Here is a 137047-nt window from a genome sequence, read left to right as displayed (position 1 = left end):
ATTCTAATTGAGCCAATAAATGTCGTAGGCCTATCCCCCTGAAGGCCAGTCCATCTTATTATTATTATTATTAGTAGTAGTAGTAGTAGTAGTAGTAGTAGTAGTAGGAGTAGTAGTAGTAGTAGTATTTACTTTCCGCATTTTTCCGATATCTCGCACGGATATACGCCGTGTGCTTGAAACGCTTTTTGGCACTTTTCGTATATTCATACTACGAATGGATATACGACATATTGATCTGAGACTGAATCATTCAGCCCTGCAATGTTCCGATTGGATAAACATGCAATTAAAAAGGTATGACCGCACCGGGGGGGGGGGGGGGGGGCATTTCATGCGTTTTGTACGACAAATTTGTCGGACAAATTTGCTCTCAGCCAATCAGATGCAAGGATTTCAGTAGCTTATAACAGTTTGTCTTTAAAAAAGATATATGAAAAAAAAAATGCTCATGTATCGAAACAATGCCAAAACCGTCGTTTCGATATACGTCATAATAAATTCCTACGACGTATCAGTATACGGTCATTGAGACACATAAAAACGTTGCATTGATACATACATCGTATATCCGTAGGAGAGAACTTTAGTCTGAGGGGGGAGGGGGGGGGGGGGCGTGGAAGCGATGCAAGTGTCTGAGTGTGCGATTGTGTGGAATATTGTTTGTATGTATGTGTATGTCTGACCATGAAGCTAACCAGTGGTCTATTTCAGTGGACATGGGTGAATATCATTGTTGATGAAATTGTGTCTGTGACAATTCTGTCCATGCGAGTCATGAGTAGCTTCAAGAATAACAATTTGCAGGAAGGATCGTAGCTTTTTGTCTCGCCTCACCTTGAACGTTAAGGTTTACTCTCATGGAACATTTTGTAATTGAATATTTTGGGAAAATGCTGCATCGGTCTTTGTGTACATATTTTGTGTTCAAAGATAATCATCAGCTATTTGAGATCATCAAATCGTATGTATATAATGTTTTTGTTGTGATAAGTGATCTTGTTTGGGTGGCTTATCATTATACATGGCTGAGAAATGCTAAATATGCTGTATATGTGCATATCAGATTTTTGTTTTTCTCACAATTCCTAATCTACATGTGCATAATGCTTTGCTTTTTTGTGACTTGAATATCATACTCCTCAAGAAAGTCTTGACAAAGGAAAAACAAAAACCCTGGACATTTGGATTCCCAAATGCTAATGCTAGGTGCAGTAGGGAAATTAAATTTAGTGGATACTTGTTTTTAATAAGAGTGAGTATGATAGCTGCTACATACGTGGTAAGGATCATGTAACTGACAGCCATGAATGACTTTGATCTCATTATTGTTATCATTTCACACAGGAAATATGGACAGGCATCACTACGAAACTTTCGAGGCCTTTGGGAATTTCACTTACCCAATTCATCTGGATCATGGCAGGGCGTAAGTATCAGGTCTCGGCGATTCGAAAGCACTGGTATACCAATTACGGTGAACTATTTTGTGCTAGCTGATGGAAATGATGATTATTTGAATCAACGCAATATCAAAAAGTAAACCTTCTTCTCCGATGGGCTTCTGTCACATCCTTTCAGAGAGTAATGAAACAAACAAAAACAGACAAAGAAAAACATAAAATACTAGTACACTTTGTATAATTCAATCATGTTTTAGTATTTTTATTACATTTTTTTCATCATTGATGTTTATTTGTATATGCATTTATTTAAAAAGAATTCTAACTCACTTTCGTATTGATTCCTTATACGTACCTTCTTTATCTAACCCAGTCAGTTTTATATTTTCCAGTTGATCCTTGAAAACCATAATTTCGTGTACGCCCATAAACGAACTGATTCGAACCGAAAAAAACAATGACGGTAATATATATACATACGTATACCGGATAAATATATGATATTTTTTAGGAAAAATAATTCGTACTAGTGTGGCTCTCCATACTACTGCCAAATAGAGTCAAAGGTCAACATGACGGACATGAATTTGAGGTTTACATTCTTCAAATATCGCAACAGTGCGCACTAAAAATAACCTCCAGGAAGGGTTAGTGTGTATAGTGGATGTCAATGACACCTCTGTATAGCGACAGGTTTCATTCCCTATGTCAGTGGTTGTGTGTTAGTTTCTGTAATTGGTCAAGTTTTGACAGATTATCTTTTTGAGAGCTAGCAGAACCCTCCTAGAAAAGAAACCATTGGAAAGGTTTCGCAATAGATTGTACGAATACAAACTCATTTCTTCGAGCAGCAGGTAGCAAAAGTCCATAGTTTACATACAGTGTAGCTTGTTACATGGTATTTTCCTTTGTTGCTTTACTTGCTTTACAAGTACAGCTGTATTTCATTAATTTCAATTTCGATGAATATCAGGAATAACGTCATGGAGTAACGATTCTGTTTTTGATATTTTGCTTTATTCTACTGCTAATGGATTAATGACCTAATTGATGTTTCTTGCTACTACTTTAGGTTTGGAAAACACAGTCATGACGAGGTCAGCATATTGGCGCCTTTGATACAGTGCTGTCGGTAAGTAGAAATAGTTACTTTATATTTTTACTCTGCAGGTAGAGAACTATGTACATTCGCCGTCAACCACTGCGCGTTTAGACTTTTACATAAATAACGATATGACGGAGAATAATTTAACAAAGTACATTCTAAGTGTGCCGGATTTTGGGCTATAACGCACCCATCTGTACTTTCAAGAGTTTTTAATAGTCCGATTTTTTTTTTTCGTTTGTGTCCCCTCCCCCCCCCCCCCCGCTTCTCTCTCTCTCTCTCTCTCTCTCTCTCTCTCTCTGGAACAATCTCCCCACCCATATTCAAGACTCCACCTCCACTGTCGATTTCAAAGAGAAACTCAAGACCCATTTGTTTGAAGAACAATACCAATAATTGTGTAATTCATGGATTATCTGAGTAGTAAATGATTTATATGTTTGTCTTTTTTGTTAATTGTCAATTTTCTTTGTGTTATTATCTGTTAAGCGCTTAGGTGTTTTTTTTTTTTTTGGGGGGGGGGGGGAGTTGTAATAGGCGCTGTGAGATTTAACCCGTAATTACGTGTAATTTGCAACAACAGAAAAGAAAAAAATGGTATTTACTTGTAACTCCGGCAGCAAACCACAGGTAAATGTTATCGTGTTGCGAGCGCCAAGCAGGAGAACGCTTTGATAATCATCGTATTTTGCGATACTACCCTTATCGTTACGGCTTATTGTAAGTCAAGTGCAGATTTAAAAAAAAAAAAAAGAAAGAAAGAAAAGGAAAAAGGATGAAAAAAATATCGGAACTGCGTTATGTGACTGTTTTCAAACTGTTCTACTCACACACACACACAATCATAACGAGGTTGATGGGTAAATGATAGCGTTTGTCGGTGCCAAAAAGGTGTTCTCATTTCAAAATAAACTCCTTTTCCCAACGGTTTCGAAGATAACGAACTCAATGAGATACTTAGAACTTGACGTGTGGTTAACTCAATGCGGGGTCATGTCAAATGTAATAATAATATATCAAGATCGTGCGTAACGATGTCGTAATAGACATCGGACTTCAATTCTCAATACTAGCTTTGACAGGAAAATAACAGATCACATTAAATTTCGAAATTATAATGTGCATCACCCACCAACTATTATCGTATGGTGCAGCGCGCGGCCTTGCTTGGCAAAAAGCGAGGAAAGGCAAAAAGCGAGGAAAGGCAACAATAATGGAAAACAAAGAGTCCCAACTGACTGTGTAGCCCTACCTTGAAAAGATGTCTACTTTTATGATAGATCATGATGATGATGATGATGATGATGATGATGATGATGATGATGATGATGAAACAGCATTTACATAGCGTCATTTATCTGTGCAAACATTCAAAGGCTTCAGTGGTTAAAGAAAAATAAGAATTTTGTAGAGCATGTCAGGAATCTCTTCCCTCCAAGTTCTGGCTATTGTGTTCGCACATTCATGTGCAGTTCCAGGAGCCTCCAAGTGCTAAACTTGGAAGAATCAGACTCATGACATGCTTTACAACAATCCACATTTCTCTGTAACTGCTTAACCAAATTTAATGGGGATTTCTGCAAAATAGAGCTAAAATGTTATATTTTAAGACCCTTAAGTAGCATTTAGACAGTTTTATCATATTGGGAGTTATCAATGCGAAAATTCGATTGTATCTTCTTCTTTTTTGGGGGGGGGGGGGGGGGGACATAGTGTACATGAGCTGGTATGATAGTCATAAGCCTACCCGTTGGACACAGCATGGCGTTAATCTCAAACTTTAAAAATGAGCAGCAATTTGCAATTTCATTGGTTATAAAGTACGGTGAGATGAACAGACGTCGCTCAGTTTTAGGGCGAAAGTAAAAAAAAAAAAAAGAAAAGAAGAAACTTTCTTTTTCTCGTGTCTCTTATTAATCGTAACCGATTTCTCGTGGTTGTACTCGTGGCTTCGAGTGTTGTACCATACAAGCGTCATCCTTACAGTTCATTACACTCTCTTTACTCCGAACATTCCACTCATCCCATCCATCGTACAGGTTGCGGCAATCCACACACGCTCGTCTACAGCTTCTCGCCTCCGACAAGTACCGTCTGAGTGACGTCATGCGGGAGTCGCTGTCACGTGACCAGGTGGCGCCCATCGTGGTGGAAGAGCACTTGCAAGCCCTTGACCGACGTCTTTCCCTTATCCTGGACCACCTGGCCCGCTGCGTCGCCCGCATGGGGTCAGAGGAAGAGGTCTTCAAGCCGGAACCTTTGCTGGAGGATTACAAGGAAAATCAACCACAACCTTACGATTCGGACGTCGATGACGATGATTTTGATTTTTAGAAATGAACGAACACTGACACAAACGACATTTCCCTTCTCGAGAAGAGACACTGATAAAATCTAGTCTGAATTGATTAATCTTCTTGTGCCATTCCAGGTTGTTGTGGAGTTGTGTTTGAATCTTGTCACAGACGGGCGCAAAGATTTGCCGTCATGAAAGCCAATGAAAGGATTTTCGCGTACTAATCCAGTGAGGATAACTAAACTGCAGCTCAGCGCGGAAACTGGAGCTCTTTGAAATCACGTTCGGTCTCCCGCAGTTTCCTTTGCACGTAGTCGTTCAGTTGGGGGCATATTTGTTTATGACACGGACTTCACTGACGTATCCGTCGTGATCTTAACAGCGGAACGAATGCTGTTACATGTTCAACGCAAATTCATGATTTATTGTTGTTTACAAGAGGTTAAAGAGAAGAGTTGAAAAATTATGCTTCTTTCATTTTTATTTCTGCAATGCTTCCTCGTTTGCGAAATTGACGTCTCTTACCATACCCTGTCGTATGAATGGTAATCACAGCCTTTGTGATTGAAAGTACGGCTACTGTTGAATTGTCATTGTATACCATTTTGTCCCAAGGGATATTTAGTCCTGTAGTTACGTCTTTTTTGCTGTCTCGTTTCTTTGGTGTTTTGTTTTGTTTTTGTTTTTTGTTTTTTCACAGGCAGGATTACAAAATACTTTGCGTCCAATCTGTAAATTGGACACCCATTTCCAGTTTTCAATCTAGTTCGAAATTGACTGCATAAGCCATTTGCAAAACAGGACAAAAGAGCTGTAGTCATTAATAACATTTTCACACTTGGCCTGCCATATACAACCGATAGTTAATCATTTAAATGCAATCTTGATGTGATTTTTTTTTTCTCACGCGCATGTCTCTATTGCAATGGTAGTTAGTGCCATATTTTGATACGCCTATACGTGTAGTTATGTTTTATAGTTTATCTGTATTATATATTCGTTATGTTTGTAGTAGTGTTGCGATTAGCATGCAGTGACGCAATGCAATGTAGACTATGAAACAACTCAGCCTTAATAGTGTTCACGATATAATCTGCCAGTCAGAGGGTGATGGTTGCCATAGCAACAATAACTGTGATATGGCATCACCGTTATGAAACATTCATCTCTTTATTCCACCATAATTGCTTTAACACGATGCTATCTTTGTTTTGTAGGTAAATGACTCAAACTTTCAATCTTTGAAATGCCGTCACAATTTGCATTTTGTTTGCGGGAACTAATCAATATGCATCATTGATTGTATATCTAAGTAATGTGCAATGATAAGTGTTCTTATTTTGATGTTGATTTTACCTGTAATTCTAGTGATTTAAAAGTGTTTTGAATATTAAGTCTTTATAGTGTTTGAAATGCGATGTATTGAGCTACACCAATTTTACTGCATATTCAGAAGGATGTGTATGGAACCCCAGTAATTCCTATCACAGCTCAAAGTCGTTTATATTTCGATTGTTTGTTCTGGGGTGATTTCTATAAAGGAATTACTCAACATCCTCATGATCCTTTTTCAGATCTCATACCCACGTTACCTTTTTAAGCTGTTACAAGTAGGCATCATAATTGATTTAATTCCTTCCGCAAAATGAATAAGATAATTGACGTGTTGCTTTCAATTGAAATATATGTGACCAGCTCTATTGAAGTTGAAACATTCCACTTGTATGTAGGCTGAAGATGTGAGCTTGTTTTTGATAATAAAATTATTATATCGTCATTACAGAACGAACAATAGCTGAGGTAAGCTTTACTCGAATCATTCAATTCATAACATCTTCAAGCAGTTATTTTTGCCCAGAGGTGTGAGACCCTGATGGCTACTCAAGTCATGTGACATGATCTTGCGACCAATGCTGTCAGGTTTTACTGGTTTATGGAAGGAAAAAAAAAAGCGCTATTGCTAGAGAGGTATTGTTGTTTGTTCGCTGTTTTTTAATTGTTTGTTTGCTTATTTGTTCACTTGTTCCATGAAAAAAAGGTACCGTTCTTTCTGACGTGTCTTACTGTCTACGTACTCAACAATATATATTGGTATTGACATAAATGTTAGAAAGGCGTTCGCTTTTCAACATTTCATAGCAAATAATAGTAACCATTATAATATGATACATTTGAAAAATCAGTCAAATACAAGAATAAGGATCACCGTTTACCGTTCGTAGAGATTCCAAACAGTATGTTCTCTATAAAGCGTATGAAAATGATGTTAATCCAGTAACTGATGGCGGATAAGGAACAACGTGCGATGCACGTGTTTGATTGACTGTACATGCGACTTAATATCGTTCAATTGAAATCTTCATTCCTTATCCGCAGAAGATTGTCCCCTCGAGAGCTAGAAAGTCGTTATTGTGCAACGGTAGTGGAATCGAACCGATTTCCGAAGAAACGACGCGATTTCGTTTCGTCTCGACCTCCTCTCGAGACCGATTTTGTAACGCTCACCTTTCGGTTGTCTGTTACTCCGCAAGATTATACGCATTAAGCGTTGTTGCAGAGATGCACCGGAAAACAGAACGGCATAGACAAGTATTTAAGATCGTACTAATGTCGAAGATATATGTTGGCATATACAGTGCACGACATAATACCACATGATTATTGCAGAAAATTTGTTATATAGGCCTACTCAATTATGCGAATGGAAAAAAAGATTGACAAGTCTGTTTATACCAACAGTAACTTGATGCCTAAAACCGATATTAGGGATTATTATCCATACAGAGGATTTTTAGAGCCCAAATACAAGTGTTATTTTGTCGACGCACCTCATAACCTCCGACCCGCTTAGAAAGTTTGTTCAACTCGACCAATATTTTATGCCGAGGCGTCCAATATTTAAAATATTGGACGGCAAGAGGGGGATTCCCCAAAATTTTTATAAACTGCAACGTGATTGGTTGAGATATACGAGATGACCCGAAATATGAAGCAAAAACGTCTGTGATTGGTCAATCACGAATTAATTAAGATATCGTTTTTTTCTAAAATTCTGTGTTTATATCATGTTACTAGACTTGTTTCTAGAACAGAAGATTTGTTTTGGCCTAGTTCGACGTTGATCTAAGTTTCCTTTGGAATGTACATCAAAATACATAGATCACTGTTTGATATGGGAATGAAGTGTATTAACTTGCACTGAAGAGGGTACCATACCCCATGTCAGGTTGAGACCATACAGCACTCAGAGACAGAAAGGGTAAGTGAAAATATTCTTTGCTAAAATCCTCTGTAGGATAATAATGATAATATTTGGTGTCCTATTTTCGGTCAATACAAGGAAATATTGGACTCGCTAAGCAAAATATTGGACTCGTCTTCGACTCGTCCATTTTGTGCATAGCTCGTTAAATATTTCCTTGTATTAACCTCAAGGCCATCCAATATTATATAAATATCATCTCCAAAGATGTCTGACGTGTAGGTCTACTCTTTTGAGTCACACAAAAGCAATATTATGTTTTGTGGGGTTTTTTCTCTTTTATTTCCTTGTCTTTTCTTTTCTTTGACCATGCTGCATTGGCATGCCATACAATATTTGATCTACAAAAAACTACTTTTGACAATCTGCTTGTTAATAATTATTGGTCTGGTGAACAGATGTATCTTACAAAAGTATAATGCTGTTTGACTTCGCCAGAAATCAACTCGAAATACATACTCCATAGCCTTGAAATGAGGTGTAAGGTTATTGTGAGGAGTGTAATATTACTATTCCAATAAGTGCCATGTAATTAGCTCGTCGATGTTGTTGATCGCCTGGCGATGTATTGTGTGTAATGATTGTTATTGTTGATAGTCGGTGCTTATTTATATTTATTAACCATGTACCCACATTCTATCATAAGAAGCAATTGTCTATGTATAATTATGTATTTACAAGTGTTTCGTTTTATCCTATTATTATTATTTTTTTTTTTTTTTGGCATTGCATGTGTAAATGTGACAGCGCCCTCAGTGTGCCGTGTAATCTAATGCCCAGATTAGCGCACGAGAAAATGCTGCCACCGGAAAATGAAACAATGAAAGCACGCGACAACCACGTAGTGCACGAGTTCTCTGAAGAAAATTTCCAAGAATGCAGTTATAACTATATTTATTAGTATACATGTATAACATTCGATTCCCCATGGCAACCAAAGATGACTTGCCTGACGTGGCAACATATTGATGAACGCCATGTCTGTTACACAGACGCGAAAAAATCCATTAGCATGCTGCCGGTGAATTAACTAATTCATGACCTTTGCCACACCAACACAGCCATAGGGTAGACTGCTATAGAACTCTTGCCATTTTCCTTGAAAGTGTGGAATATGCAGATAGCTGTAATAAGGACAATCACGGGGGGGGGGGGGAATTTTTTGATCTCATAGTCTCAGGCAGAGGTAACAGTATATGGGAGAAATTAGTGCTTGTTTTTTGTTTGTTTGTTTTTTTTTTCGAGTTTGCTTTTATTTTTACTTGTAACAGTAGCTGTGTCTTCCAAGAATGACTCCGAGATGAAAATGTCTGGTATTGCTCAAGTGGTGTATTGTGTTCTAGTCACTAACGTAATGTGACGTAGCATGACGTCATGCATTAAGTATTAAACACAATGTGCATGATGTAGGTCGATTTAGACGAGTTCATTTTATGTGACACCTCCCGAGCTCCCCTCCAAGTGAAGATGCCTATACAAAGCTGCAGTGGGCAAGCTGAAAGCAAGTAATGGGAGAGTCATAGGGATTTTCTTCAAAGTCGGGATAAGCTCTCGGCATTAATTTTTTGCTGTTACTGGGCACGGGCAAAACAGAAATCGAGTGTGTATTTCTAACCTTCCCTCCTACTCGCTTGAATAAGTCTGTCGGGATGAATTCTGCAAGTGTATGAGAAACTTTCGTACGAAGAACTGCTGTATGTTACGTGATGATGTTAGTTCTCTCTATGTCCGTTTTGAATTTTTTGCCTAAGATGGAACCGTCATGTTTTTTTCGATACGTCGTGATATATCGACATTTTTGTCAATGGGGAGAAAACTCATTGTTGTACTGCACGACTGATTACCAACAATGCTTACAATAGACTATGTGTGAGCTATCCTAGATAATTCTTCGAGTGCAATCAGTACATGTAATATTCATGACACTTGTCATTGAAATATTGTCCAAATCTATTGTTAGTTAGTGTCTCAATGTTTCGTCATTTTAGTAACGTCATAATTTACGTAGCTATTTTTATCGTTTTATATCGGTTGAAAAAATGCCAGTACGTGGTTTGTTGGTCGTTAGGTTTGTCATTTAATTGGTTGATTTTCTTTGAAACATTTTGAAACAAAGTTCCTTCGTTGTTGTTGTTTTTTGTCTTTTTTTTTTCAGCATGGCCCTATCGTTAGGCCCTGTGTTGTGTAGTTATCGCTGTCTACATAATTATTTTCCATTTATTTGCAGAGTAGGCCTAAATGATCCGTTATTATTTAGTGTTGTTTTAACCTCTGGATTTTATGATGTATGTTGGAATGCAGTCAGCTGTACATGGAACTATCATTGTACAATTACGCACATTACGCCAAGGTTATTATTTTCGGACAGCAATCTGTACGGTAAACATTTTCTAGGCTGATTTTTTTTTCCCAAATATTTTCTGTCCGTGATGTTTACTTGTTGGACGTCATTTTCTTTCAAGCTTTGGCTGTAAATTAGCGATTGGATGTACTATATTTGGATCATAATCTTTTTTGGCAAGAAACACACAGAGGACATTAAATTACTATTTCTTGAAAATTGCACCGTGTCAATGGTCTGACGTGTAATCCGTACCGTCTGTTGGGATATGAAATCAATATGCTTATTTCGTGTTGTGTGTGTGTGTGTGTGTGTGTGTTTATGTCTGTCTGTCTGTCAGTCAAGAAGGATGCAACTCCCACGTGGGCTTCATGTACAGGAGACGTTCTCCCACGGCCTGAAACTGTGTTTCGCGAGTCGTGTGAATGATGTTCATCATAATCGCGTGGATATTGAATTATAGACCTCGCAATACCGACAATTTCCCTGGAGATTCAACGGATTATTGATTTTTTTTTTCACTTCAGAGTCTCAGAAAACAATTAACGGCATAAAAGTCGAAGATGTGAAGTATGTTCCGTTGCCTGCATATTGTTTTGTAGATGCACGTACATGCATCAAGAGACAGATATGAAAATTCCCTAATTGCTTTGTAAAGAAGACGGAACAAAAATATTTCTAAGTATTAACGATCTGTAGTATTAAAAAAAAAAAAAAAAAACTGGAAAAAAATGTATTGATGTTCTATGTCTTGTGCAAAATTTCGCTATGACACAAAATTATCATAAATGTGCGTATCCTTGCGTATGTATGGATGTGTGGGTGTGTCTCTATGTGTATATTATACGTGATGCGTCTAGATAGCATTATTAATCAACTTCGTCCAAAGCAAACAATGTGTGACGTATGCGCAGGAGACCGCTTCATTGCGCACGTAGACAAACTGGAGATAAAAATGCGAGCTGGAAAGGCGAAAGCACATCAAATCAGACCATCCCTCACTAAGCCAGGGCAAATATTTTCCTCATGTCACTGTAGAAAGAAAGAAAAAAAGAAAGACACAAAACTAATTAAGTAATGGTAGCAAGGAACTGAAGATAAACGCTCACTGACAGCTCCGCCGCCAATAGCATGACCTTTATGTGACACCTATTTCAAATCATTCAACCAAACAAGGCTGATTTCCTTTCACAAAGGGCAAGAGTACGACCACCGTGACAGCATGACGCGATTCCGACTAGCCAAGGAGTCGACTGAGCATCCAGCTCAGACCGAACCGCTCGAAACTCGCATCCCTCGTGGCTCAGATTCGTTATCTGCCGTATGTATTTCTGAGTTTAGTCGTCTTCCCTCGAAATTATTCTTGTTTTTGCAGGTCACGCTGAATGTGAGTGGGTGGGATGCTAATTCTCCGGCATGTGGGAAGAACGAATTTCTTTCCACGAAATCAAAACCCCCTAACTGCTTACTGAAATGCTTCTCTTATCAGTTCTGATATCGACGGAGTTCAAACAGTCACGTTTACTTTCTCTTCCGAAGACATGATACGTGCATTGAGACAGGGGCCCATACAAAATGTACTCGGCACATGGACGGGCTGGAAGTTTGAATTGAAAGTTTTTTCATTAGGCGTCTTGGTAATTTTATGCTCTTTTATCCCTTTTTGTTTTGACGTGAGGTATAATGTCTGTGTAGTGATGTAGCGATGTGGCGATGTCCACAAAGTTAATGTACATTGTATAGATGTTTTTTTTTTCAAAATAATGATAATAATAATAATAATAATAATAATAATAATAATAATGATAATAATAATAATAATAATAATAATAATAATAATAATAATAATAATGATAATAATAATAATAATAATAATAATAATAATAATAATAATTTATACAAATTTATACACTCAACAAAAAAAGAGAAGAAAGTTAACACTTTTCAAACTCATATTTCTCATAGAATATTAGGCTACATATTGGTGATTTATATACCATGATAAAGGCAATTTAATTGGCTATCAACCTGATTGATCAATAAAACGGGAAACTTGAGTAAACACATTATATAAAGAGATACAACGGAACAAAAACTTATTTTTTGTTATTCATTCATGTCACTCATTGTGTTAGACTGGTCTTTTGTTATCATTGCTATCTTGAAGGGCATTTGCAAATGAATGACTAAATTTCAAATTCTTCAAATCTTACTTTTGTGCCTTGGGAAAAAAAAAAAACGAACGTGTTTACTCATGCGTCAAATTTCTCTTTGTATTAACCCACCAGGTCGATAGCCAATTAAATAACCTTTAATGTGAAATACATGACACAAAGATTTTTATCAAAAGTTTCTATGAATAATATGTACTGTAAAAAGTGTTTGCTTTCTTTCTTTTTTTTGCGGAGTATATATATATATATATATATATATATATATATATATATATATGTATATGTGAATATACTGTATATATATGAAGAGTTTGTTTGCAAAAACCGATAAGTCCATATTTGTCAAATGGAGATATTTGCATTAAAGGTCAAGAAAAATAAAGGGAATAATAAGAAAATTTTTGCTTCTTTTGACCATAACTTCAAAAATATACCTTTATATGTAGTGACCAATATATCATTTAAAAGGTATTATTTTGTACTTTATGACAGAGATCGTACTTCAAAAACTTCAAAAATGGACTTATCGGTTTTTGCAAACAAACTCTTCATATATATATATATATATATATATATATATATATATATATATTCTTTTCTTTTTTGAAAAGGGATAAAAATGGGAAGTGTTTTTATAGATTCAATTGAGCTCGGTCACGTAAACACAGCCCCTAGCACTAAGACACGCACTGCACTATTCCCACATTTTAGAGTGAGTGAGAGGGAATCTGAAAGGGATGTATGGTTTTCATTGAGATGGGGGTTAAGCTTCTAAGATTTTTGTGAGATAAATTGAAATAATTTGTCAAATTCAAAAGAGCATACAATTCAAAGTGGAATTCAAAGTTTATTTGATAAATATCGGTTTTGAAATGGCTGAGATTTCCAAAAACAAAGCGATCCGAAAAAGGAGGGTTCCACCTTTTACTACATGTACTAGGATCGCATGTCTTTGGATATCTCGGCAATTTCAAAACCGGTTTTCATTAAAGAACTTTGAATGCTCTCAAATTGTTTGTTCTTTCATATTTCATAAGAGGTTTCTCATTCAAATTCATGAAAAAGCAGTACCCGCTGCATGCTATAAGGATTAGAACCAACACTTGCTGTCGGGCGAAAGATCGGTGGTCTAGTGGAGATGACGCCTGTCCGGTGATCAGGAGGTCGTAGGTTCGAATCCTGCTCGAGTATGTACGCCCATGATTTTTTATCATGGCTACTACTAAAACACTGATCAATTCAGTGCTTATTTACGTCGATGTAGGGCAATTTGTCAATCAGTTGCAAAGGTTTCTCATTATCTCACGAAAACGTTGGAACATGAAGCCCTATCTCATCTAAAACTATACATCCCTTTAAAGTTCATCCCCACATCATAACGTTAAATATAAAAAAATAAATAAATAAAAACTATAACAAGGCGGACTGGTAGCTTTTTTATCCATATTGGACCCAAGATATTAAAGTTATACGAAATAAGTTGGAAGTTATTCTGCCAGGAGTATGTTTTAGACATCTACAGCAGGAAAAAAAAAGAAGAATTTTAGTCACTTGTTTGTACATGATCAATGGAAAATTGTGAGGTGTGAGGTGATGACATCATCAGCTCACTCATTTGCATGTTCATATCAACTGTTTCAATGTAGCAAAAATTCGTCATTTTATAACTTCCCTAATTCGTCTCCGATCTTAATAAAATTTACACCCTTCTGCTGATAAAATGTTTACTTTTTTTCAGACTAACTGTTGAGTGGTCTAGAATTTCCCTTTTCAAGTACCGTTCATGTTGTGCCAATCATTTCTCATTCTACTACAATCATGTTTGACGGATGGCACCGAATCAGCAGATCAACCTCACAGCACGTGCTATCTATTTGAATTTGAATTTGACTTAGTATTATGATTTGTTTGACGTGACATGGCCGCCAGGGACGCATGGAATGCACTGAAGGAAGCTACCGCGAGACGGACGGACGGGGCCTCTCCGAATAAGCAGGCAATGCTGAGAAAGTGCCTCACCTCTGATAAGATCTCTACAGCCAGGGGGCTCAAAGTGCCAGCAATAGGGAATAAAAGCTTCCTTCCATTCTATTTTTGTATCATCTGTATCATGTATTCATTATGTCTACCCGTTTCACCAATTTTGTTGTTGTTGCTGCTGTTATTGTCGATCACCAGTGTACATAATACTTCAACCTTTCTAATGTTCCAATTCACATGGTAGAGACTCATATTTCTTGTTTTATCCATGCCTCACCTATTATTTCATTTATGACATTGTTTGGGAGTTATCTGATCAATGTTTCCTAGAAAGTGTTGCATGCTCAACGGAGTTCAATCTTTGATGGTCCATAAAGTGATTGCTAGAATGATATGGTCTCCACGAGCGGTCATTAGGCGCTATATTACGAGTCATCTTCTCGGTGAGATCTATACGTGAGATTTCGGCAACCACAAACATCCCTACGTTTCAGCACTCGCTGTGATTTGGTGCCAGCATTTTCCCTTGCCAAAAACTGCAGTTCAGAATGTCTCATTATTTTATCTTATCTTTATCCTTTGAAAGCTTCGTGTTCTAACAAGAAGCATAGAAATAGAACAAACTGTCCAAGTCTGGCTTAATGCACAATTGTCGCGATTCCTCGGAAATGAGATGAGATACATTATTGAAGTGCGTTCATTACATGACTTGAGATGGGCTAAATTGGTACAACGTCATATTCGTTGCTCTTGTCACCTAACACTACCTTGCTCTAAAGCCGTGAATTCTTGCCGCAGGAAAATCAAAGTTACGCGTACCTGCACCATATAAAGGGATCGTATAGTATTGGCCGAGACCTAACTTCAGTTTTCTTACAGTTTTTGGGTAAGATAAGGAGAAACCCGGTATGAAACATGAAAGAGTATGCTGTAATTCCAAGAGGGATTCAGCGTTTATTTGATGAAAATTGGGTTTTAAATGGCTAGATATCGAAACGGAGCAATCCTAATAAAAGGTGAGACTCACTTTTTATAAGGATCGCTTTTGTTTTAGTTTGTTTTTGAATGTCTCAGCCATTCCAAACCCGATTTTCATCTAATAGAATTTGAATTCCCGTACGAATGGTATGCTATGTGTCATTTCATAAATGATTTCTTGGTAGCTTGTAAAGCGTTAAAAGCCCAATCTTCATTTCTACCAAAGATTAAACTATCCCTTCAAAATCTACAAGAATGTTGCCCAATTTTTAACTGATTATTTCAAAGCACAGTACAGAGTACTGGAACTTCAAAATGCACGATTTGAATTCATGCGATTGCGACAGAGGCTCGGTGAAGTAAAGTAGAAGAAATCAGCTTAAATTGCCGTGTAAGAATTTTGTTTTGTTATATAATGACAGAATCTCCAATCAAATCATGTAACATCAATTTGTAAGGAGAAATTAGTGATTTGGGCGTAAATCATTTGCAGAATTCAAATTTCAAACTTCTATGTGTAAATGTCATCAAGGGTGCTGACTTAATAATCAGGTTACTTCGAAAAGGTGAATCAAATGTGAGTGACCAATGTATATACCAAACACAAGGGTCTTACAGTTGGAAATATAGTTCATAAATACCACGTTTAATCTATAAAATGAGAAAATAATAAATCAAAATGTGTCATCAAATAATATGCTAATTACAATGACATTTGAGAGAAATATACACGTCATTCAGTTAACACAATATACAATAATATACATTCATATTCAGCCATCGATCAATAAGTACACGTGAGATTACAATGTATTTTGACAAAGACGTATCAATCGCGTAATACACAGAAATATACACAGTGTCACTGACAATGGACGACAAAGTGTATAAAACGCGCGGAAAATTTACAAGGCATTAAATAACGCAATATTTAAGTGACGTATTCACACCATCCTTTGCCCTTATGGAACGCTGTACAGCACAACGAACGAGAATGATTTATCGTTATTTTCAAAGCAGATTTTGATTTAGATAATAATTCAGATTAGCCGTGAATGAACACTTGGGGTATCACAGGCATACTTCGCAATCACATTTTGCCTGTAAACAAAGTTATCATAAAACAGACAATTACAAGAATCATAACGACTTTCTGCTTGGCAACTTTCTAGTAAACATGCATCTTAATTGCAGAATGGGTCAATATCATTGCAATGTTTTATGTGTTTTGAGGTCTTGTCAATTCTAAGGTTCTAAAGCGCAAGAACGTTTGTGTTAATTTTCCGTTTGCTGCAGTCGGCACCGTGTCCAAATTGAAAACACCCTCAAAACATGTGCACATTTCGCCCTTATTTATAAAATTCTAATGTGTTGAGTCAGTGCCAATATTCTTCGACATGCGAATTACACGTGTTGCATATTACACGCGCTGTCTACACTGCCGTGTTAGTTTAAAGGTCCAGTTTACCTTTGGGAGCAGTGATTTCAAAAATGTTCAAGATATCACATTTGATGCATACGTGTAGATCTGTTGTATCATAAAACATCCTACCATATGAAATATTTGCAATAAAACCTAAAATATAAGGAGATATCAGGGTTTTTCTCAGTAAACCGTAACTGTATACGGTTTAGTCTGGAAACATTTTTTATTATAACTATTGTTCACATTTTGTGTATTTAACAACACTTAACATCGATTATACGGATTCAAATTTTGACAGTGGTTGTTTCTATCCCTAACTCACATTTTAGAACTATTTTAAAGCACTAATGCTTTCATCTGCAAATGGTAAATTATGCCTTTAAGTCAGGGTACGATTTTTTAGACGGAGAGACAGACAGACGGACAGAAAACCATACTAGGGTCACGAACCGTGACCGATGAATTCAGACTGGAACATGTTCTATTTCTTTCCCTGCTCCCTTTTTTCTGGCGTTCAGGCACAGACTGAGAAAGATGAATGTCATATAATCAATTTCCCGAATGCCAGACTTGGCGCTGTTTATTCAGCACAGATTGTCTGGAGCACGAATTTTTCCTTCGTGCCGTCACAAGAATCTCCAACGTGTCTCGATTCTTTTTCTTCCTTCGTCTATATTATGCTTACACAAAACTCATTCCTCCTCCAGCAGATAAAGTAACTACGAACGACACCTACACGACTCAAATTATTTACCAGCATCCTCATTCCACAGCTGGTGCTGGCTTTCCATGTTCCTGGCTCTCTTCAATTGCTTCAGCATAAAGGTTTCGTTCCCATAGCAACCGTTCAAACGCATCTTCAGGTCTCGCCGCTGAAGACCGTGCCTTAATGAATGCCACGTTCCAAGATCGTTATTTCATGAAAATTTTAAGCAAACCTCCCTATTTGTTCCGTGATTTTGCCTGACCTTTGGAAAACCAGTAAACATCAACTACCGTATCTACGTCAGAGAGAATATGGCAAGGAAAACTGTCAATGATATATACACATCGGCAGCAGAAGATAAAATTGATTTCCATGAAAAGAAATAATATATATATGTTTTCATTTGACGAGCGTCTTGTGCTTTTTTTTTTACATTTTGATAGTAAAATTTTCTTGAAACTGAAAGCGGTCCCATTCATTCAAAACGGAATCCTTTTCTTTATGATTTATAAAGAGCGTGACTTGTGTAATCCAGTTCTAAAAGTTAACTTTAAAAGGGTGCTCAAACTTATTCAAACAAACAAAAAAGCAAGACGAGGTACCAAAGGTCCCTGAGGTGTTATACACTGATACGTCATGACCTGTTTGAACTGATCCAACACCACGTCAGCACAGCATACGTAATTACAATGCACAGCTACTGAGGCCACACAAATACTGTATAGAAACGAATATACAGTGTTATAGCACAATAATGTAAACGCCTGCACTTCTGTGCTCCATTCACCATATAGCTCCAAAAGAAACTAGTACAAACACACCACTTTGTTTTGAAAATGAATACATAAAACGAACATAAGGCTTGTAAGTCATACTTTAACAATAATACACTCAAGGTGATAACCATACTAAAACTATATAGGACAGTGGAGGTTTATTGTGCTGGTGAAGAACCGTTTCTGCTCATTATAGTTCTATAGCCCATGAAATTCATAACCGTCACTTTTGTGAAGACAAATGATGCTGTAACACAATTACACTGTGACAAGCCAACGTTTCCTACGAATAAGAGGTGAAAGTTTATTCGTGCATAGCTACACTATAGGAAAATGCATCGTTACCGTCATGACAGTATAAACGTGAAGTTCCGGCTAACGTGATATCCGAGAATGAGCATTTAAACCCGTTTCCACTCTATTAGTTTTATCTTTAACGAAATTACCCCACGGCAATTGATGATTCGAAATAAAAATCATCACTTTCATTGTCGGAAGAGGGACGAATGCTGAGATTGTGAATCCTAACAATTAATGGTGAAATATAAATTTACAGTGGTTGTGACTGTACCGAGAAAATGTTCATGATTCATGTTATCTATACACCGAACTGCGCACACAAGGTTTTCGGGATGGGATATGTAATCTTTCCGGTCAGCTAAAACTAAAAAACTTTGTGAATTCAATGCCAGATCACATCAAGGATTGTATCAGAAAGAGAGAAACGGATATGGTAAAAACATAATTTACCTCGCGGAGGTAGAACTTTTTGAATGAAACCTGCATAATTATTAATTGCAACAGTAGTCAAAATACTTTAGCGAAACTGGACACGATTCAAGCAATTTACCACGGATTGAATGACACGAACTTGGACGACACGAACGTGAACCGTGCGGACTTCGTAGTCGCCTGGGCCCTGTTTCACAAAGCATAAAGTTGCATGCGACTTGAATATGGCAAGCCAAGTGGGTTTCCTAATCATTGTTCATTTCAATAGATAAAGTTAAAATTTGCAGATAATAATGACTATTCTTACATGTTAACACACGTTTTTAGTTGAAAGTGTATTTTGGCCCCGATGCAGATGATATATTGACATACAGTTGTACTTTCTTAAGAACTTAAGGGGAAAAGGGACACAAATATTGGCACTTAGTCGTTCTAGTCGTTCGTAAAGTCATGCGTAACTTTACGCACAGCTTTATGAAACAGGGCCCTACATCACTTCCTCATGTGGCGCTGTTGCGTATTAATCCACATTCGCTGTGGATCAGCTAGTACGCCTGATGACGTAGCGTCCTTAACAATATCTTTATGAGAGACATAAACAGATTCACGTCTTTAAGATGATATTTAATACATTACATAAGCGGAAAATAATGAGTATGACTGCATTAGCTTTACTTGACAACACCAGAATCGCGAAACCAAAAGAGATTATTTGGAGTTGCCAGGTGAGCGATAAGTCCGACGACGAACTTGCCAACTTACATTCAAATTGTCATCACTTTCTCAGCTATTTATATCTCTATACTTTTCTCCACATTGTGTAAGTCTTTGCTCTTAATATTTATTCAAATTCTCCTCCTCAGTGTCTTACTGTATGAATGATGTTTATAGACCTCCTTGGCAACTTTTGCCCCTTTAATCTTTCCTCGTGCATTTTCTTCTTTCTTAATTTTTAGCATCTCCAGCGTCTCTCATACTCTTGTTCTATTTTCTGAGTGCGAAGTTGATATTTCCGATTATGTACATAATATGATGCCCATTAATAACTTTGGTCTGTGAATACATTTCAATTCCTTGAATAATTACAAAATAAAGCTCGACGCATCACCAAAGCAATTAGACCGGCAGATCCACGCAACCATGGTAATGGAGTCATGGTGATGATGATACTCATCTGCTCTATTCGCAGGCAGTGATCGGTTGGTTGGTTGGTCGTTATGGGGGGGGGGGGGGTCATGTACCCCCATGGAAACTCCTTCAACGAGTATCCAGCGACAAGGTATTCCAGTTCGGTGTTCATAATAATCATGTGAGCATCTTGGAGCTCACAGGGGGCTAGCAATCCACCGCGAATGGGTAGAGTTCGTCGCCCGACAGACAGGCGGCGAACTTGCCGAACCGCGTGCAGCGACCCGACCTTCGCACTGTGACCTGGTACTCGAAGAAGCACGGCGATGTCGGTTGCGACGTGCCGAACCGCGACGATGACCCAAATCGTGTCGACGTCGTCGATCGCTTGATCCTGTGCGCGTTCCTCATAGCTGACTTGAGAATGGCTAGCAGGTCCTGTGTAGGTGACAGTAAACGTAGAGAAAATCGTATCATTTTGTTTAGTACAGTGTACATACTATATCGAATACATATAATTATGTACATTACATAATTATAGATATATCACAATTGCGCCTCTGGTTTTGTTCTTACTGTGATACGAGATATATATCCCTGAGATATTCGCTATATCAACGTAAACCTTCATTAATGACATGGTTTAGGGAATGAGACAAATTTGATCGATTTCAGACTAAAATACCGATGGTTGATTGTCACAATATTTCCCCCACTATCGCAGCTAATGAGTCCTACAGATTACACCCATGTATGTTGGGACCTCGTTCACGCCTCTGATTTTAGGTCTGTGAAGTTTTGCTCGTTTTACAAGATAATAAAATATGTGAAACTTTGCATAGACCGTTTAATTGTATATAAACCAGTATTCAAAGCTGATTTCGCAAGTCCTCCTGAAAAAGATTTCTTTGTTCTTCTTATAAATGCGTCTGGTAAAAGAGCAATCATGTACCCTCCAGTATTTTTTCACGAAAATTTTACTAATGTAAATGGTCGAATCTTGAGATACCTTTGATTAGGGTATTGGGAATGATGGCATTATCGATATTAGTTATAATTATATAGATTATTTTGATAATGAGTCGATACGTCCATGCGCATCTACTTCTTGTGAAGTCCGTGAGGAATCATCATTCAGAACGTGCGCGCACGCACCTTAACGCGCACACACACACATAAAATAGACACCACGTGCTCTAACATCCATATTAAAGACACCGCGTACAACTGACGTATTATTCATTCGAAAGATAGCTTTTCTTCAAGCAAGGGGGAGGAGAAGGGGGTAGAAACTTCCGCAGTTTCCGTCCAGGAAGGATGAGACATAGGACGGCCTAAGGATGAGCCATATGCCGGGGAGGGTCTGGTCAACATGTCAACATGACAAGTCCTGAGCAGTTGGCGTCCAGTTCGTGATTCACCCGTCAATGAAACCAAATTTCCCTGCCAACAACTGTCCGTGAGTCCCCGCCAAAGCATAGTAATCTCTCAAAAGGTACTGTCAGAGTCTCTTGTTTTTTTTTTTAAAAAAGGTCATCGAAATTTCCACTAAGTTTCGTCTTCAGGGCCCCGTTGCAAGAAAGTTGCAATCAATTGCAAATAATTGCTAATTTTGAAACAACCATTCTAATTGGCTCAGGGTCTGCCCTATTAAGAAGACATGCATGCAACAATGAGTTTGATTGGCCAGTGACAGTCAGTTGCAAGTTGCGTTTAAACGCAAAGTTTCTAGCAACGGGGCCCAGGTGGAAATTCGTGTCAGAATGACTCATGCCAAATTCTGCATCAGATTGCACCCAGTGAGAAATGAGACTGCCCTTTTATGGAAATCAGTTTCAGGCCGTGATCGATGTCTGAATTTCTGCTGAAAAAGCGGCGAATTATTCAGCATCTGTATAGTTTCATCTTTTCTGTCGTGCTAAGCGCGGAATTAGCCGATCATATCGCATTTACCATTCTGGGTTGAAATGTGTAGAGGCTCTATATAGGTACAGTAGCACGCCGGTATGAACTTACAGATTTCCTGGAAAGGTAACACTGACGTAATTTTCACAGCGATCTAGCGTAATTGAAGATGACATTATAAATAATTGTGAAGAACTTGGGCAAAAAACAGTGCGGTGTAATGGTGCCGTATCATTGCCAAACTCGGAGTATTCAATTTGAAATGGTTACGTGCTAACTTGCTGTGGTTGTGGGATGTTGAAGATGAGGGTATTAAATTGTTTTCGAGAGAATCTCGATGCATGCCATATCAACACAATGTTCTCGCTGCGACTCGCACAAGCCTGTTTGTATAATGTGTCCATGTCATTTTGAAGTGCTTGTCTCTAAAGGGTTAGGGAACTCTAGTTCCAACCTACTATCCAGCTAGAAATCGTACAAAAACGTGTCACGTCTACGATTCTCCACCTGCTCATGGTACGTCTATTGCGTCTGCGGCTTGGATTGCAACAGGCCTCGCAGGATACCTCGTATTAGGAACCCAATTTGATATATCATTGGTGGCCGCAGGATGCTGCGCTGCCAGGAAAAGACAATGCAATTATCCTAATTGCATTTCTTCCACATACAAGGTCCACAAGAGGAGGATCTGTCAGGCTTTAACCACAGATTTGATATCAGAAAGGACCTGTTTCTCTATGTTCTTGTATTCAGACAAGGTGAAGCATTCATTGAACGCCCATCTCGCGTGGATTGATGGTGAGGCCGGTTAGGATCAGTCACGACTGATATTTCAAGAGGGAGGTGATATGTCCAGCTTTTGATAAAAGCTCTCCTAAGAGCAAGACTTTGAACAGATATATTATATTACTCCTTTAACCCGAAATTTTATTTATGGGTGTACCGAATAAAAAATGGGTACCTACTTTACCAGTACACCAGGACAACCAAATGCACTCATAGATCACGTACGGGGTGATTACAGTACAGCCGTAATTGATCATTGGGTTGATCCCTTTTAATGTGATTTAATGCAGCTAAGTGTCATTCCATACCTCTCCATCGTTGAACAGAATATTAGTCAGAATGACGTTCGACTGCGTGCATTGTGGCGTCACAGAAGGGACCAAGCGATATCATGGCTACTGACCTTTGCTTGAACCGTCCCGAATTCTGAGCCGCGACAGATTCATCAAGAATATAGAAACCAGCGTGAGTCGCAGGGCAAAAGCATGAAATAGTGTTCAGTGATAATGTATGAAATGAGCAGCTAGCTTCCTTTCTCACAGGCAATTTCTTTTTTTCAAAATGAGAACTTTTTTCCTTACTTTTTTTGTTAAAGGAGGAAGGATTTAAGAGACGATGGTTAGTCGACCCCTCGCCGAGGCTGCTCACTGTGCGATCGTGCTCACAAAGACACATCTCCAACCCTTCGCCTACTGCTCCCAATTAACTGCCATCAGTCGCTGACAAACCCTCTCCGCTGGCTGTCTGGCTCGATCTCCCCTCGCTCATTATGGCAAAAAGTTTGTGAGAAGGAGCTTCCTATGCCAAACGTCTGTGGTCTGGCGTCTAAAAGATGATAGAGTACCCTCCTTCAATATTCTTTGCATTTTCGTTTCTCTTCCCTTGCCACAGCTGCAACTAAATGTTATTACTTTTTCGGGGAGGAAAAAAAAAACATACCTAGGTTTGACATAATTGATTACCGTACAATAAAGTTGAAAACAATTTATCTTTTTCTCTCCCTCTCTTATTGGAAAAAAAGTCTTCTTTTACTTCTGCCTGAAATACATGTAGATTTTAAAAATATGTTCACTCACATTTGGGGGAGGGCGGAGGGGGGGGGTCTAAAGAATAGTTGCAAGCTTGTTGAAGTACATGTCGGAAAGAAAGCTGAAATTGAATGGGCGTCGTCTAATTTCATATTTGCACAGATCAAACAACAATAATCTTTGTCATTTCGTTACTTACTTTATTTACCAGTAGGGGAACAGGTGGTTCTTGTTCAAAATGCGTCATATACACAAAGGACAGGTATACGACAACCGAAAGAAAGCATCATGAATACGAATAACGAGAAGTGATTATGGTGAAAATTGAAGAAAAAAAGTGGTGTTTCTTGAAGAAATAGATATTCCACTTCGCACACTTTCCAAACGCCCACCAGATGTTGCGTGACAACAACATTTGACAGGAAAATGTTAAGCGAAACTTCATTTTTTTTTTCATCCCTGGTCATACCATTCCATGTTTTTTTTTTTCTATGAAAATAATCTTATTCATTGAATGTCTTTCTTTTCGTTTTCTGTTCTCATATATTTCTGTAAAATATATAATTAAGATAACTTTATTTCCATTGGCGGTACCTTGCTTTTATAAGCAAATCGATGTATAACTTCTTCCAGAAAAATGGTATGAAACGGGAAGGTGTGAAAATAATGTCATTTTTTTCCCTTCGATATACCTATGTCCTCTCTTTGCTATGTAAAGTAAAAAAAAAAAACATGAACTCGAGCTCTTGCAAACACTATTATTCACTCAAAGCATGTGGCAACACGTTACCATGGCAATAATCACCATGATTGTTGGGCACGTGGATGGGGTACACGATACATCCCTCCTCCCCTCTACAGTTCCTCATGGTCACGCCATTTTCGTTTACACAGTTGACTGGAGGTTTATCAGGACTTTCTGGCAGTTCTTAATTTTGTCTCGGTCGTAGACGCTAGCCAAAGACAACACATTTGGGTCACAATGTGGGTCGGGAATATAGTTTATTAGGTCGACGAAATGAGTTACTCGGCTGGAGCACACCGAGCTGCATTCGCCGCCGTCTCATCCTCCTCCTCCTCCTCTTCATACTTGTGGCTCATCACCTGGACAAGAGATCGCCTCGTTCGCCGGAGACCAATCAGGTGCAGTAATCACATACCTTGTTAACCTTTTCAAAACCCAAGGACGTCTTTTCACGGCAACCTATAAACGATTCCTATCGATGTGTGCTTTTACGCCAAGAAGTTAATCCGATCCCATGCACTGATGAAGAAATATTGGGTTAAGGGCAGGACCCCTCTTCGGCTAGTATATTCCTCCACAAGTTGCTCTTTATCTAATTTTCTTAAAGATTCCCACATATACGAAAGTGGGACATAATTAAAATCCCAGCAAAGGCCACATACTTTTTCTTCATATTCTAGGATGTGGCCCCATATGCTGAACCTCCCACGCCGATCATCTAGAAATGTTGTTTATGTTTGCACTGGTTTCTGATAGTATTCATCAATTCAAATGCTGCGGCACTGTTTTTATTCATGTATTTATTTTGTCTGTCTGTGTTTGCACAAACTTCTGAGAGAGTTTTGAGCTACTTTATCGTCACCTGCAATATTGGAGATGGTGGTTATAGAACCTTTCTGGGAGAACGTGTAAAACTAAATTTCATACATTTTGCGTCATTCTAAGTCAGAGTTTGATAAAACTTCTACCATTCATCTCCCTTCTCTAATCTTACCCGCCTCATTCATGTAAGTCCACTTGTCGTGAGTAAATCGCACTTCAAGATGTAATGTCTTAGTTCTTAGTAACTTACGTGGCTAGATCAAGTCTTGTATCTCCTTAAAAATGTGGGAGGTTGTGCTGAAATCGCAATCACGTAAATTCCATAATTAAACCTTTCTGTGCCAATAAGTCAAATGCGAACAAATTTCACACACGTACCAATGGACAAGAAATTGATATGACATGCGGAGGGTTAAGACAGCCATCGCCCGATTTCACTGCCTCATTCCCTTTGTCCTTTATTCCGACTTTCCTTTCGTGTATAAAATGAGGTAAAACTAATATGTTTTATGTTTAAGCATTGCCTCTAATATCGACCTGGCCGTCATCTCAGCCTGTGGACGGACTAAAGCTCTTAAAGGGAAAATCCAGTCCAAATATAAGTTAGTCAGATAAGATAGAGTAAAATATTATGAATACAACGGTATAATTTTCATCGAAATCGGATGAAAAAAACAAGGAAGTTATGACATTTTGAAGTTTCGCTATTTTTTTTCGGGAAACAGTTCTTGAACGGTCAATATGAATATGCAAATGGAAAAGTGAGCATTACATTCCCTCACAACTTGCAATACAGCTTGTACACACAATTTTGAAATTTACAAGTTTTTCATTCAAACGCAATTATGCCGGAGGCTCAAATCTTCGTATATCTAACTGATCACTATTCTGAAGTTATCCAACAGGAATAACATCATGTTCCAGACTTCAATGACAGAAACATTGAATTTTCATCATTTTTTTTTTGTACATGATCAATGGAAAATTTGGAGGTTATGACATGGTTAGCTCACTCATTTGCATATATATTCATATCCACTGTACAAGAACTGTTTTGCAAAAAATTAGCAAAACTTCAAAATGTCATAACTTCCTTATTTTTCATCCGAGTTCAGTCAAATCTATACCGTTGAACTCGTAAGATTTTCTTTTTTTTATCATACTTATTTCATGATATCATACTATCATTCTAACTATATTTGGGCTGGATTTCCCCTTTAAAGGGGAAGTCCATATATATATATATATATATATATATATATTGAGTGCATTTATGCAGCTGTCATTTGTATGACGCACCTCTTGACCCCCGGGAAATGTGCGTCATGGTCGCGTCAAGTACCACCAATTTGATGACACGTGGTGCCGTCACGGGAGCAAAATGTCCGTCACAATACTGACCCATTATGTGCGTCATAGTCGGTCATTTAACCAGAGTGCGTCAAAAGGTTCGTTAATGGGACCGTCATGTAATTTTGCGAGGCTTCTTGCATGGGGCATGGTATCCCTCCGTAACAGAATAAAACAAACTCGCGATCGCGAGTCGGCCGAATTCACCGGCTCCTGGAAACGCGAAAATGACACAATTTTCAATCAGTTTTATTATAACATACTGATACTCACTTCATTCTCGTATGTCTTCTTTTTCTATCTGATGTCAGACTAAAGGTCTTTTCAGAAAGTTTGAGTACAAATTTGCTCCAAAACCACACTACCAAACACGATTTGTGATTAAAATCATCACATACAGCCCGCGGCATCGCGAAGCTCGCTATCCTTCAATCGCATTCACTGTAGTGTAGCATCGATCGTCGACCGTGGAACCTGCAGCAAAACCACGTGCGTGATGTCGACCATGTGGTACATGTATACATACAGTACACGCGTACATACGTATACAGAAGGCGAGGCATGGCAGAGGCCAGGCCCCAAAACACATACAAACGATTATGGAACTAACATTACTGAGAGTCTATTAAAACCTGCATTAACTTAAAATAGTAAATTCTATTTAAACACCAGCCATATAAACCATGTACCTAACTTGGGTTTAATAAGGTTCGTGTTTAAATAGGCAGGGGCTTCAATCAAGCGGTTTTCGAATCGGGGAAGGGGAGGCGGGAGGTTACGGAAAAAATTACTGTGGCCAGGCCGTAGTTTCGCGAAACTAGATAGTTTGCCATAGCAACGTGTATATCAAAACACGCGTTTCTATGGGATGTCCATGAACTAGGGAACGGTTTAGAGAAATTCGAAGTCATTCGAGGTTGAAGTGGTTTTTTCCTACGCATTTTTTTTTTTTTTGTTGTTGTTCATATCTAAAAAAATCGATTTCTTAATTTTTTTGAACTGGTATTTGGGAGTCTTGTAATATATTTAAAATGTTGATAGAAATTTCTGAATATATTCAGAAAGTACGCCTAGGCGCCTACTGTTTGGATAAACGGTAAACATGCAGTCTACGTTCGATACGAAGAAATCATTACGTCTTTCACGAGGAAAAACATACAAAACAAACAAAAAACACCTACGAACGAATGTTGATAGCCAAAACTTTGATAAGTAATAAGCAGTTATCATGAGCGTGAACTGAAATTAATTGTCATGATTTTGTTGTCTAACCAGGTGATGACTGCATCTCATTGAACCTACTCGTAGTGAATTTCTCTGGGCATACGAGACCTTTTAAGTATTTCTGGCTCAGTTGCATTTTTAATTGACTGATTAATCGATCTTTTTTTTATTGTTCAGGGAACATAAGATATTCGATCAAGTACATTATATTCGACTGTTTGATGTTTCCTACTATGCGCCAAAAGAAAGGCTATAGAATCACGATATCTTTGCAATGATTCCTTTAATTCAACTAATGAGCTGGTTCTTCGATCGATATTTCCATGATATTTACACGCTGTTTATTCCAGTGCGCGCATTCTTCCGTCTGGCACGCACCTGGGTGTGGCACCTGCTTTTGTGGAAATTTCCACAAGGGGAGAGGGGTGGGGTGTCAAGTTTCTTCGAGCCGAAGAGACTGCATGTTCGCTCTAATTTATTGTCATTCGTGCTTTCCCCTTTAATATTCTTTGCTGATATTGAACATTTAGATTTAACTTTACGAAGGTTGGTAGCACGTGGTTCTATTTTGTTGTGAGGTGTATGTAATTTCTTTTTTTTATCATTCTTGGAAAGGAAAAGAAGAGTAAGGGGGAAAGAAGAATAAGAGGGAAAGTAAAATGGAACGAACGGCACGTACGCTCAGCATTCACAGTAAGCCGTCTTTTTACACCAGCATAGTTATCATCATCACCATCACACATCACTCAGACCATTTTAGCCTTTTCCTATCAACATTAAGAAAAATAAATAACAAATACAAAGTATCAACACCTCCGAACAACACAAATATTTAGAAAAGACAACACACGGCACACTACAGCGGCTGGTATCAAACTTCGTCGCTTCGATTCGAAAAAGTATTGCAGCAAAGCGGAGAAATCGCCGTTACGAAAATAGCAGTGCGAGACACTTGAAAGAATTACGTCAAATACTACAAAGTATAAAGGGAACGGATAAAGTGATATAAAATGGAAGAAATCGTACCAAACGATGTGTGAGAAACGACAGTGGAGAACGGTAAGTTTAGTAGTAGGCTTAGTAGTCCGGGAGCCAGCGGGGGTCAGCCTAGCTGAAAAGGTTACCAATTTTTATGTATATAGCAATTTAGTACATATGCCCCTAAGTATGGAAATGCACGTCTGGCTGGTCATCGGTGGTGGGTGTGGCCAGGAGGGCCAAAAAAAGGACCCCTCAAAATTAGGCTAGCCTAGCTGGAAAAGTAACCCCATGAAAACCACTGGAACTTGTTCGTTACACTTACGGGATAAATGAATGACCATTGCCAGACGTTTTAAGTGGTGGGGGGTAGCCGCCAGACGCTCTTAAAGGCCCAACTCCAGCTAGGCTAGCCTAGCTGAAAAAGTAACCTCATGAAAACCACTGGAACTTGTTCGTTACACTTACAGGATAAATGAATGACCATTGCCAGACGTTTTAAGTGGTGGGGGGTAGCCGCCAGACGCCCTTAAAGACCCAAATTTTTCCAGCTAGGCTAGCCTAGCTGAAAAAGTAACCTCATGAAACCCACTGGAACTTGTTCGTTACACTTACAGGATAAATGAATGACCATTGCCAGACGTTTTAAGTGGTGGGGGGTAGCCGCCAGACGCCCTTAAAGACCCAAATTTTTCCAGCTAGGCTAGCCTAGCTGAAAAAGTAACCTCATGAAACCCACTGGAACTTGTTCGTTACACTTACAGGATAAATGAATGACCATTGCCAGACGTTTTAAGTGGTGGGGGGCAGCCGCCAGACGCCCTTAAAGACCCAAAATTTTCCAGCTAGGCTAGCCTAGCTGAAAAAGTAACCTAATGAAACCCACTGGAACTTGTTCGTTACACTTACAGGATAAATGCATGACCATTGCCAGATGTTTTAAGTGGTGGGGGGTAGCCGCCAGACGCCCTTAAAGATCAAACTTTTTCCAGCTATATAGGCTAGCCTATAGCTGAAAATATAACCTAATGAAACCCACTGGAACGTGTTATTTACACTTACAGGATATATGCATGGTCGTTGCCAGACGTTTTAAGAAGTGGGGGAGGGGGGGGGGTGTAGCCGCCAGATGCCCTCAAAGACCCAATTTTACCAGCTAGACTATAACCCTGGCTGGAAAAGTAACCTCCTGAAACCCACTGGAACTTGTTCTATGTTTGTATCTCACCTGATAAACACTGTCGACATAGTATTCCGGTGTTCTTTCAATAACTTTCGACACTTTTGAGCTATATGATCACCAAATTCACTCCTCAGATCATCTAATGATTGCTGTCAAGTGTTAATATTGGTGACGTCCGACTACGTCAACAGTCAAAAAGTCAATGAACTAGGCCTATGCCATTTGAAAATCTCTGTAATCACAAAGTCGATATGTGGACGAGACATCACTTCGCTTTTGCCTTGTTAAATGGTGAATATTAAATTAATTTGTAAGCTTCCGTTTCTAATTCATACAGCACCAGCATACATGTCTGAGAATAGCGGTAAAGAAGATTAGAGTCTTTGGCAACAAGTGCAAAATTAAATTCTCAGCCTTATTTGCTAAACAAACGTGGTAGGAGGACAACGACCTGTTAGGCAATATGGCGGACCAATAGCTCTATATTATTAGTGTTATAGAATAAATGACAATGATGTAGTTCTGAAGCATACTTTTCATTAGATGCTTTTGCAATGACTCAATGTATACTTTTAATCGAACTAAGTATAATTATATCCATGACTTGCTCATGAATTACGGCAGAACGATTCCGTGAGGAAAGTTTTCTGTCATGTCATTACGGAAGAAGTGAACGTGTCAATATTTTGCTATTTGTTCCATAACTATTTCTGAAGTGGTTAAATGTATTTTCCTAAAACATTTTTTCTTTTATATAATACCTACGTTGCATCCAAATGCCTATTCGTTGAAAAAATGCGGGCCATGTATTCAAAGGTCAAAGATCATAGGTTAATGGAAGTAGGGCATACATTGTACAACATTTCACTAAGTTGTTGGTTTTTTTTTGGGGGGGGGGATGATTCAAAGTGTCCTAAAACCTTGTATTTTAATACATGTATTTAGTTTTGTAGTCACGACTCTTGCTATGAATGATGCCAAACTCTTCCCGCTCATACAAATGCAGCCGTTTCAGGGAAATAATTATGATAATGATTGGTAATGCTGAAGTGGTTCATAACATTCCATTGATACTATGTATAGAACAGAAAGTGAATTTGACAATGGTATATCATATCCGCAACTTACTCTTTGACAGGTTCTATCATCCGATTAATAATGTATAAATTGAATATACAGTAGTCCCCTATTCAGTAACTACAGGTTAAGTTAGATAAGCTGCATTCATTTTGCACGCGACCATGGCGTTATAGCCAAAGATGATTGAATTCTGTAAATCTCTGTGTGCCTGCACAGGATTGGAAAACGAAACAACTTTCTGTGTATAGAACAACGAAACAGAAACTGGTGCATGCATTATCTCAGTCACTTTGTTATGCATCATGATGATTTGCTCATTGCAGTTCCGGAATCTCAGCTCGAGGGACTCGAATTGATCCTAAATCAGTCGGCATGCGTGTATCACCCAAAACAATATCTGAACACAATTATAACTGCAGTCCTCCATAGTCTGTATTGGTTGTCGATAAGGGCTGGTATCAAGTTTGATTTTCATATTATTTACAGTACCGAAGTTGTATTTAATTGTTTTCATCGAAATGCCCGTATACGGTATGCGTATCTCGCAGTTAACTCTTTAAACCATAGTTGTAATCTACGTGCCAAGAATCTCATGTTTTCAATAAGCGTGAACTCCAAGACATGTCGTGATAAGGACTTTAAGACAATTGGCATCGTCATTATAAAACGAATTCCCCTTTTACAAGACACGTTTTAGATTTTAGATAGAAATATGGATTCGTTTGAATGCATACAAACAGCTTCTTAAATCCTCTTACATTTTGTTTTTAAGATATGGTGTATACTTTAGAAGTGTAAGAAGCATGCTCTTGTTTTAGAGGCTTTGAGTACTGGTAAGAAGCATATGTTATTCTTATAGATTATGTGAATAAGTACGCATTCAAGAACGTTTTGAATAAAACGTATCCAGACAACTGCATATCATATTTTCACCTCTTCCTTATACATGCAGATGTATACTCTTGCCGAGAAGGTTAACTGTTTGATAGATATAGTGCTCACCTTATTGAAAAGGTAATTGGGTAAATTTTTGGTTTCAGTATATTATTCAAACACAACTAAGTTAACTTTTACATTAACATTTTCACAACTCACAAATTCTGCACGCGTACACATTTCATGATTCACAAGATCCAAGTTACACTAATCCTATTTACTTTGCAGAGTGCAACAACAACATAAGTTATATGCTGAGCAAATAGGCTTACATCAGTTCGCACTATTCAAGGTTTAGAGTAGTTAAGGAATTAAATCGTACCCGATTTTGTGATGCTAAGTTGCACCTTGAGATGATGGGCAATATTGCCCCTGTAAAGGAGCAGGCAGTGACACTGACTTGCTCCTTTGAAGGAGCAATTTTGCAGCAGTCATGGAGCAAATAAGCACCACATAGGTGCAACATCATACCAATAAGGCACAAGGTTGCACCCTCAAGAGAGGGTACATTCTTGCATCCTTCGGGCATAGAGTTGCACCTAAAGGTACGAGGTTGCGCTTTTTTCAAGGGGGCAAAGTTGCTCCCGAGGGTGTAACTTTCACCCTTTCTTGTGGGTACAAAGTAGCATCCAAAGTTCCAAGATTGCACCCTCAAAACAAGGCACAATCTTGGAACTTTGGTTGTTTCTTTGCACCCTCACGAAAGGATGTAAAGTTGCACCAAGATGTAAAGGCTACACGGGGTGCAAAGGTGCGCCGAAAGGTAAAGGGTGCAAGAAAGCATCCTCAAGAAAGGTGCAACTTAGCACCACTTAATGTGGGTGGAAAGATGCACCCTCACGAAGAGGTGCAATCTAGCACCACTTTGTGTGGGTGGAAAGATGTACCCAAGGGAACATTTTCGCACCCTCAATAAAGGGTTCAACTTTGCACCCTCTCTGCAGTATTATTTTATACACACGTGAATTCCTTGTTCCTGTGAGCTACGTTTAATATGAGCGTGACCCAGTATTATAGACACGTGTCAAGCCTTTGCAGACACAGAATTTTTTTTTCATATTCTTTAAAGGTCATTTAAAACAAATTTAAATATTCAAATTTATGAAATTCTTCCGTCGAGATGTTTTCATTGCAACTGATTGACAAATTGCCCTACATCGACGTAAATAAGCACTGAATTGATCAGTGTTTTAGTAGTAGCCATGATAAAAAATCATGGGCGTACATACTCGAGCAGGATTCGAACCCACGACCTCCTGATCACCGGACAGGCGTCATCTCCACTAGACCACCGAGCTTTCGCCCGACAGCAAGTGTTGGTTCTAATCCTTATAGCATGCAGCGGGTACTGCTTTGTTATCCTGCTCGAGTATGTACGCCCATGATTTTTTATCATGGCTACTACTAAAACACTGATCAATTCAGTGCTTATTTACGTCGATGTAGGGCAATTTGTCAATCAGTTGCAATGAAAACATCTCGACGGAAGAATTTCATAAATTTGAATAACAAAGCAGTACCCGCTGCATGCTATAAGGATTAGAACCAACACTTGCTGTCGGGCGAAAGCTCGGTGGTCTAGTGGAGATGACGCCTGTCCGGTGATCAGGAGGTCGTGGGTTCGAATCCTGCTCGAGTATGTACGCCCATGATTTTTTATCATGGCTACTACTAAAACACTGATCAATTCAGTGCTTATTTACGTCGATGTAGGGCAATTTGTCAATCAGTTGCAATGAAAACATCTCGACGGAAGAATTTCATAAATTTGAATAACAAAGCAGTACCCGCTGCATGCTATAAGGATTAGAACCAACACTTGCTGTCGGGCGAAAGCTCGGTGGTCTAGTGGAGATGACGCCTGTCCGGTGATCAGGAGGTCGTGGGTTCGAATCCTGCTCGAGTATGTACGCCCATGATTTTTTATCATGGCTACTACTAAAACACTGATCAATTCAGTGCTTATTTACGTCGATGTAGGGCAATTTGTCAATCAGTTGCAATGAAAACATCTCGACGGAAGAATTTCATAAATTTGAATAACAAAGCAGTACCCGCTGCATGCTATAAGGATTAGAACCAACACTTGCTGTCGGGCGAAAGCTCGGTGGTCTAGTGGAGATGACGCCTGTCCGGTGATCAGGAGGTCGTGGGTTCGAATCCTGCTCGAGTATGTACGCCCATGATTTTTTATCATGGCTACTACTAAAACACTGATCAATTCAGTGCTTATTTACGTCGATGTAGGGCAATTTGTCAATCAGTTGCAATGAAAACATCTCGACGGAAGAATTTCATAAATTTGAATAACAAAGCAGTACCCGCTGCATGCTATAAGGATTAGAACCAACACTTGCTGTCGGGCGAAAGCTCGGTGGTCTAGTGGAGATGACGCCTGTCCGGTGATCAGGAGGTCGTGGGTTCGAATCCTGCTCGAGTATGTACGCCCATGATTTTTTATCATGGCTACTACTAAAACACTGATCAATTCAGTGCTTATTTACGTCGATGTAGGGCAATTTGTCAATCAGTTGCAATGAAAACATCTCGACGGAAGAATTTCATAAATTTGAATAACAAAGCAGTACCCGCTGCATGCTATAAGGATTAGAACCAACACTTGCTGTCGGGCGAAAGCTCGGTGGTCTAGTGGAGATGACGCCTGTCCGGTGATCAGGAGGTCGTGGGTTCGAATCCTGCTCGAGTATGTACGCCCATGATTTTTTATCATGGCTACTACTAAAACACTGATCAATTCAGTGCTTATTTACGTCGATGTAGGGCAATTTGTCAATCAGTTGCAATGAAAACATCTCGACGGAAGAATTTCATAAATTTGAATAACAAAGCAGTACCCGCTGCATGCTATAAGGATTAGAACCAACACTTGCTGTCGGGCGAAAGCTCGGTGGTCTAGTGGAGATGACGCCTGTCCGGTGATCAGGAGGTCGTGGGTTCGAATCCTGCTCGAGTATGTACGCCCATGATTTTTTATCATGGCTACTACTAAAACACTGATCAATTCAGTGCTTATTTACGTCGATGTAGGGCAATTTGTCAATCAGTTGCAATGAAAACATCTCGACGGAAGAATTTCATAAATTTGAATAACAAAGCAGTACCCGCTGCATGCTATAAGGATTAGAACCAACACTTGCTGTCGGGCGAAAGCTCGGTGGTCTAGTGGAGATGACGCCTGTCCGGTGATCAGGAGGTCGTGGGTTCGAATCCTGCTCGAGTATGTACGCCCATGATTTTTTATCATGGCTACTACTAAAACACTGATCAATTCAGTGCTTATTTACGTCGATGTAGGGCAATTTGTCAATCAGTTGCAATGAAAACATCTCGACGGAAGAATTTCATAAATTTGAATAACAAAGCAGTACCCGCTGCATGCTATAAGGATTAGAACCAACACTTGCTGTCGGGCGAAAGCTCGGTGGTCTAGTGGAGATGACGCCTGTCCGGTGATCAGGAGGTCGTGGGTTCGAATCCTGCTCGAGTATGTACGCCCATGATTTTTTATCATGGCTACTACTAAAACACTGATCAATTCAGTGCTTATTTACGTCGATGTAGGGCAATTTGTCAATCAGTTGCAATGAAAACATCTCGACGGAAGAATTTCATAAATTTGAATAACAAAGCAGTACCCGCTGCATGCTATAAGGATTAGAACCAACACTTGCTGTCGGGCGAAAGCTCGGTGGTCTAGTGGAGATGACGCCTGTCCGGTGATCAGGAGGTCGTGGGTTCGAATCCTGCTCGAGTATGTACGCCCATGATTTTTTATCATGGCTACTACTAAAACACTGATCAATTCAGTGCTTATTTACGTCGATGTAGGGCAATTTGTCAATCAGTTGCAATGAAAACATCTCGACGGAAGAATTTCATAAATTTGAATAACAAAGCAGTACCCGCTGCATGCTATAAGGATTAGAACCAACACTTGCTGTCGGGCGAAAGCTCGGTGGTCTAGTGGAGATGACGCCTGTCCGGTGATCAGGAGGTCGTGGGTTCGAATCCTGCTCGAGTATGTACGCCCATGATTTTTTATCATGGCTACTACTAAAACACTGATCAATTCAGTGCTTATTTACGTCGATGTAGGGCAATTTGTCAATCAGTTGCAAATTTAAATATATATTTATTTCTTTTAAGTTAAGAGGAGGAAATGTGGAGATCATGACCTGTGATACATGTTACGGGAAGTCTATATTTTTATGTCTACTCGGTTTTTTTTCAACTACAAGGAATTACCTATATATGAGCTAATTGGATAAAGAAGCTGAGCATTCCTTTTTTTTCATCAGTTAATGTCAGTGCTGGTGTATTATTCTTGAAAAGTTGGCATCTAAATGTCCTCCAAACCAAGTACTTACTGTATGAAATTATATTTCTGTGAGTTACGTTTCTTATGAGCATGACAGATCTGTAGACACGTGTCATAGTGGTTACAAACACTAAGTTTCTTTTGCTTTCATCGTTATCAAGAAGCGATTTTGAACAATTTCAGATGTTCAGTTTTTTTTTTCAATTTCGTTACGAGAAGGCAATAATGATTTCATGTAAAATATGTTAAGGAAAGTTGATAGTTTGGTTATTTTATCATTACTCATCTTCGTCTTCTCAACAAGAAGATGATACACATGAGCTCATTTGCTAAAGAAGTTGAAGGATGTTTAATTGCTGGTAGCCACGTAGGGGCTTTTGTCATAACATTTTGCATCTTAATCCCTCGAAACTATTAAAGTACATGCAGTATTAGTTTATAGAAAACATAATATTTTTGTTGTTGCTGTGACTGAGCTTATTCATATGAATTTTAGACATGTTTCTCATATGTTTCTGTCATATGCTTTACTGAAGAACAGCAAATGTTGAGTTTATTGGCAAGAGAGGTTGATCATTACTTTACATTTAAGCTCATTGAAGTGCCGGAGCATAAACTTGTCTTGAAATATTAGCATCCAAAACCCTCCAAACCAAAAACGTGCAATACTAGACACGACAGGAATTCCTTGTTGTTGTGAGTTATGTTTCTTAAAAACACTGATTTTTTCTGCTTTTGCAGTGTACTATGTTCAAAAACACTCTTGAACAATTATCAGATTTCGTTTCTTTCTTAAGAGAAGAACACGGTGAGGTAATGTGAAGCATGTTCCTATAAGTTTTATTTCGTTAATAATTTTTCTTTACCCATCTCCTCAACCGTAAGGTGATATGGTACCTAGAAAGTCATAGGCCAAAGGTGTTGAGCTTTACTTCCCCTTTTCAAAGTAAATTTAAGAGCTGGGGCATTATTTTTTTAAAAGTTGGCATTTTAAGCTATGTACACCGAGGACGAGTCTTACTGAATGGATTTCTTGTTGCAGTAGAATTGTATTTTTTTTATGAGCTTGATGGAGTATTAGACAGTTGTATAAAGTGTTTGCAAAAACTGTTAATGTATTCCCTTTTGCTAATGTCCAAAGAGTTCATTTGCCAAGTTTTGATTGTCTTTTGTTTTAATCATCAGGGGTCTGTTTTATCATGGTCATAGAGGAAAGAAACTTAATTATAAAAAAGCCTTCATATAAGAAGAGATACTGTAGGACACAATTTCATCAAAAGTTGTGATTTTCAACATTTCCAAAATGCAATTGATGAATATTTCTCCCCAGGGCACAGAAAGAAAGTAGTTTTTGGTCTTGTTTTTTTTTTTTTTTTTCACGTCAGTATGTTATAATACCCGCGGGTTTACGCCCATCCCACCAATTTCCATCCGGATACTGTACCCGGCCCTGTTTTTTTGTTTTTTTTTGTTTTTTTTTACACTGCAAAGAAAATGAGAACACTGATGTTTGAGAAAAATCCCGACATGTTTGATTGGGTAATTCTTTTTTGATGTCTATTATTCTTTCCAAATAAGTTTTTTGGTTATCACTGAGGACAAATACAGATACCCTATTTCTTCTACCAAAACCACAGCACTGTATATTCTCATATTTCTACAGTATTTTGTCTAAACACTTGCCCTATTAATATTTCAAAGCATGTTTCCATGTGCGCTCAAGAAACTCCCCCATTAAAGGAGACCTCCGGGTGATTATCAGATGTTTACATTTGTACAACTATGAATTAGTTATACTGAGGACAGAGTTTCAGAATTTGTGATAATTGGGATGAGGAATAAGAATATTTTCAAAAAATAGAGCAAATTGCAATGAACAAGGATGATGACATGGGAGAGTCACCATAAGAATGCATGAGTTGGGGCTCAAGGAAGCAGAACAAAAGAATAAGGCATGCATAGATTATAGACAGGTGAACTCGCAAGCTAGCGGTATTGTTATGGAATTACACTGCTATCATTTCTGAAATATGTGAACCTTATAGCTGGTAAAATTGTGTCTTTGAGAGCGTCTGGGGGCTACGCCCCACCACTTAAAGCGTCTGGCAACGGTCATGCATTTATTCTGTAAGTGTAAGAACAAGTTCCAGTGGGTTTCATGGGGTTACTTTCCTAATTTTCAGCTAGGCTAGCCTAGCTGGTAAGAGTTTGGTCTTTGGGGCGTCTGGCGGCTATTGTCTAGCAACGATCATTCAATTATCCTTTGAGTGTATCACAAGAACAAGTTCCAGTGGGTTTCAGGAGGTTATTTTTCCAGCTATATTATAGGCTATAGCTTAGTCTAGCTGGAAAAATTGGGTCTTTAAGGGCGTCTGGCGGCTTCCCCCCCCCCCCCCCCCACAACCACCATCTAAAACGTCTGGCAACGGTCATGCATATCCTGTAAGTATAAAGAACAAGTTCCAGTGGGTTTCACAAGGTTACTTGTTCAGCAAGGCAAGCCTAGCTGGAAAAAGTTTGGTCTTTAAGGGCGTCTGGCGGCTACCCCCCACCACTTAAAACGTCTGGCAATGGTCATTCATTTATCCTGTAAGTGTAACGAACAAGTTCCAGTGGTTTTCATAAGGTTACTTTTTCAGCTAGGCTAGCCTAGCTGGAGTTGGGCCTTTAAGAGCGTCTGGCGGCTACCCCCCACCACTTAAAACGTCTGGCAATGGTCATTCATTTATCCTGTAAGTGTAACAAATAAGTTCCAGTGGGTTACATTAGGTTACTTTTTCAGCTAGGCTAGCCTAGCTGGAAAAATTTGGGTCTTTAAGGGCGTCTGGCGGCTACCCCCCACCACTTAAAACGTCTGGCAATGGTCATTCATTTATCCTGTAAGTGTAACGAACAAGTTCCAGTGGGTTTCATGAGGTTACTTTTTCAGCTAGGCTAGCCTAGCTGGAAAAATTTGGGTCTTTAAGGGCGTCTGGCGGCTACCCCCCACCACTTAAAACGTCTGGCAATGGTCATTCATTTATCCTGTAAGTGTAACGAACAAGTTCCAGTGGTTTTCATGAGGTTACTTTTTCAGCTAGGCTAGCCTAGCTGGAGTTGGGCCTTTAAGAGCGTCTGGCGGCTACCCCCCACCACTTAAAACGTCTGGCAATGGTCATTCATTTATCCTGTAAGTGTAACGAACAAGTTCCAGTGGTTTTCATGGGGTTACTTTTCCAGCTAGGCTAGCCTAATTTTAGGGGGTCCTTTTTGTGGCCCTCCTGGCCACACCCACCACCGATGACCAGCCAGACGTGCATTTCCATACTCAGGGGCATATGTACTAAATTGCTATACACATAAAAATTGGTAACCTTTTCAGCTAGGCTGACCCCCGCTGGCTCCCGGACTATAGGCCCTAGCAACAGTTTACAGCACCGAAAGCTACGCGAAAATAAGGTGAAAATAAATACACATTGGAAACTCGGTATTGCGACAAGATCCTTAGGATCAAGTCAATAAACGATACAAAACAAAGGAAATCAATTCATTTTGACCGGAAAATAGTTTGTTATAAGTATTCTGTTGTATGAGATCTCCTTTGATAGGCCGAGAAATACATCGAGCTTCCATGATACTCGGGAAAGACAGTTCGAACGCTTTTCACCTGCACATACTGCAGTGCACATCAATACACGAACAGAAACTCGCCTCTTCCTTGCAGAAAAATGATGCAATATTAACGTTACAAAAAACACACACAACACTCTAAAAATCATTTCATACTTGGGAGGCAAGGGACAAGCGGATGAAGAAGAAGAGAAAAAGAAGCAGACATTGCACAACGGAACGCTTCTACCTCGATTCGAATCGAAACAGGGTACTTGAGTGTAGTGGCAGCTGGCTACAGTGTGCAGCTAAGCTACTATACTAACGCTCCCCAGCCGCCCACAACATGGGGAGGGTCCGTAGGCGACAGGGATTCACGCGGGCGAAGTTCCGTTCGGTGTACACAGTTCGCAGGCAGCGAATTGCGTGAGCGCACACAGAGCTCTGCAGCATAGCATTCCAGTCTGGCACGTACTGCGAATAACATGTGCGTCAAGGGTCAGTCATTTTCACGAAGAGGTGCGTCACCATTTTGACTGGTTAATGCGTCAATGTCTCATAGAGGTGGGTCACTTTTTGTGACGGAGGGTACGTCATGGTACCTAAAAGGTATGACGCACATTGGTACTTTGACGCACCTATCCCGGGGGTCAAGAGGTGCGTCATACAAATGACAGCTGCATTAGTAGAACACATCAGTGAGAGTTTGAGGAAAATCGCACAATCCGTTCAAAAGAATTAATTTTTGCAGTTTCTGCTCAGTCACTGCTGGATGAGAAGACTACTACAGCTTGTGACGTCACATGTGTAGAACGAAATAAAGGAAATATAAAGAAAATTCAACATATTTTCACTTTTCTCGCATAATAAAAGAATATACTGGACTTGCCTCTTTCAGAAGGCAGAGGGGAATAATAGTGACAAGTGACAATTCGAAGAAATGTGCGCTTTTCTCAAAACATAACATTTTGTGACATTCTCTTTATATTTTCCTTATGTCGTTCTACGCATGTGACATCATACACTGTATTAGTCTTCTCATCCAGCAGTGACTGCGCGATAGTTTCAATATCCATAACTTTTGAACGGATTGTCCGATTTTCCCAAACTTTCACTGATGTATTCTACTAATAAGCATTGCTGCATTCACTCAATCCACGTGTCTATGGAGGTGAACTTGTCCTTTAAGTGACACATGTGAACTGGAGAGACATTTCCCCAAACTACACATGTCAAACATGTGGGCACATCCGGCGGGAGGTTAAAGGTTACAATCGCAGCTCATCCATACCCGTCTGTTCTCCCTCGCGTCTTGTTTATATCAGGCAGCAATATTGTCAAAAGGAAAGCCCCAATGGGGAGCTATTATTGGAGTCTATTATCCCGAATGAACAGAAAATCAAACCAACTGCTCAAATAATTTTGAAAGAATAAGGTGAATGTAAATGTGGTTGAATGAAAAGAAATGTGAAAACCATTTCAATTCATATGAATTATCGCAGCTGAACGGCTGAAAAGCCCTCATAATCAGATTACAAAGACTTCGTGATTTAATACCAGTAGTTCCTCGTTTTTTCAACAAAACAAAAATCCTATGAAATAGGTGTCTTGGACAATAGTCTGTGTAAACATCTCCCATGGCACATTGCATTACATAATATATTTCATTTGTGTGTGTGTGCATGTGTGTGTGTGTGTGTGTGTGTGTGTTTTTATGCAGAGAATTCCATGTAAGAGTCATCACTGTTCTGTGACCAAGACGCCTACCTTGACCAGCCCATCGATAATTCGTCTTGCCCACAATGGTCAAAAACCGCCATCTTGAGCAAAGCGCTTACAGTTTCAGATTGATTTTTATCACATAACCACTTGTCTTCAAAACGACTCCGCTATTCGAGTTAACCTGTTCCATACGGGAAGCTGGTGGTCTGTGTATTAAGTTTTGGGGGATTTCAGAATTCAGTATGGAACGGGTTCATTGTGCTTCACGACAAAAGTAGAAGAATACTTTGAATCGACTGCCTGACCGATCGTCATCACTGGGGCCGACCATTGCAAACGAATAAATCCCACGGTCCGTTCCGTTTGGTCAGCCACTTCAGAGGAATTCTTCCGAGACTACTCTGGGAACAATTGTAATTTCACACTACCTGCTGGTAGATGAACCAAGAAAAGCTTATTGCAAAAAGAAAATATTAAATTTGGACTTACACTTTTATTTTCCAAAACTTCTCTCATGTTGGGGATGATGATAAAAGGCGTGTCATCTTGGTCTAAGGCCACAAACTTGAAACCGTCGGGGAACGCGGTATCGTCATCCTCCTCGGCAAGTGACAGCGCCGTCGGCGTACTGTTCTCCGCTGTGACGAACTGGTCCTCGCTACCTACATGACCGTGAGCTAACGACGATGACGACGATGCTGCTACAGATGATGATGATGACGAGGATGAGGGGATGTGATGAGGTCGTCTGTCGAAGTGTGCTCCCCTGTGTCTGGCGAGACCTGCCGAGGCGAGATGGATGGCGGGCAGGAAGAGTATGGCGCTCAGACTGAGAAAAATCCACTGGCAGCACATGGTTGTCGAGATCATATTGACAAAGGCAGATAGTCGACTGTACTCTCCTGTCCAGCTGCTACCTTTGGACTGGAATGTTACCAACTGATCCGCGGTACGGGGCTAAGACAGATCCGAAATCGAGCCCTGCGAAAAAATGTGCGAGAAATAGAAACACATTGACATAGTGTTGTAAAAATACCGCGCCAGACAGTCATATAATAATAAATCTCTAAAGCTGCCCTCGAGAAGCCAAATATTCCTGGTGTGTGGTGTCGGGTTTCAAAACCACCAGGTGTTTGGAATGGGGAAACCCGGATATTATCACAAACACGGAGACCTCTTCACTACAACCACAGATTGCACATTAATCCCTCAAAACCTTTACTTTTTTAAACAAAAAGGGAGTTTTCATATTGAAATCGTCATGCCTTCGAGGACATTCATCTTACGATAAAGTTGTCTAATGTTCAGATGAAACCGCTATAGGGCTACCGTATGCACTACAGTATCTTACATGTATCCAGAATTCTAAATATTCAGTGTACATATTGCAGAAAGCTAATGTTTACGAGACCTGTTTCCTTATCACTGTTCTCTACAGACAGCTCGTAGACTAGTGGGAAAATGAATCAATTGTTTGAGAAACTTTCACGTTCGCGTTCCAGTTTAGGAAGAGGGCAGATAAATCATAGAGGACTCCGATCATATTTTTAGACCTTAGCGAATATTTGTGGTGAGACGACAGCAGCAGACTCTCGTCACGTGTTGACCTCACGTACTGCCCGACTAGCATACAGTCGCCCTGTGATCCGTATCGCGTCTTTAAAGGTCCAGTTTACCTTTGGGAGCAGTGATTTCAAAAATGTTCAGGATATCACATTTGATGCATGTGTGTGGGTCTGTTGTATCATAAAACATCCTACCGTATGAAATATTTGCAATAAAACCTAAAATATAAGGAGATATCAGGGTTTTTCTCAATAAACCGTAACTGTATACGCTTTAGTCTGGAAACATTTTTGTTATAACTATTGTTCACATTTTGTGTATTTAACAACACTTAACATCGATTATACGGATTCAAATTTTGACAGTGGTTGTTTCTATCCGTAACTCACATTTTAGAACTATTTTAAAGCATTAATGTTGGGTTTTTGTTTCATCTGCAAATGGTAAATTATGCCTTTAACGCCGCCGTCTCCGTTACCATGGAAACAAGGTTTGCTGATAGGCATCACGTTCACCCTGTAACATTCCTCCCAGGGGCAAACTACATTCAAGCTTCCAGAGAGTGCTGTCCGTATCACAGCCGTGCTAGTTGATAAGATAGCCACACAATAAAAGAGATGGGTTCTTCATCACCATTGTATGATTTACATTCCTGCATTTTCATCGTTTCCTTATCAGAACAGGTCTGGAAGAGATACAGCATGCATTTGTGTGTGTGTGTGTGTGTGTGTGTGTGTGTGCGTGGGCGCGTGTGTGTGATGAAGAGAAACAGAAAAGAGAGGAATGATAAGTCTTTAGATGTTTCTGCAATGTCTTGTGTCGCACAGGTTCTCTATACGAGGTATGTCATTGCATAGAGAAAGTGATAGTTTCCATGGAAACCTTTGTAAATGGCTAAAGTTATTCCATTTCGTCTCGTCGAGGAATTCCAGGTGTGCTATATTTAGAAACCTGTTCTGAATACGTAGACTCGAGACGTGGGTATTTATGGAGCGATGCCGTGATATGCATACGGCATGTGATGCCGTGTAACTCAGACATACACGAAGACAGGAGGGGGCCAATGCACTTTTCTTTCTAACTTTCTCATTGATTTAAGAGCAGACAGCGGGATTGATTGGAATTCTGTGCCAATCACTACTGATGTCTGTCCTTGAGTAGGCAACATTATTAGGGGACGATTAAGCGACTATAACACGCATTATCACTTGTGCTGGCGCGCGCGGGGTCTGGGAAAGGGGAATCCGCCGGAACGCACGCACACACACACGTCAATCACATCTTTCCCGGATCTCTTTATCTATTCTATCTAAATTTGCTTTCACCAAACTTCTCGGTCGAGGTATAATAGGTCTTTAGGTCATGATACCTTGGGACAGATTAGGACTGTCTTTCATAATTTCAGTTTGTGTGTGTGTGTGTGTGTGTGTGTGTGTATGTGCTCGTGTGAAGACGCACGTTTTGCAATGAGCTTCTGCAAAAACAACGAGACAAAGAAATCACAATCACTTTGTGTACCATATGTTAAAACTGATCTTTGTAGAAAATCAATGGGTTTTGATTTAAACTCATTCAAGAGTTCGATCGCTTCATGGACCCACTCTTTAAATACGCTATGCACCGAAAGTCCGGGCGTCGAAAATGATCGGAAAAATGTCGTTCTTCGTTGGTCGCTTCATTCGGCTGTTGTTTCTGACTGGTTCAGCCTTCTACATACCGATTCTTAAAGGTCCTGTTTACCTTTGGGAGTAGCGATTTTTAAAATGTTTAAGATATCACATTTTATGCATATACTGAATGTGTAGGTCGGTTGTATCACAAAACATCTTACCATATAAAATTTTCGCAATAAAACCTAAACTATAAGGAGATATCAGTATGGGTTTTCCTCAATAAATCATAACTGTAGACGGTTTAGTCTGGAAACATTTTAATTATAACTATTGTTCACATTTTGTGTATTTAACAATACTTAACATCAATTATACGTATTCAAATTTTTACAATGGTTGTTTCCATCCGTAACTCACATTTTAGAACTATCTTAAAGCACTAATGCTGGGTTTTTGTTTCATGTGCAAATGGTAAACTATGCCTTTAAAAGACGGAAGCAGGCTTGCTGGCTAGACGCGAAAGCCCGCGTATTATACGTGTAACAGAGTCGTAACGTGGTTGACTGATTGATTGTCGGTTCTTTCATTTCATTCATTTCATATTACCTGCTAGTAACGTAGCTATACATCGTCGATTTTTTTTTTTTTTTTTTTTGTGGTGAAGATGGCGGCGACCATCATGCCAATGGATAGCGCCCTCTTGAATACATTGTCCATGTCCCTTTAAACGACATTTTGCGCATTTTTAAAGATTAAACGTGGATACCAGAAAAAAAAGGCTTTGGGGCAAAATAGAGCAAATAACTTTGCAAACTGTGACTAAGGAACTCAATAGAGTAGGCAGAGGCAAAACCTACCAATCAAATAAATTGCACTGACCCCCCCCCTTTTTTTTTTAAAGGGGAGATAGGAATACATCGAAAATACGCTATCAGAAAGGGTTCTGTGACATTTTGCTCCTGTGACAATTGCTCCCATGCGATATCTGCACGCTAAGCAAAACATAATTCTACCCACACACATAATAACCCCAAACCTAATCCTCGCATCAAAATAAATCCCAAACCCTATCACAATCCTAACCCTATAAGTCGTTGGAGAAAAGACGATCGGAGCAATTGCAATCAAAAAGATACGTGTGACATTACATTCCTGATTACGTACAACGCTTCCATTGATTGAAACATTAGCTACTTGATAATCAAGATAAACTTTAAAGGGACACGGATCCCGGACTCAAAGAGGGCGCTATTTGGTGGTGTGGTGATCGTCACCATCTGCATTACAATGAACAATGATGCAATTAATGCTAGTTATATAATAGTTACTGTCAATGAACGTGCAGTGTAGTCAGCGGGCGTGTATTGCGTGATTCTTGATGGTGTCGGCTGAATAATTTTAACTTCGTATATTGTAGACACACTGACCCACTCGATCAAACAATTTCAGACGTCCATTCTTTGTGTCTGTGACATTTTCTTAACTGCTTGTTGATTTCATATCAGTTTGGCATATCGATAATTACTAGAAAGTTGTAAAATCCTTACACATCCTCTCTTGGCTAAATAAAACACCAGGAAAAATATGGGGAAAACACAAGGAAACTCATGACACTTGAGGTTCTCCCCCGGACGGGGCGGGGCCTTTAATAAAAGAATATCACGCGGCCCTAGCTGTTAGAGAACGGCGAGAACCCTCCTTCATGAAAAAAAAAGAGACCGTCGCATTTAGCCCCCTCTCTCTCTATTTATCTCTGCTAATTACCCTGTGTTTAATTGTTTCTATGATAATGAGCGAAACGGTAAGACCAGGATGCTCCTCATGACCCGTCCGCGAAATGGCTTTCGCTACTACGAACGTTTACTTTTATGCATTTTGCTTGTATATTTGTTGGTCGCGACGAAGCGAAAAATGGGCGAGAAATGACGTCAGCTTGCCCATATTTCAAGCAAGAATCGTTGGTGGGGTCGGAAGGACTTTTTGTTTTCGTTTTGTTTTTACATACATGCGGTTTGAACTATTCACCCAAACACAACCCATATTAAGCACACAAATACTTGCCCTATCCCTCTCTTCATCTGCGACTGTCTCTAAAACAGGCATAATTCTCTCGAATTTATTAGGAATGTACGTGGTATGGAGTGAAACACTTGTCCAGACAACTCATGGAAGGGAAGGGGGGGGGGGGGTAGAGTTTGGTTATCTGTTTTAAGGGACGTACGTACAATGCACAACAATGGCAGAATGTAGTGAACAACAGGGTCTACGTTTTTCAGTACCGCTGGCAACCTGTTCGCACACAATATCAATGCCAGTTTGAGCTGGCCAAACCAGGAGATTTGAACAAAAAGAAAAGAGAAAAAAAGTAAACAACGATCAACGCAGTCATGTATTGAAGTTCGGGCAATATGTACAAATTTTTCATCACTACAATTGCAGCTATAGCGTAACGCAATACGAATAATATCGTTCCAATGGTGAAGCGCACACATCGGAAGTCGTATGGTAACGTCACTGCGACTTGTGTGATGATTTTGTAAGTGCATTTGACCTATTAAATTTCGGATCAATTCTAAAACCTCTGTGCAGGAGTAATGTTACCCTACAAACTACATAGTATGTTCATGAAAGGTATGTTCATCTTTATATATGGAGCCGGCAAGGATGATCAATGTTTCTGATGTTGCATCTTAAAGGTCCAGTTTACATTTGGGAGCAGTGATTTTAAAATGTTCAAGTATCACATTTGACGCATATGTGTAGGTCTCTTGTATCACAAAACATCGTAACATGTAAAATTTTCGCAATAAAATCTAAAATATAAGGAGATATCAGTATTTTTCTCAATAAACCATAACTGTAGACGGTTTAGTCTGGAAGTATTCTTATTATAACTACTGTTCACATTTTGTGTATGTATTTATTGTACGGATTCAAAATTTTACAGTGGTTGTTTTTGTCCCTAACTCACATTTTAGAACTATCTTAAAGCTCTAATGCTGGGTTTTTGTTTCATCTGCAAATTGTAAATTATGGCTCTAAGAGAAAAAGAGAGTTGATATATTCATATATGTCATATTCTGGATGGACAATACTCACGTACCATGAAAATGCGCGCAGCCAAGTCATGGTCACGTGATCAGGCCAGCACACGTAAGGTCCGTTGTGGATGGTAATTATGATGAATCTTTCAGAGTTTATCGAAAACCTGCCTTATATGAACTTTCGCTGATCTGCGTTTTGGGCTTGTTATTGTTTTTCCATCTCATCGATTCCGTGAAGATAGCTTGCCTCATCAATTCTTATCGTCTTGTACATGAGAGGATTCACATTTCGTTGACATTTACGTCACCACGTACTAATGAGCTTGTTTTGCAAATATTGGATAAACGCGGACAAAAGATTTCTTTTAAGGTTTCTCTTAGTGAAATTTCTCGTAATGTGGTTCTAGGTGATTCTATGACAGAAATGTCACGATCCTACATTTCTACTCTGCACAGATGCTACGTAAATCAAAACTACTCTTCTAGAAGACTTTTGCAATAAGTCAATTGAGAATAATTACTGGCGGTAGTGAGGGACTCTTAAGTCATCGGTGCCATTATCATCATCTTCATGCAGAAGAGATGAAACTCGTAAATGCCAAGGATGCAGCTTTCGAAATGTGGAACGAATTTGCTCTGTGAAATGGAAAACAAGATTGGAATACCAGCGATGGACATGGGTAAAACAGCGAGGGCCGCTCCATATGACTCTTACTGCATGTATAAGTTGGAACACAATCATGTTGGCCAGTCATATCATGTATAGCACGTAGACGAAGCTTGAAAAAAGAAATAAACATGCGTGCTGAAAGAAACACAACAATGAATCACGGAAAAATCAAAATCACGCATGTTTCATAAAAATACCGGAAAAATCAGCTACGGTGTGCTTTAAATAAATCCGCCCTACCCCTTTCGCAAAAGAGTATTTGTGATCTCCAATATACGTGATGCGCGCCTGTTCCTGGCGACATCCCACAACTAAACCCCGGCGGATGATTCAAGAATCTTATTTCCTTTGAAGTTTTAGACAGCTTCCGGAAATTTGCGGTAATTTGGGGGAATGGAAGAGAGGTACATCACCTTCTGTCAATATCTGTTTCGCTTAAAGCTCGCGAGAAATTCTGGTAAGGTAGCTTTTACTGAGCTTAAGTATCGTTCCGAATCGTGGATTACTCTCTTACTTATATGGTGGCATGCCTTATAATGTGTACGTCATTTGACTAAGCTGTTGGTTTAGATTAAGCTTTCAATTACAAACTCACACCGCAAACATACTATATACAGGCCAGTCTGTCGACCTGCTAAACGGAATGCTACGAATAAATACTATTGGTTCTGATTGCGCTTTTTGTGTCTTCTTTTTCTTTTGACCTATAACAATTATTCTATCAAGTGGTTGTTGAATACAAAATTCGTTGCCCAATGACTAAGAAATTACAATGTAGCTCCTTTTTGTTCGAAAAATCAGTCTTATTTCATCATTGGCATAACTTATATACAGGTTGACAAAATAGGCAAGTCACTGTGCTAACATGCTATTTTTGGATTTTTTACTTTTAATCTCTTTCGCATACACTCGTGATGGGTGGGGGACGGGGTGCAAAAATGATCCTATTCTGATTTGGTCTGTGGGGTTCATTGACACGTTTTTTTTTTTTTTTTTTTTTTGTTGTTTTTTTTTTCAGCATCACTCCACGGGTGATAGGCGCAACAAAACACTTCTTCACTCTCTTCATGAATGCACAACATGCAGTTTTGGAATACCTTTACGGAGTCATGCAAGGAAAAACAAAAAGGACTGCGAGGTGTTCTGGGCCCGAAAAAAACTGGGAATACGAGAAGGCTCTAATGCACTTTCGTATCCAAGTAACTATTTTAAGGTCCGCCTCACGAAAATGAGTCGAAATTGAACATTTATAGTATACGGCATCAAATCACTGATAGCATGAATTTGAACCACATAGACACATTCCCGGAATGTGTCTATTCCCGGAATGTGTCTATTCCGGGTTCGTAATTTGACATCGTCGCTTAGTCCTATGGTTAGGGTCGATCGGTACGGTGTGATCAGAGACGTAATATATCAAATATATCTTTCAAGCAATCGGGATCATGTGTTATCATACTGAGCGACTTCAATATGGTTATATGTCTTGAAATGTTTTGCACAATCTGGATGCATTAGCCCAGTCATGGCGTGAAGATGGTGCAAATATTAATATCTCCGAATGTGAACTACGGTACATGTACATGTATGTGTTACATCAAAACAATGCTTTACTGATCAGGAGCACTTGGTGCTGAGAATACGACACGCACACCAGATTTGGTTTAAATCTGCTAAAGATCTGGATTGCCAGGAAGGACAATACTGTCTGGAAGCCAAGCTACCTTCAACCATCTCTCAGCCACACACCGTGTAGCAACCGTATGACAGTTGACTCGACCCTTGCAACAGTTGTATCCGGGTACTAAACTATGCTCTGGGAACTCGTCCAATAACCACCTTGCCAGAATACTACGGATTAAACCACTAAAGAGTACTTTTATGACCTTTTTGCTAATGACAGGCAAATCGCGGTAGCAATGAAACGAGTCTGGTCTGCTGATGGATTACTCTAGACCAAAACATCAACTGATTGAAGTCTTTAATACTCCAAAGGTCGAATGATTGTAAAACGGTTACGCCATTGTTGCTGTTGCTCTGTCGTATAACGTTGCGTCAAACAACGTGCTTTTTTTTTTCAGAAATACAATGTGCAGCTTTCGTATTGTACATGGCCGCATTTTTTAATGAATTATTTTTATCGCACATGGAGATCTAGCGTAAGCCGCGGCTTCATGCGATAGCCACAGAATGTAAAGGACAAACAGGGTAGTGGTAAAGCAAGATATTGTAGTGATGAGTGTTGCGCAAACTATTTACTAAAATAAAAAAAACATCGGCAAAATGGGGGAAAACAGGATTTAGATTTCTCGAGATTAGAAACTTTATCTTTTACGAAGGATTTAAAAGCAGAGAGCGTGAATCTAAAATGTAAACCAGTGTATTACTAGTCCAGTCGCCGTCTGGATGCGGGCATGGCTGTGAGAGGTTGGTAACGGTAGGGTTAAAGAAAACTAGAAAAATAAGGTTAGAGTGCGCCCTCTATAGACTGTAAAGTATCTCGGTTGATAATCACTGACACCCGTCCGATGAGACTCGGCAGCCATGAACGTGTGTATCCGACAACCATGGCTTCTTGATTCCGTCTGGAGAAAACTCTCCGATGTGTATAGTCTTTGACACTAGACCACCGCGACCGTGCCGATAAGGAACAATGTTGATTGTCACGGTAACGTGGGTTCCGAGATATGAATTATTACCAGTGACTACCTGGTATACGTCATTAGCGTAGCAAGACTTCCCTGACGAATGCCTGCCAGCTCTCTTTGAAAGCATAGACAGCCGAAATTAACAATCTGTCTTGCCTATAATTATACAACTTGAGGCCATTCACCACCATGGTTAGAAGCTTTAAGAAAGTCTTAAGTTTGTAAAAAGAAAACAAACAAACAAAACAAAACCAGCACCCCTCCCCCCCCCCAAAAAAAAAAAAAATATAATAAAAATAAAAATCGATGTTATAAATATTCTTCGCCTACCATGCTTCTCCGTAAAAGGCTGCTGTGAGTTTACTTCGATTTCCGAGGTTTTTGTTAAACTTCTCAGATAAATCGAGAAATAATTATATAGAAACAAATCAATCTGCGTTAATTTGATTTCCAAACAATGATCCATCGCCCCCACCCCACATTTTTTTTTTAAACTTATTTTCAGGATTGTTGTCGACTTCTTTAATGTTATTATCGGTGAAAGTCTTCTTTTTAACGCCAGGGCTCCTTGCCTCAGGACACAAGGTCCGGTGGGAATCGTAATCACACTGATCCGTGTACGTAGTATTGCATCCAAAGACGCAACGAGCAGACAGCATAACACCGTTGCCATAGTTTCAAGTAAAACGGAGGGCAAACGCACACACATACCATGTCGGTTGTCTCGAGTGAAACACTCTTGCATCCTGAAAAGTGAGACGCGACTCATCTCGACACAGTTTACTACGGAAAATTCAATAGACTGGCCATAATCAAAGCCTAGCATTCCAGGCAGTAATATACTTCGATTTTCCACACCTACTCACGATAAGTATTGACTTTGCCTTCCACTGGGCAAGTGTGGGAATGTGGTGGGATGGGCAATGTGGTTGCATTTCATTAAGAGAAGGTCCTGTGGTAATCCGCTTTTTTTTTTTTTTGTAATCCCATACAATTGAAAAGAGCACCTTGATGGGGAAGGGGGGAGGTCCCCGGCGACCACAATTCAGCTAGTCGGAAGGATTCGATTAGCCCATTGTGCGGTTAATTTAAGGAGAAAAAAAAAAGAATCATGCGACAATGTTGACTTGTATCACGCGCCATTCAAATTACTGCTATGTGCCGACATGTGCGTGCGTGGCGGGGAGGAGGGTTCAGTAGACGATCATAGGAAAACGAAAAGAGTACCGCTGGAGTATAATGTACCAACCATTCAATGTATTGACAACTCAACGTTGTGTGAACAGTTAGGGAGTGTGGTGCACGGATACGTAAGATCCATCGCAAAATATTTCATATTTCTCAGTAATTCTGGTTTTCCTCGTTTATTAAAGTTTGAGGAATATGAACCGTTCCTTCCAGCAAATTGTGTTCCCTGTCATCAGTTATCGGCTTATGTGAGGTGTAGCACGCTTGATTCAATACAAGAACGGTCGCCTCCTCCTGTTTCAAACAGTATCTGTATTGCATGTGCACAAACATGATATATAGACGGGTACGGTAAGGCTGGGGCCGTGCTCATTCCTAAATTTGAGGGTGCGATGAAATTGCAACGGGTAAATCATTTAATTTCATTACTACGTATTAAATCACCTCGCATATATTGATGGATTTTAATCACAGACAAACAACCACTCGCGTTTTTGACGTCACACAGTGGTGCGACTTCACGAGTTGTGCAGCACGTACTGTCCGTATTCCCTCAAAGAAAGTACAAAAATGGGCAAGAAAAACATGCCTTATTTCACTTTTTGATAAGTGACGAGCGACAATCATGCTTAGCCCACGTGATGAATTGAAGCAATCCGGGCCAGATGTGTTCCACCCACCCGTGTTTTCGGCAAGTCATCTCTAGCGTAGAAAATAAGAGAGGGGTTTGCAAGACTAGCACGTCTGAGGTCGTTTTCTCACATTGAAAGCAATGCAGTTGCCATGGCAATAATCGATTATAACATACGATCAGATTTCTTTTGTGGTCTTGGTGATCACTCAGGCGGCTGAGCATACAGGACAGAAGCTTATACTTGAAGAACGTGCGGACAATTATTTACAGTTTGAAATACATCCACCTGCCGTACCAACAATCAGCGGTTTATAATCAATGATCGAAGTCTGAAACCACAACCTTGTGGCCAAACGTTGAGGTTGTAAAGCCAAGTCACACAAAAGATATGAAGAGTTTGTTTGCAAAAACCGATAAGTCCATATTTGTCAAATGGAGATATTTGCGATTAAAGGTCAAGAAAAACAAAGAGAATTATAAGAAAATTTTTGCTTCTTTTGACCATAACTTCAAAAATATACCTTTATATGTTGTGATCAATGTATCATTTAAAAGGTATTATTTTGTACTTTATGACAGAGACCCTATTTCAAAATCTTCAAAAATGGACTTATCGGTTTTTGCAAACAAACTCTTCATATATACCTCACAGCGGTATGATTTTTGTGGCAATCATATTCCGTAGGCGATATCGACAGGGGCTTAATATTTGATAAGTTTACATCGATACGTCTAGACGTTCGCTCTTTCTCTCAGACTCTTAGTACTCTTTTGATTGTTGGTGGAGAACTTATTTGGGGCAGTGAAGCAGTCCTTCAAGTGAACTACAAATATTGAACGTTTTGAATGATTTCCCAATTTAGTGCTTCGCCATTTTACCATGCACAACATTATTTACCCCCCCCCCCTCTCTCTCTCTCTCTCCGCACAAAAACCAGTATGCTACTCATCGCTCTGATACACACATCTTTCCAATAGTAATCATCTTGTGTAGCCTGATACAATCGAGAACGCTGTGGCTTCTTGGGCATTTAAAACCCAGTGCACGTAAAATAAAGAGTTTGTATTTTGTTCACCTTTATATTTTCGTCTCCCATAAGTTTCCCCAAAAGTATTAAGAACCCAATGGCTACAGAGAGATAGAAAGAGAGAGGGGGGGGGGGGTCTTTTCAATGACCAGTGCCAAACACAAACATTTTCATCAGCTTGAAACGTTTGTTAAGCAAAAGTCAAATGAAAAGTTTGAATGCAAAAACCGATAAATACATTTCAGTCAACTTGAGATATTCGGGACTGAAGTTGCTGAGAAACAAAGGAAATTATTTAAACATATGTTCTACCAATTTTGATTTCTTTTTCCAAATATTTTTTCCAATATTTATCATTGAAAAGATTTGGATTTTTCTCTTTTTGACGATGACCATACTTTAGAAACTTTGAAAATGGCGTTTTATCTGTTTCCGTTTTCCGTTTTCACTCTTCACTATTTCTTCGAAAGTTTATTTGCATGTCAGGAGGAGTAAGTGACCAGCACGTGATTAGGTTAATACTGGCTAAAAGTACCTAATCGTTGAATTCTACTGTACGGATTATACTGGTGTGTACTGGTATTATTTGTGTATCACCCTCATGTATTTTAACGTACTGTCCTCACATCCAGTTTTATATAATTTTCTTTGAACATTCGTACGTCATGCAGCTGACTTTGCTTGCTGCAAGAGTCAATTTGCAAGGTTCCTTCGAGAGTTGGAGTTGAGATATATGGATAACTTCAAACAATCATATTGATGAAATTTTGTTTCTCTTCAAAGCTATCCTCAACTCATACACCCCTGCTTACAAACACACACACAACACACACACCCACACACGTGTGTGTGCGTTAAATGTGCTAAATGCACTTGTAGGTCCTTTTACTACCACTATTATTATGACTTTTACACTACCGGTAAATTTCTGACTGGAAAAAGCCCCTTCGTACACAAAATGAATTCAGGATTTTTCAATGCTCCTTTCTTTTTCCTTTCTTTTCTTTCTTTATTTGATATTTCTCTCGCTTCAATCCGTCCTACGATACCACGGACAAATTTCTTAATCAGTACAATGGAATACAAATTTTCTTACATCATTTAGCTTACACACTGAGATTTCCCGCAAATTTGCGGATCCTCCGGGTCGTTTTAACGAAAAAGCATGGTATCGTAAAGAGGTCTCGTTATTGGGAGCATCTGTATGAAATCATAGGCCTATTATTAGTCGCACTCATGACATTATATTCACATTTTTGCCGTGGGCAATGTTTCAAACTTTGAAACTTTCAAAGTCGGTTCGCCCGGAACTAATATACTGCTATTGATTTACTAGTTCATTGGACTTCTTGAAACTGATACACACATACCGACTTGGGGTAAAAACCTACAAATTCCATTTAATCATCCGACCCCCCCCCCGTATTTTTAGGCCTGTTCATGCTACATTTGGACTGACATTCGATCTTTGCTAATAGATTCCTAAAAAGTGCACTATAACAGTTGGATTCAGGACATATTATCATTCACAAATAAAAGGTATCATACCTCGCACATCCTCGCAACACAGAAATCCCCCCCAAAAAAGCACCAAAATCGATCACAAACAGTTATGAATAGCATCATTTACCAAGGAGCATAGCGCAGACATGAATACAGACGAAATGAAACGTTTACTTACAGCGAATAAGAAGTACTCACAATGAAAGATGAACATAATCGAAATCAAAGATGCACACTCACCCACTCGGTATCGTGATAACGCACACGTCTGTCGTGGAACGGAACAGAGCCACGTGGGTTTTTGTTGACCAACAAAATACACGCGTGATCGGTGCACAAGCCGGGTTTTTTCTTCGCTTCGCACACGAGTTCCTCTTTTTGAAGTGAGTCGGGTCAAGATCGTCTCTACTAAAACTGCTGCCAGCCAGTCAAATTCGGAAAAAGTTGCAGATGCTTTGACGTAAGCAAGCGGACACTGCTGAGCACATTTATGCTGGACATGAATCGCCTCTCCTCGATGAAATTCAGTGAAATTGTGTGTGACCTACGTCAGGAGCGAGAAGAATTTATCAGCGATGATAATCACCTGGGCGGAGCTTTCATTGACTTGCCATCAGTTCCGCTCCACCAATCAGAGGAAAGCGCGCGCAGAGTGCGAGTAAAGGGGCGGGGCCAGTCATTGAAAGTTTGTTTTGATGACTGTCGGATAACAAGAAAAAAAAAGAAGAGAGATTATCGTACGCCCGCATGGGGTTAGGTGACTCTCTGTTTAGTCTGGGTTTTTACTACGAGTGAGTGTGTGTGCGTGCGTGCGTGTGTGTGTTGTGTGTGTAGGGCCTCGCAGTGTAAACATTGCTATGGAAGGGTGGGGCAGAATTATTGGGAGCCTAACACAACTATTGAACGTCGAGGAAGATCGAAGTTTCAGTCAAAATAAACAATGACAGGATCGCTGAGGAGTTCAGGACTCCGTAGAGTATGTGGACGAAGAGAAGATTCCCACTGTAGAGTCCCCGTCCACGTCCTTAATACAATACGCTTTGCAGCTGTGACATAGCGTATATCACTGACCATTTGTGTGTGTGTGTGTGTGTGTGTGTGTGTGTGTGTGTGTGTGTGTGTGTGTGTGCGTGTGTGTGTGTGTGTGTGTGTGTGTGTGTGTGTGTGGAAAAATGAGCAAAGAAAATGGGATCCATCGGGATCCCGGTGGAATCCCATTTCCTTTGCTCATTTTTCCACTAATAAATTATACCTATTTCTGGTCAGTTTCCTTCTGTCTGCGTTTGTTACATTTGTTTTATTTTATTTTTTTTGTGTAGAAATCTCCGTTCAATACAAAAGGGCTCATAGTAGACACCAAATCAAAATATGATGCCATCACATGGGCTTTTATACGGTGAACGTCAATACTTACACAGCAGTAGAGACTCATTTAACATCATAATGAGGTTACTGGGAGAAGCTTTCAGCGTAATAAAATGATTTAAATGATATTGCTTTTATGTCTTGCATTTGAACACGTCAGACATCTTTTGTACATACATTTCGACGATGTATTGACGGTTTGGAAGATTTCGATTGTACCTCATTACATTGGACAACTCAGTGACAACTTACAGCACAACGTACTGTAACTACTTCCAAAATAGTAATAATAGGAATAATGAGTCCAGAAAACACATTTCTGGATAGTATTTCTGGATAATATACTTGTGTGTGTAGTAAAGTGTGCGTGCGTGGGTGTTCGTATCTGCTTGCTTACTTTTGCCAGGGAGGTTTTCGTCTCACCTCCAAGCTTTTGCGCACCTGTACGCGGTGGTAAGTTCACTTGGGATTTCTTCTCTAATAAATGGGCACCAAGAGGCGTTGAGCTACGATGGCGAACCCGATTCCCTTTCAACTTGGCAAGAGCAAGGAGGTACTAGGCAGAGTCAGTGGCCTACGCTTCCCTTTTGCGTCCACCCTCTTGGCTTGAAGCCAACACCGATTCAAGGTTTATCAAAGGGGTTACTACAATTATTTCAATCATCCCACTTTATCTTGAGAAATTACTCAAGGGTCGCCCAGGGGGCGGTCAGCATATCACTTTTGTGTTCTCCCCCCCCCCTCTTTTCTTTTCGTGGGTGATCCGACATCTGCTGTTTGACGTTTTTCCCCGTGTGTGTTTCGTTTTCCCTACATAAACTTCCTATTTCTTTCCAATCTTTATGCGTTGATACGAAAGCGCTTGAAATCTTTTGGCGCGGTCTCTTCTGCCAAGAATGTAAATACAATGAATTTCAAACGTCGTGTGATGCACATTTCAAGTATACCCTATAAAAGCACTCATACCTGGATATGATATCCGTTTCTTGTTGTTCCGTTTCGGCAGATGCCTGGACAAATGTTATCACTCAAATCGATATTATTTGCGACGATTCAGCTGACCTTTTTTTTTTTTTGTTCCTTATAAAAAAAAAAATAGGCAGAAACACTCCTCTGAATGGCAAGCAATTACGATGCATTATCACGCATTGATTTACCACCCACCCCCTGAGACTGATCGTTCACGTCATCGGGACAGTGATGGTGTACGAGAACGTGATGGCGTGCTCAAATGGACAATTTGAAAGAAGTGAATCTGCCGGGTATGTTTAAACAAAATGGCCAGGGTGGACAGGGGTAGACTGTCTATGTTCATGTGAAAAACACCCTCAATTCACTCAATCAAAATTCTAATTAAACTGACGTCAAAAGAGTGATATTTTTAACGCATTGTCGCGTCTATGGTTCCTTTATACGGGAGTTGCGTATATAGAATTGTTTTGAATGTGTTTTGATATTTACATTAGTCGCTTTGACACAATACTAACGTCAGGTCCGCGTTTTTTGGTGCTATTCATTCAGATCAACTATTTCCTGTTATGATCTGTGGGCCAAAATAAATGCAAACAATTACACAGGTCGCCAAAATAGCTTATGATGCACACATATAATTTCGAGAAATTTGCAGATGGGGGAAAATGAACTATTCCCTCTGAGTGAATTCGTACAGAAATCCTTACCTGTACTAGGTCATGAACCTCTGTCATCAATCCCCTGTGTAAATTATACAACTCTGCAGTATTATGACGTTCAGTTGGTCAAGTGAAAGCTCAATTGGGAAAGCAATAAGTACTAAAACTTCCAAAATATGTTTGTGGATGTGAGTAGGTGACGAGATCAATTTGCCTCGCATCATCGTCATCACTGTGAAAGTAAATCGACTCCCATTGCCATGGTGATTAACGCTACTACTAATAATCATGATTATGATGAGAATAATGTTAAATGTAGAAGTTATTATGATGATGTAACATAATAATATGCTTTATAACGTCATTATCATCAATGTAAAAACGATGAAGACGATAGTAATGGTGAAAGTAGTAGTAAAAGATTTCATCATTATTATTTAAAACTTTTTTATTTTTTTTTTTCATATCATTCTCATATCAATCATTACTCATTTCTTGACACTGAAACATGTGCACAAAACCTGTGCTGATTTGTTATCGTACGGCAGGTAATGAAAAAGAATAAAGTATAACCGCTTATTAGCCTCGTCCCAACCCGCAACGACGGTATCAATTAATCAATTATCTCGTCCACATCACAATTATCCACATGAATCCAAGGGGACTTGGTTTTATCAAGGCGTGTCATCACACGATTTTCTTGGTTTGATGATACAAGAAAACAAACAAACAAACAAACAAACAAACAAACAGGAGAAAGAAATGAGGGCATCGGTTCATTTCTTCTTCCGGGACAGTCGATTTGTGGTGTATACGAACCAACGATGTATGTCGTCTATGACACAAAAGAGGAAAGTCCTTGGAAGGAGAATAGTGAATGAGCATTGACTGCTCGCGTAAAACATCAAAGAAAACGAAATTCACTTGTGATTCTTCTAAAAACCAATGATGATGATATCTTACCCTGCCCATGCATATAGGGGTTTTGGGTGTTTTCTTAGCTCCTTTGAATGGGCCGGATGTTCCAGTGGGGGGGGGGGGGGGGAGGGAAGACAAGGAAAAAAAAAACTTTGATATCACAAAGTATAATGTCTTTGCTCGCAATGTTGATAGAATACTGCTTGCGGCATTCATTCAAAGCTATCGCTAGACAGAGAAAGAAAAATATTCAATTGAATGACAAAAGTGGAGTCATCATGACAATTGGCACGTAAAAGGACCGATTCTATGCGTCGGAGACAAAGGAGCGAGGAAGCTATTATACTATCACAAAGCTAAGAATTTCCGATCCGCCATTATGGAGTTGTCCTCGGGATGAAAGGGGGCATGTGCTGGGGAAGGGGACTGGATTGGACCGTCTGAGTGAGAAAATCGCCACAAATATGCAGTGCATTGTTAAACGTATTTGCTGCTTCTATTTATGGCGTTTCGATGGTGCAACGCGCATTTGTGTTTTAATTGACATCAACTCATTATTCAAGTCAAATACCAAAGGCACGTCAGCGGCCCCCTGCAGTAGTTGGTGGCGAAATGATCCTTTGTTGTTCATCTTTTATATACGCACTAGCAGCCAGACTTTTCGATTCTCTGTCCCCGTCTCTTTCCTCTTCTTTTTTCTTGACCTGTTTTCCAAACCATAAACGATCCAGCTGTTCGATTAATTCATGCCTACAAAAGGCAAAAATGTATGAATTACTTCCATGTTCATCGTTCTCTTCCCCCCTTTTTTTTCTAACTTAGAAGCGGATACTGTAGATAATCCCTAGAAGTACATAGGCTACAAGTTGTGAATGACAAACCGCAAGGACAGCGACAGATGTTTAGGTAGGAATAAATAGACAGTTTAGTAGAGCACTCCACATGAAATGCATATCGGCGCGCAGGCATAAAGCCGTCTGCAAGCCCTATGAAGGATGACGAAATAATTCGCTCCCCATTCATCTTGCAATTAATTCACGGCCGATTGCAGATTCTTGCCTGACGAACGTGTCGTTCCGGTGACCTCGGACGACGTTTGCCACAGCACATTCCGTCGTGTCTGGCCTGACCGCGGGCGTAAGCAAATTATTATTAATGAAGACAATAGGGTCATGTGATCTGGTTTGATCATAATACACCGTAATATGAGCTAGTTTCTCTTTATTCTATCTGTTCGAAAAGACAGGGGCGGAAAATCACACACTAGTAATAATTTCCTGGAACAATAAATGGCGTCGTTGTAGAAAATTATTGCACATGTGCCTAGCTGTTTCTTTACATTGATTATATGGACCGGCGATGACGAAGATATGCAAAGCTGGTAGTCGTTACAGGACAATGGGCAAAAGGAAGAGACAGACAAGTGGACAGACTGGATTCTGGAATAAAATTGGTAAAGGCTGACTGAAAACCACCTAAAGGCTACAATTGTTTGAAGTTTATCATCTTATTCATTATTGTTTGATGCACGGGCAACCGGCGAGAAAAGGGTGGAATACCAGTAACCTGAAACTCGTCATAACTCAAAACACAAAATTGGTTCTCCTTTGCGGGTTCATGTCAACTGCACCTTTATCTATAGGCTCTAGGCCTATATCTTTACAACTGCACCTTTATCTATAGGCTCTATATCTTTACAACTGCTTTGTGGAGGTGTCCAAAAGTCACTGCAGCCCTTCGAAGATTGTTGATCATTTCGCAAGCATTGTGTCCAAGAAATTGCCATTCAAAACAATTAATTGGTTACTTTTAGCGTAGTGAATGGGACCAACTTTAACTCAAACAGGATTGTTGCATAAACTCAACGGCTCGCTGCGTTGACTTTGTCATCTTCTGAAGAATTCGGCAGGAATTGGAAAGAGGGAGAGAGAAGTGAAAGAAAGACGACAGATAGGCCTACATACATAGATAGATAGATGGATGGATGGATGGATGGATGGATGGATGGATAGAAGGATGAAGAGAGGCAGTGGCATAGAATGAGAGATGAAGAGAAAGAAATAAATAAATAAAGACCAGTTGGAAAGGAGGCAGGTTCCTTTGGCCTCGTCGGACTGTTCCGCCAACCTCCTACAGCGGAGTGGATCAATGTTGACCGTTGTCTAGCTCGGCATAAATCCATGGGCAAACGCAGACGCAGGATGCGCAGACCTCTTAAAGAAGGTTCATATCCTATCAATTAAATCAAGTCACAAAAAGGCAAAGTTCTTTCTGTCGCTTCTTCGTCGACATTCCTCTTATTGTTAGGGTACTTGTACAAGAATGATTGAGCCCCCCTCTCCTCTACGAGTATTGATTTCTGTGGAATTTTTGGGTGCTTTCTTTCTCAACAGGGAACTGTGGAACTTTACCAGTCCCTGTCGTCCGAAGAAACGGCTTTTCTCGGACACTGACCTCCATAAAAAGCCCAACCGGTTCGGGTTGGGCTTACAACCTTGGACTTAGTCTTGGTGCAAGCAGTTCCGTCGAGTTTGACACAAATGTCGACATTATACAAGGGTTTGTTTTGTCCCCCCTCCCCCCCCCCCCCCCCCCCAACATGCTTCTATGTGTGTGTATTAGAAGAATTAACAACTCTTTGGCCGATTCCCCGCGTCTAATGGTGAAATCCCAGTATGTAATGTGTGATACAATGCAAAGTCGGTGCGTTGGGCGCTTCTTTATACACGTACAACTGTTTTGCCGTATTCCCGAAGCTCGAAACTGAAATGAAATAACCCGTGGCGCTAAAAATAAAGAGAAACAACCAAGTAAACAATAGAACAAACACACAAAATAGAAATAAAAACACAATTTTGGAGTTGCGCGGCGTTCATTAATATCTGCTGGAAGAACAATTCAATCTCCTCTAACACCTCATTAGCTAATGGGTTCTACTTAAAACTTAGAATTTAGCCCCCTGAAATCGATTGTCTTTCATCTGTGATGTCGATTAAAGAAATATCACCATGGACGCCGAGCTGCTCGTAAACACGATCGAATGATTGCCACGATTTGTAAGTATGATACTTTAGGATAAAGTTCACCTTCACTTTGTCACAGATCTTTAGTTTATCATTGCAATGTCATCGCTGTTATTTCGACATGATTGGTGTGGCCTCATGATAATAATGCTACATTTCTTTTTCAGCGGTCATAGTTTCATTGAGTGGAAGTGTTGCCTTGCATGCAGGCTACTCGACGCACTTTTTGCGCCGAGTGACCGCTGTGTGACTTCGGGAAAATTGGGTCACGACTTATGTGGGCGGCGCTGCGCGGAGGCAAGTCGGAAAGTTTCACTTACATTGGTTACAAGTGGCGAGTTTGATGACATAAGCGAGGTCCTCACTGAGGGGGTAGGGGCAGTAAACCGGGAGCACTCGAGGCGGGCGAGCGTCGGCCGAAGACGGCTACGAAAAGGTTAGTATTTATTTTGGATGATGCAACGAAAGAGCGCTTGACGTCTCTTCTGCAGAAGGGAGGGGTATCATATCACCCTCCACCTAAGTTTACGAAAAGTCGAGAGAATAATGTTCTTTAAAAAAAAAGGAAAGAAAGAGAAAATATCTCTATATTTTGTTGTTTCCCTACCTTGACATCACGGACTGTAAGTTATAGCTTTCTTTTTCCGCGATGACGGCACATCTTGGATGAACACCTGACTTTCGAATGGATCGTAGGGATTATATTCCTTAAACTTCACTGGCCTTTTTCTTCTATTGTTTCTCAATTCATTACCAAAAGAAAAAGAAAAAATCAGCATAATATATTTTTATCATCATATTATGTTTGGGGGTAAAATTCCCCTTAATAAAGTAGACGGCTCCCTGAAGAGAAAGTAAAAGCATTCTGATTTGGGAATAATTTTCACCTTTTGTAGAGCATGTATAGCACAGTAGCATCTCCCTGACTGCTTCCATATTTCCGTCCTAATCTTACTGTGTGAACACTGGCCGATCTATAGCACTCCCATTCTAAACACAGGTCATAACCCCCCCCCCCCCCCGAAAGAAAAACTAACAATTGATAGCATAGGGAAGACAGACGCTCCAGAAAATTTTGACAGTAACCAGTGTACTGTTTGAAATTCTATGGATACTCAGTTCTTTTTTATCTTAACATATAGTATCATGTTTTGTATAGTGATCATGCATTCATCTTTGAGTCAATAGTCATCCTAATCAAAATGCATCTTCATTGGTAGTTTTCTACCGGACCAATCATAGAAAATGAGCAAACCAAATAAGTAAAATTTAACCTCCTTCTTTCACGTAAGAATATGACTTTTATTCTAGCCAAATTCAGCGAATGTCTACCCATAAACATGCATGCATGATGAAAGCCTATGTGTGACATATGGATGAAGTTTTAATGGAGGCAAAATAATATCTGAAGAACAAGCAAGCATTGCCCATTCGTCTGCTTAAAAAAAAAAAAAGCACAAAACGGAACGTGACTTAAAAGGTCAGAAGACTCATTTCGCCTTTTCCCCTTTCTCTACCAACCCCCCCCCCTCTTTTTCTCTTTCTCTCTCTCTAACTATCTTCATATCTCTCTCTGTTATAACAAAATAATGTACGACTTTCCTTACACGGGACATGTATGTCGTCTTTGCTATGGTAAGCCAAACAGAAAAGTTTTTTTTTTTCGCTTTCAATTTCGGTTCGCAAAATAGCTTACGCTTTTCTCAAAAGTTTGCAAATACATACAATGTAGTTCTGTACGGATATTATAACCACGCAAACTGTGAGTGCTCTGGATTTTCATGGAATTGTAGATAATGTCCTCTTTTGTCCCCTTTTTATTATCCATATATCAGAGCTGCTATACCAATCAGAGCTACGGATCTTGTCTTCGATATCGCAGAGGCAGTGAAGAGCGGGAATGTTCGTTGTTGTGTTTGTCGATTTTTTTTTAATTCAAAGTATGCCTGTCCAGTATTGTCCATAAGCAATCAAATTTACAAGGCAGATTAGACAAGATTAACAAATAATTAATCAAACGACAAACAAATGAAGCCCTTCGTCAAATATCATCACTTCGTACAATATTGCATTATGCAAGTGCACTTAATTACACTGGAAGTAACGAGTTTTCAATAGACTCTAAAAGGAAATAAATTCTTGCCTCTTTGTTGATTAGGCAGAAAACCTGTTTTACCAGGTTATGTTCGTTATTCCGAAGGTTCGTAAATCCGGAAAGGAAATAGGTTGGTTATTCCTGAGGTTAACACAATTCCCTATCGGAAAATGAAAAGGGGTTGATTAATTTCAACATTTATGGCGTTATTCTGGAGGTTCGTTATTCTGAAGGTTAGTCAATCTAAAAATAAAATAAAGTTCGTTATGACGGAGGTTCCTCAATCCGAAAATCCGGAAAAAAATTCGTTGATGTGACAAAAAAAAAAAAGGGAAAAAAGTGTTTACTCTCTAACAGTCGGAATTACTAATCTGAGATTATTTCATTTTCGGATTAATGGCTCTTCGGAGTGACGGACTTTTTTTTTTCCTTCGGACCTAACGAACCTTCGAAATAAGGAAAGTAATAATTTTAAAAAAAAAACCGAACCTTATTCTATTTTCCGATAAACGAACCTTCGGAATGACGAATATTATTTCGTTTACAGATTACTGAACCTTCAGAATAATCAGCTTTATTTCATTCTCGGATTAACGAACCTTTTAAACTACTAACCTTCGGCACTTTTTTTCATTTCTTTTTTTTTTTTTGGGGGGGGGGGTTAGCGAGGCTTCGAAATGGGAACTCATTTGATTTTCGGATTGAAGACCCTTCGGAATGAGGAACTGTATGTATCCTTCATGTGGATACTCACCTCCTTGGAATTCACTAGAACTATAGGTAGATTTGAGTCACAAAAACGACAACAAACAGAAGTTTGGGTCCCTGACGGGAGTTTGAGTGGAAACACCGGTCCACTTGTCAAATTTTAGGACATGAAAGCTATTAATTTGGGTGTTTTCTACATTTACCTTCTTTTTTTTCATTTGCTTGCTTTGTGTAAATTGTGTCATCATGGAAAATTTCGTTCCTGAGTGAGACCATCGGTTTGTGCAAAGTCACTAAAGCTATTCGGAAACCAAAAGTGGTCTTCAAATGATCGAGTTCATAGAATTACTATATTTGTGTGATTATATCTTTGTCATCCCACATCTGTTGTCGTCTCATATTAAAGGGAATGGCTAGTAACTGATCAGTAGGAATCAGTGGGAATGCTGGGGGATGATGGCTTGTGCCGAAAGGGTGGGTTGGGTGGTGGCGCGTCGCGTTAATGGGAACACCACCCTTCGTCCAAAGCCCCCCCCCCCCCCCCCGGTTTTGCCGAAAGGGTGCGTTGGGAGCGTTGGGTCGCGTCGCGTTGACTGGAACCCCACCCTTCGTCCAAAGCCCCTCCCCCCCCCCCCCCCAGGTTTTGCCGAAAGGGTGCGTTGGTACTTTTTCTCATGTAATATTAAAAGACGAGTTTTGAATTTATATTTAACCTTCAAACAAACATTTCAAAGAGGCTATCGTCCGGATCGGTTTACACTCTATTACCACTTGGTCTACAGCCAGTTGGTCTAATAGACTGTTTAATATCAGTTGGTCTAATAACCAGTTGGTCTGGTCATCATTTCGTCCGATTGCTGTTTGGTCTAATTGTTATTTGGTTTAATTACTATTTGGTCTACAGTCAATTCGTCTAATAATAGCCATTTGGTCTATTTTTGGTCTAACACCAATTTATATCATCAAATACCGATTTGGTCTATCATGAGTTGGTCTAATTCCATTTCGTCTAATCATCGAATGGTCTAAAATAAAACCAAATTTGTCCAATATAAATTTGGTGTACACATCATTAATTTTGGTCCATTGCCCAGTTGGTCTAGCCTTAGTCTGTCCATCATCATTTAGTCTACACCCATTTAGTCTAACAACCATTGATCTTATTGTCATTTGGTCTAATAGCCAGCCTCCTGGTCTAATCAGGTACCATTTGGTCCAATCATCGTTTCGTCTATATGACCAACTGGATTATTATTGTTATTATTATTTTTTTATTATTTTTTTTTTTTTTTTTTTTGGGGGGGGGGCTTTTTCTACGACTACGGACTACCCTCTGACCCTTAATTGAGGGAGAAAAAAAAATATGTTCATACACATGAAATAAAGTTTCCCATAGAGTCCCTCGCCCCTCCCCCCTGGTGCCAGGCCAGCACCCCCCCCCCCCCCAGCAGCTGGACTATAGATAAGCCACTGATTATCCACATGATCCATGCCCTGTAATGTAAAACAGAAACGGATATTAGACCAAATGGATATTGGACCAAATGAACATTGGACGAACTGAATATTAGATCCGGACGATAGCCTCTTAGAAATGGTTGTTTGAAGGTTAAATATAAATTCAAAACTCGTCTTTTAATATTACATGAGAAAAAGTACCAACGCACCCTTTCGGCAAAACCGGGGGGGGGGGGGGGGGGGCTATGGACGAAGGGTGGTGTTCCCATTAACGCGACGCGCCACCACCCAACCCACCCTTTCGGCACAAGCCGGGGATGATTGTTCCAATTCTTGTGGGATTCATTTTAAGAGTACATAATATATCTATTGTTGTGTGAAAATTATTTGCTTCAGAACGGTCTCATATTCAAGTAATGTGCAGTTTTATGCCCCGTCACTGTACAGGCATGCTAACCTGGAAACATTAAACTGCACATTACTTGAGTATGAGACCATTCTGAAGCAAATAATTTTCACATAACAATAGATATATAATGTACTCTTAAATGAATCCCAAAGGATTGGAACAATCATCCCCCAGCATTCCCACTGATTCCCACTGATCAGTTACTAGCCATCCCCTTTAAGGCTTTGTTTCTGTTTTTCTCTACAAGACTACAACCAATTAGGTGGTGCAGGGGAAGTTATGTCGAGCTACTCAACCTTGAACCTGTATCCTTATGGAGGATTATACATGATACCCAGCTTATGCGAATCGGTCTGAAGCTGAGGTTGGACTCGAATCAAAACTTCTTGTTCTATGTCTGTAGAGACTCCAACCCCCAGCACCTTCTGATCTGGAGATTCTCCCGCCTGAAACTCCTAGCAAACGGGAGACTCCAAGTTGATTTGGGCGGTCTTGCGGTCGGGTTCCAGTCTAGGGTTCTAGATGCTCTCTCGTGCTATTAAAACGAGGAATATTCGCGTGCATTTTAATTTCGCGAATTTCGCGAGCGCCAAGATTCGCGAAATTGAAATGCACGCGAAAGTTCTTGTCTTCACTATGTGCATTAATGCCAGTGGCAGTTCGCGAAAATTTCATGCCGCAAAAAAGGCCGTCGGCTCCAATTCGCAAAAAATTCATGCCGCGAATATATCATGTTTTACAGTATCCAAGACTTATTTTTCAACATACGATATGGCAATAAGTAAGAAACCCTTTCCAACGGGAGACACAGAGCCAGGGCGGGAGAAATCAAATCTCAAGCGGGAGAACGGGAGATTTTGCAAATATGGGCTTTCGGCGGGAGATCTCTTGTCGAAGGCGGGAGAGTTGGAGTCTCTGTGTCTGTCATTTTGAGTCTCTATTTGGTGAAGTCTCGTCAGTCGCTAAAACGATGGATGCAACTACATGATTATGTAGTTATCGTTTCTATATTTTATTTCAATGTTTCTCTACATTCGACATCTATATACATTTTTTTTTCATTGAGAAACATGAAAATAAATTGACTCGAGATGAAAATGGAATGACATTTTACAAAGACACGTCAGGATTTTCCAGATTTTCCTGTCTGTCGCTCCGAGCTGGTTCTGGACCAAGATTTTGTGGTTCGATCGACCTTGCACCTTTGTTGACTTTGACTCGAGGGAGAGCTTATGTTGATATAAAATTTGTCATGAACTATTTATTCCCCACGGTAACCTTAGAAATGAAAGCTGAATGAACTTTCGAGGCATTTTAAGACGTCGGAGATTGCATCTTGTTCCAAGAGCTCGTTCGACGTTTATCGCCGAAGGTCACGTGACGGTCAAACATGGTCGCAAGAAAATTATTATAGACCTGCGAGAAATATGGACATGTATGTGTGTGTTTGTGTGTTTTATGTATATATATTTCAAGTTAGATCATACTTTCTATAAAGAAAAAAAAAACAACAACTATGAACAGTTGTGAGGTGAAAACATCAAAGGCCATCACCTTATCTAATTGTATGCGATTTGATACGACTAATGAGAAACGACATTTAAGAGAAAATGTACAACTTTCACACACAGTTTTCAGGAAAGCCGAGTGTAGGTATCGCGTTGGCGTACAACTAGAACTACAATGACCTCGGTCGAGTTCGAGCGGTTGTAAATCAAACATCCAGAATCAGGCTGATAGTGACTTCGGCTCTCTTTACGAGTCTTTTCTCTTTTTCTTTTTCGTTTTTAGAAATATTGATTTACAGTTCGACCTCGATTATCCGGCCATGTCGGGACCGGCGCTCATCTGGATATGCGAATTGGCCGGATATGGGAGACACAATGTTAATGTATATAGCTGCCGTCCAAGCTGCTGTCCCAGTGCACTGGAATCTAGGCAGGTAGCGTACCCCGCAACAGTGATGTAATCTATGCTAGCCTGCGCAAAATTGTAGTCCCTTCTTCACAAAAATAAACTGTATCTTTATATGAAAATCATACATGTTTTACCTCATTAGATATTGAAAAACCTATGATGCACATCTTATGAAATTAGTGAAATATATCCATGAAAGTCACTGTTTTTTCTCAATTTTTGGATGAAAAAAAAAGTCCTTTACTGCGTGAACGCGTCCGGATAATAGAGATTTCCGGAATAAAAATAGGTCGGATAATCGAGGTCGAACTGTACTCGAATCACAAGATTATGATCATGTACAACGGGCATAGAAATGGTACAGATGCGTGAAATGCCCTTAAATTGTCCCAGGTCACTTTATGATTATGACATTTGTTCCCCATTACTATAATGACGTTTGGCGGTCAGGGTGAGTATCAAGGAAAAAACCTTACCCTCTACACGATTTCGTCAGCTAGATTTAGGGGGAAATTGTTTGCCTTTTCCTTGAACCTTTGAACTTAGCGTATTTTGATGTAAATCTAGGTTTATTTGAAGCGAAATAAAGAAGTAAAAGAAACAAATATTTTGAAAACTAGCACGATGTCCAGGCTAACCATGTTGACTCAAGAAAACACGGTCACAGAAATCAACTCCCATGTCCAGCCCTGAAATTACGTCAATATATGACGTCGGATAATCTTGTTTTTTCTTACATCATGGCGCCAAAATGTTCGCGCCGATTTTCGGAGATGAATGGTTATTGCATTGTGTCGAGTAATTCATTATTGCTGCCTCCTTCTTCTTCCCGCGCTATTTTCGGGTTGTTTTCCTGCGGCAGAAATCTCGAACACGATATATTCTACACCATTCGTGTTTTCAATAATTTGGGATGGGTAATATGAAAGCATGTTTACAGTCCGACGCGTCGCGACGTACACTTAAATGGCCCAAAATTGCAGTCAACATCTTTCATATGCGTAAGCCGCATCCAAATTGTCATCATGCTTATTATTCTCTTTGTGTGGTGTTGTGTGTGTGTATGTGTGTGTGTGTGTATGTGTGTGTGTGTGTGTGTGTGTGTGTGTGTGATTTCCTTCTTTTTTGTGGGGGGAGAGTTGTTGTTTATCATTCAACAAGAAATCATGAAAGAACTTTTTTTTTTTTTGAGGATCATCAAGTGTTGGTTCTTCCTTCACAGAATTCACTTTCCGTGGTTAGCCAAATTATGAGATAGATGATAACACTGTTGTTTTTCATAGGTCGCAGTCTTGTGGTTGATATTGGTTGGGACAGTGAATATTAGTAATTTTGTTAATTCTATTGTAGATTTAGAAAATGAGTGGAAGAGTTTCAGTCCTACGTGAAGGGCAGTTGGGTCATTTCAGATGAAGAATCAGATAAACCACTTGTGAACGACGTACCGCTTAGGAAAATGTAAAAAGGTCTGAGCATTGCGCAGCATCAAGTTACCAACAAAACAATGTCACCCAGTGCTTCTTTATGGAGCTGAGAACCGAATAATCAACGAAACCATCATGATGCAGGATCGTCTTCAAACTGCTGAGATATGGTTCCTAAAGAATGCTAAAGCTACAGTCACAAAGGTTCTTACGAACGATGCGTTCTTGGACAAGACCATCGACCAGGATACGAACTTACGAACGGTCTACGAACGGTCTACGAACGCTGGTTTCGTACGGCCTTCTTACAAAGATCTTACGACATTGTCTAAAAATCGTTCCTACGGCGTTCGTAGCAGTTCTTAATGGTATTTGTGACCGAGCCATTAAAGGAACCATAATCTCAGCAGTTTAAAGACGATCCTGCATCATGATGGTTTCGTTGATTGTTCGGCTCTCAGCTCCATAAAGAAGCACTGGGTGACATTGTTTTGTTGGCAACTTGATGTTGCGCAATGCTCAGACCTTTTACATTTTCCTAAGCGGTACGTCGTTTATCTGATTTTTCATCTGAAGTGACCCAACTGCCCTTCACGTATGACTGAAACTCTTCTACTCATTTTGTTTTTCACAGTGACTCTACTTCTCAATTTTAGTTGTCATGTTTCTCACTTAAATTTCTTGATTTACCTTACGATAAAATATGGTACATGATGTGTTTTCCACGAACAAGTATCATGAAAGTAAATACCTGTTTTTGTTTTTGTTTTGTTCTTTTTTATAGATTCATCTCTAATTGGACATGAATAACGCAGTCATAATTGTAAATCTGCGATGGATTCATACAGGAAAATAATCATAATGGCAATCTATCAAAACGTATACCTGAAGACAAGCGAGGGTTAGATATGGGGGGGGGGGGGGGCTAGGAGAGACCTCTCTATAGTTGAGGTTTAACACTTGAGGATATTTTTCTTATCTGACAAGGGGAAGTTTTCAAATCCATGATACCAGCTGGCACCTGAAGCTGATGTATCATTGAGAAGGAAACGCATAAACGCAATGGCCCGAATTCACAAAGGTGGTTTCGCTCGAAACCATGGTTTGAAACCTCAGATTTGAAACCATGGTTTCAACTTGCGATTCACAAAGGTGGTTTCGGCAGAAACCATGGTTTCTCCGCAGTCTTCTACGTCACGATTTTGAGTCAACTGTTTGGGGTGGTCTGAAACAGTGGACTCAACTGAAACCGTGGTTTTAACCAATCACAGAGCAGCATTTCGGGACCTACTTTTGCAGACGAGGTGGTCGGCGCGGCAATTCTTGAATCACTCGGCAAGAGAATGAAGAGTTATTGATGGTTAGAGAGTTACTAGCGTTCGCTCCAACTTTCAGAAAATCGTGAGTAATTTATCCATTTATAGTGATGAGAAGTGTTTTACGCTATCATCCATTGTTTTTATTTGTGAAGAAAATTTTAGATTGATGGTATAAAATGCATGCAATGCTACCTAGCAGAACACGGGATTTGATATAGAGATGCGTTATCGTCAGCAGGTTTTGTGTAGTCCTACACGTATATTTTTGTGTCTCCCTCTCGCACATAGATAGCGGCGAGCTACCATACCACACATCCTTCTCCTTGGCCTTGTGACCTTGCTTGACTCCTTGAGCTCTGCCAGTTCTCTCCATTCTTTACCTGCTCATGGTCAGGCAGGCACACAAAACTGGCTAGAATTGAAGAAAAAGTTTGATCTTCCTATACACCATTCCAAAATAGTAATTAGGGCTTAGTATAGATCTAAAGCGTAGCCGTAGAGGATCTAGGATCAGTCTGAAACGAGAGACCTATAGCCAGGCCTAGAACCAGTGAAGTGTGAGTTCTCTAGGAAGAGTACGTATCCTTAGACCTTAACATTTAAAAACTTCGGACCTAACAGTTAGTCTAGAACTGCGACCAGCCCCACGCAACGCGAAGCATTGGACAGCACTGTATAGGACTAGACGTGGTCTAGGCCTTTGATAACTGTGTGCAATTCCAAGGAGCACCCGGGGTTATGTTAGCCCTTTGTTCAGTTTGGCAAGAGTTCCTTTTGGGACAGCCACCCATAAAAGTGAGTGCGTGTGTGCATCCGTGTGTATCGCAAGCAAGGCCAAGGTTAGGCTAGGTAGAGTTGTAACTTGTATAGGATCTAGATTTAGCTGCACTGACTCACTGTCTACTAGTACTAGATTACTACTAGGGCCTAGTACGTAACGTAGTAGACTAACTACTGTACACAGCGCAGTCGCTGTAACAGCGTACTAACAGCATCTTGTCGGGCTAGTAGAAATCTAACGGTGTTACTGTTAGTACTAGGATCTATAGTAGATCTAGCCCTAGGCCTAGAATTAAGATTCTAGACCTACTGTTACGTTAGTAGGACCTAACTTATGTTAGGCCTACTACTAATGTAATTGGGGTGGCTGTCCCAAAAGGATCTTTCCGCAACGAGTCCGGGCGTATAAAAACGATGAACTCTTACAATGGCTTACAAACTACACAATCGAACATTATAATCTAACGTTGAAATGACCTTATAAATATTAGAAACTAGAACTCTAGAGTCTAGTTCTCTGTTAGTAATATTAAACATTACCAAAACATTCAATGGGAAAAGTGTGACAAACACGTTGGTACTCACCAGCAAAAGTTTGCAAACTGCCGTAAAGATAGGATACGGTCCTCCAAGAAGGCAGCAACATGAGCAATCGTTCGCGAACAGTGTCTCCTCAATAGAAGAGAACCGTATACTGTTTTTACAGCAATTTGCAACCTTTTGCTGGTGAGTACCAACATCTGTAGTACTAAGTATATGATAGATTATTAGGCCTAGGTCTAACACGTGTCGTTAGGTCTAACTGCGACCAACAGCCCCATACGCATAGCGTTACGCTATGCGTATGGGGCTGCTGGTCGCAGTTAGTCTAGGTCCTACAAGGTGCGTTTGTCGCGCTAGTCCCACTGCGCTGACTAGTCTATAATTTTTACTAATTTTAGTATTGGGTCATTTTAATGTTTGATTGGTGTTTTCGTAAGCCACCGTAAAAGTCCATCGTTTTTATCTGTCGCAACTCGCTGATGTCTTGTTACGTAGTAAAAGCTAGCATACAAGACAAGTAGCAATGTTATTATTTGATATAGGAGCCTACAAGTACTTTGCTAACACTACAGGGTAACTCCGATATCGAAGCTCTGTTTGTCTGCCAACAACGGAGCTTCGAAGGAACGTAGACGTGTATTGTGAAATTTGCGAAGCACATCGTATGCGGAAATGATGTACAACACTACATTAACAAGTGGTTAACCAATTGTTCAATCATAACAGCTTCTACTCGAGAATTGTCAAATTGTATGCGGAAAACAAGTGACTGATGTGTGAAGGTATGTAATGTAGTGATGTGTGTTTACCAATTATATTGGCCAGCCGACGATTTATTCTTCGATATGATTATTGACATGATCCTGCTTTGAAAATGATTGAGTTACTTATCAAAATTTAGATAGATGACATTCCTTTTTTATGTGATTTATCTGTTGCAGTAGACACATCCTTTGACTGCCATCAACAGGAAACCTGGTTTTGCTGTAAAGAACAAAACCGTAAGTAGAATCCTTTCGTAAATACACAAGTTGGGGAGGAATTAAAAATGTGGAATACTTGCTTTAGTTTAAAAACATGACTTGTGGAGATTTTATTAATCATAATTACAAGCTTGAACTTACTACAGTACCCTGTGAGAAAGTTATGTGTTCATCTAACTATACACAGCCCAGTCGCTGTACGTACGTGGGTTCGCATAGCGTATAAACAGCGTCTGGTCAGCTAGTGTTCATCATTGCATTGTAAGATTCCACTGTGGTAGCTCATAAATGAAATTCGGAAACAGATTCATTATTGCATGGGTGATCGTGAGCCTTAAATTAGAATCCACCATGATAAAAGTGTATTAGAGAATGAAAAAAGAAAGAAAGAAAAGATATGGAATTTTAAAATATTTGAAGAAATCAGATGAGTAAATAAGCAGATTATTACTGTTTTAAAAAAAATGTGGGTCTGTGTAAATGGCAAAATTGGTAAGCATCTATGGGGAGAGGGAGTATTGTACAAATGGAATACTCTTAAGAGGGGCCCTGGGGCGGCAACAACATCCTTTCTACATTGCCATCTTCTTGAAAACAATTGGAAAGATTTTTACCAAATTTGGCACTGACCATCTCCATTTTTCTGATTAGTGTTTTCAGCTCACCTGAGCCAAATAGCTCAAGTGAGCTCTAGCGATCGCTCACCATTCCCATCTTAACAACTGACAAGCAGATTTTAACCAAACTTGGAGGGAAATCTGTAAGGGGTGGAGAGTTAAAAATGTACATGTGGTGAGTGTAGCTCCCCAGGGTGCTCCAGGGTAGCATCTTTTGTTTAATTTACAAAAATGCCCCAAATCTGGCAATACTACATGCTGTGCTAGTATGGGCGCTAGACCCACAAGCTCTTTTTATGTATACTAATTCAAATATTGTCAAGATGTCACAACTTCTCTTTTACTTCTAATGATTTCATTAAATCATCTTGAAGTGTAAAATTCCCAAATAATTTACTTGCAAAAGAAAAATGTATCAACATGGCTGAATCTCTAAATTCATTATTCATTTGTTGTTCGCAGGTCTTTGTTGTTGAAAATGTCATAAAACTTGATAGTCTGAATCAATCTCTTCAATGCAGTTAAGATCTTTGTCCTTTTTGTACCAAATGAAGGAAACACCAATAATGGCTGCGCAACCATTTGAGACATCTCCAGCTATACTCCAAAGACCGAAAGGTATTATTTTGTTTCATTTTTTGGTGCTTGCCTTGATATAACATTCAATGCTTTCCTTTGTACGATAAAGCATGGAAATAGGACAACATGGCTTCTTATTCACTTAAAATGAGTAAGACATACATGGCTGAACTTATTTTTCAGGTGGCCAGCTGGGCCACTTAACCAAGATGATTGGTGGGCAGATACAATTTCGGATACAATTGCAATACAGAATGTAAGCACAAAATTTCTGACTTTCATGAATAAATTTAATCAGGAAACATTGCTATGACTGTTATGAGTGGCCAACCAGGCTACAAAGGGCTCAGTTTTTGGTGCTCCAGAAAACTTTTGTTTTGCCAGTGGCAACTGGGCCACTGCTAAAGTTGACATACATTTATAATCTTACTAAATTATCATTCTTCCAAATTACACATGTACACCTGTACATCAGCATGCAGTGGTGCTTCTTATATTCAAGTTGAATGTATGGCAAATTAGAGTAGTGGGCATTAACAATAATGACATTTTAAAGATCACCTATTTAATTCTGTGTATTCTACTGACTGGACTATGCAAGTACTTTACAACTGATCATTTGGCTCAAGATATTCATGATAATCACCAGTTGACAGTTGACAAAACTGACATTATAGTGACGACGATTTATTGTCTTTGTGTATTTCATTTTTATTGTGTCGTCCTATGAAAGTGAATTAGATGGACAATTAAGCGGCACATTACTGTTTTAAGCATATAACAGTAATGTTCTCCCCAATACTCTTGTTCACCTTTAAGTTGTTGTTTTTTTTTTCAATTAAGATGAAATAACACCAAGTATTGACTGATCATGAGGATAGTAGAAGAAATGCTCACTCCCAAGGAGTTGTTTGTATCGACCCTGCTATCATTCTTGGGTAGAGCTGAGGTGAACAGCAACAAGGAAATGTTAACAGAATAGTAGATATTCGTTTCATAAACCTCATTATTGAATATGTTTTATGACCAACAAGGAGAATCATTTTGTTTTACCACATATTTTCTAACTACATGTATATTATTGTCCAAATTATTCCTCCGTACATTCCTAGAGAGCTGAAAGGCCTTGAAGAGGATTGGCTGACAGGCGGAATCCATTTGAACTGTATGAGGATGAAGCTTTTCAAGTGAGCTACAGATTTTCGAAAGATACTCTGCACTCCACCTCATCAATATGCTTGGAGGTGATCTGAGGAGGGACACAGATTGGAATGATGCACTACCTGTTCATGTGCAGGTGTTGACCACTCTCTACTTTTATGCCGTTGGTAAGTTAATACATTTTTGCTCATTAAATTTTACAAATTGCATTTTATATGTTTGTCCTTTTGTTGTTGCGGTTGTTCTTGTTCTTGTTCTTGTTCATATTGTTGTTTTGAGTAGTGAGGGGATTTATAACCAAACTCTGTGGGACCATCCATAATGGGAGGGAGCTGGAGGTTCCCTAAAGGTTGGTAATACAGGAGATTATGTGTACCCTGGTGAGCACTAGATCTGCGTACTCTCTCTTAATGTTAGTATTGCTCAGCTTTTCTTTTATTTAGACTTTGAATTGTTTTCCTCATAGCAGTGATTTAACAGAGCTGCCAAACACTTTTCTTCGTATCATTTTGTACCATTTTTGTTGTTGTGGGGGGGGGGGGGATACTCCAGTTTACATGGGAAATTGTTGCATTTGGAACTTATTTCTATGGGAGTAGGATCAGTCATTTTCACAGGCATAAATCAAATTATACATTTCTTTGTACTTTAATCAAATGTGTACAATTGCATTTGATAAAGGATTATCCACGCAAAAATCTATTTAAGTGGTTTCATATTTTTATTCAGATTCATTCCAGCGGATGCATGGGGACGAGGCATCAATGTCACAGTGGTCTGTTTGCAGAGTCATCAGAGACGTTTTGGAAGCCATCGCAAGGAGGAAGAGAGAATTCATCAGGTTTCCAACTACGAGAGAAGAGATTGAATCTACCCAGCAGAGATTCTATGAGTACTGCCGCTATCCAGGAGTCATAGGTGCTATCGATAGGACTCATGTCTCAATAAGGAGTCCTGGTAGGGAACAAGCCCTGTACTTCCTTAACAGGAAGAACAGGTATTCGATCAATGTAAATATCCCGTCAGTATAATACTGTAATCCTCTTGTTTAATGCATCCACTGGCAAGAATTAGTTGGCGGAATCATATTAGCTGTACTCGTTACATACTCAAATAAAATATCAATGGTATTTTTCCCTCTGTGGTCATACACTGCAAAAATGATTGAGAACCATATTTCATTTGAATGATTGCCCTCTCCGCAAGTGAAATTTATTTGCATATCATATACTTCTCCTTCTTTTCTCGTCAATTTTTGATGAACGGCAATTCATATATCAGCAGTAAAATGTCTAACATTTATTGCTTTATAGAATGTAAATGTGATTAAATAGATATATCTAAATGTAGAGAAAATGACATCTCATTTAAAGACATTGCATTACAATAATTTCATATTATTTCAGGTCATGAGTCTCATCATCCGAACTTCTTTGTTACTGTATTACGACTATCGTAAGACACTACGCTATTGTATGAAATGGCAACAATAATATTTTGTTAGTCCTCTGTCTCACTAAACAAATATAAATATCACCAGAAATGTAATCATGGCTTATTAACAATGAAGCATGTTGTTTGATCATCGAATACATGCTGTCAAATAAATTGTTACCCTTTTCTATTCAACTGGTTTACTTTATCCCCAAAAAGTATATGCATATATACAAACAGTGGATATACATGTAGACCCCATTGAATTAATGTTGAGTTAAAGAATCTTAAAGTGTACAGTGTACATCAGTTACATTTAAAGGGATCATATAGTTTTGGTGGAGGCTTAAAGGAGACCTCCGGATGATTTTCAGATTTTTACATTTGAACAACTATGAATTAGTAATACTGAGGACAGAGTTTTAGAATTTGTGATAATTGGGATGAAGAACAAGAATATTTTCAAAATTTAGAACAAATTGCAATGAACAAGGATGATGACATGGCAGAATCACCATAAGAATGCATGAGTTAGGGCTCAAGGAAGCAGAACAAAAGAAGAAGGCATTCATAGATAATTCACAGGTGAACTCGCAATCAAGCGGTATTGTAATGGAATTACACTGCTACATTTCTGAAACACCCCATGTGTCAACCTCCTATGTCATCATCCTTGTTCAGTGTAATCTGTTTAAGGTTTCTCAAAGTATTGTTTCTCTGCTCAAGAACCACAACAAATTCCACAAATCTATACATGGAGTACTGAGTAGTCAATTTATGTACTACATGATGTGAAATTATGAAAATTGTCTGGAATATGTCCCTTTAACTTCAGGTTTTTTATTATTTTTATCTATTTATTTATTTTTTTTTTTTTGGGGGGGGTGAGATAGTGAGACACCTCTTATGAAATATGAAAGAGCATACAATTCCAAGAGGGATTCAATGTTTCTTTGATGAAAATTGGTTTTGAAATGGCCAAGATATCCAAAACAGAGTGATCGTAATAAAGTGTGGGACCTACATTTTATTATGATCGTTTTGTTTTACTTTGTTTTTTGATGTTTCAGCTATTCCAAACCCGATTTTTGTCAAGTAAACTTTGAATTCCTCTTAAAATGGTATGCTCTGTACTATTTCGTAAGTGTTTTCTTGGTATCTCGCAAAAAAAAAAGTTAAAGCCTAATTTTCATCTCCAACAATACTGTATCATCCCTTTCACACATTCTTAGTGAAATTGTCAAAAATAGTAAACTATGAATAGACATGAACATTGCAATGTCATGTAAAGGCTGAAGGTGATTGGTTAGATCGAACTGAAGTTTACTCTCATTGACAATTCTTGCCAGGTGCCAAGACGTGTCAAAAAGTGACAATAATCCTGTATACGTATAAGTGGCTTATGACTTTGGAAATTGATAAAATCACACAATTCATCAAAAGCCACCTCAGATAGAGAATGCTAGACTGTCTATCCAAATATCCCAGAAAGTGTCTCCTAAGCTTGAATAAGCCACAGAGTCGCTCCACATTTCATTGGCATAAGAAAAATCTCAGATGGCTACAGTTGATTAAATCCGGGGACACTGACAGTCATCTCTCTCTTTATAATAATGCCTTTTTATCAGGATTTATTCTGTACTACATGTAGTTCAGGAAAGTTGGCAGATACTATATTTGCATGTTCATGTATTGTCCATCTCACTGTCTTGCATTTCTAGTATATTTCTAAATATTTAACACATTACTAGTGTAGTAGAGGATAAAACTACCGAACATGGCTAACGTACTGTACATTGTAATGCCATTCTGACAAAGTACATTATTATGTTGTTGGTAATAAGGATTTGTTACTAATCAAAAATTATGTGATCATACCATATACTTGTGACTGCTCAGAAGGTAAAAACCATACAGTTAAACATTGGGAATGAACAATAGAATTATTTAGGTCTGGACAATATACAAGACTTTAGATAAGGTAAATTAATTAAGAATGTCCTGACATACATGTGAGCAGAAAATATTTTTGACAGGAGGTTATGTAAAAAGGGAAGCTGTGGTCATTTGATAATGCTGAGGAACTGTATTCCCACAGTTACCACCTTCTCATCTGGACTGACCATTGGACAAGGGAAACATTATACCAGGCTTGATAAGTGGTAATCTTACTATCTTAATTGTGGCTACTCTGGACAAACTGTTGTTGGCCTTATTCAGGGCTACCCGGTATACGAAGACAGGTGGTTGGGCACTTGTAGTCAGTCTGGGTGTCTATCAAAATGTCACGTGTCCAAAACTGAAGGATTTTAGTGGCCCACTCATGTTGTTAGGGAAACAGGGATACTTGATACATTGTGTTATGTATCGTTTGGGGGCCAAGAGGAGGATGGGCTGAATATGATAATGATGTTCACAGGAAGGTTGAACAAAACTATCCTGCTGGAACTGAGACAAGTTACTTAAAATCCAACATCTCAAGTAGGCTCGGGGAGTCTTTACTCTCTTAACATCTCACATGTATAGCGATAAATAAAGTCATGTACATGCAGTACTTTTGTGTTTGACAACTTTGTTATTTTTCGACAGAGTTTACATGTGGTCGACATTGTTAAACCTTTTTTTTTTTTTTTTTTTTGTAAGAGTCATAATCCATCAGCTGCACAATATTTTCTGCAATTTGATAACTTCATGTACGTTCATAAGTACCAGTGAAATGATCCTAATACACTGTAGTAGCATTGTTTCTATCATTTAAGCAAATGGATATGAATGAATACAAAGGTATACACTGTTACTGTCACGCGAGTCATACATGTACTTGCAAATTTGTAAAGTACATTGTCAGGCCATTGGATGGCCGGTGATTAAAAATCGTCATTTATGACTGAACTGTTTTACAGTACATACTATGTGCATACTTTGTGAGACCATGTCTGATGTATTTTTAATTGTAATTACATAATTTGTATATTAACCTGACTGTACAGTTCTGTTTGAGGTGAGGATTTAGCCTTTAATGTTTGAAAGATATTCAGAAACCACTCTATGAGATGTCAAAGAGCATATAATTCTAAGGGAAATGAAAAGTTTATTTGATGAAAATCGGTTTTGAAATGATTGAGATATCCAAAAACAAGGTGAAACAAAGAGATCCTAATAAAAGGCGTGGTCTATCACCTTTTATTATTATCGCTTTTTTTGATATCTCGGCCATTTGAAAACCAATTTTCATCAAATGAACGTTGAATCCTTCCTGCAACGTGAGTGTGGTCATCCAGGTCAGGGTCAGTAGTTTCCATCCAATGTGTGTGTGTGTGTGTGTGTGTGTGTGTGTGTGTGTCTTTCTCTCTCTCCCTCTCTCTCTGTCAGTGTGTGTGTGTGTGTGTGTACATGTATTTGCATTGCATTGAACATACATAAGACTCAGCAACAGCATACAGGGGAAGGAGATATGTTTTTCATGTTTTAATGTTTTTCATGTTAAAAAAAACACAACAACAACACAATGCTAGGTGTGTACTGTACTGAGCATGCTCAGTGTAATATTAAATAGGGGAAATCCCTTTTCTGAGGTCAAGTCCACTGTTGAAACCACGGTTTCATTTGAGTCCACTGTTGAAACCACGGTTTCATTTGAGTCCACTGTTGAAACCATGGTTCCAAACCGTGGACTCAAATGAAACCGTGGTTTTTTGAGTCCACTGTTTGTGAATCGCAGACTCGAAACCACGGTTTCTAAAAACCATGGTTTCTAGAAACCGTAGTTTCATTTGAAACCACCTTTGTGAATTCGGGCCAATCTGTCCAAATCAAAACAAAACATCTTTCACCGTTTGCGAGCGTTTTTTTGGAAAGCGCTGAGGAGGTGGATGGGGAAACAGAGGTATTTCTAGAATCATCGTTGGGGTAAACCACTGGGACGTATTAAACATTTTAAAGAAGAAAAGTAAATAAATGAAAAGTCATTTCAAAATATACCGGTCTTCGCCCCGATAACCAGCAAAGCGATGTTTAGATCATGGAGCATATTTAGATAGATCTTTTATTTACGTTAATGGTTTGCAGCGGATTCTCCGCAGCGTATCCGTCGAATGAAAATATGGGGTGCGGCGTGACCTCGGTTTGTCGCTGTCTAGGGGTCGCCCGTGTCCATCCGTCGGGTCGCTCACCTGAACCCGTGAGGTCATGTCAGATCAGATTTCTTCCGGCGTGGCGAGCACGGTTTGTTGACATCTGCGTGTGAATCCGCTCCGATTCTTGGAATTGAGTAAGCGAAGGAGAGAGTTGTGTAATGGGAAGGGCACTGGGGGAAAGAGGAAACAAAAGTTCAAAAGTGACACAATTCGAATTAGGCTTGAAGATGTGGAGGTATAGAGGAGAGATACATTAAAATAATACACAGGTTGATGAAAGCAGCGAGAGATATTACAAATTTGGAAAGTGAAACATTTGTTGGAAACCGACTGAAATGAATAGGGCCATGTGATAGAATCAGAACCAACGGAAATCAGAAATGTAACAAAGCGTATCAGGGAAATGGTTAGAGGAGGAATGGACAACAGGGTCCCGTTGCATAAAACTTTTTTTAGCAACCTTAAAAAATTCAGGTTGGGATTTGCCCAACCTGAATTTTTTAAGGTTGCTAACCTAAGAATGTAAAATCCGTTGCATAAAAACTCTGGTTGGGAGCTTCCAACCGGAATTTTGTGATTTCAACCGGAAAAAAATCCGGTTGGAGTTTTATGCAACGGGCCCCAGGAGTAGGGAATGAACTTGTCCTTCTGCAGTTTGGGATTGTTTTAAGATATTAAAGGAAACCAAAACCTAAAGAGAAATGTGGATTGAATGAAAGCAGCAACGTCAGTAAAACACATCAGTGAAAGTTTGAGGAAAATCGATGCAATCGATGCAAAAGTTATTATTTTTTGAAGTTTTGGTGTTGGAACCACTGAATGAAGAGACTACTAGAGTTCATGACGTATGTGTGGACAACAATATACAGAAAATATAAAGGGAATTCCGCAAAAATTCATTTTTCATGAAAATTACACATTCTATCAACTTGATACTGACATATGTTAAGGGTAGCAATTTTTATTCCCCCTGCTTTCTGAAAGCAGGTAGTCAAGTGCTCGTTCATTTGGCTAGAAAAGTGAAAGCATGTTGAATTTTCTTGATATTTCCTTTAAATTGTTGTCCACACATGACGTCATGAACTCCAGTAGTCTCCTCATCCAGCGGTTCCAACACCAAAACTCTAAAAATTCATAACTTTTGCATCGATTGTCCGATTTTCCTCAAACTTTCACTGATGAAGTGTATTCTACTAATGTTGCTAGCTGCTTTCACTCAATCCACATTTCTCTTTGGGTTTTGGTTTCCTTTAAAGCTAGTAATCTCATGTCATCACTCCCCCTAGTTTCCCCATCCCCATCCCCCGTGTTGTTGTTTTGTTTTGTGTTTTAAAGGGTGTATACAGTTCTGGTTGAGGTGAGGATTTAGCTTTTAACGGTTTGCGAGATATACTCCATGAGATGTCAAAGAGCACGCAATTCTAAGGGGTATCAAAAGTTTATTTGATGAAAATCGGTTTTGAAATGGCTGAGATATCCAACAACAAGGTGAAACAAAGAGATCCTAATAAAAGGCGTGGTCCGTCGCCTTTTATCATTACCACTTTTCTGGATATCTCAGCCATTTGAAAACCAATTTTCATCAAATATACGTTGAATTCTTTTTGAAATTACATGCTCTTTCATATTTCATAAGAGATTTCTCATTATCTCACTTAGGAAGGTTCAAAACATGAATCCCCACCTCAACCAGTACTGTATAGTTCCTTTAAATAAAGTCATTATTAGGTCATTGAACCCTCAAAAGTAGAACAACTCCGAAACGATGATATTGTGACATGTTGACATTTTGAGCTCTCTTTCCTTATCAGTCGATGGTCAGTCTGGACACACGGGAACCTTTGAAAGTATTCGACCACCTGTCCAAATTGGCTGTTCAAAAGCTTCCTCGGAAACGGGTTAAGTATAAAGTTGGTCAGTTTCGTAAATTTTGATCCATCCCTCGAAGGTATACAGACGTCCATACTCTCTTCGAGCGGGGAAGAAGTCCGACACAGACATGTCACGATCCTTTTAGGTGGATGAAAACTACATCATTGCCTAGCATCGCACACTTTAAGTATTATTGCATGACCGACATTAGATACGACTTTTTGTTTTGCTTTTTCTCAAACTTTTCCCTTTTTTGGGGGGGGAGGGGGCTGTAGATGACGCGCCATAGACTTATCCAGAAACAACAAAACAACAACGACATAAAATGGTTTGACAAGTAGCCAAGATACAGACATACGATGCTTCCTCTTTCACAGAAATCCTACTTGCGCTGTCCCTTACCGAGAAAGCTTCGTCTTTTTTGGTGAGTTGTTACTACTCTCCGAACTCAGGTGCAGTTCGTAAGAAGTTTCGTTGGAAATCGGGAAGGAACAGGGATACAACAGGGACAGGTGGAACGTTATACACGCGATGTGTGCAACCTTGCGGGCTAACACATGCGTCCATTCAACAGATCGTTATCTTACACTAAATCACTCGGTAAGGACATAAGGCAAATGGCTTGTAGCGACATAATAAATTGTCAAATACCTTGGATTAGTACAAGCAATGCCAAGGAAGTGATGTGTACTCTCTGTTAACAAGACCTGTTCGAATCCAGGGTCGGTTCAATACCATGCTTTATAGCCGGATGTCACGGGCTTGTTTCCAGTTATATTATTGCTTGTTAAAATGGACAGACTATAGTGTGTCGTATACGTTGACTCTTATGTATAAAGAAGCTGACTCGTACCGCCAGACCATGGGGGACCACTTCGCTATAGTGAGTCCCGAGTTCCCACAAACGCACCAGGTGCGTGACGTAACAGCGTCTGTAAATCAAGTTCACTGCGAGGCGTATGACCTTACAAGCCTGTCAAGGTTATTCGAGGCTCCCCGCAGGCCTTCGGAACGGCACTTCACTCAAAGTCGAAGTTAACGTTAATGCATAGAGTGAAATCAAACAAAGAGAACATAACATTCTTATCTTTTTTCTTTTTCATGAAATAATATCGCTGGATGAGAAGACATTATTGTGACGTTAAAAAAGGCGCAGAGTATGCAACGGAACGCAGGTTCCTTGGAAAACAAAATTTTCACTGCATGGGTCTGAGATCACGAACATAGACAATTAATCACGGGGTGTCTATCCAATGAGTTCGAGGTGCACTCCCGTTGTTTACAAACATAGGAAGAATTGTCAGCAGTTCAACTGTCAAAATAAAGCGAAAGATAAGGGGGGAAACACCCACACGACAAAGAATCAAAATGGAATGTCACTCCGTGTTAGAACTGACTTAATTACTTTTCAGTCAAAAGGGTTTAAGTCAGACTCTTAGATGTTATGGAGATTCTCAATTCTCGTACGAAGTAATGATGTGTGTTGACATGATGACAATTAGACATGTTAGACAAGTCGAATATGTCATCCTCTAATAGCTCTTTCAAAGCGAACGTATAGTTTTGGTTGAGAACAAGCTTCAGGTTTCTAACATTTTTGGTGAGATAATGAGAAACTTCTTATGAAATATGAAAGAGCATGTAATTCCAACAGGAATCCAACGTTTATTTGATGGAATTTGGTTTTGAAATGGCTGAGATATCCAAAAAGAGCAATTCTAATAAAAGGTGGGACCCACCTTTTATTACAATCGCTTTGTTTTACTTTGTTTTTAGGTGTCTCAACCATTCCAAAACCAATTTTTATCAAATAAAATTTGAATACCTCTGAGAATGGTATGCTCCGTACTCTTTCATAAGTGGTTTCTTGGTATCTCGCAAAAAGTTAAAAGCCCAATCCTCATCTCCACCAATACTATACCATACATTTAACCCCCTAACGGAATGATATTTAGTAGGGCCTATTTGACAAACGCTTTTTGACCGGCGATGAACATGTTTGAGAATTAAGTCACTCTTCCTTTTTGTGTATCATGACGATTTGTCCAACGTCTCAAGAAAGCTACGTCATGTACCATTAACCTACATCGGGCCTATAAAATTCTCGTCCATGACACTGACGTAAACGTCCTTGTCCTGACGAATTCGGCCTTCACCCGTCAGGAAGCCGTGCACAATATGTCCCAAGATGAAAGACTGTCGTTATAGCTCATATTGAAAAAGTTCAAAAGTTCAAAATTAGAAATTAGAGCAACGATGATAAGGACGCCCACTTATTGCATGCACGTATCTGGGACTTCGTTTGATTACTTGCTTGTTTTTAAGGATGGGGTATAGGGTGCCGAAGGAAGAGTGTGTTGAGAGAGGGAAATATAGGGAAGATAATCTACTACCTCTTATTGTTATCGCTTGAACTGTGTCAAAGAAGAACAAATGTTGGGTCATATTATCCTCTCTTCTAGAAAAAAAAAAATCATAACCACTTCCACCGTAACTTCTTTAATAACGAGAAGCTTTCCGTTGCCCTAAATTGTAAAATCTTAGAGTATCACAGGGACGGCGGAATGTTTTATAGGATAGGTGTGTGTGTGTGTGGAGGGGGGGGGGCTGCTTTAGGGGGTCAAGAGTCAATCATCCACGTGTGTGTTTTTTTTTTGGTGTTTTTTTTTAAAGGAGATATATCAGAAAAAGAAAAGAAAAAATCTGTGGAGGGGAAAGCACCCCCCTCCGGTTCTGCAGCCCCTGTATTGTACATATACACATACTTGATAATTGAATTTTGACTGACATACATTTATACCTTGATGATTCAAACCTCAAAATTATGTCATTGTTTGAATTCTTATTGCTCAATATGTTAGCAGCAATTTTGTCCGTAGCAAGCGTCATCCTCCTTTGAAAGAGAAGAGGACAAAGCTCCAACATAAGACGGTAGACTGACATTCTTCTACTAAAATTAAAATAGTACTGAAATACATAAAAAAAAAGCATGCAATAGACTACAAAACGAAGAAAATCACATGAAACGAAAGTAATATGCTTCAGCCATACATGATTCAAGGAATGGTATAGTATTGGTTGGGTGAGGATTCAGCTTTTAACTTTTTGTGAGATACATTTGTACTTAGAAACAACTTTATGAAATGTTTAAGGGTATAATTCTAAGAAGAATTCAAATTTTATTTGATGAAAGTGTGTTTTGACAAGCTGAGGTGTCCAAAAACAAAGCAAAATAAAGCGATGCTAATAAAAGGTAAACCCCACCTTTTAAAGGATTGCTTGTGTTTTGGATATCTCAGCCATTTCAAAACCAATTTTCATCAATTAAAGGGATAGTACAGTATTGGTGAAGATGAGAATTGGGCTTTTAACTTTTTGCGAGATACCAAGAAAACACTTCTGATATAGTACAGAGCAAACCATTTTAAGAGGAATTCAAAGTTTATTTGATGAAAATCGGGTTTGGAATGACTGACACATCCAAAAACAAAGTAAAACAAAGCGATCGTAATAAAGTGTGGGTCCCACACTTTATTAGAATCGCTCTTTTTTGGATATCTCAGCCATTTCAAAACCAATTTTCATCAAATAAACGTTGATTTCCTCATAGAATTGCATGCTCTTTCATATTTCATAAGAGGTTTCTCATTATCTCACAAAAAGAATGTGAGAAACCTGAAATTTGGTCTCAACCAAAACTGTACGATCCCTTTAAACTTTGAATTTCTCTTAGAATTAGGCCCTATATGTTCTTTCATGTTTCATATTAAAGAGGTTTCTCATTATCTCAACAAATATATCAGCAAAAATAAGTCGGAAATCTGAATACCCATCTCAACCGAAACTTAGCAATCCCTTTATTTCGAATCGCACGCAGCGAACAGCTCTCGCACTGTATGGTGAAACCAGGGATGGGAACGGGGCGGCGGCTCGTGTCCATGGCAACCGGGTTCCGCAGCGAAGCACGAGAAGAGGCGTATGACCAAGGAAGTCCTGTAGGCAAGCCTCATGTGTGACAAGCCGACGAAGCTGAACAACGCGAGACAAGGCGATAAAGCTTGACCGTCCTCGGACATGAAACCACAGCGAAAGGACTGTCCGGAGAAAGACCAAGAGTGGACGTCCGTCGCCTCAAGGGAAAGAATTCTCAGACGGTCATTGACATCGTTTGTCCGACATCCGACGTGTTTGGGGGCGGTCGTAAATTCGACGCATTCAACCGCACTCGGTTGGCCCTGACCTTGACTGGGCGACAGCGAACACTCAGCGGGTCACTCTGGGAATCGACATTTCGCTTCCCCCACGGCAGCTCGCTTATGGCCAGTGTCGTCGTGCATCCCCTCTCTCTCTCTGCGTTTTGTTTTGTTTTGTTTTGTGCCGTTTCCATTTTTTTTTTGTTCTCCGTGCTTTATTACTCTTGTTTGCCGATGTTGTTCGGAGAGATGCCTTTTTTGTTCTGTTTGTTTGGGCACCACATCCGTTTCATCGTGACCACTGAGCCATGGTAATTTTTGTCCATCTCTCCCGTCAATGGTCACGTCGTCGAATCGTAATTTCGCTTCAATCCTTTGCACGTTGCAGGACAAGTTCACCTTCATTAACATAAGGATTGAGAGAATGCAGCAATATTAGTAGAACACATCAGTGAAAGTTTGAGGAAAATTTGACAATCGATGCAAAAGTTATGAATTTTTAAAACTTTTGTGTTGGAACCGCTGGATGAGGAGACTACTAAGGCTCGTGATGTCATATGAGTACAACAGTATAAAGAAAATGTAAAGAAAATTCAACATATTTTCACTTTTTTCGCGTAATAAAAGAGCACTTGACATGCCTCTTTCTAAAGGCAATGGGAATAATATTACCCATAACATATGTCAGTAACAAGTCAAGGGAATGTGTACTTTTTTCAAAAGATGAAATTTTGTGAAATTCTTTTTATATTTTCATTATATTGTTGTACGCATGTGACATCATACACTGCAGTAGTCCTCTCATCCAGCGGTGACTGCACAAAAACTTCAAAAATTCATAACTTTTGAACGGATTGTCCGATTTTCCTCAAACTTTCAACGATGTGTTCTACTAATATTACTACATTCTCTCAATCCTTATGTTAATGAAGGTCTGCAATACGTAAGGAGCGGGAAGGACGAGTGGAGGCCTGGGGGAGGAAAGAAGTCCAGGGGTCCGACCAACGCTCCAGATGGGGGTTCAGAGTCCGGGTCATCCCACTAGACCGACACCCTCGAGTCATTTAGCCCACGAGTTCGACAGTATAGGTAAAAACAGCCCACGAGTTCGACATAGATATATAACACGGGGCTTAATGTGTCGGTCTCGTGGGCCTTGTTAGGTTAGTGTCGAACTAATGGGCTGTATGACTCGTGGGTGTCGGTCTCGTGATGTGCACCCTCAGAGGCAACGGCTAGTGACTGGTACGGGGAAAATGTTTAGTTTTACTGCGCTCTCCCGTTATAACGAACACGGATATAACGAGGTAAAACAATCAGGGCGAAGCATTACGGATCCGCACTATTTTCTTTTTTTAATTGTGTAATTGTCCGGTTGTAACGAAATTTCAATATAACGAAAGGAAACTGCTGATCCCAAGGACATTGTTATAACGGGAGTCCACTGAAGATGTAATATCTGTTGTCATTTTTATGTTTGCTATGCATATCAGATCTTGGCTGTTACCAAACATGTGGCCTGCTCACATAATTTGTACGTGTGTGTGTGTGTGTGGGGGGGGGGGTGTTTGTCTGTTTTTCATGGTTACAGTTCGTTTTTTCTGAAGGTTCGATAATCTGAAAATCAAATAAGGTTCGTTATTCCAAAGGTTCATAATTCCGAAAATGAAATAAGGTTCGTTATTCCCAAGATTCGTTAATCCGAAAATGAAATAAACTTCATTTAGGGGCAAATTACGGTACTGTAAAACAAAATTGTAGGAAATCACAAAATGAAAATTGAATTAAAACACGCGCACACACCCACACATGCTTATATGTATGTAAACACAAGCACACATGACACAGACTGATTGACAAACTAGAATGCAATCGTAATTTGTATTAGCCTTATTTACGAAAAAATACACATTTTCTCCTCCTCCTCTATATACGTCCCTTCCCCCTCTTCTACATCATCCTCAGAGTGAGCCGTTCGTTGCCACAGTTTATCAAATTTTCGAAATAACGATCTTCTTTTCATTTTTCGGCTCAACGAACCTTATCTGATGTTCGGCTGAACGAACCTTATTTCATTTTCGGATTTAAGCACCTTCGACATGACGAATATTATTTCATTTTCGGTGTAACGAACCTTCGGAATAACGAATCTTATTTCATTTTCGGATTAACAAACCTTTGGAATGACAAGCCCTATTTCATACCCGCAATAACGAAGTCTCCGAATAACGAATCTTATTTCATTTTTGGATTAACGAAACTTGGAATAACGAACCTTCAAAATAACGCCACAAATGGGTACAGGTAAATATGTGTGTTTCGGAATAATGAACCTTCGGAATACGAACCTTATTTCATTTTCGGATTTGCATCCCTTCGGAATAACGAACGTATCACCAGCTTTCATTAAACTGATTTCAGATATTGAAAATGATAATGGCGCAGAAGTCAAATGAACGATGTAAGCACCAAATGATACCACCAATACCCTCCGAACGTAGTTTTGTTTGTGTTTGTTACATCTTTGAATTTCAATTCCAGAAATGCATAAGCATCATTTCGGAGGGGGATACCCTCACCAATGTACCCTCCTCTCGTTCGGTCGCTGAGCTCCCTTGCTTACATACTTCCTCTCTTAAAATATTGAACATAATCAATCCCCCCCCCCAAAAAAAAAAAAAAAAAAAATCCTTATGACCATGTCTTCACACTGGCGGAGAAACACAAACACATACACACACACACACACACACACACACACACACACACACACACACACTAACACACACACACAAACAAACAAACAAACGCACACATGAAGACATCATAATACAAGACAGAAGAATATAAGCAAGGAAGAGATGGAGTTCCAACTGGCTATACTCATTCGGACAGCTGTCAGTTTTCTATGGAGTCTACAGGTGCATCTGTACCTTTGATCTTGCCCTTTGATGCCGCCATTTTTCTGAGCTATCCTGAGATTGCAAGATTTATTTTGAACGTTAATATAATGTCATGTATATTTTGCTTGTTTATTCATTAAATGAAATGAACTTTCACCTTATGATAAAGCATATAAAACAAAAGTCATCCCGTCCAGAAATATGTACAGTAGTCAAAGTGTAAATCTCAGCTGTATGTTTTAAAAGTGTTTGAAATTGAACCCTCCTGCAATTAATTTCGACGTATAAAACTGATATAATCTTTGAATATAGTTTTGTTTTTTTTTATAATGGAAATGTCAGATACGTGTCCAGACATTTTAAGTTGAGTTTTTTTTTTTTATTTTGGCAATATCTGCGCAATATCTTTTAACGCATCCCCGTATCTTTACCGTTATGTACCCCTCATCTTTTAGAAGTACATAGGGATGGCGAGAAGTATTATCATAAAACAATATCGTCCTTAAGAGAGTAGCTGATTATAATGCAATGAGACATGAATCCATTGTTTTCCTGTCAGTTGGGCAGATCCAGTTTGGCACATACTTCAAGATATTTTTTTTTTTTTGAGTGGTGGCATCGAACAAGGGATCAAAGGGAATAAAACTGCTGTGACTCCATGTCTTAAAAGTTGAACCTCTTTGTGACGAGTAATAATCGATTCATTGTGTGCTGATAAAGTCTCATGGAAGGGGCTGTTCCAATCATTCCAGACATGTTTTGTTTACTTCTTTGTCTGTTGCTGTTTGTTTTTTCTTTGAAAATGAACGCTTGGACTCGACATAGCAATATCGTTTTTAAATCATAGAATTTGTATTCGTAGCGGAATGTTCCTTTACCAATTGATTCGCGCGTCCTAGTCCCATCCCTTCAATTTCTCTACAATTAAGTTGCACTGCAGGGCGAGACTGCATAGAACTTTCTTCGACGATGACTTGAGCTGAAATTCGGAAGATTAAAGAGACTCGGGTAATTTCGAGAGCCATTAATACCGTTGCGACTCACGTCGTTTTAGATTTCGAGAGACTTGCGAATACCAGGCGGGCCATCGACTCTGCCAGCTGGACACATTTCGCCCCCCTGAACGTGACTTGATGTCCCACTATCAATCTTCCAGTTGGGGGATGGTATCGGGGTTGATAGTCTCCCGGAGTCGGGCCCGGAATGTGACCTTGGAACGAGACAAAAGGAGTCATTGTGTTACACAACGTCCTTGTCAACAATGATTCGGAGTGCAGGGACCTTATCCGAAGGCTCATGTTGTTATTTTCGGGGTTTTTTGTTTTATTTTGTTTTTCATGTCGACAGCGATATTTCGGCGAAAGAATGATTTTTTTTAATGATCATCAAGGGAGAAGAAGATCACAGGAAACGAGGAGAGGGGTTAAAAATTGGGGGGGGGGGGAGGAGGTGGAGGAGGGGGAGGTCCACAGGATGGAGCTCCACTGGATCGCTGGAATCCAGGCATGGGTTCAAGGCCACCATGTGAGATAGTCTGCCGGGATTCGAATGCAGTACTAACAAAATACTTTATTTTGCATTTTTAAAATCGATTTGGCTTGGTTTCATTTGCTTTGGTTTGGTGTAATTTCTGTAGTTCTTTTTTTTTTTTTTTTTTTTTTTTTTACCCCAAGGCCAGTATCAAATTAAAGGGACTTTGCAGTACTGGTTGAGGTGGGGATTCATGTTTTGAACATTCCTAAGTGAGATAATGAGAAACCTCTAATGAATATTAAAGAGCATGTAATCTTAAGAAGGATTCAAAACGTTTCTATGATGACAATTGGTTTTCAAATGGCTGAGATATTAAAAAAAAATGATAATAATAAAGGCGACAGGCCACGCCTTTTATTAGGATCTCTTTGTTTTACCTTGTTTTTGGATATCTCAGCAATTTCAAAACCGATTTTCATCAAATAAATTTTTGATGTCCCTTATAATTGCATGCTCTTTGACATCTCATAGAGTGGTTTCTGAATATCTCGCAAAAAGTTAAAAGCTAAATCCTCACCTCAACCAGAACTGCACACACCCTTTAAAGTAAAAGGTGCAAAAAGTATATCGGTGATTCTTGATAGATTTTTAGGATTATATTTGGTGTTTTTGTTGTTGTTGTTGTTTTTGTGCGCAGGATATGACCGTATATTCGTCCGGCTTTTTCGAAAGGGTGGGGTGAAATGTCGTGCCGCTATTTATTTTCTTCTCTTCTATTCTCTTCTTTCCTTAATTGTCTCCTCCTTTTCTTGTCTATCTTCTCCTTTGTTTTCATCCTTTTTTTTTTTTGCTTCTCTCCTTCCGTGACTTGTACAATTTCAAATATTTTTACTATACTTGTATATCTAATAATGTGAAATTTACGTCAGTTTTGCGACGGATCTATGACTTATTAGTGACGTATCACTGACGTGAAATTTACGTTGCTTTGCAACATATTTATCACGTCATATTAGCGACGTACTAATGACGTGAAAATTACGTTGTTTTGCGACATAGGCCTATTTATGACGTTGCGCAAAGTTAACGTTCGTTTTGCGACTTCTTATGACGTCATATTAACAGCGTATGAATGACGTCAGATTTACGTTGCTTTTTGAGGTGTTAATCACATCATATTGGCGACTTATTTCCTGATACTAGAGACACGTCAGAATGATGTCAATTTCACGTCATTATATGCCGTCTTTTTGACGTAAATGAGCAAAGAAAATAGATGCAATAAGACGTCTCAAACTGACGTCAAAAATCGTATTTATGCTCAAATGGAAAACATTTGTGACGTCTTTCTGACGTCTGGATGGTCACATAAAGATGTCATAAAGACATATAAACTACTAAGGCTTATATAAAGAGAAGATCTGACTTCAAGAAACGTCTTTTTGACGAAAACAAGTAGATGTCGTAAACATTTCAAATTGACGTCAAAATGCCATGTTTTTGCTCAAATGGAAGTTGTCTAAAAGACGTCATATTTGTCGGCCATAGAGACGTCTTTATGACGTGTATATTACCATTTTAAAGACAGGATCTCACGTCAGAATAAGGTCATAAGCACGTCGTTTTTTTAGAAAACAAAAAGATGGCGTAGAGACGCATTTTTGACGAAAATAAACCAATAAAATGGACGTGATTTTCACGTCTTTTTAAGTTGTGACATTACAAGATCTAATAAAGCTGTGAGTAACTCAACCATGATACGAATCTAACCTTCTTTACTCCTAATGTCCTTAATCCTATATCTACGTCTACCACGTAGATCCATGCTCTATACCCTCGGGATCATGACAGAGTTATAAACCACGTCTTCTAATAACATTTGGTAGAAGAGTCTCATCCATGACTTCTCTGCCACTCAATATTCCAATGAAGTGAGTACTATGGTGATTATAATTTTAACCAGACAATGAGTAGGCACTGCATTGGCCTTTAAATAATTCAGCAGTGATTTCGATGAAGGCAAGTGTTCATATTCAGTCGCAGAAACGAATCAATATCAACCCAGTTTCAAAGAAGTGCTTAATTGCAACGGCCAGGGCGTACATTAGCAGTGACATTTTATTTCAAGATGGAGAACTATGCGTTGATCTAAATGGTATATTATGCAAAATGTCCGATCGTCCTTGATCATTTACGTTTGACTTAGGGAGGTAAAAAAAAAAATTGCATTGATATGGAAAATAAGGTTGCATAAAACCTAGAAATGCCAACATGGCTTATGTTTTGAACTGACAGGGTTTTTAAAGGAAACCTCCGGATGATTTTGAAACTTTGGTACTCGAACATCTATAAACTGGTTGGGTATACGCCTTCAGAGTTTCAAAATTTATAGTAATTGGGATGAGGAATAAAAATGTTTTCAAATTTGTGTGATGATGACATAGAAGCTTCATTTAAAAATGCATGATTGGGGATCAAGGAAGCAGAACAAAGGAAGAGATCATAATTATTCTACACTGGTGAACTTAAAGCAAGTGGATTGTAATGGATTTGCACTCCTTCATCCCTGGAATACGTGAGCCTCCTATATGTCATCATCCTTGCTCAGTGTATTTTTTTTTTCGGTTTTTCAGAGTATTGATTTATCTTTTCAGGACTAAATAAATACCACAAATCTATACATAGCACCTTCAATTTATTTACTGCATGATGTGAAATTACATAAATTGTCTGGAATGCCCTTTAACTTTGGTTGTTTTTCCCGGGAACTATTCCCTCCTGTCGATCTCAACTCTACACGCTTATACTTTGCATCGTTTCTTCTTAATCAGACAGAACAATTTTCAGTTGACATTTGACATTTGATTTTTTTTCTACAAATGATTTACACAACAATTTAGATTTTAGATGTCATATCTTTAAACAACAATCAACTAAATCCAGAGAGTAAGAGGCAAAATATAACTTCAAACTTCTTTGTGTTCCTGCTATATGTATAGTTCCGCCTGGCGTACAGGATGCATGGAAGCTTCTTTTTTCCTTCGTTCTTTCGTGATTTTCCCATCCCCTTTTGAATGTTTTGAATTACTGCTCGCGTCATCTTGTCGGAATGTCGGCATGATAGCTATTTTTGTTAATTTTTCTGTATCAAAAGAAGGCATTGACATTTGGAGAACATTCTCCCTGACGAATAACAACAGAATGTAACAACCATTCAGTATTCAGAGAGCCCAGAGAGGGGAACGAGTATAATGGAGACCGGCCCTTTTGTTTGCTTGGATTCATTGCTATGGTAACCCATCTGATCATCAAGGACACAAATTGCAATTCACAGTATTTATTTCATCGACGGTCTCATCTTCAAAATTGAAAGTATGTACCGGTGCGCCCTAAAAAGGATACATAAATGTGTCAGTTCATATATCCCTTTCTAATTGAACACAACATACTGAAATATTTGTCTAGCCCCCGCTTTTGTAGGTTTGATAAAGTTGACAATTATTTGTCACGCAAAAGTCTTCAGGGAGATCGCTTGCGTGTTACAACCGGCGTTCAGTCTACAAAACGTCGTATTTGAATATGTCACCACCTACACAAGGCGCGATATCAACACCAACAATTTTAAAAAGAAAGAAAGAAAGAAAAAAAAAAAGAAAGCAAACAAACAGTCAATTCAATATATGTATGCACACATCATGACATTTAATGTATCTAAATGTTCCTAGGTACATAATAGAAAGAAACAAAATGATTTATCTTCTCTGTCAATCTATCTGATAAAATATAATGTCACACTTCTCAAAGTTAGTGGAAAATTGAGGAAAGAAAATGGGATTCCATCGGGATCCGAATCCCGATGGAATCCCATTTTCTTTGCTCAATTTTCCACTAATAAATGATATTCATTTCTGGTCAGTTTTACTGTTTCCGTTTGTTACTTCTCAAAGTTATAAAGAATAACGTTAAAAACAAACAAGTACGCCTGCAAGTAAAGGGTTTGCACGCTTGATATTTTCTGCGAATTCTTGTTTGGGAGGGATGAGATTCTTATTCGGCAGCATTAAATCATGGAGTCCAAAATATTGGGCCACATTTTGGTCATATCACCAAGATGAGATAACCTGGTGATGAATAAACTATAGTGATATATGAAATGTATTTATTTACCAAATAAACATTGTCAATGTATAGTCAAAGGAGTTAAAGCACACTTTTGGTGAAAAAAAGAAAAGAACGGGCAATATAGTTTTTATGTGTGCAGGGTAGTCGAGGCCAATCGTTTCAACAATGTAGATGATAATAACGTATTTGCAATATTTACAGAAGCAATGTTATAATTATGTACATATTTACAGGTTTTATGGGATCATTTATACATTATAAGAGCTACTTTCGTAATGATTTCCGAAGAGCATTACGGGTATTAATATTTTTAGATCCTCTGGAAAGATACAGACAAATGACAGTTGCTTTGTAATAAAACAAAATGTAACATAGACATGCGTCCAAATCATACCTGAAATATAAGATGCGTTGAATATAGGTAATCAATAGCCTTGGAATATACATTACGTCTGTAAGGTTTTCTATGATAACATATTGTACATTCGCGTCTATTCCTTTGTAAATGAAATGACCCATGCAAATTCTTAAAAGCATTCTATTCGTTTCCATAAAGTTTCTCTCAACTATAACATATGTAAATCAAATCCAAAGCAAAAAACTTATTGAAGAGAAGAATTTGAGTTCCGTTAGATATGTATTGACAGGCGAAGTATTCGAAGAAGTACAAAGATAGTTATCACTGGTTATATGTCTGTCAGATCATACTTTCTGGCTATTGTCGTAAAATGGGCAGAAAATATTAATGATGACAAATATATGTTATGCTGCATACTCTGCTGCCAAAAGACCGTAACGGCAAAGATTAACAAAGCATTGCGTGACTTGGTAGTCTCGTTTTTGTTTTTGTTTTTGTCTGTTTTTGTTTTTATTTGTTTTGTTTTCGGCAATACACTTGTCAGTGTTCACATTTCAGGCTGACGACATCTGCAAATAACTCCTTGTCACGTGCTTGTGAAGGTAACCCTGTGGACTATGCATCTACTTTAAGAAGATTCAAAACGAGAACGAAAACCATCAATAACTGACATCTCCTTTGCACTTGTAATGACATAATAATAGCTATCCTGTCAGGTAAGTGCATCACGCTAATTGGACGGCAAAATGACACCACTTCATAAGAGTGGCGCCACAGGATCAGCACAGTATAAGATGTGCTGAAATAACGACAAAAACAACGATGTAACATCAACGACGAGGCTATTAATAACCTCACCAGCGTTTATGGCTGAAGATAGAGAAATGAAGAAATTCAATGTCTTGATGCGGACATTTTCTTGAAAATGTTTTTTTTTTTTTTTTTTTTTTTTTTTTTTTTTTTTTTTTTACTTTTGATTTACGATGAGGATTGTATAACTCCTCCCTCTTATCTGACTACCTGTTTTCATGGCTTGACAATGTTGTCATAGAAACATAAACTTCTCTTTACAATTGGTTCTTCGTTCTCACCTCTTCAATCATACCAGCTACCAACGAATGGCACAACATATATTATATAGAAGCTAGATTAACCCTTTATGTGCCAAGATGTTTGATTAATATGTACAACCCTGTGGGGTCTTCTGTATCAATCAGCACTCGAGGCACACATAGGATAAAGAAAAATATAGCAATTAGAAGTAGACAAAACATTCATGTGTATCATGTAGACCTTTTTGGGTTCTTTTGGGTGAACTTGATTATGGACTTCGACGCAACTATAACTTTCTTGTTTCAACTTGGAATTTAGCAAGTACAACATTGTACAAAGATTGGATTTAAATGGATGGTATATTATTGGTTGAATGGATGATTCAGCTTCTTTTGCAAGATACTTAAGAATGACTTTATGAAATATGAAATAGCCTACAATTCTAAGAGGCATTCGAAGTTTACTCGATGAAAATGGGTTTTGAAATGGCCGAGATATCAAAAAAAAACAAAAAACAGAACAAAAAAAAAAAAACCCGACGCTTATAAACGGTGGGTTCCATCTTTTATCAGAATCGCTTTGTTTTGGATATTCCACAACCAATTTTCATCAAATTAACTTTGAATTCCTTTTAGAGTTATATGCTTTTTCCTATTTTATAAGAGGTTTCTTCATTATCTCAAATAATGATCATCGAAACAGTTGCAAACCTGAAGTCCCATTTCAACCACATCTGTACCCTCCAATTACGAGTCATAATCGGTGGAACACACCTGCATTAGCAAGAAATCATTACCGCTCGGGGGGGGGGGGGGCGGGAATCATCACACTGTGAAGGTCATACTAGGGCCATAGATGCAAAATGAATAATTGAGGAGAAGATTTGTAGCCTCGCTAAATGTCGCGTTGTAAGTCTTTGATATGCGGTAAATGTCTGTGAGTTAAAATCAGCACACGATTGCTTCGGTACCTCCAATGCAACACACAATACATATCTTCGATTTGTCCAAATTCGGTTTAATCTGTTCAAAGGTTACTCAATCAGTTTTATCAAGCGTCTGCTAGGGGCCAAAGAAGATGCCGATCGAGTGATATGCATGTTCGATGGCGCCTGAAATTTTGTCTATTGAGATGAAAAGGGCATGAGGAGTCGGGTATATGCTAGTGGTGAATCAGATGGAATCGGGGAAGGGGATGTTGTCAAACATGTGATAAATTGACTTTTATTTCCGGAATTTACTGACTGTCATCGACGACTGAAAGCTGTTTGGCTAAATCACCTATATAGCAGTTAATAGCACAATCCTGACATCGGCCTACTTCCAGACAACTGATGCAATCAAGATTATTAATCAGAGCGGGAGTCATGTTCTTTAGGGGTACACGCTACGAGTCCAACACCCACGAGTCATAAGACCCACGATTCATTCAGCCCATGAGTCATACAGCCCACGAGCTCGACACTGGACAACTAAGGCCCATGAATCCGATACGAGGCAAATAACGCCCTCACGAATCCGACACTCGGCAAAAAAGGCCCATGAGTCCGACGCTATAATCAATGTAGGTAAACTAGATCTTATACGGAAGTCCTACACACGTTATATCATGGGGATTAAGTACGCAGTGTTGGTCTCGTTGGTCTTTTCAGTCCAGATGATGACAATGAATAATGATTGTAGCATCTGTCGTTGATGCAATGCACAATCATTCCATCAATTCAATTTCATTTTTGTTGTCATTTTCTTGTTTAAGTGCTGTACAATAAATTATCAATGAAATTGATTTATAAGCTTCCCCTAGGCATGGTGGGCGTGTCGGCGTAGACAAAAGGAAGGTCAGGTTGTCTGTTCTTGCGTGCCCTCGCTTGTGTGCTTGTCAAGAATTTATCCTCAACCTGCGTACAGCTTCTCGGTGGGCATTAGTTAAAGGACAAGTTCACCTTCGTAAACATAAGGATTGGGAGAATGCAGCAATATTAGTAGAACACATCAGCGAAAGTTTGAGGAAAATAAATTGGACAATCGATGCAAAAGTTATGATTTTTTTAAAATTTTTGTCTTGGAACCGCTGGATGAGGAGACTACTAAGGCTCGTGATGTTATATGAGTACAACAGTATAAAAAAATGTGAGGAAAATTCAACGTATTTTCACTTTTTCCGCATAATAAAAGAGCACTTGACTTGCGTCTTTCTAAAGGCAATGGGAAGAAATTACCCATAACATATGCCAGTAGCAAGTCAAGGGAATGTGTACTTTTTTCAAAAGATGAAATTTTGTGAAATTCTCTTTATATTTTCCTTATATTGTTGTACGCATGTGACATCATACACTGCAGTAGTCTTCTCATCCAGCGGTCACTGCACAAAACTTCAAAAATTCATAACTTTTGGACGGATTGTCCGATTTTCTTCAAACTTTCAATGATGTGTTCTACTAATATTGCTACATTCTCTCAATCCTTATGTTAATGAAGGTAAACTTGTCCTTTAACGGGCAACCCTTAATATTCACCTGGTGGCATTAACAAATTTAAACTTACATGACATCATACTGGTCTAAAAGCTGATTGGTCGCCAACTCAAATAGAAGCCTGCACAAGCAAGAGTATTTAAAAAAAGATACTTGCACCGTTGTATTAGAATGAAGCGTAACTGAAGTTGATCTTCTTCTCCATCATGCCCTCCTCCTCCCCATCTTCATCATTGTCGTTATAGTATCAATCATTATAAAACGGGCTTTATCTCTGCAGTCTTATTGGTCAATTATTATGCATTAATTTTTACTGATCCACACTAATCAAAATGCATGGCTCAAGCCTTGTTTAGTGTATTGTAGGACGGGGTGTGCCGGAAATATGATGGGGAAAAAAAAAACTGAATTTTTATGAATCTATACACCTACGGGTCCATTTCATAAAATGAATGATCTTGCCTGAAAAAAATAATCTTTTTTCTCCCTTTTTTTATCAGTGACAAATGGATTCTCTTGTTGAACGTTGGAAATAGTATAAAATCCACTCGCTGGCCTCGTCCATCCGATTTTCACCGATATACTCTGTCCTGTGCATCATTTGTATATTGGTGCTATCAGAACTATCAAAGCAGTTTTAGTATAGTTCTGCTACTATCACCGATCCTGGTGATTATCATTAAAATGTTATCATTACTACCTTTCCCTCCATGTTTTATTGTAATGTTTTACAATGCCTTGTATCTAAAATGAAATTATTATCTTTTTTTTTTCTTGTATGTAGCTACGGGGATTGTAACTGGTGGGACCCACAATCTACCAGTTTCGCTGTTGGATCCCCCATCTCCACTCAAAATTATCAATTTTATCACTTAAATGTTGTTTCACTTCCAAATGTTTCACTGTAATTTTCATAAGTATAATGTGCCCTGCTTTTTGGATTACTTATGCCGATATCTCTTTCCTTTAATTCACATTGTGCGTAAGCATGTTCTATTAATCATGTTAGAAATGGAGAAAGGAATAAACTTGAAGATGAAAGAAATGTCATCCACGTGGCATTCACCCCTCAAGAATCAATTTGTGGTATTTTACATTCGCCGAGTAAAGTTTTCTTATGTATCTCCTGTCTTTATGACCCAATTTCTGCCATTTTTTTTTTTCAATTACACATTACATTAGCATAATTACATCTACGTACCCCGCAAGCCAATGTTTGATTTCACCATTTCTATCCGGTGCAGAGAGCAGTGTATAATCTGTAACGATTCAAATCAATGATATTTGCAATGACTGTATAAGTATATCATAGACACAAAGTAAATGGATGTCTACAGAAGTAGCTTATTGAGAAGAAAGTAAAGCGGAAAGCGAAAGAAAGCCAATGTTTAGGATTAACCTCTTACACACAGTGCGATGACCCAAAAGGGCAGTGGGAGAGGTAGCGAGAGAGGTGGAGAGAGGGAGGGAGAGAGAGAAAGACTTTTGGGGAAAAAATGCTTTTCGGGAATTTTCCAGCGTGAAGGAGGCCCTCTGGCTACGGCGCGATGAATGACGGCACAGAAACGCTGCCTCACGCGTGCGGATTCCAGAAAAGCCGGTAAGAAATAGCCGCCGTGGGAATACCTACCTACTACTGTGGGAGGTCGATCTCTTGAATAGCGGCAGTACCCGAGGAAAGAGTTCACCGGCTGAACTTGACCGTTGCGACTTTTTGGCCATGATCCAAATTTTTTGCGGTCGTTTCCATCTTTGAGGACGTCAATTGGCTAAAGTGTGAAACATGCTGGAAGAGAGAGAGAGAGAGAGAGAGAGAGAGAGTATACAAAATAATGAGCACTACGAGAATTGAAAGAAAAAGAGGGGGTGGGGTGAGGAAGGCGAGGGCTCCTTTTTATCCCGGTTGTGACCTGATTTACTTACTACGAACTTTCGAAGAAAAAAGTGAGAAAATCGATGAAACGTGTCAGACATTAAAATCTTGGTTGTTGCTGTCCTAAAATCATTCATTGAACTGATAAAGATATGGAAGAGGAAACTGCTTTAGCACTTTGAGGACGAAATATTGAAATTGAACGAGATGAAAGCGACAAAATCAATACTTTGCCTGACTTCTAAGTAACTTTATGACTAGGACCCCTCCCACCTCTAAAGAACTGATAAAAATCGATTATTTAAAGAGACAATGCAAGGCAAATGCATATTGACCTGTACTGACTCATAATACGATGGTGTTATAGCTTCGTCATGATTCCCTGATAATCACATACATTATTGTAAGTGGCAAAAGGAATATCTAGATATAAATATGTGCCATGAATTTTTCTAATAATCTCTCTACAGTTTTTCTGCAGGTTACTTGGATACGCCCATCAAAAGAATATATATATAGGCCTATACAGGGTATCATGCATCAACACAAGTCAGCACGCATTTGCATTGCGTAGGTTCTTTGGGTGCACGTCGCGAGACCGACATCCACGAGTCATACAGCCTACCAGTTATCGTGTTGTATCTGTCGAACTCGTGGGCTGTTTTTACCTATTGTCGGTCTCATGGGCTTCAATATATCGAACTCGGGTGCTGTTCGTTATTCCGAAGGTTCGTTAATCGGAAACACACAAATTCTCTATACCTAGAGGTTCGTTAATCCGAATATTTGTGGCGTTATTCCGAAGGTTCGTTATTCCGAAGGTTCGTTAATCCAACAATGAAATAGGGTCCGTAGCGAACCTTCGGAACAACGAGCTCTGTTTTATTTTCGGATTAACGAACCTTTGGAATAACAAACCTTATCACATTTCGGATTAACGAACCTTCAGAATAACGATCCTTCGGTCTATAAAGAACCTTCGGAATAAACGAACCTTGGGAATAACGAACTGTAACCGTCGAACTCGACGTTGGCTGTAGGACTCGTTGACTGTATGACTCATGGGTGTTGGTCTCATGGAATGACCCTGGTTCTTTGACCCTCTGATGTAACACATTAACCTCCTGTCCATAGGTTTGTGTGTAAAGTTGGTGCACATTGGAATCATTGGCATAAGAAGGGTTAATCATTATGAACTGAAGGATGGGTCAGATAACTAACATACAATAATCAGATAATATCCGTATATTTCATACGAACACTGCAATCCCTTGCCTTACCCCCCCCCCCCCCTCCCCAGCACCGACTCACCCCCTCTCCCCTCTCTCCCCGCTCTCCATTTCCAATAATATTCGTGGTTAAGAGACCGCAATATCATATCAAATATTTCTAGGTCCTTCCCCCATTGGACATATTTCCTCTTTCTTTCTCCTCCGTTGCTCATTTTTGGAACAAAGAATGTTTGGATACTTGCCAACTTTTACCCCCCCCCCCCCCACACACACACACACTCATTTTTGTGTCAACCTGTGTGACGACACCCGCATCACATAAAAGACGGATAAACAGACAATCATACATAATACATACATATGCACATATTCACTGTTGTTCCTTCTTGTTTTATGCCATATCTAGTGGAGGCATATAATGTTCAACAATTTCAAGTACTTTTAACAATATGACTTTAAAACATTTTCACGTAAATGTGTTGTACTAAAGAACTCGGGTGGCTTTTAAAGGCCCTGTCACACCTTTCCAGGCAAGCTTTGCGTGTGATTTGCGGAGAGCAATTTTTGCTACCCGAAGATCCCCGCAGATGGCCCGCACATGACAGGGGTGCATGTCACGAGACCGACACCCACGAGTCACACAGCCCACGAGTCATACAGCTCACAAATCATACAGCCCATGAGTTATACAGCAGGTAAGACGCACGCGAAACTCGCCAAAATCCTTGTCCGCCCGCAGAAAATTACCCTGCGTGCTGGAAAATCCATACACGCAACAAGCCCGCGTAGCTTACCCGGAAAGGTTTGACAGGGCCTAGATGTGTTCCGACTAAAAAAAAAAGAAAAAAAAAAGAAGGATAAATAATAGTGGACACCTTGATAAAGGATGAGATTATTTCCTGTCATAATAACGGAAATGAAAGGATACAATGGATTGTTTTCTTTTGAATTTGATAAACGCACAATTTATCATTCCTTTTTTTTTGGGGGGGGGGGATGACGCAAATTTGGCTACATCTTGAAGGGATGACACCAAAGGAAAGTGAAGGGAGATTGGTTGATAGTTGCTGAATAGACCAAAATTCTTTTCTGCATGTTATATGTAAAAAGATAAAGGCCAATTGAATTATGAAGTGCTGACATCCGTACTCAATGCATTTGCGTATGATTTACTGCGCTTCACGACATTGATTCGTGGAATACAAGTTGAACTTTAAATTCAATAACTTTCCGGGGTTTTTTTTCCGATTTAAATGAACCTTCCCTTTCTTAGATTTTGCATTCTTCAAGTCAGTTCAAACATGGGTTGACTTTCATACAATCACAATATTTCTGTGAGACAAAGCTGTTTATTGTCCTAAAAGCACAGAAATGGTATGATAATTTCACGGTGGGAAAACCCTGTATAAATGTTTATGTTTCTCCGTAAACTGCAATTTACTCGATTGTAGGCTTCAGTACAAGCACAACAAAACATCTGGGATTTCCCCGAAGACTCAATCCCGCTAATAATATAATCATCAGTCAAGTCGAGCGAATTTCCAGCGCCGTGAACAGTGGTGAAAGTGTTTTCTTTTGACGTATTCATTCTTCCCTCGAGGTATTGACTACATGAGCAATGTGTTTCAACAACCCCTTTATTCGCCCCTCTCTCTTTCTCACGAGAAACGAAGACGGACAAACGGACCGACAGACAGACAGACAGACACACTTCTACTTCCTCTTTCTCTGTCAGCATTTCCTCGTAAACGAGAAAAACGATACCATAAACAAATTCGGATTGTGGTGGTATTTGCATTGCGGAAGTCTTTTAGTTATATGCAAGTGAAAAATAATCTCAAAGGGAAAACGGACATGTCAAAAAGAATCTGCGCTGCTATTCCTCAGTCTAGGCACATGCAGTTATTGCTCGCTCAAGCAGCAGGTCCCGTTTGATTACGGTTGATGAAAACGTCTGATTAAGTTTGCTGTCGAGTGGGCTTTTAATTCAGGTTTATGTCATAGAATCAGTGGTGTAATGAGCTGGATGGTTCATCTGTACCATAGGAGAGGATCTACCCCACCACGTACCTCCTCTGTCCGTATCAGATAAAGGTTATAGTCTGAAAATAAAAAGTAAGTATGACAAGGACAGCAGTGAAAGCTTGGTCAAATCGGATTACTATTACAAATAGATATAATAATGTGCAATTATCAGATGCTTTTTTCGTATATACAATGCACATGTATTAAAATAATGCGAATATAGTATTCATTGATTGACAGATTTGATGTAGTGCACTGTGTATAGATTGAATGTATTCTGATATGGGAGTTTATATATAATAGGAAGAGAAGATTGTGAGGAAATATATATATATATTTTAATAATCAAACTGATTATCTTTGTTGCGTAAAATGTGTTGATTTGAGCCGTATGACAACAAACATCTGTATTAATTAATAAGTATAAATGACCGGTATACATAATCAACATGAACTCATTTCTTTTTACATAATCATTGAGAACAGCGATATATTGTATTTGTAATATCTGTTTTTGTTTTGTATTATAGGTTAATCTAATTATTGTGCAATGGTTAAGATGAATAAGATTGACCCTTTTTTGTTTTATGTATTTTTTTTTTGTTATTGCTACACTGTATTTTGTGAGTATTTTCAATATATACATGGCCATTTGTAACAATGTCTGTAATTCAGCCTCCGGGCTGCGAAAGATATTGATCAATAAAACACCTTTTCAATTCAATTCAGTTCAAGACCTCAAACAGTTGGAACAAATATGCAAATGGGTGAGCTGATTTTATACTGTCATCACCTCCCAATTTTCCAGTGATCGTGTACAAAAAGAAAAGAAAATTACAAATGTTATATGCCATAAAAGTAATGTTATGTGCCATAAAAAGTGTTTAATCATTGTGTTATTCTTGGCAGAATATATCTTCAAAATAATTATCAGTCAATATTCATCAGGATTTAAGACTGGGGCATATTGAGTAAGTGCGCAGGCTCGTAACTAGGGGGTGAGGGTTCAGGGGGTTCCGCGTGCTCCCCCCCCCCCCCCCCCGTTTGCCAGCAGCAAAAAAAAAAGGAAATAAATAAAAGAAATAAAAAGAATAAATGGGTAGCGGACTCCCCCACTCCATTTAAGAGAAATCAAAAGAAAAGACATGAATTAAAGCCTTTTTTTTTTTTTTTGCTTGTCAGCTGATTAAATCCGACAGTGGCACCAGAAATCTCTTCTTTTTTTTTCTTTTTTTTTTTGCGTCCCCAATGGGTAAAATAACAGAACTGAACATAGACTTGAACTAAAAAGGTTCACTTTTTCTGAACCTTCCCATAAAAATCCTAGTTACGGGCCTGGTGCATTTGAACAGAAAATGGAAATTTTAAATATTATCAATACGAACTTTATAACAAGTTGTGAGTGGATGACATGCACTATTTGCATATTCAATTTGACTGATAATGAGGTCAGTTTACAACTTCATAACTTCCTTATTTTGATTAGATTAGGATCAAAACTTTAGAGTTGTGCTTCTGAGATTCTATTCTTTCTTTTCAAACAGATTTTCATCAAGTCGGGAATTCCCCTTTAATAAATAAGGTCCACTAGCGTGAGAAACATCCCTACTTTACCACGTTTGACAATCATCTTCCTAAAATAACAATTTCGAAACAAAAAAGCCCGTATTCATATTATATTGATGCCGGATGCGGCTTTCACAGAAAGAGACAAATGATGAAATGTGGAGGAAAGATAAAGTAGGAAGAGAGAGGGGAGGGAAGAACCCACCCCCTTTTTTATTTATTTATTTATTTATTTTTTTTGTATTTCAACCTTATTCCATATCAATAGAGTCTTGGGATTTCGTCATGAGCCCAGACGATCTTTATTCTCTACCCCCCCCCCCCCTTCCCTCTCCATTCTTTTCAAGTGGCAAATCGTCTAGACTCGTTCGCTTTTCAAAAACAAAACAAACAAAACAAAAACAAACGTGAAGTTTTGATCGTTGTACCGGGAGGACTGGATACTTCCTTGCATCATCGCCGGAGGGAAATTTTCAAAAGAGGACACCATATAAAGAGAGACGCTCAATATTTAAATGTAGGTGTGAAAAATGGACGCATCACCGTTTCAAAGCCACAAGAGCGTAGACTTTGTTTACTTCATTCAGCATCAAAGTCATTCTTGCTGTAAGATGGTATTTCATCTACGACTGTTGGAATGCTGGTTATGAATATGGCTTGATTTTGAAAATTTGACATGGACTACACGAATTACAAAGATTTTGATGTTGGAGATTTAGAAAAGAAATAATTAACCATTGCAGTTCCCAGAGACTCCAACCCAAAGCACCATCTGATCTGGAAATTCTCCCGCCTGAAACCCCGAGCAAACGGAATACTCCAAGTTGATGTGTGCGAAGCGCGAAGTTCCTATAGTTCTAGATGCTCTCTGGTGCTATCTAAGGCTTATTTTTTCAACATACAATAGCAATAAGTAAGAAATCCTTTCCAACGGGAGACACAGAGCCAGGGCGGGAGAAATTAAATCTCAAGCGGGAGAGTTGGAGTCTCTGAGTTCCATATTCGTTAAGATGATAACATTATATTCTTTTTAGTATTATTATCATTTTTTAATAAGATACGTCGCAAAGAGTCAATATTGTACTGGCATATGATTTTATGACATGTAATATCTTTGCCCACCTGGTTGCGTGGGTTTAATCGCAAGCGAACTGGACAGTTTCATCGCTTTTTAGGCCTTGAGAAATGTTACCAAATTTCCAGCTTATCATGACATTTAACATGACCCTTTCCAGTTCATACTCAACGATACTAATTTTGTTGTTGCCGGCAGTTTTATCATAGACGCTGCATCTCCGCTGTATAATTCATTCATCACCATTGATTACATCAATTAACTCGTCTGGTCTCTTAATGAAGAGGTAAGCAATGCCGTTCAGGGGATATGACAGAACGGTAATGATACTTATGCTATTTTCAGCAAGCCTATGTCTCTCTTAAAATACTGAATGGTTTGTGCAGGGAGACAATTTGTCTTTATATGTTTCCCCCTCCGAGCTACGATCGCAGAAGTCATGGGGGCCAAGCGTCCTCAGTCAGTGACATTCGTTGACGAACTTCGCAGGCAGCAATCAAAAGTGCACTCACCGTAAACATCATTACGTCATCAGACAGTCTGGGCGTAGTCGTGATCTGGAGACCGGTCAATCCAACAATCAAACCGTTTGAACTCAGCTGGGTCTTCTTGCGTGTCTTCTAGTCGCCTTTGAAAATGTCATGGCTTTTCTTCTGCTCAGACGAACGGACATAATTTCTTATCAAGCAGCAAAATAAAACGAGAAGGCGCATGGTATAAGTATCTTGAGTATCCATCTTACCTAAGTTTACAGAAAAACGTACAGTCTGAATGGGCCACATTTATGAGGTAAGCTACACTAAAATGAAACGGAAAGAAAGTTTAAACAAAAATGTAGGACATAAATTGTCTTTTCGAGAATGCGTGATTCTCTGTGCAGAAGTCATGGATGCCAAGAGAAGAGTGCAAGACACCGATCGCGCTCAGAGCTTCTGCGGAAAAGACAGATAAGTCACTAATTGCATCAATGCGTCCTATTTGCGGAGTCCAAAGGTAGACTAATCAAAACTATCTATCTATTCTGTGGCATGACGGGCATCTACCTCCCCCTTCTCGACATTTTTTCCCTCGCTTCATCTAGCTCTCATTTTCCCCCCTTTTCATCTTTCTCCTCTCCATCACTATTCCTCCTCCTCCCTTTCTCTTGATCTTCTTCCTCCTCGTCTTCTGTCTTGTCCTCATCTTCTTCTTTTCGTCTCCCACAAGTCATCCTCCATATCACAACTCTAACACCAACCATACGTCCTTGGAGAAAATAAGACCGGAGCAATGTTTTATGACAGGAGCACTTTGTCTTGTCACCATGTGTAACATTACAATAAAAAAATAAAAAAAAAAAAAAACAGTCCTAGGGTCCGTTTCACAAAGATTGATCGCGAGATTGATCTTACGATCGATGCAAAACTAGTTACGCTCGATCTGTTATTAAACCTGTGCTTTATATCAAGCTCAAGTATCTTAATGAAACGGAATCACGATTAGTATTAATCTTAGGCTCGATACACTGAGTTACGCTAAATTAATCGAACGTAAGAATAATCGTAACTCTTTATGAAACAGGCCCCCTAGTACCCTAATGCACCGACGCCCTTTACTTTCACTGACTTCCATGTCATGGGACGCCCTCATGTGGTGCCCTGACGAAGACAGATAAAAAAAAAAGTGAGTTCACTGAAGTAGAACAGCCAAAGGGCAGCAATTACGTGAGAAATCAAAAGGTTATGATTATCTGAAATCGACCTGAAGGACGCGTATCCGAGGAATTTTAATGAATCAAAGGGGAACCACCTGATAAATTTACTGGTAACTTCAACTGGCTCAATAATGGCTATAATAGGCCTACTCCACCAGATGAATTATTGTTGTCCAATGTGTGTATGTGTGTGTGTGTGTGTGTGTATGTATGTGCGTGTGTTTGTGCGTGATGCTGCTCTATGGGGGGGGGGGATGGTAGATGGGTAAAGCGTGTATCTTAACGTGCCGACTTACAGCCTTCGGCAAAAAAAAGTTAAGACATTTTTCTCCACGCACAGAAAGGGAGGGGAGGAGGAAGAGAGATGCATGGTGTAAAAAAAAAAAAAAAAATCACAAAAAATCCTATACCACTGAACTAATATTGCGTGATACAGAATGGGCGGAGTATTAGGCCGTAGGTAGGCATTTGGTTGGGGGTGGGGGGGGGGGTTAACGTATCTAAAACAGTAATCACGTCATCTATCCGTTTCTATTTTTTCATGAATGCATTTCTTTGTTCTCCTTTCACCAGTAAAGGGCATTACCCTCGACAAGCGGCACCAGCTTTTGGTTATTACCGTTATCATTATTCGAAGACTTTCTGTCGGTATTTGTAGCGCTGTATATTATTATGATATTATCATATCATCCAATACGTTGTACATCTTTTTTTTTGTTTCCTTACCTACTTACGGATTTGCCCCGCCTCACGTTTATTATGCCTGTACCAAAGAGATCCAAATACTGTTCCTATAATATATCTCTATGGCCTATACGTAACGTGACTTACACTAAACGGTACAATGTATTGAAATGAATTTAATTTAATCTAGTAAGATTGGATTTTGTAAAAAAATGGACTAATTGAACTGAACTGCATTAAATGAATAGAATTGATTTGGTTTCATTGAGTAGGAATGAAATTGAATTGAATTGAATTGAATTGAATTGAATTGAACTGAACTGATTTAAACTGAACTGCGCTACTTGCTTATGTGCCTCCGCCTAAGATTATCATCGTGGGCGTATTTTGGGCCAATAATTATTTGTCGAATGTTCGGCGGACAGCCAGCAGCGGCTCGTAGTGAATTAGCCCCCGTCGATCAGTAGGATGAAAATAAGATGATGAAAGTCCAAAAGCAGGTCGGATACACTGTGACAGTGATCAAACATTCACGAGATAGCGCCCGTTTTGGACATCCCCTGAAACCTGGCGTAATTCCCATTCCGTCCCGCCGGGCACGAACTTGGGGGGATTTGGGGCCCGCGAGGAACGGGGCTCGGACGTGGACGCGTTTAGTCACGCTGTTTGGATTATCTTCAAAATCAATTCTCAGATCGAATAGGTCAGAATGGTGACCTTTACAACGCAGTGTTACGTCATTGTAACACTCCCCCCCCCCCCCCCATCTCTCCGTCTTCTATGCGGGGGAGGTTGGTTCTGTTCAATGATCAAATTTGACGTGCATGTAATCATTATGATTTATTTGCTATGACTTTACGGGTATAGGCTTATTTTCCTCATATATCTTCATCCAAATGTGCCAATTGTTCAGCCGTTTATCCCCTCTCTTGCTCTTTAATTTCGTCGAAGAATTACTTCTCTATATAGATCCACTCCCACGCTATAATACAAAACACTTCCCAAGAGTAATCTCTACAGACTGTCCTGCACCACACTAAGATACCCCCGAAAAACAACAATAAAAGAACAGCAAACATCCAACAACTAATATGATGCTTTTACAGTAAATGAACATACAAGATTAAAATCTTTAAAAAGCCTATAGGGAGCTGAATGCTGCACCCCATACCACGGTCTTGATAGCATTGATTCAACAGAATATCAAAAATTTAAAGGGGTGTTGTCTTTCTACCCCTCCCCTTATACTATCCCTCTTCGCTCTCAGCTACAAGTGTATAATATTTTATAAACAGAGGAATGCACATATGTATGCCTATATTCTTTGAGCATGGATCAAAATGTTTGATAATCTGCTAAGTTTTCTTCTTTTCTTTTTTTTTTGGGGGGGGGGGGGAGGGGGAGGGGTTATAACTAAGTAGATGTGCATGTACTTTCATTTTCTACAATTCAAAACTGTGTGGAGAAAAAAAAAAGACAACTGAGAACATCAGGAACAAAACAGATACAGTTGTATATCTATTATGCAAAAATTGGCCATTTCTTCCATTTATTACATTTAGGGTCCAGTACATCAGACTTAACGTAAGAGGTGATTTGCTTTGCATATGTACGTTGTAATACCTTTCATATAAACAGCCAGCTAAAACTGCTATTTTGTAACTCCTGCAAAGCCGATCTTCTTTGTTGTTGTTGTTGTTGTTGATATTGCAGCCACAATGTACAAATGATTTAGCCTTCATTTAAATACCCTCAAAGAAAAAGATATGAAAAAGTTCAGTCTTGTAAACATTCCCCAACATCACAAGATTTGCAATCATTGCAACAAAGTGTAACTGCAGTTACTTCAATACAGATGTAGCAACAACTCAAACACAGATTATTGACTGAACTGCACTGATGCCATAAGCCATAAATGTATGGTTGTTTGCTCATTTGTTTGTTTGTTTGTTTGTTTTGGCTGGTTTTAAGCAATGTCTTTCTCAAAATGAATATTGATGTTTTTAAACAAATTAATAATGCCCAGATCAAAATAACATGCATTAAGGCTGACTGATATACAGGACACATTGCAGTATAATGTATAATTCCAATGTCATGACAATAATACATGTATTGAGATTGGGTATTTTATAGCAGAAAAAAATATCTCCACATCTTTACTAAAACGAACAAACAAACAAACAAACAAACAAACAAAAACAAAAACAAAAACCAACAAAATCGCCACTTCACCATTTGTCCCCCCCCCCCCAACAACAACAACAACAACAACAAATAAATAAATGAAATACGAGACCCTTTGCTATGATAAATAGTGAATCAATCCAAATGCAATTTCAGGGTATGAAACTATAACTTATCACCCACATCCTACATAAAACTCCCTTCAGTTTGCTTAAGTGATCAAAGAGGAATGAGGATCTTTGTAGAGCATGTTGGGAATCCCTTCCTTCCCAAGTTCTGTCCATTGTGGTCACACATTAATAATATGCAGTTCCAAGAGCATCCAAGTGCTAAACTTTGAAGAAACAGACCCATGACATGCTTTACAACAATCCACAATTCATTGTGACCACTTACACTGTAACTGTATTGAATGGGATTTTCTGCAAAATATAGGTAAGATGATATATTTTTAAACCCTGAAATAGCATTCAGACAGTCTATAAGGTCCTGTTTACCTTTGGGAGCAGTGATTAATTTTTTTTTCGAGATATCACATTTGATACATATGTGTAGGTCTGTTGTATCACGACACATCCTACCATATTACATTTTAGCAACAAAGCCTAAAATATAAGGAGATATCAGTATTTTTCTCAATAAACCATAACTGTAGACGGTTTAGTCTGGAAACACTTTTACTATAACTATTGTTCACATTTTGTGTATTAAACCATACTTATCATCAATTATACACATTCAAATTTTTACAGTGGTTGTTTCTATCCCTAACTCACATTTTAGATCTATTATAAAGCACTAATGCTGGGTTTTGTTTCATCTACAAATGGTAAATTATGCCTTTAATCATATTGAAAGTTATCAATATGGAAATCCAATGGTCCAATACATACATGTACTGTGATTTGCAGAAGTCAGACCCTAGAACTTAAAGACCCAGTAGGAATACTGTAAAACGAGGAATGTTCGCATGCATTTTAATTTCGCGAATTTCGCGAGGCAAGATTCGCAAAATAAAAATGCACGCGAAAGTTCTTGTCTACACTATATGCATTGCGTGTTAGAAGCAACTCGCGAAAATTTCTTGCCAAATGGATGGTACAGTATTGGTGGAGATGAGAATTGGGCTTTTAACTTTTTGCGAGATACCAAGAAAACACTTATGATATAGTACAGAACACACCATTTTAAGAGGAATTCAAAGTTTATTTGATAAAAATCGGGTGTAGAATTAAATGCTCTTTCATATTTCATAAGAGGTTTCTCATTATCTCACCAAAAAATGTTAGAAACGTGAAATTAGGTCTCGACCAAAGGGCTCCAATTCGCAAAAAATTTCATGCCGCGAAAATATCGTGTTTTACAGTACCATGGAGTGGGAAGGAAGGCCCTGCTCGGGTATATTTGAGAATCCCTGTAATGAATTCTGTAAAGCTTTATCAAATGATATCAAGGTACATGTAGGTACACACACAGCCAAAGCATCTCGACTGTAGTCGAATGTTACCAATGAGCGTATGCTTCCACGCATACACAGTGCACTCGCGTTATAACAAACATAATCATAACTCTTGCTACAATGAAATAAAAATTCAGGTTCAAAAATCATCATCTACACATTTTTATACACTTTTCTGGTCGGTTAGAACCAAATTTTGTTGCAACGAAAGAAAAATGCCGGCCCCAAGGACTTCATTATAAGAGGAATACACTATATTCGCACATCAGCGCTATTTCTGGTTTTCGAATATTATCCGGTCGGCAGCGAATGAATCAGGTTACCCATCAATACCCAAACTACCCTGCCTTTAAAAATGAAAACACAGGAGCCTACAGTGTCCAGAATTATCAACCCAAAGAGAGGGCTATTATGATGACAAGAGTGTGGAACCTCACTATAAAGAGATCGGATATTAAATTAAAAAAAAAACCCTCTTATCGCATATTAATTTTGCAGGTCCATCCCTCCACATTTCTTTGTGTTATGTAAATGTACCCTGAATGTGAATATGAATAACCTAAGCTTAATCTCTACATGGATACAATTGTATCATCAGGTAATGCTATGCTGCATTATCTGCTTAATTCTGTGCATATTGTAATTCATACCATGTAGTCAATCACTGACATTGCCGTAGTTCTGCAAATAATGCATCACGCACTACTCAGAGGTACCATTATATTAACCCTGGTCATGGCATGTGTAGCGCCGTCTTGTGTTTGTAAGATGTACAGATACACACTGCCGCTACAGCAAGCAAATATTAGCAGGTGACCAAAATGATCCCAGTGTCACTTGATCAGTAACTGCTCAGGAATGCATGTACATGAAGAAAGTGCAGAAAGAACTACAGGAGTATCATATTGACAACCATGAAATATAATGCAAGAAATATTGAAAATCTTCAGGAAACAGTGAGTAACATTGTCAGTAGATACTGCATTTGCTTTTCCACATAATTTTGGGATGAAACTATCCAAGCAAGTGTGATAGCCTACAGAAATTATGCCCCCCCCCCCATTATTTTAAAATGAAGAGTGATTTTGGAACATAAAACCCACCCCACAAAATGTAACTCGCACACCCCTGTAGAAAGGTCAAGAATGTTGAGAGGAAAGAGTGACGTGGAAGCTGAGGAGGGTTGATGATGTGGCCACACTTTGCCATCTCAACCTAACCAGATCATCTCTCCTCGTCTCTTTTTCCAGGTAAGAATTTATACAATTTTCCACCATACTTTCTGGTATTTAACTATATCATTTTATGGGGTTGTGTTGTTTACCTTGATGACATCTTGGTTTACAGCAAGTCCTTCGATGAGCATCTCCACCACATCCAACAAGTACTTGGCTGAGTTAAGATGCCTGGCATTAAGCTAAAGCCGGCTAAATGCAAACTCTTCCAGAAGGAGGTAAAGTACCTTGGGAGAATTGTTTCGGAGAAAGGTCACAAACCAGACCCAAAGGACACTGAGGCCTTGCACTCCCTGAGGGTAAAACCGCCCAAAGACAGTAGGGGGAGTTAGACAATTGCTCGGATTAGTTGGCTACTATAGGCGCTTTATTGTCGACTTCTCCAGGAAAGCTAAGCCCCTGTATGATCTCCTGAAGGGTGCTCCAACTCCAGGTGGACCAGACTCGAAACCCCAAAAGAAATCAAGACCCAAGAAGAACAAACACCTAGTGCCATCTAGTCAACCCATCAGATGGACTAGTGACCATCAAACCATCTTGGAGGATCTCATAGACCAGTTGACAACACCTCCTGTCATGGCATACCCAGAGGATGCATCACAGGAGGGCCTTGGCGCTGTTCTTACACAGGATCAAGATGGTAAGACTCGAGTCATAGGCTATGGTTCCCGGACTCTCTCACCAGCAGAAAAGAATTACCATCTACACTCGGGCAAACTGGAATTTCTAGCTCGTAAATGGGCCATCTACGAGCACTTCAGAGACTACCTATTCTCTGCTCCGAGTTTCACCGTATACAAGGATAACAACCCCCTCACCTATGTTCTGTCCACTGCTCGTCTCAATGCCACAGGGCAGCGATGGGTTGCTGAGCTAGCAGATTTTAATTTCACTGTGAAATATCTGCTAGGAAAGATAAACCAGGTAGCAGACACCCTGTCCAGGTTGCCGATGGATTTGGAGGGCTATCGCAGGAAGTGTACAGAGGAGGTCTCACCAGGTGAAATCACAGCGATCAGTGCTGCAGTCCAGGAAGTCAGTGGGACAGTTTTCCTTCATGCTTTGTCAGCAGACGCTGTGGATGAAGTTAGAAGTGAAACTCCTACAATGGACCAAGCACTGACAAGAGAGAATATCCGCCTTGCCCAGGAGAAAGACCCCCTGATCAAACCAATATTGACGGTCAAGCTACACGGTAAATTCCCCAGTCGAAAGAGACGGGTGAACTGGAACCCCAGATCACGTCCCCTATTGCATGAGTGGAAGCAGTTACACGTGGCTGAAGATGGCATCTTGTACCGGAAAACCACTAGCCGACAGCAAATGTTGCTCCCTGAGTGTTACCAGCAAGTTGCATTGAAGTATCTCCATGACAATATGGGCCACCAAGGCGCAGATAGGGTCCTATTCCTCATGCGAGACAGATTCTACTGGCCACGTATGCAGCGTGATGTCGAACATTACATCACACGAACATGCTCATGCATTTAGGACAAGAAACCCACCAAAAACACGAGGGCGCCTCTCATCCCCATTGTCACTTCACAACCCTTCGAAATAGTTTCACTAGATTTCCTGCATCTCGATAAAAGTGCTGGTGGGCATGAATACATCTTGGTCATCGTTGACCATTACACCAGATTTGCCCAGGCATATTCGACAACTAACAAGAGTGGGAAAACAGCTGCTACCAAATTATTTAGTGACTACAGCCTACGGTTTGGTCTGCCCAAGAGAATCCACCACGACCAAGGGAGAGAATTCGAGGACAAGTTTTTCTCCCAACTCTGTCAACTCGCAAGGATTTCTCGATCTCATACCACCCCTTACCACCCAGAAGGAAATGGGAAAAATGGAGAGGATGAATCGAACGCTGCTTAGTATGCTACGCACCCTTCAAGCAAGGGAGAAGTCCCGATGGAAGGAGCATGTCAATAAAGTGATCCATGCTTACAACTGCACAAGACACTCTTCCACGGGATTCTCACCGTTCTTCCTTCTCTATGGGAGATCTCCCCGCCTACCCGTCGATCTTGCTTTTGGACTCCACACCACGGAGGATCAGCATGCCTCACGAGATCACACGGAGTATGTGGAAAGGTGGCAACAGCAGATGAAAGAGGCATATGCCTTAGCATCAAAGAGAATGTCAACTGCGGCAGGACTCAACAAGATTTAATGGCGTGAACTAACAGGGACTGTGCACACCCTGTAAATGTCATACCAACGGTTCCAGTAGTACTGGAACAATACATTGTACTGGAAGCGAAGAGGAGTGCCTCCTCAGTTTCCATAATGAGATGTTTTATTACAGTTATGTTCAAAGGCACATCACTATGATTTGATGAATGATCATCGAATCAGAATGTAAACACAATCGAAGATTGTGTTTGTGATTACAAATTGTAGTTTAATAAATTAATGTCGTGAAAGACATTATTTTTAGGAGGGAGAGATGTGATAGCCTACAGAAATTATGCCCCCCCCCCCCCATTTTTTTAAAGTGAAGAGGGATTTTGGAACACAAAACCCACCCCACAAAATGTAACTCGCACACCCCTAAATTTAAAGTAGAAGAGTCAAGAATGTTGAGAGGAAAGAGTGACGTGGAAGCTGAAGCTGTTTGATGATGTGGCCACACTTTGCCATGCCATCTCAACCTACCCAGATCATCTTTCTTCGTCTCTTTTTCCAGGTAAGAATTTATACAATTTTCCACCATACTTTTTGGTATTTAACTATCTTATTTTATGGATTTTGACTTTAATTGTGCCACTCTTTGTAATACATGTGTTGAGTTGTAATTATTCAAGAAAAATGTGTTTTAGGATTATTTGTAGAAGACAAAGAGCTGCATGCAGGTAGCAGTTTTGACCAAATGAATGTTGCTATGGAACAATTCTTTCCATTACTCAGTAACTTGGTAGTGGATTTATACACTAACACTTTAATTTGTTAAGTTGCCATTATATATATGTATGATTGAGGTGATATGAATATATTACCAAATTATGGTTAACACCTCACAATATGTACTACGGGTAAATTTGCCGTAACCACCGTACAGCTATACTAATGATTTTTCAGATGTGAAAGTCCCCAAGCTACTGCTTAAATAGTACCGTGAGCGTGTTAGGGTGTGTTCATGTTCGCATCTAAGTGAGTGCCAACACAACCATCTCAGGTTGTGTGGTGAATAAAATGGGAAAAGTATCATGGTTATGAGCACTTTAGATTTATGACCTGAAATGGTCAGTCTGGCTAAATGTGTCAGGTGGTATTCATCAGGCTCTGGTAGGAGAGTCCAGACGAAAGATTATGTAATAACTGGCCTCCTTGGGCCAGCGAAGTTGTTGTGATTATAGTCTAGTAGTCTAGACCCCCTTAAGTTTATTTCAAACCCATCGTTAATTGTGATAGCCACTGTGACTTCTAGTGGCGATAATACATAAAATTCATGGCATTTTCATATTGTGATAGGGAATATAGATTGTAAATATTGTATATTTTACTTGGATATGAACAAAAGAAAGGTTTATTTGAGTGAAAGAGAAAGGGCTGAAACACAGACTAGATTGTCCGAGGAGTAGAAGTGCTCTGACCTTGTCCGCTGGAGATGTAATGGTCTTCCACTGGTCAGCGGAACCATAAAACAACCAGTCTTCTTTTACAAAGATGTAGTCCTGCTGGATTTTCAGCAAACCAGGGCCCCTTTGAAACAGGAGTCCATGGCGCTGAGGCGGGTGGTGACTGCCATGGCTTTGAATAAGCATGGCAGTGAAGAGGAGGTGGAGAGGGCGTTGGAGGAAGCATTCTCTGCTCAGCTTAAGGATCTACCAAGTCCAAAGTTTGAACATGTGAAGGTAATGAACAAATTTGTAAATGTCCCCATTTTGCAATGTGGACAGCCATGGAATGGTATGGCTTTGAAATGCAACGCTGGACAAGGGGACGTCTACATTCGAGCAACATCACACTTGCCTGTTGATGATGATGATGAATCTGACGATGAACTTCCAAGTGGCGAAGCTGCCACAGCTCCGGTGTCCTGTTCTCCGGTGACCATGGCTCCAGCTGCAGCTGAGTCTACTGCAGCTGACCATGTTTCCCCTGCTTACCAAGCATATGTGGATTTGGTATCAACAGAAGGTGATGGTGATGACCTTACTGTGCCTGATAAGGACACAGCTTTTCCTGTCCCTGAATATGTCCCAGCATGTACCTACAGGTGTAATGTCCAGACCAACCTTCAACCGTCTGACCATTAATGGCCCATCGCATACCCCAAACCTATCATTCTGTCAAACACCCAGCCTCACACATCCATCACCCATACATAACAACACTTTACTACGATAATGTATTTTCCATGTACTTCAGATTTGTACCGACCACCAAGACTTGCAGTAAACATACCAGTTATCCTCCAAACTATGGTCGAGTGAAGACTCATTTATTCCAGTAAGCATTTTTTGATGTAGCTATACACGTACAGCCATATTACACTGGCGACGAGGATCAACTCCAACATGGCACTGCCCGCTTCGATCCCCCCCTTCTCCCCGGCCCCCGACCCAGTCGAATGCTCGTCCCGGTGGGCGATCTGGCAGCAGAGCCTCGAGTTCTACTTTGCCGCGGCTGAGATCACAGCCGAATCAAAGAAAACAGCCCTCCTCCTATACCACATCGGCCCAGCCACCCAAGAAATTTTCATCAAATCCATTCGACCACAGCTTGCACTAAAAGAACAGCGTGAAACATACGCCAACATCACAGCCGCACTCAGGGCCCATTTCGACCCCGTGGTCAACGTCGACTTCGAGGTTTTTCGCTTTCAACAGGCCAGGCAGCGCGTCGACGAGTCAATGGACAATTACGCGGCCCGACTAAGATCATTGGCGGCTCGGTGTTCATTCTCGAACGTTGACGCAGAAATAAGTCACACATAATTTCCAGTTGCGCCGATCCTGGTCTTAGACGTCGGGCACTTCGCGACTCAGACCTAGATCTTCAAAAATTACTTACTCTGGCCTGGACTTACGAGGCTACAAAGCAACAGGCAAGGGAAATCGAAAGTGGCCTAAAGGACCTGACACTCCCCAGCAGTGAAAATCAGGCAAATGCCGTCGAATCTAGGAGGAACACTTCGTCATCGTGCAACAACTGTGGCATGCAGCACTCATCGAGGGACTCGTGCCTGGCCCGTGGCTACCACTGCAAGCATTGCCAAAAACTTAATCATTTTGCAATCATGTACCGCTCAACGCAAGCCATCGGTAACAACTCGCGAGAATGGCGCGAGTAGCCGTCATAGCCATCATAGCCGTTGAGATGGATCTCGCAACCGTTATGATCGCAATGGTGACAAGCCCCCTTACGGACGGTCTTCTCAGTCTTCTCGAAGGGTTCATCGCTCCTCCCAGGCCTCACGAAGCGACCACCGTAGCCGCAACACAACACAATCTCGACATAAGCCCCGATCAAGGAGAGATCGAAGCTCAACTCACTCGCGGTCCCCCTCTCCTAACTGTGATCGTGCTCATCTCATCTCCCGAGGCCGTACCCTCAGGTCAACTAGTCCTGACTCGTGTTCATCCTCTACCGAAGCGATGGCCCCCGAGGAGAGCTTCCATATTCAGGCGCTACACCTCACCCATCGCCTTCCTCGAGCTGAAGTTTTTCTCGACAACCAACCTCTGACGATGACAGTTGATACGGGCTCGAGTATCAACGTTCTCCGAGAATGCGACTACAAAAAACTCACCGGCCTTGGTAAGCTCCATTGGACCGACATCAAACTCTCTGCCTATGGATCGACGGACTCCCTGCCCGTGCTGGGAAAATTTTGCTCATTCGTAAGCGTCATCGACGACGACTCTCGACTCATTGAAGGGCAATTCTACGTAGTGGCTGGTAGCTCCTATACAACCTCCCTGCTGAGCTTCAATACAGCAGTTGACATCGGCCTAGTCAAAATGCACGCGTCAGTTCACAACGTTGATACCACACCCGAAGCTGGTCGTTCGGCATCGCCAGCCGACGTCGTCGCGTGCTACCCGTCCTTGTTCCATGGAATTGGCAAACTAAGGGATCATCAGGTGAAACTGCATATTGATCCACATGCTCAACCAGTCACACAACATCATTGCCGTCTCGCATTTCATCTTCATAAGAAAGTCGAACAAGAGCTTCTCGTTCTCGAGGACGCAGACATAATCAAGCACGTAACCGGCCCAACTCCATGGATCTCTCCGATTGTCATCACTCCCAAGCCTAATCGACCAGATCACATCCGAATTTGCGTTGACATGTGCGTGCCAAACAAGGCTATACGTCGCACCCGCATCTATCATTCACCAGCTGAATGGGACCACAGTATTCTCCAAGATCGATCTCAGCAAAGGCTATCATCAGCTTGAGTTGGACCCGCGATCTCGCCCTATCACAGCCATCGCTACCCATGTTGGTACATTTCAGTACAAGCGGTTGAGTTTCGGAATAAATAGCGCAGCTGAAATATTCCAGGAAACCATTCGCCAACTTCTGAGCGACATCAACGGCGCCCTCAATATGAGCGACGACATCTTGGTCCATGGTCATACACAGGCAGAGTATGACTATGCTCTCCACGCCGTCCTTCGCCGTCTTCGTGATCATAACCTCACCCTCAACGAGTCGAAGTGTGAGTTTAGCAAACATCGCACTGATTTCTTCGGATATGTATTCTCTGCCAATGGAATCTCACCAGATCTGCGCAAAATTGCCGCCATCGTCGAGATGGCCCCGCCCACGAATGCTAGCGAAGTTCGTAGCCTGCTTGGGATGACAAACTTCTGTGCACGATTTATCCCAGGCTACTCAACCATCACCGAACCGCTTCGCAACCTCACCAAACAAGACGTTGAATGGGCATGGACCAATGACGACATCGATCTCAACGAGCTGCGATCTATCCTCATGAATGACCCCGTCATCGCATACTTTGATCCGTGCAAGCAAACGACAGTCACCGTCGATGCCAGCCCTCATGGCCATGGGGCAATTTTTTTCTCAACGCACACGCCCAGAAAGGGATCCACAAGTTGTTGTGTATGCGAGTCGCTCGCTCACCCACGTCGAGCGTCGGTATTCGCAGACAGAACGTGAAGTTCTCGCAGTCGTCTGGGGATGTGAACATTTCCATCTTTACCTATATGCAGTCCGTTTGATCTCATCACTGATCACAAGCCCTTAGAACTCATCTACAACAACCCGAAGTCTAACCCTCAAGCTCGAATTCTACGATGGAGCCTTCGTCTTCAGCCCTACGACTTTGTCGTTCGCTATAAGGCAGGCAAGACGAATCCTGCCGACTACCTGTCACGCCATTCGCGAACAGAAACGACAGCTTCTCGCCCCACACGCAGCGCGGAAGAGTTTGTCAACTTCGTGACCACGAACGCGATGTCAATCGATGATATAAAGACCGCGGCAGCGACGGATACGTCCTACAACACAGTTCTCAAAGCGATTTGTGAAAATAAATGGCCCTCGCAACGGGACACCGAATTGTCAGCATACTTCAATGTCCGAAATGAGCTATCAGTAACCGATGACGACGTCCTTCTCCGTGACCACCGTATCGTCATCCCCCGCTCACTCCGCGATCGAGTAATCAAATTGGCCCACGAAGGACATCAAGGCATAGTCAAAACTAAACAGCTTCTGCGAACCAAAGTCTGGTTCCCTCAGATCGACAATCTTGTCGAATGAGCGATGCGAGCTTGCCTCTCTTGCCAAACTGCAACGGACGACCACCACCGCGAACTTCTCAAAATGTCGGAACTTCCCACTTGCCCTTGGGAGCAAATAGCAATTGACTTCTGTGGACCATTCCGTTCTGGTCATTATCTTCTCGTCTTCATTGACGAATACTCACGATTCCCAATAGTGGAAATAGTGCCATCAACGTCCGCGAAGACCACGATCACGGCTCTCAACAAGACTTTCGAAATATTCGGCATTCCGACGACCGTCAAGAGCGACAATGGGCCCCCTTTCCAAAGTCACGACTTCGCGATGCTCACCGTCCAACTCAGGTTCACACATCGACACATCACCCCATATTAGCCCGAAGCCAATGGCATGGTAGAGCATTTCATGAGAAACATGAACAAGCTCGTGAAAAGTGCCCAAAATGACAATGCAGACTAGAAAATGGAGCTGCACAACTTTCTTCAGAATTATCGAAATACCCCTCACTCCACGACAGGCATGTCGCCTACCGATGTCGTCTTCGTTAAACTTCCCGCCGTAATCCATCGGCAGGATGACATGGACGTTCGGCAACGTGACTCTGCTCAAAAAGGCAAGATGAAAGCCTACGGCAACAAACGTCGACACACGACTAAACGCAAACTCCACGTTGGCGACTATGCGCTTGTAAAACGATCGCAACCTTGCGGAAAAGCAGACTCTCCGTATGAACGAAAACTGCTGATCATTGGCGACATCAAAGGCGACAAGATCACAGCCGAGCGTAAAGATAAATCGCTAATATTCCGGAACATCGCACATTTCAAGCCGTTCGTCGTGTACCAACCCCCCCCCCCCCCCCCCCGTTATGCCCAACGCTATCGCGACATCAACGACTTCATCTGAGACGTCAACACTCACAACGACCCCATCGAACACCACCCTGACGCCCCCCCGATATCCCAGACGCGACCATAGGCCCCCCGATAGATACGGATTTCCAGTGCCCAGTTAAGTTAATGCATGATTCCCAGATAACGAACAACGAAGAATTTAATGCATGCAAATCGGTTCAATCCCATAAATTATTAAGATGTAAATAATGCCCCAGTTTATAAACCTTCAGCGGAACAACAAAGAATGCCTGACCATGATTATGAACACTCACTGAGAAACAAATACAATAAGAATGTTTGATCTCTGGACTCAATGGACCTTTTGGACTCAGTTATAATCATATTGATTATATTCCACGTTCCTGTTTCAGTATGTTCGCTCTTAATCATTAATATCTTGCCTCAACTATTATGCGATTTTTGGTATGAATGTATAATTTATGTTTTTTTATTATCCTGCAATTCATGCTCAGGTTATGCAACTTCACCAAATTAGCCTCATACTTAATTCTATTCACGTTTTGGAGATTAGCTCAAAAGAAAGCGAAAAGGAGGAAATAACATATGTGATAATGTGAGAACATTTGAACAACATTTGATGAAACTGCATTGCCTTACATGATTACATTTGGTTTAATATGCATGTTACACTGAACTGAAATTGATTTGTATATACCTGTATATAGTCATGTTAACACCCTGCAAAATGGAAACGCAAGACTATGTATGGAAAAAAAAAGGGAAGATAAATAATGACATGACATTCTAATTATTGTTATTATGAATCAGGGCATTGTTAAATTTAAAGATGAGATGATTATGTTGATTATGTATTAAACTCGTTTGTTATTGACAGGATCCACAATGAGCACCCACTGTCCAGTATGAAACTGAATTTCGATGATTGGATTATGAATTTACACTCCAAAGAAAAATTAATTTGAACCTTGACATTTTATTAGAAACAAAATTACCCTCTTTGAAAATTTTTCATCTTTTGATTGAAACACGATCTCCTACTTCTTGTTCTTAAGTTTTTCAATAGCGATACCTGAAATTTATCTGTAATCATAAACATCATTATAATTTGATAGTGAATACCAAACATGGAATTGGGATCCAATGCTTGAAGAGATGTCAAAATGTTAATACCTCTGTTGTATATATGTAACACACAATTTGTGCTAATATGAACCTTGTTATTTGTAAATATAATTATGAAGAATCATTTTGTCCATTTCATCTTCATTTCTGTCGGCCTCTCATGCTCGTGTTCCCGCTACATGTACTTGTTCCATTACATTTCATTCTCATTTACTTCCACCTTCATCCATGTCATTTACCCTAGCTGCTGCACTCTGATGCTCTACCTCAATTTCTTGCTTCTCTCTCTCTCTCTCTTCCTGTCTCTCTTTTCCATTCTGCACCCTCGTGCACATTTCACAGCAGAAGAAAGTGAAAGTCGGATCTATGTGAGGAGAAAATGGCTGTTGCAGGATTGTCTTCGTGCATTCAAAGGGGATACCATAAAGCAGAATCAGCCAATAAACGTCCAGTTTCTCGGCGAGTCTGGGGTAGACACCGGTGGTATAACAAGGGAAATTTTCACTCTGGTACTTCCAAAGATTCGAGAATGTGGCCTTTTCACAGGATGTGAAGGTCGAATGGTGCCTGCTCAAAACTCAGCAGCTGTTGCAAATGGCCGATTAATAACAGTCGGCCGAATTCTACCGGCAGCAGTTCTACATGGGGGCCAGCGCCTCAGCTTTTTGAACCCCATCATTGCCAATCTGCTTGTGGCAGCTCCAGGAGACCTGATGATGCCTGATACATCAATAGCTTTAATCCCTGAGGCTGCAACAAGGGAGCTGATTCAGAGGATACATGATGCACCCAGTCAAACTGTGTTGGATGACATAACTGGAGAAACAGCAGCACAGGATTTTTTAGAGGAGATTGGGTGGAGCTGACTTGTGTCCATGGCAAACAAGAATGAGGTGGTCGGATCATTATGCTATCACTTCATCATGAACACACAACATGGAGAATGGCAAGCAATACTGCATGGCATGAACTTCTTTGGTATGAGAGAATTTGCAAGGTCACACAGAGAATGTGTCCACAGCATCTTTGGGGATGAAAAGAAGCTTGATGCAAACAGAGTCTTTGAACTTTTCACGCTGGAATGGAGCCCAGAAGGATCAAATGCACGTGAAGATGAGGAGGCTACAGTGATGTTTCTGATCGACTTCCTCGAGAAGTGTGACAAGGAAGGTGCAGAGGTCAAAGGGCTCACACTGGGCAACTTTTTGCAGTTCTTCACTGGAGCTGATCAGATTCCGCTGGGTGGATTCTCAAGCAAGATCACACTTTGTTTTCATAATGAGCTACTTCCAACTGTGTCAACATGTGCGTTGACTCTCAGATTGCCACGGCAGTACAAGGCAAATGAGGAGTTCAATGCCATGTTGGTCAATTCCATGCGGAATTCGCCTGGTTTTGCTAAAGTGTAGACTGTAGAGTCATGCATCCCAGAAAACGTAAACCCCGAAACAAAGGGTTAGTTTATGCAAACTATATGCATATACGTGTTGTATGACAGTGTTTGCCATAGATTAAAAATTCTTATGCTTTCCAAATTGTCAATTTAATGGCACTGATCCATACACCCTTCACCAAAAGGCATATCAAAAACCATCTGCACCCGATTTGGGTGTAACAGCAGAACTTATGAACAAGACATGGTAAGAAATTGTTTTCATGAGTTATATTCTTCAGATGATGACGAGAGTACAATGCCATCATGATGGAATAAAAGATGATCAAGCGTAATGGTGATAGTGGGGCACAAAAGGGGAGTTTTCTTGACAGAAAAAAAAAAATGCGTCCACAAGGAACAGTATTTTGTCGCATTTCTTCCAAAAAAAAATATGTGAGAAATAAAGCACATGGTCATGAGCCAAGTAAGAATGAAATTGAATTACATGAATCTCCATTGATATCATGGACAGAAGAATGTCAGAAAGAGCATAGATACAGAAAAAAAAAAATGGGGGGGGGGGGGCATAATTTCTGTAGGCTATCACACAAGCACTGTAATTGTGCCCAAGACAGCATTGAAACAGCATTCACAGAATTGCATTCACAGAACCGCAATGAGATGCTGAGACATCACACAGGTTTAAGTCACAATTTTACTTCATACCCATTCTATTCTTCTAGAATTCGTCCTGAAAGCAAGAAAATAATAATACATTGTAGTTGATATTGTCAGCTGAGAACCAGAAGGGCACTAATTGCATTCTAAGATTTGAACATAAATAAAATTCAACAATCAATTTTCACGAATAAAAAGTTTACTCAATCAAAAGTGGGTAGATCTTTAAGCATTGTTCCAAATATCGGGTGAAATAGCTTTGCCCTTGTGGTTTTGATTCTGAACATATTACTGAAAATGAAAACGATTTAAGATTGATACCATAACGTAGAGGAGATCAAGCTCTACAATTTGATACCAGTAACTAGGTACACCCCCAAACTGTGTTAACGCCCTTCTATCTGGTTCTCAGTCAACAATACGCAAAATAACTTGTTATATGTTACTCAACACTACAGGGAGCACTGGCTATACACATTTTTTTATCAAGACAACTTCATTTCATTCTATTTCAAAACCTTACATTTTAAGTGGAGACCAGCTCACAGTCTGATTTAGATAAGCCCCAAATGATTTAGATTACCATCATTATTCTTTATGTTTTGTCTGTCCACAATCAAAGCACTGGTATGGTTTTTGACTGGTCTTGGATATTCATGATTTATTCCGATCCTGAACACCTTCCACATCGCTGTGATTGGTCAGACAAGCGCACCACTGGTCAGCTGCCGTCTCTGCCCCACGGGTATATCAGCTGACCGCTGACCAGCTTCTTGCCGATGAGCAGGAGGGACTGCTTCTCCCCGTCCACTTGGGCGGGGCTTCGTCCCAACATCAAGGCACTCGACAGGGGCATCAGCTGCATCTGCAGAACCACACACAGGAACAAGAGAAACAAAAAAAAAAATAAAAAATCATGATTGTTGAAGTCTCTTGAGACAGGCTCACACCGGAAATTGGTTCCCAGCATGGAACGAAGCAATAATTGCGGTTTCAACGAGGTGGGTATGAAAATACATAACTACTGTTAAGCATACTCTCTTTTCATGCGCATACATTTACCTCTAGTGCTTGAAAATCTCAATACTCATGGGGGCAAATAATGACATATACAAGGATAAAGACAAGCAGATCACCACTCTCAGACAATTAACCTTGCTCTTTTTAGCACAACTTTCATGAATGTTTGATATCTTTTTTGCATACATGTGCAAACCAGAGTGTGCTAATTTTGTCTTTAATCAACTTTGTCTGAATAAATATCATTACTATCATCGGCATTGCACCAACTTTGAAACTAAAAAAAAAAACACACACATAAAAACACACACAAAAAAATGTTATTATGGGACTGAGAGGAAAAAAAAATCTCCACTTCAGAAAAGCTTTCTTTCAATGTGTTTGTATGCAGAGCACATGTAAGTATCCTTCAGTATCTTTGCATACAATGGTTGATATCTAGCACACTATATTTAGCAAACTAATCAAACTGTCATTATAGTGAAGGGGAGAAGTTATTTTTTGATATTTTATCAAGACTGCATGTTGTGTGAAGAAAAATACATTTTCTTGTTCACAATGTCAATTACCTACTTGATATTTGCAGAGAGAATTCTGTACAAGTGCTTTTAATAGGTCAAAATTCTTGTCCATTTTTCATGTTGTCGACAAGTGTTACTAACTAAACTTTACAAGATATTTCATTTCCTGAAATGTTCTCTGGTCAAACATCTTAAAGTGTTACTAACTAAACTTTACAAGATATTTCATTTCCTGAAGTGTTCTCTGGTCAAACATCTAAAAAAGTTGACAAACTTAACAATGAAGAGTACAAGTAGTTATGTGACCATCCTTTTGATGTACGATCACTTGGGAATGAAGTGGCCATTTACATAAAATGAAAGCTTTAATCTGATGGATATCATTCTGGTACAGTAGTCTCCGCTTAATCTGGCAGTGGTGGGCAGAGCAATTCTTATCCGACTCACAGCGGAGTACCCGCTTAACTGGAGAGCACGCTTCATTCACATCGCAGTTACACTGTATTGCACACTAATCACACACCTCTCTGTCTCACAGACACACACCATGGAAAGTCACAGCTTGTCTATGAGTGTGTCAGTGTGTGTGTGGGTATTGTGCGTTATGCTAGTGCGAGGGTTTGTACACAGCTTGCACAGCCCCACATGAGCCGACCTGTAAAGATACGGTGAATCGGTCATAAACTGCACATTGAATGTGTTTAAACATAAGGCTCTGGCCTCTATCGACTCTCAGCACCACACAGTTTCTTTTGAATTGAGATTTACACAAATTCTGAAGGCTTACTTTCTATGGAAAACTATGGAAATAGATCACATTCGTGCAGAAAATTCCTACCCATTTAACCCACAGGCCTGCCTGATTATAATGTATCTGGTAAATATAACATGCATCACAACAGGGAGATTTCATAAAGTGTTTTGTCGCATATTTTTTTTTTTCTGACAAATTTGCTCTCAGCCAATCAAGTGCAAGGATAGCAGTAGCTTATACTGGTTTGTCTGAAAAAAGAAAAAATCTGACAAAACGCTAAAACGCTTCATGAAATGCCATGACAAAGTGCTAAAACGCTTCATGAAATGCCATGACAAAGTGCTAAAACGCTTCATGAAATGCCATGACAAAGTGCTAAAACGCTTCATGAAATGCCATGACAAAATGCTAAAACGCTTCATGAAATGCCATGACAAAACGCTAAAACGCTTCATGAAATGCCATGACAAAACGCTAAAACGCTTCATGAAATGCCATGACAAAACGCTAAAACGCTTCATGAAATGCCATGACAAAACGCTAAAACGCTTCATGAAATGCCATGACAAAACGCTAAAACGCTTCATGAAATGCCATGACAAAACGCTAAAACGCTTCATGAAATGCCATGACAAAACGCTAAAACGCTTCATGAAATGCCATGACAAAACGCTAAAACGCTTCATGAAATGCCATGACAAAACGCTAAAACGCTTCATGAAATGCCATGACAAAATGCTAAAACGCTTCATGAAATGCCATGACAAAATGCTAAAACGCTTCATGAAATGCCATGACAAAATGCTAAAACGCTTCATGAAATGCCATGACAAAATGCTAAACGCTTCATGAAATGCCCCCTGGTTTTTATTTTTTCAGCTTGAAAGTCAATTTGGCTGAGTACCCGATTATTAAAGCAGTACCCAATTAAGTGGAGAATACTGTACAATGTAACAAGTTTTCTTTTTGTACAGCTATGCCAACGAAATTACGATTACACTTCATACAAAGTTGAAATAGTTTGATGGCCTGAAGTCAAATAAGATGTTTGAATAGGCTCAGCAAAGCTATTTTAGAACAGGTTGACTTGGTGATGATCTATGCTGATGTAAATGAATAATATTTCTTGTCTACAACATCTTTCTCCAAGGCTTGTCTCCTGAAAAACATTCATCTTCAAACTCACCAAGAGTTCACAGGATGGTATGAAGAGGCCAGCAGGAAGAACAGATTGTTAATTTGTGAAATGCCATTACAGTAGTCTCCGCTTCATTACACTTTTGTAGGTAGTGTCTAGCACAGCATTTCTTATCCGAGTGAGCGGATTACCCAGAAAGCATGTTACTTCATTCACAATGCAAGTACCATAAAACGTACTAATCACACACCTCTCTGTATCAGACACAGCACGGTACATGTATGTCAGTATTAAACAGCCACAGCTTATCTAAAGCCACACAACAGCCTTTCATAGACAGTGTCTGTAGCTTAAATTTGCAAACAATCTGCATGCAGTCCCAAGTCCTCATCAGGCCACGTGCGCACTTCTAAACATGCATCATTTGAAGCTAGATTCCTAAACGTAACATGCATCCAAATGCCGCAACAAATTCTGCTGCGTCCCCATGTGTTTCATGGCGACCGTAAGCTTATTTTCAAATAACGGCCAAAAGAAAGGGTAAAGTCTCAGTGGAGTTACTTTTTCTTTGTTTTTAATTGAGAGCTAGCTATAGGCAAATGTATAGCGATTAGTGTGTCGCTGTGTGTGTGTGTGTGTGTGTGTGCGTTGGTAGCATGCGTGGTGCTGGTACAAGGGATCGTACACAGTATTATCAAATGCGTGTACGTGTACTTGTATTAGTGATACGGCGAATCAGTAGTACACTGCATATTTTACAAACACTGTATTTAAATATAAACCTAAGCTCTCTACCTACTTTCAGCACCTCACACTTTCTTCGTCATTTATATTCATGCAAATTTAAAAGGCTTTCTGTGGGCAACTATGGAAATAGAACAGGGTTATCAAGAAAATTCTGACCCATTTATCCAGAATGTCTACCCGATAATTCAGTAAATATAACAGGCATCGGAAACTGTTTTCCGGCTTGTAAGTCAGTTAAAGCACAGTGCCCGATTAAGCTGTGCCCGTTTAAGTGGAGAGTACTGTACTAAAAGAAGGTATGTTCAGTTTGCGGATTTAGAATCGCAAAAAAAAAAAAGCAAAAAACTTTACTTCAGGTGAATTAACCCTTACACTGCTTTCTTTGCCAATTGGCATGGTTGCCAGGGAACTTACCACTAATGAACAGTGATTACCCCAACTTTCCTCATTCCGATCATATTTCCGCAACCTTCCAAGTGTTGGACTCAGAGATTGCCTATAAAGCAGGAGTGGGTTGTCTATAATGTACCTTGAAATGAAGACAATTCTGGGTGGGGTGGGATTAGCAACATGCTAATCAAACAACCGGGCAAGTGATAGGGAAATGCAGGTAAGGCAAACAAAGGGTTAAGGGCAACACACCTCTCAATGGTGTTCTGTACACACTCACCTGGAGGAGAAGAGAGGTTGGTTGCCCTGGCGACGGACGCAGCACTCGAAACTGGACGCCGTCGTTTAGCGAGTCTGACCCGCAGACCCAGAGGAGGAGAGAGAACCAGGGAAACGTGGAGAGAACATCCCTTAGCAACGTCACAAAGCTTTGCACCACCAGGACAACCACTCGCAGCTAAAACATTCAAAAAACACATCCAATACAGTGGACTCCCGTTATAACAAAGTCCTCGGGATTGGCAGTTTTCTTTCATTATAACCGAACAAATAAACAATAAAAACACATGTACATAGAGAGGTAATGTTGTGGCCTGAATTTTTACTTCATTGTAACCGGAATTTTGTTATAATCGTATTCGTTATACCGGGATATGGATACATTGCAATGGTTGGTGGAATACATGCACTTGGCCACCTTTTAGCTGTGATCTGATCTGAATATCTTCTGACATAATTCCTAGTGCGCTGCAAATTATTGCACATTTGGAAAGGGAGAGACCGCCTGGTATTGACTTGATCACTTTATTACTACTGGATGTCTTTCCCTAGGACATTGAAGGAGAAAATTGATTACTGTAATGTTGATACATCCCTCAACACAGTATAAAGAAGTGTCTCTTTTTCCAGATGATATTTGAAGAGAACAACTGTAAGATGCCCTTTCTGGTCAGAAAATGTCTACATTACTCTCCTTTCTGGTCCTTTTTATAATCATTCATTCAACACTTCAAGCCTTAAGGTATACACGCTTCTGTCGTACTGTACACTCAAACAAAAAGTAGACACACAACTACTTATCCAAGCTTCTTGACCTTTCATTGACATTGAGTGAGGGGATTATGTTAACTCTTAACGTGCCATGGTGGCCGAACGGCGACCTTCGCCCTGACGTGCCATGGTCACCGATCGGCGATTAAGAAGAGCGAGAAAAACATTGATCATTTAAGTTCTTGTGGTACCGTAATGTGTTACACCAAGGAACTGCCAATGATATGTTCTGGTAGCTGATTAGCATAGCCATCGTTTCCACTAAAAATATGAGCATGCTTACATTGGAAAATTTTGAGTAAATACATGATTTTTCAGCTAGATGTATTTTTTTCGCGTCGGGGAAAATCTGCAGCGAGCGCACCCTCTGCAAGATATGCATGGATCAAAAGTCTCATTGGTAAACCACACGTGTGTATGCTATTGAATCTGCGTGTATTGTCTATGCTGTTCAACTCGGATTGTTCTGCTTGGATGCTGTCCTGCGGGAAGCTGCTTTCATTTTGTCCCGCAATGAAGGTCAGCTTTTGTTCGTCAGTCAAGTCTTTCATCCTTTTGTTTTGGTGAACATCACTAATCGTCCCCATGCTAGCACAGGAATTGCGCGCAGACAAAGGCCTGCCGATTTCGATAGAGTAACCCCCCTGCCCGTGGTCCACTTAGACAAAAGAAGGATTAGTAGGTTCTTCCTTCTCAAGTGGACAAAAGACACTCTTCCAGGGCCTGGGACAATTACTTTAGTTTCAAATACAGGATCTGGGACTAAAGGACTCAGATTTGGGAATAAATTACTGAGGCAGAAAGAGAAATTACTAAGACAAAATAAACTGTTAGTATCTTTGGAATCATACAATTATTCCAGACAGCAATTTTGTTATCATTTGAAAGAGGAGATATTGCTCTAAAACTTTCTCACAGAGTCAAGGGAGCGTTCTATTGAAGAAATAACATGAATGGTTTTTTTTTTCCATACTACACAAAAATTTCTAATAATTTTTTTGATGTATCAGTTATTTCTGTAATATTTCAGGTTCAGATTGATATAATGGCAAACTGACTACATGACACGAAATAAGAAACATTTCTTGATATAATTATGTTGTGTAGAACTCAAAACAGTCAATAGTTTCAGAGATATGGCGGTTTTAAATTTCATTGTCAGTCCAGTCTCGAAACGTTCTGCCGTTAGGTAAAAACCTCTGGCACGTTGGGGGTTTTGGGCCTGGCACATCAAGAGTTAACCTGCTGAGGATGAGTCCTGAGTATACTCGGGCAAGCGTCTATGGGAAATATGTGTTGTAGCAAAATCAAACAGTCCTCACTGGGTTATGTTACAAGTATATCCGGCTATGACAGGTGTTATGTATGATACTTATCTTTTTGAACATGGAAGAACAGTTCATAACAGTATGTATTTTAAAGTATTCTATTATCATTAATATTCAAATAATATGTTGATTATGTCTTCAAAATCTCATCAATTAAACTGTCCAGTCAATATATTCTGCATAGGTCCAGACAGTGCACACTCATACAAAAAATCTTTAAGACTAATGAAAGTAGACTTTTCAGAGCTGCTACATTAAATATGGAAGTTAAAATCTGAATTCAAATGTTCACTTTATTACAACAAAACAAAAATGCAGGTTCTAAAATCATTGTCCACATCTTTACCCATGTGTATATACTGTACAAGCTGTTATTTTCACTTACACATTATTTTCGTGAATGAGGAAACTGCGGACATTTTTGCGAGATGTTCTTTTTGTGAATTGACACTATAGGCTATCGTATAAAGTGCACTATTGCCTTTTAGTGCCTGGCAACAATATTGCATGCTGTTAGATTCAGGGTTCAACAGTGATTTGAAAAATTCACAAAAATTAAGCCATTATGAAAATAACAGCTTATACTGTACTTGACTGTTCAGCTACGATGAAATTTTGTTGTAATGAAAGAAAAATGTCAGTGGCAAGGACTTTGTTATAATGGGAGTCACCTGAGTTGCCTGTATTTGTTTCACGAGTATTATACGTGACTGTGCATCACAAAACGAACAAAAAGTTTTGCGTTAGGACTGAAAATAGGTGAAATGGGTCAACCCAGCCAATCTGGAGTTTTTCATATTTTTTGGAAGAGCAAGTGTTCTTCTACATTACATTGAACTAAGGGATCATAAAATGAACAGGAACATTTTTTAGCAGTTTTTCTCGAACACGTTTGGTAGAATGGTGTGTTAAGGTGTGTATTTAATATAGAGTAACCTTTTCATTTCTTAAAAAACTCTGTCCATACTCTTCACTTTCAACTCTAATAACTTTAGAAACCCACTACTGCTTTGAAAGTTGGCTCTAATCATCTACAGAATGTCTCAATAAGGCATGCTTACTTTCAGCTTAATCTGATCATCCCTTCATTGTTGTTGCTCCTGTGGTTTACATCCTGTTTTTTGTTCCATTCATCGCACAGCTAGCACGGCTTGGTAAAGATTGAATAGACGCTGTACTTCAGAGCCTCTTTTCTCAGGTCACACTTTCATGAGTGTGTGCTTTCTTTCCAATATCATGATATGTTAGGAGAGTCCACTTGAATTGAGTTCTATGTCGTTTTAAAGTTTAAAGTCTCCTCTTTCAGAATCTGCTCTTGACTAAAAATCCATGAAAGGCGAGTTTTTTGTTGGTTTTGTGATGCAGGGTCACATACAGAGGTCTTTTGATGCTTACCAGTGTGAAGACAATGTAGAAAAGAGCCGTGGTTGGCAGCATAAACAGCAGCATGGTGAAGAGGAGGGTACCGATGAAGAGCTGGTCGACGTCGTACGAACACGAGTCAACACGCTGCCGAAGGACGTTCCACTTTTTACCCTGGAAGAGGCGCGCCAGGGACAGGAGGGCGGAAATCTGCAGTCTGTACAGCCTGTCGCATAGAGGAAATGGGGGTGCAGTTTCACTACACTCTAAAATCAATCCTCAATAGTTCAATTCAACTGATCATGGGAGCAATTCTGAGATCAATCAGTTCTCAAAAGTTAGGAAATGTTCCCTATTACCCATTTAGGAACACCACCTTGCCCCCCACCCCCCCCCCCCCCCCCATCCCCTTGCAAAGTTTTAGAATGTCTACATGTCCTTCCCAACTAAAACTGATCTGAATCTGTCCCACCTTTAGATTCATTCTTTGGCTCAAAATAATTCCCATGTCAGTGAAACAGGGCTCAGGACACCAGCTAATATTGGATAGTCACAAGAACATGAGATACCAAAACAACTACTGTTTCCCACCTGCAGTTTGTAAAAAATCTAGAGTTTGTTGTTTCTGTTTTTGTTTACTCTAAATTACTTTATCTTCATTCACTGCATTTTTGTTCTTTTGTTCCTCTACCCCTTACATGCTACTGTGGATGTACGAGCATAAGATGCTGAAAGTGAACATAGTATGGAATGTATTTGGTTTGTTCATTCCCTTGCCAGATGTAATGCTTTGTGTTGCTTTGGCTTGTCTTGTGATTAACAGCTCTGTTGCCATCTTACACTCTAGCTCAAATGTTGCTGCAATAGTTTTAGTGGAAAGTGAGAATAATGAACAGAATGTACTTCAGTGTATGCATCAGTTTATTTTCATGATTTTTTTTTTTTTTTAATGTTCTATTTTGCCTACCAAAAGTCCTTGTTCCCTTCACCTGGCAGTATACACAACAGACTTGGCAGATGATCGCAATGAACAGGAGGATTTGATTTGCTTCTTTATCTACTACATGTAGTTCACTTTAAACTTTTT

At 39.7% G+C, this 137047-nt stretch overlaps 4 protein-coding genes across 4 annotated transcripts in view; 2 read left to right on the top strand and 2 right to left on the bottom strand.

Moving 5' to 3' along the window:
• The window catches only part of LOC140231499 (extracellular serine/threonine protein CG31145-like), a 202403-nt gene extending 196945 nt beyond the window's left edge, over positions 1–5458 (top strand). The window contains exons 9-10 of the mRNA XM_072311632.1: positions 2476–2535; positions 4548–5458. Coding sequence (XP_072167733.1) covers positions 2476–2535; positions 4548–4842 — 355 coding nt within the window. The 3' untranslated portion in view covers positions 4843–5458. The remainder of the gene's footprint in view (positions 1–2475; positions 2536–4547) is intronic.
• Positions 5459–19060: 13602 nt separating this feature from the next.
• Positions 19061–56409, bottom strand: LOC140231866 (uncharacterized). Its single transcript, XM_072312016.1, has 3 exons — positions 56128–56409; positions 42483–42974; positions 19061–20745 (listed from the first exon to the last, which is right to left on the bottom strand). Exons 2-3 carry the CDS (start codon positions 42861–42863, stop codon positions 20515–20517), a joined length of 612 nt encoding a protein of 203 aa, XP_072168117.1. The 5' UTR covers positions 42864–42974; positions 56128–56409; the 3' UTR covers positions 19061–20514.
• A 20481-nt stretch (positions 56410–76890) lies between these two features.
• Positions 76891–89497, top strand: LOC140232217 (putative nuclease HARBI1). The gene is made up of 4 exons (XM_072312353.1): positions 76891–76984; positions 77547–77814; positions 88137–88258; positions 89385–89497. The coding sequence occupies exons 1-4, from the start codon at positions 76891–76893 to the stop codon at positions 89495–89497; spliced, it is 597 nt and encodes a 198-aa protein (XP_072168454.1).
• Positions 89498–127645: 38148 nt separating this feature from the next.
• LOC140231923 (uncharacterized) overlaps positions 127646–137047 on the bottom strand; it is a 24935-nt gene continuing 15533 nt past the window's right edge. Inside the window, exons 7-9 of the mRNA XM_072312070.1 lie at positions 135994–136186; positions 132501–132677; positions 127646–128515 (exon numbers count right to left, since the gene is read on the bottom strand). Of these exons, the coding sequence (XP_072168171.1) occupies positions 128372–128515; positions 132501–132677; positions 135994–136186 (514 nt within the window). The 3' untranslated portion in view covers positions 127646–128371. The remainder of the gene's footprint in view (positions 128516–132500; positions 132678–135993; positions 136187–137047) is intronic.

This window comes from Diadema setosum, chromosome 8 (genome assembly GCF_964275005.1).
Source record: "Diadema setosum chromosome 8, eeDiaSeto1, whole genome shotgun sequence".
Lineage (NCBI taxonomy): Eukaryota > Metazoa > Echinodermata > Echinoidea > Diadematoida > Diadematidae > Diadema > Diadema setosum.
Note: the sequence above shows the minus strand (reverse complement) of the source record. Positions and strands in the feature narration are given on the sequence as shown.

Bases quoted from the DNA above. Each gene is read 5' to 3' on its own strand.
- LOC140231866 (XM_072312016.1), bottom strand. From the start codon at position 42,863: ATGATCTCGACAACCATGTGCTGCCAGTGGATTTTTCTCAGTCTGAGC. The intron at 20,746-42,482 runs GTAAGTCCAAAT...TCACCTACACAG, and splicing joins AAGTTTTGGAAAATAAAAGT to GACCTGCTAGCCATTCTCAA.
- LOC140232217 (XM_072312353.1), top strand. From the start codon at position 76,891: ATGCTTGGAGGTGATCTGAGGAGGGACACAGATTGGAATGATGCACTA. The intron at 77,815-88,136 runs GTATTCGATCAA...AATCGCACGCAG, and splicing joins TTCCTTAACAGGAAGAACAG to CGAACAGCTCTCGCACTGTA. The intron at 88,259-89,384 runs GCAAGCCTCATG...ATGTTAATGAAG, and splicing joins TGACCAAGGAAGTCCTGTAG to GTCTGCAATACGTAAGGAGC.